General features: G+C 47.2%; 1 protein-coding gene across 1 annotated transcript; it reads left to right on the top strand.

Annotated features, from left to right (window-relative positions):
• Positions 1-27,049: 27,049 nt before the first annotated feature.
• ARR3 (arrestin 3) lies at positions 27,050-141,718 on the top strand. Its single transcript, XM_075322758.1, has 18 exons — positions 27,050-27,087; positions 56,767-56,851; positions 63,486-63,514; positions 66,283-66,313; positions 73,166-73,226; positions 73,308-73,352; positions 77,685-77,881; positions 77,965-78,024; positions 79,506-79,573; positions 92,377-92,512; positions 107,020-107,104; positions 120,172-120,244; positions 124,281-124,418; positions 124,577-124,660; positions 125,768-125,791; positions 125,981-126,033; positions 138,523-138,535; positions 141,535-141,718. The coding sequence occupies exons 3-18, from the start codon at positions 63,498-63,500 to the stop codon at positions 141,626-141,628; spliced, it is 1,179 nt and encodes a 392-aa protein (XP_075178873.1). The 5' UTR covers positions 27,050-27,087; positions 56,767-56,851; positions 63,486-63,497; the 3' UTR covers positions 141,629-141,718.
• The last annotated feature ends 2,461 nt before the right edge of the window (positions 141,719-144,179 follow it).

The following is a 144,179-nucleotide window of genomic DNA, read 5'->3' as shown; positions in this document are numbered from 1 at the left end:
TCCTAAAAGGTGGCTTTACACACTGCAACATCGCAAACGACATCGCTGTAACGTCACCGGTTTTGTCACGTTATAGCGACCTCCCCAGCGACATTGCAGTGTGTGAAACCTATCAGCGACCTGGCCCCTGCTGTGAAGTTGCTGATCGCTACAAATCGTTCAGGACTAGAGTTGAGCGAGGTTCGCAGTTCGAGGTTCTCCAGTTCGCGGCTCGAGTGATTTTGGGGGCTGTTCTAGATCGAACTAGAACTCGAGCTTTTTGCTAAAGCTCGATAGTTCTAGATACGTTCGAGAACGGTTCTAGCAGCAAAAAGCAGGGCTTTTTACAGCTACAGTGTGCATGAACCATCGCTGGCAGCCTGCCACAAGCTGGTAACCAAGATAAACATCGGGTATCCAAGCAAAGCGCTTTGGTTAGTAACCCGATGTTTATCCTAGTTACGTGCAGGAAGCCCACACTTCCCCGCTCAGCTCACTCCGCCCCCTCCTGCACGCGGCATGTACACACACACACACACTCACACTCACCTGTCCCCAGCCAAGCAGTCCACGACACTGACGTCCTCAGCGCCACCCATTTCGCACTCCGCCGCCAGCACACATGGCTCCGCCCACCTGCACTCTGCACACATGGTCCCGCTCGGCTTACCTGCGGTGATGAAGTCCCGACCTCAGCACTGTCACTGTCCTCCATGGCCGCCGCTTGTCACATCACCTTCTCTCGCTTCCGACCCAAGACTGACTAGCGGTGACGTCACGGGCCGCTCGCGATACTTGGCTGTGAAGGCGGCGGTCATTGAACTCAGTGACAGGTGCTGTCAGCAGTGCAGGAGATCAGCGCAGGTAATGTACCTCGCTGACAGTAACACTTGTCATCCCCTGCAGTGACCTGGGCTGACCCATTGATGTTAGCTCAGGTCACTGCACTGCTCTCCCAGCCAATGGGGAACATCCTGCTCTTCATTGACTGGGACAGTGTGGATCGTCATGGCAACCCCTTGGATTACACCAGACCTGGATTTGTTTTTCTTTCTAATAAATTGGTTAAAGAGGGAATGTATTGGGGAGTGTTTTTTCAAATAAAAATGTGTTTGTCGTCTATTTTTTTTATTACTGACTGGGTTGGTGATGTCGGGTATCTGATAGACGCCTGACCTCACCAACCCCAGGGCTTGATGCCAGGTGACATTACACATCTGGTATTAACCCCAAATATTACCCCGTTTGCCACCGCACCAGGGCACGGGATGAGCTGGGGAGAAGCACCAGGATTGGCACATCTAATGGATGCGCCACTTCTGGGGCAGCTGCGGCCTGCTATTTTTAGGCTGGGGAGAGTCCAATAATCATGGTCTGAGAATATCAAACCCCAGCTGTCTGCTTTACCTTGGCTGGTGATCCAATTTTGGGGGGACCCCTACGTGTTTTTTTTTTTTAATTATTTATTTAATTTAAAATAACATCGTGGGGTGCCCTCAGTTTTGGATTACCAGCCAAGGTGAGGCTGCCAGCTGTGGTCTGCAGGCTGCAGCCGTCTGCTTTACCCTAGCTGGCTACAAAAATAGGGGGAACCCTACGTCATTTTTTTTTTTCATTTTTTTGGCTAAATACAAAGCTAAGCACCCCTTAGTGCCACATGAAAGGCACCAAAGGGTGCAAAATTACAAAATGCAGGAGAGTGGGACATTATGTGTCTTTCTTCCATTATAATGACAAAAAAGACTGATATGAAGTGCACAAGCACAAGAAAATCACCAGAGCGCTCTACGCTGTGAAAAGCAGTAGAAAATGGCACTGGAGTGAACATGTGACCGCCTCATGTAGGATGAAGCTATGGATCCTGGGTAAATTTATGTATTTTCCCTCCTTCAGTTTTTTTGCAGTACACAAAAAAAACGGAAGGCACACGGATGACAAACAGATGACATACGGACCGTCTACGGAACAGAAACGGATGCCACACGGATGCACCCGTGAAAAAAAATGGACTGTTTTTTGCAGACCGCAAAAATGGATCGGTCGTGTTAATGTAGCCTTATTCTGATCTGCCGTTTATAAACAGCAGGCAGAAATAAGTGAATAACGCCCCCCGGCGTCAGAAAATCTCCGGGGTTTAAGGGCTAGCTGAGACCCTGGAGATCATGATTCAGGATGGTTTTTCCGGTCCCCGCTCACTTGATCACAGGTATACACCGTACACCAATGATCACGTTACAGTAAATGACAGCGCCGGTAAAAAATTATTTATCTCCCATCTGGCATGAACAAACATGATAAATCTCCTCCCCGGTCCCCTCCGGTCCCCCGGTGTCGCCAAAGTGCCCCCCCTGATGCCCTCCCAGAAATCCAAGATGGCACAGCAGCGCGCCGGCCGCATTCACCCTACTCCTCTGATTTCTGTCGCATGTGCCATGACACATGCGACAGAAAACTCCTCCCCAGACCCTGCCAGGTCACCCCCTATAACCCCACCGGTGTTCCCCGGTGTCCCACGGTACCTGTGCAGCGTTGATCCCCCCACGGCCCTCTCCTTCACAATAGACGCTGCCGCATGCACAGAGCGGCTGTCAGCTCAGCTTCCTGTGTTCAGACACAGTGAGTGGTGGTTATGCATCTGTAAGCTAAATGGGCGGCACGGTGGCTCAGTGGTTAGCACTGCAGTCTTGCAGCGCTGAGGTCCTGGGTTCAATTCTCACCAAGGACACCATCTGCAAGGAGTTTGTATGTTCTCCCCGTGTTTGCGTGGGTTTCCTCCCACACTCCAAAGACATACAGCTCTATGGAATTAATAACACTATATTAATGAATAAATTATTATTATTATTACTGCAATGCCCTGCTCATGAGGTAAGGAACATAATTGATCAGGAGAGCTATATACTACATTTCCAAATGGAGGGATTTGCTTTTATAGTTTCCCTGCTGAACGACTACCAAACATGAGAGTCCGTTATACGCCACAAGAAAACACATCTAAATAGCGAGCTCTGTTGTTAAGTATTCATTCAGCTGGATAACTGGACTTAAAGGGGTATTCCATCTCCAAGATCCTATCCCCAATATATAGTAGGTGGAATAGCAATAATATCAGCAAATACCAATATTTGGAAATGTAGAATAGTTCTCCTGATTAGGCATGCCCTTACCTCATGAGCAGGGCATTGCAGCTTTGGTAGCAACCATTACGACATGGACTCTGCTGCTGTGGACCCGGGGAGAGTGAGTGGAGATTCATTGTACCCACACTCCTCACATGAAGGGTCTGCACTCCTAGAAAATGGGGGATACATTCCCTGAGTGTCTCCCCCCGATATTCTAGACGGTCCAGAGTCGTCGTGGGACCCCTTTATTTTTTTTCTTACAATAAATTGGTGAAAGAGGAAATGTTTTGGGGACTGTTTTTTCAAATAAATTTCTTTTGTCGATTTTTTTTTTGTTAGTACTGACAGTTTATGATGTTGGGTATCTAATAGACGCCATGACATCACAAACTGCTGGGCTTGATCTCAGGTGACTTTACAGCTAGTATCAACCCGATTTATTACCCCGTTTGCCACTGCACCAGGGCACGGGATGAGCTGGGATGAAGCGCCAGGATTGGCGCATCTAGTGGATGCGCCACGTCTGGGGTGCCTGCGGCCTGCTATTTTTAGGCTGTGAAGGCCCAATAACTATGGACCTTCCCACACTGAGAATACCAGACCACAGCTGTCCGCTTTACCTTGGCTGGTGATCCAATTTGGGGGGGACCCTACTTTTTTTGTGTAATTATTAATATTTATAAAATAATTATAAAAAAAGAGCCTGGGGGGACTTCCACATTGGATCCCCAACCACGGTAAAGCTGCCAGCTGTGGTTTTCAGGCTACAGCCGTCTGCTTTACCCTAGCTGGCTATCAAAAATGGGGGGACCCAACGTCATTTTTTTTTAACTATTTTTTAAATAGAAAAAATTAATGGGCTTCCCTGTATTTTGATTGCCAACCAAGGTAACGGCAGGCAGATGGGGGTGGCAACCCATAGCAGCCCTGAGCCAGGCTTGTTGGGTAATAATGAGTTAATACTAGCTTTGTTTTACTAGCTAGTATTAAGCCAGAGATTCTTAATGTCAGGCACGTTTGACCCGGCCATTAAGAATCTCCAATAAAGGGTTAAAAAAAAGACACCACACAGAGAAAAAATACTTTAATAGAAATAAATACACAGACACATTAGAGACTCCATCTTTATTACCCCCTGTCAGCCCTCCACGATCCATGGTCTTCTGTCTTTCTCGTTCAACAAATGCAGCTCTGCTCCATCACTTCTGCATGGGGTAAGACGCTGCTTCCCGTGCAGCCTTCACTCCGTGAAGACTGCACGGGAAGCAGCGTGCAGCCTTCACTCCGTGAGTGATCAGTGCTGCTGGCTGTTAGCGGTAACAGCGGTAACGCTGACAGACGCGTTACCATAGCAACGGTGCTCCGATCATGTAATTCCCGGAGCCGCGGTTAGCGGTGACGTCACCGCTAACTGCGTTGCTGTGGCAATGGTGATCTCCGTTAATGACCGGCTATGTCAGCCGGTCCCTAACGGAACGGGGAGTCGACCGTGTGCTAGAGCATGTAGCCGGTACACGGCGATACACAAATGTGCACCGTGTACCGGAGAGTGCAATGACAGGACCTAGGACAGGACATGACGTCAAAGCCATGTGACCAGTCTGTAGCCAATGAGATAATAGCCACGTGACTGGTCACATGGCTATTTTGACGTCACGATAGGTCCTGCATCACTGCTGGCAGTGCTGGTCACCGGGAGGATTCAGCGATCATCGGATGGAATAGCGGCAGGAGAAAGAGTGCAGGAGGGATCGCGGGGACCGGTAAGTGTTATGGCAATGTTTATTAACTGTATGTGTACATTTATAATGCGTTTTTATGTGTTTGTGATTGAGTCCCATTATTTCCTATTGGTTCGAGTTCGGTTCGTCGAACGTTCGCCAAACTGAACTCGAACGAGACCTCCATTCGACGAACCGAACTCGAGCCGAACCACGGCAAGTTCGCTCATCTCTATTCAGGACCATTCTTTGGTCCTTTGTTTCCCGATGTGCAGCAAAGTCTCAGTGTGTAAAGGGGACTTTACAGCGACTTCGTTAGCGACTTCCCTTTCAAAAAGCTGCTTTACAATGTCCCCAATGACTAGCTAGGTTGTTCTGCAGGTCTGGATCGCTGTTGCGTCGTTGGCCAGGTCTGCCTGTTTGACAGCTCACCAGAGACTTTGTAGCGATCCCGGCCAGGTTGGGATCACTGGTGGGATCGCTAGAAAGTCTCAGTGTGTAACGGGGCCTTTCCTGTCAGTCAAACAGGCCCAGTCACACACAACGACTTACCAGCGATCCCGAAAACGATGCGACCTGATAGGGATCGCAGGTAAGTCGCTGGTAGGTCACTGGTGAGATGTCACACAGTCAGATCTTACCAGCGATGCAAGAACAATACAGGTCGCAGTAGCGACCTATATTACAATCTCAGCCTTTAAGGTACAGTCACACATACCGAGATCGCTAGCGAGATCGCAGCTGAGTCACGGTTTCTGTGACGCAGTAGCGATCCCGTTAGCGATCTTGTTATGTGTGACACCTACCAGCGATCAGGCCCCTGCTGTGAGATCTCTAGTCGTTGCAGAATGGTCCAGGCCATTTTCTTCAAAGGCGAAGTCCTGCTGGGCAGGACACATCACTGTGCTTGACACTGTGTGACAGGGTCACAGTGACTGCTGAGATCGTTATACAGGTCGCTACTGTGACCTGTATTGTTCCTGCATCGCTGGTAAGATCTGACTGTGTGACATCTTACCTGCGACCTCCCAGTGACTTACCAGCGATCCCTATCAGGTCGCATCATTTTCTGGATCGCTGGTAAGTCGTTGTGTGTGACTGGGCCTTTACTCACAGAAATGCTACGGCTGGACTCATAGATCCCATTCTTATCATACAGCTCATGGACAATTTGCCGACTTATGCTGGGTTCACACATAGCAACGCAGCAGCGATCACGACGGGCGACCTGACCTTATCAGGATCGCTGCTGCGTCGTTGCATGGTCGCTGGTGAGCTGTCAAACAGGCAGATCTCACCAGCGACCAGTGACCAGCCCCCAGCCAGGAGCGACGGGTGGAAGCGGTGCGGAGCTTGGTAACTAAGATAAATATCGGGTAACCAAGGGCTTGGTTACCCGATATTTACATTGGTTACCAGTGCACACCGCTTAGCGCTGGCTCCCTGCACGCCAGAGTACACATCGGGTTAATAAGCAAACCCTTGCTTATTTACCCGATGTGTACTCTGGCGTGCAGGGAGCAGGGAGCCGGCAGCACAGAGCTGCGGACGCTGGTAACGAAGGTAAATATCGGGTAACCAAGGAAAGGGCTTCCCTTGGTTACCCGATGTTTACCGTGGTTACAGCTTACCGCAGGCTGCCAGACGCCGGCTCCCTGCTCCCTGCTCGCTTCAGTTCGTCGCTCTCTCGCTGTCACACACAGCGATGTGTGCTTCACAGCGGGAGAGCAACGAGCAAAAAATGAAGCAAGACATTTAGCAACGAGCGGCGACCTCACAGCAGGGGCCAGCTCGTTGCTGGATGTCACACACAGCGACAGCGACGGGACGTCGCTGCTACGTCACAGAAAATGGTGACGTAGCAGCGACGTCGTTGTCGTCGTCGCTGTGTGTGACACCACCTTACTGTAGGGAAAGGAAAGTGAGTTCAAGAATTCTATCCCTAGAGTCTGTATCTCTTTGTTTATCCACTCACATCTGGATTATATGTATTTAAGCTTGAGCAATAAAAGTTGCAGTAGTTAGGGACCATTTTTCATGGTGACAGATTCTCTATATGTAACCCCAGCAGTAAGTGATCCTGAATCGGGTTGTTCTTTGCTGAACTTTATGGACTGTTTTATTGTCTCCAGATCTGGGATTATTAGGAGGTTCTTTGTCAGTTCAACCCTGATAATCTATATATAAAGGCATTGGCCATTAACTGAGAACAGTATTACCCCTATTAAAACATAAACAAGAAATCTAAAGGAAAATAATAATATAATAATTATACAATGATGATTATAATCACTTACATAAGGCAGATGGCAAACACCCACTGACAGATTCACTGTGGCGCACAAGGAAGGCTCCATCTCGTCCATCACGGCTCAGTAACTGTTCTGCATACGTCTGGCTTAGTTCAGCATGGTACCAACACTCACACATGCTTTTTATGTGATATCTAAAACACTTCAAAACAAAAAGTAAAACATAAAAGTATTTTAAAATGTTAAAATGTCACTTAACATGAAAGCTGCATACAGGCTGGTAGGTTCTTGTAGTTGATAACGTGTTTCATTCTGATGGTTTAATTATTGAGAACCTGAATCTATGACATTCTCAAGACAATTGATATAGGCAAAGGAATTGTATTTTTAATAATACAATGTGATGTCTTTCTTACATTAACATAGATATGTAGCTGATAACCCCAATGCAAACATTACCGAACCCTGATCTGTAGACGTAAATAATTAATACGAAGGTTTATTCTATGAAAGCTTTTTACTAGCTGATGTCCTTCTTTCAAGGTTCTTTGAAAAATGCAAGTATAAAATAAAAAAGAAGTCTACTTATCTACTGCAATGATTTTTGGACATAAATTAGATACTGTGAAACATATTACATTAATAAATAAATAGTTTAAGATAGTTTAATAACGATTTATAAAACATTTTAAATAAGAATTTCAATCCTATTTTTTTTTACGTTTTTATATAAAGGTCTTTTTTTTCTTGATTTAGGACTTTGAATGCTGAAACTTTTTAAGTTCAAATTCAAATATGCTTTATTGGCAGGACCAAAATACAATTAGTGTTGCCAAAGCAAGAGAAATACAGTAAGTGTGGTGGGAGGGGATCAGGGTTATGGGGAGTTGGGGGGCACAATTTGGGCTCTGACAGTCCATTTAGGGGCTTAGGTTCCCCTCAGCTTATGACATGTGGTGACAGATTGGGCGGCGATCTCCACCATTGATTCCTCTTCCCCCAGTAGGAAGCGGAGTTTCATGTCCTCATCCATGGATGGAAAGCCCGGGCTATGGGTGGTAAATTTCTGGAAGTGGGAGCCCCTCACTGCTGAGTATTTGTCACAGTGCAGTAGGAAATGCGTCTCGTCCTCCAGAGCCCCCTGCTGGCAGTGCTGGCACAGTCTGTTCTCTCGCGGCTTGTATGTCTGTCGGTGCCGCCCTGTTTCCACCTCTAGGCTGTGGGCACTCAGTCTGTACAGGCTCAGGGTCTGCCTGTCTTTGGGGTGGCGTAGCCTTTCCAGATATGGGGCCAGAGTGTAGTCCCTCCGCAGTGACCGGTAGATGGTGAGTTTCTGGGAGTTCTCTAATTCACTCTTCCAGTCCTCTATGTATTGCATCTTGCAGCTCTCTGAGATCTCTTTTATTTGGGCTTTTGTCAGGGGGTGTTGCTGACTTTGGCTGGACTGGCTGCCGGGGTTCCTGGCTTGCTCTGGGCTCCGGCTCAGCAGGGCTTTATGATGGTAGGAGCTGGGGTTGCTGTTCTGTGTGTGTGCCTGGTGTGATAGCGCCCTCTTGTGTATAGTGAACCATAAGGGGAGTCGGCCCAGCTCTGCCCTACAGGCTATGTTTGAGGTGCTGCGATGGACTTGGAGGAGATATTTACAGAACTCCATGTGGAAGACTTCGGTAGGGCTGGAATCCCACTTTGTGTGGTCTGGGTAGGTCACTGGGCCCCATACCTCGCTGCCATATAGCAGTATAGGGGTGATGACGCTGTCAAATATCTTGAGCCAGACTCTCACAGGTGGTTTGAGGTGGTACAGTTGTCTTCTGATGGCATAGAAGGTTCTGCATGCTTTTCCTTTCAGGGCTTCTGCTGCTTGCTTGAGGCTCCCGTTATTGCTTAGCTCCAGACCGAGGTAGGTGTAGCTGCTGGTGTTCTCCAGCGTGGAGCCATTTAATGTGAAGGAGGGAGTGTTTATTTTGTTCTGGTTCCTCTTCTGAAACACCATGACTTTGGTCTTCTTTTGGTTGATGGGAAGCGCCCATGTGGTGCTGAATGTTTCCAGTACTGCCAGGCTATCTTGGAGGCCTCTTTCAGTTGGGGAGAGTAGCAGGAGGTCATCTGCGTACAGCAGGAACTTCACCTCTCGGTCATGCAGACTGAGGCCTGGAGTGGGGGAGGACTCTAGAGCTGTTGCTAGTCCATTTATATAGATGTTGAATAGAGTTGGACTCAGGCTGCAGCCCTGTCTGACCCCACGGCCCTGTCGGAAGAAAGCCGTCCTCTTTCCGTTCACCTTCACGCTGCACCGGTTCTCAGTGTATGAGCTCTTGATCACGTCGTAGGTCCTGCCACCTATTCCGCTCTCCAGGAGTTTCAGGAACAGGCCTGGATGCCACACTGAGTCAAAGGCCTTTTTGAAGTCCACGAAACATGCAAATATTTTCCCCTGTTTTTTGTCGTGGACGTGGGTCTTGATGAGGCTTTGCAGGGTGTAAATGTGGTCCGTGGTGCGGTGGTTTGGCATGAACCCAGCTTGGCTTCTGCTGAGGACGTCACCCTGGGTGAGGAAGGCGATAATCCTTTTATTAATGATGCTGTTAAACAGTTTTCCCAGAATGCTGTTGACACAGATCCCTCTGTAGTTTGCTGGGTCATATCGGTCTCCATCCTTGTAGATGGGCGTTATGAGACCTTGATTCCAGCTTTGAGGGAAGTAGCCGGCACTCAGGACGTGGGTGAATAGTTTAGCCAGTGCTGCATGAATATCTGGGGAACTGTATTTGATCATCTCTGGCAGGATGCCGTCACTGCCCGCGGCCTTCTTAGATTTTAGCAGTTTGATTCTGTCTTTTATTTCCAGCACACTGATTGGTATGTCCAGAGGATTTTGAAAGTCCTTGATTGTCTCCTCCATGTCCCTCAGTTTAGTCATTATATGCTCTTGTTCTGGGGTTAGGTCGTCTTCTGGGATATTCTTGTAGAGGCCCTTGAAGTAGCTGTGCCAGATGTTGCCATTTTGAATGTGGAGGGTACTTTGCTTGGGACTTGTACCGATATGGCTCCATGTCTCCCAGAATGAGTTATCCTGGAGGGAGTCTTCGAGCTGCTGCAGTTTGTGGGAGATGTGCTTTTGTTTTTTCTCCTTGAGGGTTCGCTTGTACCTTTCAGTGGACGTTCAGTCTTTGTTATGGCAATACACTCATCCATACATCAAAGATATGGATATTCTGTAAACATAGATTATATGTCTGAGGCACAGGCTCCCACCAAGAACCGTTGGAATCTTGACTCCTTTGAATCTAGCCTTCAAAATCTTAATTCTGTTTTTACCAAGATTACCAAGACTCTGCAATGAAAATAGCGAAAAGCAGCCTATTGCATAAACCCCTATAAATAATTCCCATTTACAGACTCATCTTCACTGCTAGCTATAAGTAAAGCATTACTATATATAATATGAAATATATTACAAATAGAGATGGGCGAATACTAGCTATTCATGTTCAGATAATGCTTACCGAATACTGAGTACTGTTCCACTAATTGTCACGGCAAGAAAAATGCTCAGGTTTCCTATTGACTTGTATTAGGTTTGTTGTTTATGACAAATATTGGAATAATACTTCAAGATTTGTTACAAATAATCCGAACACGAATATTTACTATTCACTCATCACTATTTACAAGCTCCACTTCCCATCTAAAAAGACAAATCAGACTGACCGCCCTGCTACCTGTATAATATGGGACATGGTGATGTATTAATTCTAGAAGCAATCCTCAGAGATGTACCCGGTCTCTAGTTTAGTGAGCACCTGCTGTATTTTCTTCTAAACATTCAAATTAGTTATATTGCAAGAAAACAACATTCTTTTCTTTCTAAGGATTTATTAGAAAACAATTTGCATCTTACCTACTTGTATGTAAATTCCTTAAACTGATGAAAGGAAGATGTCACGTGTGTACTTTTTAGGGTTTGTTCTGATGGACCATGTCAGCTGTAGAATATCTGCTGCAGAAAATCCCCAGCACCAAAAATGGCAGAGTCTTCCCACAATTACCCTTCACATCTCAAGTCCACAATGGTGGTCAGCTTACATTTCACTTTAGATCTTCTCATATACACAATACTGTTATGTGATACATAGCAGATTCCCATGCAGAAATCACGCCTGGTGAAAACATACCTCTCCATCTAGCTCAGATTACATGGTCGCTGAGTACATTATAATATATATATATATATATATATATATATATATATATATATATATATAATATTATATATTATGCAGTATATGGATATATACATATATATAATCCTATATATATACTGTGTATATATATACTGTATATAGATATATATATATGTATATATATCTATATACAGTATATATGGAATGATATATATAGGACTTTTATATATATATATATATATATATATATATATATACAGTATATACCGTATGTGTGTGTATATCTATATATATATATATATATATATATATATATATATATATCTAATATATAAAGCTGAATGTGTGTCTGTATGTATGTATGTCCAGGATTGGCATCTGCACCGTCGCAGCTAAAGCCACAAAATTTTGCACACTCACACGTCTAGACCCGAGAGCGTCATAGGCTATGTTGTGAGGCGAAATTTTAACCCTGCGCGTTCCAATTTACCAATCAATTTTGCCCCTATCTACATAATGGGGAAAAAGTGAAACGAAAAGTGTATCCGCACCGTCGCATTTACAATCACGTAGATAAAAAACCTGTTGGAGTCGGGGCTCCGTGTCGTTTCGGTGAATGGGGGCAGGGGGCGGGGCCAGAGCAAGCGTGCAATGCGTGAGGGGGCGGGGCGTGGCCGAGTTGCCAATGCGTGCAGGGGGCCGGGGCGAGAGGCCAATCCGTGGGGGGGGGCGGAGCCTGGGCGAGCGGCCAATCCATGCGGGGGGCGGAGGCGAGGCGAGCGGCCAATGAGACGCTTGTCACGGTAAGGACAGAATTTTGGAGCAAGACAGACAGACAGACAGAATAAGGCAATCATATATATAGATATATATATACATATATGTATATATATATGTTTTATGCAATTCTACACCAAATTCTTCTGTGGGTGTGTGGGCTTATCTCACTTTGTCCTCCAGTCACCTATGGAATCTAGGGTTGATGCGAGTTCTATACCTTCTCACCACAGCCTTACTGCCTTAAACACACTTTTTTTATGTATATATATATATATATATATATATATGTATATATTTTTAACTCATTAATGACACATTTTTTCTTATAAGATTTTTATTTTCATTGCTATTTCCACATGATTTTATCACTGGTCTCATGAATACTTTTTGTTCTTTTTTCACTGCATCACGTCACACCACGTGATTTCTGACCTTTTCCCGCCGATTTTTTTCTTTCTGTGGGAGGTTCTTTTGACGTTACATTGTGTATATATATCTGGGATACATACACTTCTATAGATTTGATGTAGCTTATGCCTGTTGGTCCTGAGGAAGGGAGCAGAGCCTCCTGAAACGCGTAGACCTGTGCAAAAATAAAAAGTTTACATTAATCCAAGTCTTCATCAGTGATCTTTGGCGCGGTTTACAAAGCCCCGTTCCACAATCTCTCGCATTTACAATCACGAAATTTTGCACAGACACCTCATGTGACCCAGGGAACGTCGTAGACTATGTTTTGACAGGAAAATGCTTTACAGTTACTCTCCAAACAACATGCCTCCATTAAAGTAAATGGAGCCTGGAACTTCAGGTTATTAGTAGGAGCTATGATTGGTTGTTATAGGGACAAAAGACATTCATAGTATAAGAAGCTTATATGTGAGGTAATAAGATGCCGGTGGGGAGACGGATAGAGAGAGACAGACAGGGAGACAGACAGGGAGACAGACAGAGAGACAGACAGAGAGACAGACAGGGAAAGAGACAGGGAGATAGAGACAGACAGGGAAAGAGACAGACAGAGACAAACGGTGAAAGAGACAGACAGAGACAGATGGTGAAAGAGACAGACGGTGAAAGAGACAGACAGAGACAGACGGTGAAAGTGACAGACAGAGACAGACGGGGAAAGAGACAGACAGAGACAGACCTGGAAAAAGACAGACCTGGAAAGAGACAGATGGGGAAAGAGACAGATGGGGAAAGAGACAGACAGACATGCAAACAGGGACAGAGACAGGCAGACAGGGAAGGAGGAGACAGACAAAGATAGATGGGGAAAGACACAGACCTTGATAGAGACAGACGGGGAAAGAGACAGAGAAATAGAGACAGACAAGGAAAGAGACAGACTGAGACAGGCAGACAGGGAAAGATACAGACAGGAAAAGACACAGACAAAGAGATGAGGAGACAGACGGGGAAAGAGACAGACCTGGGAAAGAGATAGACCTAGAGAGAGACAGATGGGAAAAGAAACAGAGAGATAGAGACAGACAAAAAAAGAGACAGACAGAGACAGGCAGACGGGGAAAGAAACAGACAGAGAAAGAGACAGATGGGGAAAGAGACAGATCGGGAAAGAGACAGACCTGGAAAGAGACAGACCTGGAAAGAGACAGACGCAGCACATTACTTGGCCAATTTAGTTAAATCTGTGTGGAATATCTGTGTTGTTGAAATATATGTTGTGAAATGCTTCTATTAGCTTAGTTTTTGCCTTTTAATAATTACATTTCTATCTATTTGTTTTGTTGTTTTTGTGTGCAGAATAAATTTTTGTTAATACATTCTATTTTGTTAACAACAGTTATTAACCCGGGCGAAGCCGGGTAGTACAGCTAGTATAGATATATAGATATATCTATTATATCTATCCATCTATCTATAGATTATATTCCTACCCCAATACATTACTCTGGATGAAGGCTATAATTAATATGTATCTTGTTATATATGCAAATACATACGCATTGCTATTATTACTACTATTATCACAGTTATTGTAATTTTTATTATGTTGCTATATTTTATTTGAATTAGTTTATTCTCATTTTGAAGCAGTGGGTTTGGGAAAATGACAGAACTATATTTAATAGCGACGCACCCTGAAATAATTGAAACCCCATCTTTATGATACTTCGTGTTGTTCTGTTTTGTGTATTTTTTGGTTACATTTTTACTACAGTCCTTCATAAATGGTAATGCACATAAAAAAATGTAGGTTTCAATGTTTTCCTTTGTTGTTATTTTAGGAGTCTGTGGCTAATTACTATGGCAGTGGCTCATTGGTGTGATTTATGTCCATTTGTTACCTTACTATTATACACATGAATGGTAGACGTATTTTATATCACAATATATGTAGATAATAATCTATTATTCAGATCACTGACTTGCAGTGTATACATGGCGGCAGGTAATGTAATGCTGGGAAGTTTAGAAAAATGCTCACCTGTGATAGTATTGGATTACAGCTGTAAAGTAAATGTACTCCACTGCTTGTATTGCAGATAAAGAATGGTATTAAGGAGGATTGAGTCGGAAGGAAACCATAAGGCGTCTCATAACCCACAGACCTGTGGCTTTAGCTAAAGCATGAAGACTGTGCAGTTACATAGCTCTTAGATGAAGGAGTTACTTAATGACACGTGATGACACGCAAGGCAAGGATACACAAAAATAGACTAATCTGGTACACAGCAAATGCAGCAGGCAAACAGTCAAGACTATATTACCTTTTCCATTTATTTCATCCATGACCATTTACAAACTTACAGAATTTTTATGAGTTTTAGCAGCTTCCCTTACATTTGTTTTAGTGGGGAATCAAAGATTGGGAAAATAAAGAGTTGAAAGAACAGAGACAGGTTTTTTAGGGGTAAAATACAAAGAAACATTCAAGATATCAAAAGATACAATTAAAAAAAAAGCCAAACGTACAGAAGTAAATAAGCAATCCCCTACATGTAGAGAATGAGACTGAGAGTGGTGTCGGTCCTGGTCATGTTGTTGGCGTGTCAGATAGGTTCAGTTCCCATCTGTCTATCCCATCCTTATATACCCTGCTGTACAGTTTTACTATGCACACAGTAAATGGAAAATCCCCAGTTTTATAGGAGCTTCGACTACTCAGTCCTAATTAGTATGTACGGTATAGTCTCATCATCAAGGGGACTTTCTTTACGTTACCCCATAGTCCTAAGATTTTCTTCATATTTCCTTACACTTACAACGTTATGAACGACTGATTGAATCCCAAACCTAAACCTTTTTTACACACCTACCACTGGCCCATTTAAAACTGGTAAAGTTGTAAAGTGTGACGCCCTGGCCGGGCCAGGTAGTCACAGATAGGCCCCTGCACTACACTTTCCCTCACAGGTGACATCAGCCAACCTTTAAAACCCTAGTCACCCCCCTCAGGGCTGGATAGACACACCAGGGGGCGGAACCAGGTGGTTGGAAGACGCTTACCAAGGAATCTGGACAGCCCGGAGTGGGAAAGTAGTCAGACAGGTGTTGAGTTCAAGTTGGAGAGGAGTGTGGGCTGGAGCTGTGTGCAGCTCCAGCAGAGGCAAATACCCCAAATTGAACGGCGCCAGGGTAGGAGCCCTGGTGCCATTGGCTAGGAGGCAGACGGCGGTCTCCGTCTGCAGGAGCCGGAAAGACGGCTCGGTGGAACCGAGGTGGACCGGGACAGGGTAGTGGCCCGCTGGTACCGACCCGGGGAACCGACACGGAAACCGGAGCACACAGGGGGGTACTCGGACACTGAAGCCGGGCCAAGAAGCGACTGGAACCGGTTAATTTACCAATTGAGGCCAGGACTAGAGGTCTTGTCCCACCCAAAGTCCCTATTAGAAGACAACAGCCCACCGAGGGGGATAGAAGGCCACCGCCAGGTCTCAGAGATCCCACGGGCCAGCGTCTGCGGGCAAGGGCTTCTTAGGCCACATCCAGCCGGGAGCGGACTCCTGAAGTTGCAAGCACAGGCAGTCCACCATTTCACAAAGGTGCAGGAGAAAGACAGAGACCACCAGCCGGGTGGGGGAACCAGAACGTAGCCGGCTGCGGGCACCAACTACCATCACCTTGGTTTACCAGAGACTCGTGTGTTTCCTTCAATAGTGAGTACACCAGCACCCTGCGGTCGCCCATCTCCCTGCACCACAAAACCCCCAACGGGTCCCGGGGCCACCATCCCTGCCCACGGAGGGGTTAACAACTTGCTGCATAACATCTCCCCCGGGTGTCCCATAACTGCAGCGGTGGTGTCGAACCTCACCACAGACCGTGGGTGGCGTCACGAACTTAGTACGGCTCAGCCCGTACATATATGTCCTACATCCACCAATACAATCCCCCTTTTTGATCGAAGTGACCGCGAGACCCCCGGGTCCGGAGACCCTCGAGCCACCCACAGAAGGTCCGGATCCGAGCAGCTCGGCTGCTGCAAGCGGGGCGGCACAAAAGCACTGAGGGTATTTTCCATCAATCACAGAAGTTCCTTGTAGGGTCTCACAATTTTTGAGACTAGGTTGATTTACAGTTTTGCAATATTCTTTATACTTTTTAACAATGAATAAATGTCTAGGGAATTTTCAGTGACTAAAACTATTCACATGTCTATTACCAAATTATTAGTTTTCAATAACAATACCCCAAAAGAACCGATGATATGTGTGTCAGGCGGCTGATGATCATCTACCACTGTCTGTATTTAATGTTGAGCTTTACATTGTTATGCTGCCATAATGATGTATACGTGTATCTTATCTTATATGCTTATTTAAATAGCACCATCATATTCCACAACGCTTTATAGACATCATCATCCTTGTACCCATTGGGGCTCACAACTTAAATTCCCTATCAGTTTGTCTTTGGCGTGTGGGAGGAAACCACAGAACTTGGAAGAAACCCACCAGGTGGGTATTTCATGGTATTATGAAAATCACAGGATCAATGACATGTTAATGAAATGCAAATGATATAGATGTTAGAGCCGCACAGCTATAACTAATGACAAGAGAGGGTGCTCCATGCTCATGGAAGCCATAAGGAATAAATAAACAGACTGAGCATGAAAGTGAGCACACCAATACACTATAAAAAGCAATATTTTACTACATACAAAAACACACCTATAAAAACATTTAAAAACAAGTGCCTAATACAGAGCAGAAAAATGAAATCATGCACAGCAAGGAATTGCAGTGATAATCAAATAAAAAACTGCAGTTAGATAAAAAGCCCAGAGAATGCAATTATCCCTACAATATTTGAAGGGTATCAAGATGGAAGTAAACCGCAAAACAGGGAATATAAGATCCAATTCCTAAAAGACAATGCATATACCACAATTGACAAACATCAAGAGATAACTAGTCACTCCAAATACATGGGAAGCAGGAAGGTATAAAAAGTATTACCAAATGATGAGAATTCATTGCTGTAAGGAATAAATATGTAAGAAGACAATACAAGAAGATAGCTGTGCATGAGACAGTAGTGTCCGACACTTACTTTCTGACCACTCCCCTCCTCTTGAAAAGTCACATGATCCTTCATGTGATGCCGGCTATAGATTAATTCTATACTGACCACCCAAGGAGACAGGAGGGTTCTTATAAGACTGAAGATGCTTCTATTGGAGCTGTTTCATGTGCTGTCTGGTGTTTTCTTCTGTTGATTGTTTATCCTCTTGTTGTCAGCCTTAACTCTTGTCGCCTTATAAACCTGTGTAAGCATGCTGTGTGATATGGTTTTTGGTGTCCTCTGTTTGTCTATTTTTGTAAGGTTATCAATCTGGTCCCGGCCCTCCCTCAAATTGGGAGGAGAAGGTATAAGATCAGGGCTTGCCAGGAACAGGGCCAGTAAGGCGGCCCAGACTTCCTCACCATCAGAGGTATTTCTGGGAGCAGGGATAGCTAGGGCCCCCTAGCCTAAGGGTCAGTCTAGGAGTCCCTATCCCCTGTTCCATCCAAATATCCCATGACATAATGTCCTCGATACTGGCCCCCATCCTGTAACAATGTGCTCCATCCTGCCCCCTTCCTGTAATAGTGTTCTCTATCCTGGCCTCCATCCTGTAACAATGTTCTCTTTCCTGTATTAATGTCCTGCATCCTGGTGCCTATCCTATAATAATGCCCCATCCTGTAATTAGCTCCCCCTTCCTGTAATAATGTCTGCCTTCCTGTATTAATATCCTCCATCCTGGCTCCTATTCTGAATTAATGTCCCCATCCTGGCCCCTACACTATAATAATGTCCCGATCCTATCCACCATCTTATAATAATGAATCTCATCCTGTAATAATGTCCTCCATCTTGACCCCTATTCTGTATTAATGTCTTCCATCCTAGCCATTATACTGTAAATATCACCACCATTGCCCCCATTCTGTAATAATGCCCCTCCTGGCACCCATGCTTTAATAATATCCTCCATCTTGACCCCTATGCTGTATTAATGTTCACCTAGCATCTATACTGTAATAATGTCACCCTCCTGGCCCCCATACTGTAATAATGTACCCATTCTGGCCCCTATCATATAATAATGTCACCATCCCGGAACCCATCTTGTAATAATGCCCTTTATTAAAAAAGCTTGTCCAGTAATAGGGTCCCCAAACCTTTGCCCCCACCCTGTATTAACATCCTTTGTCCTGACCACCATCCTGTAATAATGTTACCTATCCTGCTTCTATTCACAAACACATAAAAAAAAAGATTCAGCTTACTTGACCCCACTCCCATGAAGCAGCGTCCTCTTCCTCCTCCAAAGCCTTGGAGGAGATGGGGCAGTGCATGGCAGTGATATCATGTGCCGCCTGCGATGGGCACGTTCATGTCACCTTCCGGCTTCAGATAGGATGTTGGCATGTAAAGGTATTGCAGTGCAAAGAGCCACTGTTTGGACTGCAAGACATTTCAACTGAAAGGTATAATAGAGCCCAAAGCAGACCCATGGGCGGAGTGACCCATGACTCAGCTTTGGAGGGAAAACCAGGGGTTAATAGCAAAGCAGTAGTGGGTGGGTTGAAGTATTTCAGGTCATTTCGTCGGCGGGAGAGAGGAGGTTCTTGGAGATGGTGACAGAGTTGTGGTTGGTGGTACAGCTGGTGGATGTAACCTCCCGTTTTTGGTTCAGATTTTGGTAAAATTGCTGGCGGATTTGAGGTTCTTCAGGGTGGGGTCCCTGGTAGTCAGTGTTGTTGGCTATCTTTTCTGGCAATAGTGGTGCCCCCGAGCCTGTGATCGCAGCTGGGGGCAATGTTGGATGGTTTCCTTTATCAATGGTTTCCACCAGGTTTTGGAGCTCCAAGAACCTCCTCACCTTTCAGGTTAATTTATTGTTGTTTGTTACAGTAAAGGCCTGGAGATTTGTGTGTGCAGATAATTTTGACTAAGGTTTCAGACCTTAATTAGCTAATTAGGGTTATGGTTTGATCATTATCAGTATCAGGAAAGTCCAGGTGATGCAAATTTCACAGCTTTCTAAAAACTCAGCCTCCTCTAACATTGTGCCAAAAAACAGCAGCCATGTGTTCTTCCAAGCAGCTGCCTGGCACTCTTAAAATGGTGGAGGCAGGTGAAAGCTATAAGATAATACAAAACTATTTTCAAGTTTCCCTTTCCTCAGTTCGAAATGTAATTAAGAAATGGCAGTTAACGGGAACAGTGGAGGTCAAGATAAGGTCTGGTAAACCAAGCAAAATTTCTGTGAGAGCTTCTGTTAGGATTGCTAGAGAGGAAAATCAGAACTCGTGGTTGCCTGCAAAAGACCTTCAGGACGATTTAGCAGACTCTGGAGTTGTGGTAAATTGTTCTACTGTTCAGAGACACATGCATAAATATGGCCTTTATGGAAGAATCACCAGAAGAAAACCTCTCCTGTGTCCTCACCATAAAATTCAGAATCAGAAGTATGCAAAAGAACATCTAAACAAGCCTTATGCATTTTGAAAATAAGTTGTGTAGACCAATGAGGTTAAAATAGAACTCTTTGGCCACAATGATCAAAAGAGCAAAAAGGGCACTTAATTTTAGGCCCCCTTCACACGTCCTTGAAAAAACACGCACGTGTGTTACGGGCCGTTTTTCGGGTCCGTGTCCCGTTTTTGTGTCCGTTTCTATGGTCCGTGTGGCACCTGTGTGAATTGCGTATGCTAGCCGTGTTTGTGTGTAGAACGTCCGTGTGTGCGTGTGGAATTAACGTGTATGTGTACGTGGAATGTCCGTGTGTGTGATGCACAATGTCGTTTATAAATGTCGGCTGACAGCAGACAGAGTTGCGCGATCAGAAAAAACTCGGGTGAACTTCACCCGACTTCATCCTCATACCACGGCTCTGTCTGTGTCGAGTACTGATTAGCGGTCACCTGTGAAGGATTCACCGGTGACCGCTAATCCCCCGAGTGACTGAAGTTTCCCCCCCTCTCTCATACTCACCGTTCTTTGATCCCCGGCGCGGCGCTGCACGGCATTCACACTGCTGCGGCGGCTTTTACTATTTTGAAAAAGCCGGCCGCTCATTAAACAATCTCCTATTCCCTGCTTTCCCCGCCCACCGGCGCCTATGATTGGTTGCAGTGAGACACGCCTCCACACTGAGTGACAGGTGCCTCACTGCACCGAATCACAGCAGCCGGTGGGCGTGTCTATACTGTGCAGTAAAATAAATAAATAAATAATTTAAAAAAAACGGCGTGCGGCCCCCCCAATTTTAATGCCAGCCAGATAAAGCCATACGGCTGAAGGCTGGTATTCTCAGGATGGGGAGCTCCACGTTATGGGGAGCCCCCCACCCTAACAATATCAGTCAGCAGCCACCCAGAATTGCTGCATACATTATATGCGACAGTTCTGGGGCTGTACCCGGCTCTTCCCGATTTGCCCTGGTGCTTTGGCAAATCGGGGTAATAAGGAGTTAATGGCAGCTCATAGCTGCCAATAAGTCCTAGATTAATCATGTCAGGCGTCTCCCCGAGATTCCTTTCATGATTAATCTGTAAATTACAGTAAATAAACACACACACACCAGAAAAAATCCTTTATTAGAAATAAAAAACACACACATATACCCTGGTTCAACAATTTAATCAGCCCGAAAAAGCCCTCCATGTCCGGCGTCATCCAGGATGGTCCAGCGTCGCATCCAGCTCTGCTGCATGGAGGTGACAGGAGCTGCAGAAGACACCGCCGCTCCGGTCACCTCCACGCAGCAACTGAGGTGAGAAGCGCGATCAGCTGAGCTGTCACTGAGGTTACCCGCTGTCACTGGATCCAGTAACAGCGGGTAACCTCAGTGACAGCTCAGATGATCGCGCGGCTGTCTTCATTTGCCGCGTGGAGCTGTCGGGAGCGGCGGTGTCTTCTGCAGCTCCTGTCACCTCCATGCAGCAGAACTGGATGCGACGCTGGACCATCCTGGATGACGCCGGACATGGAGGGCTTTTTCGGGCTGATTAAATTGTTGAACCAGGGTATATGTGTGTGTTTTTTATTTCTAATAAAGGATTTTTCTGGTGTGTGTGTGTTTATTTACTGTAATTTACAGATTAATCATGAAAGGAATCTCGGGGAGGCGCCCTACATGATTAATCTAGGACTAACTCCTTATTACCCCGATTTGCCAAAGCACCAGGGCAAATCGGGAAGAGACGGGTACAGCAGCAGAACTGTCGCATATAATGTATGCGGCAATTCTGGGCGGCTGCTGACTGATATTGTTAGGGTGGGGGGCTCCCCATAACGTGGAGCTCCCCATCCTGAGAATACCAGCCTTCAGCCGTATGGCTTTATCTGGCTGGCATTAAAATTGGGGGGGACCGCACGCCGTTTTTTTTTAATTATTTATTTATTTATTTTACTGCACAGTATAGACACGCCCACCGGCTGCTGTGATTGGGTGCAGTGAGGCACCTGTCACTCAGTGTGGGGGCGTGTCTCACTGCAACCAATCATAGGCGCCGGTGGGTGGGGAAAGCAGGGAATAGGAGATTGTTTAATGAGCGGCCGGCTTTTTCAAAATAGTAAAAGCCGCCGCAGCAGTGTGAATGCCGTGCAGCGCCGCGCCGGTGATCGGGGAACGGTAAGTATGAGAGAGGAGGGAAACTGACCGACAGACTGTGAGAGAGGGACAGAGAGACCGACAGAGAGACCGACCGACGGACTCAGGTAGATTGACCAACATACACAGAAATAGAAAGAATAGCCGACATCACTAGAAATAAAAACACCAAACGGACACGGACTATAGGTAGATGCATACGTGTTTACTAACGTGTGTGCACATACCCATAGACTTTCATTGTGTCCACGTGCGCGTGCTCCGTGCAGATAACGGACATGCATCCGTGCAAAACGCAAACACATACGGATCACGGACACGCACACACGGACATAATGAAATAACGCACGTGTGACCACAATCATAGATTAACATTGGTGCACGTTTGGCCGTGTCTCCGGTATATACGGAAATGGACCAAACATGCACGTGTATCACGGACGTGTGAAGGGGGCCTTAGGGAAAGAATATCTCGCCAACTGTTTAAGCATAGGGGTTGCTCAAACATGCTTTGGGGTTGTGTTGCAGCCAGTGGCACAGGAAACAGAAAATTGGTAGGGGGAAGAATGGATTCAATGAAATTTTAAATTGTCTCTTCAGTGAGGAAGTACCTATAGAAGGTAGCAATCGTAAAAGTCAAAATTGACCCTTTAACTGGCCTTGTCATTTGACGTAGGATTTATACCAGATCAGAACCTCAGTTATTTGAGACATGGTGTTTCGCGATGGTTGTCCCTCGTCAGTGCAAAGTATGAGATCTGATATGGCTGTATGAGAGGCTAAGATAAGGTCTAAAGGGGACCCTATTTTCCTTGCAGAGACTGACACACCATTCTAGCATGTCAATGGTGAGGAGACTTTAAGCTGCAATGCTCCTCTTGGAAGTCTCCTCCCCACTGGCTTGCTGGAATGGTGTGTCAGTCTCTGCAAGTAGAATAGCTTCCCTTTTAGACCTCATATTAGCCTCTCATACAGCCAGATCAGATCTCATACTTTGGACTGACGAGTGACAACCATCCCGAAACACTGTGTCTGAAAATTGAGGTTCTGATCTGGCATAAATCCTAAGTCATATGACAAGTCTCGTTAAAGGGTCACTTTTGACTTTTAGTATTGCTACCTCCAGCAGGTGGCACTAGAGTTTGTCTACTTCCTCACCAAAGAGACAATCTGCATATTTCCCAGAAGAGCATTGAGCCTTAAAGTCTCCTCACCACTGGCATGCTGGAATGGTGGGTCAGTCTCCGCAAAGAGAATAGCTTCCCCTTTAGACAATGAAATTTCAACAAATTCTTGATGCATACATAACACCATTGGTAAAAAAAAAAGCTGAAATTGGAAACAGGATGGCTTCTACTAATGGATAATGATCCTTAACACACGTCAAATTCTGCAATAGACTACCTCAAAAGGCGCAAGCAGAAAGTTTTACAATGGCCCTCACAGTCCCCTGATCTGAACATCATTGAAAATCTTTGGCTAGACCTCAAAAGAGCAGTGCATGCAAGACTTTTTCAAAGAAAAATAGATGTAAATCCCTCAAACAAAAATTGAAAGAGTCTTTGGTGGCTAGAAAAAGTGTTTACAAGCTGTGATACTTGCCAAAGTGGGTGCTACTAAGGTAGGTACTAACTATACAGGGTCCCCAAACTTTTGCATCGACCCATTTTTTATTTTTTTGTTAATTTTAAAATGTAAAAGGTTAAAAAAATGTTTTTATGCCTAAACGGTACTTTACACGCTGCGATATCAGTATCGATATCGCTAGCGAGCGTACCCGCACCCGTCGGTTGTGTGTCACGGGCAAATCGCTGCCCGTGGCGCACAGCATCGCTTACAACCATCACACAGACTTACCTTCCCTGCGACGTCGCTCTGGCCGGCGAACCGCCTCCTTTCTAAGGGGGCGGTTCGTGCGCCATCACAGCGACGTCACACAGCAGCCGTCCAATAGCAGAGGAGGGGAGGAGATGAGCGGCCGTAACATGCCGCCCACCTCCTTCCTTCCTCTTTGCCGGTGGACTCAGGTAAGGAGATGTTCGTCGCTCTTGCGGTGTCACACATAGCGATGTATGGTGCTGCAGGAACGACGAACAACCAGCGGCAAGCCCCACCAACGATATTTGGTAAAGGAGCGACGTGTTAACGATCCATGATTTTTGACGTTTTTGAGATCGTTGAACGTCGCTCCTTGGTGTCACATGCTGCGATGACACTAATGTCGCCGGATGTGCGTCACTAACGACGTGACCCTGACGATATATCGTTAGCGATGTCGCAGCGTGTAAATGGCCCTTAAAATACAAAGGAAATGTGTAAAATGTAACGTTATGCCTTTTAGAGATCATTTCATCATAAACTTGCTGAACAGTTCATAATAAGGCCCTTTGCGCACACTGCGTTTTTGTGCCGCGTTTTTGGGTGCAGTTTGTTGTTCTAAACTGCATGCAGTCCTTCCCCAGCAAAGTCTATGAGATTTCAGAAAGACTGTGTGCACGTTGCTTCTTTGTTCCTTGCAGTTTTGGTTGCAGAAAAAAAGAAGCAGCATGTCACTTCTTTTCTGTGTTTTTCCCTGCGTTTAGCCATTGACAATGTTAAAAGAAAATGCAGAGATAAAACGCACCAAAATGAGGAAAAATGCACCGAACACGAGGCAAAAAACAGACCGAAAACGGGAGAAAACGCATGCATTTTTTCAGCCAGAGGGTGCGTTTTTTGCTCAAAAACAAAAATTCGGTGTGCGCACATACCCTAACAGTAATTTTTACCATGGTGCTCAAACTTTTGTATGACACTGTATGAGGCATATGAGGCAGCTAGCTAAGGTAAGGAGACCTGGTGGTTGGGCCAGGTATTTTGATCTAAAGACAGATTGTTTGGATGGGTCTTTACCCTAATCCAAAATCTTTACACTTTTCTGCATTCTCACTATCAGTTTCACAATATCTTTATTTATAATACTTGTAACTACATAAACAGTGGGTGAAATAAGTATTGAACACATCACCAATTTTCTAAGTAAAAATATGTCTAAAGGTGCTATTGATTTAAATTACTCACCAGATGTCGGTAACAACCATTCAATCCACACAGGCAAAGAAATCAAACCATAGATGTCCATAAATTAGGTTATGTGTAATAATGGGAAACTATGCAGAGAAAAAGTATTGAACACGCTTACTGAAATGTAATTAATACTTTGTACAAAAGCCTTTGTTGGTGATAACAGCTGCAAGATACCGCCTGTATAGAGAAACTAGTTGGTTACATGCATTGCTCACGTGTGATTTTGCCCCATTTTTTCACACAAATGTTCTTCAAATCCTGAAGCCATTTAGCAATTTTAATTTCTTTCTCTAAAACTAATTGAGAGTTTCCTTATCCTTGTGTTTGGGATCATTTTTTGCTGAAATGTCCATCCTTGTTTCATCTTCATCATCCTGGTAGATGGCAGCAGATTTTTATCAACAATGTCTAGGTACATTTGTCCATTCATCCTTCTTTCTATTATATGAAGTTTGCTGGTGCCACATGCTAAAATGCAGCCCAACACCATGATGCTCCCACCTGCAAACTTCACTGCTGGTATGGTGGGTGTTATGGCATCCAAAGAGTTCAATTTTAGTCTCATCTGACCAGACTATATTCTCGCAGGCTTGTCTACAGTAAATGTTGTTGAGCAAACTTTAAATGTGCTTGAATTCTTTTTGTTCAGCATTGGAGTCTTGCTTGGTGAGCATGCTTCCAGGCCACGGAGTCTGAGTGAATTAGTTATTGTTTTCTTTGAAATAATTGTACCTGCTAATTCCAGGTCTTTCTGTAGCTCTCCACCGGTGGTTCTTGGCCTTTGGGCAACTCCTATGACTATTCTTTTCACCTCTCTGTCTTACATTTTGCGAGGATCATCTGGTCATGGTTTGTTGTGAAATGATGTTCTTTCCACTTCCGGATTATGACCCTAACAGTGCTCACTGGAACTTTCAGTAGTTTACAAATTCTTCAGTAACAAGACCATCAGTATGTTTTACAACAAAAAGGTTGTGAAGATCTTGAGACAGCTCATTGGTTTTACCCATTATGAGATGTTTCTTGTGTGGTACCTTGGTAAGAAGACACCTTTTTATAGGCCATCAGTTGAACTAGCTGATATTATTTTCTCAATAAGTGGCAGCATTGCTTTCTAAGGACTGATAGATTTCAGCTGGTGTCCTGACTTTCCATGACTTTTTTCACCTCTGTTTCTGCAAGTGTTGGATACTTTTACCTGTGTACTTTCTCATTATTACATACTGTATAACCTAACTCATGGATATCTATATTCATGGATATCTATGGTTTCATTTGTTTGTCTGTGTGGATTGGATGGGTAGCTGTCGACATATGGTGAGTTTTTTATCTCAATAGTACCTTTAGAAATATATTTATTGTACTTAGAAAAGAAGTGATATACTTATTTCACCTGCTGTATAAGGAGTTTTGACTTTACACATAGTAATCTTGTGTAAAAATAAGGAGAACTGTATAATGCACAAACCGGATGCAGATACTGTATAAAGCTCCAGCTAACAGACTAAATGGCAATGCCCCAAGTCTCAACCTTTAGTCACATGTTGGGATTTGCAGATGGTTGGTGTGTTGTTCTAACCTCCACAACACTGCTTATGTGACTATATAAATCTTGATGGCTGATTCCAATATGTTCACCTCTAGACCAAAAGGTTAAGTAGTATTTCTCCCCCCCTCATCTTGTAATCCCCTGAAGCTTAAGCTTCTTCGGAAATTTATTTATAAATTACTGTTACGTCTTACTACTGCTTCACGGGATTCGTCAGCTAATAGGATTAAGAATACCCTTCCCATTCTTAGAGATTCTGAGTCTGAAGTATATAAAGAGAGGACAGGTAGGATTGTCAATACCAGATAATATCCCGTAAACCTCAAAACGCACTAACAATCTACGTTCAGGTAAGGAGTTCATATTCTATTGCAATTTTCTTTAAAATGTACCCATGTATGTCCATATAGCATTGAGTTTAGCTTGGGGTTGTAACCTAGTATGTACTAACTATAACTGTTAAATCATTTGTACTCTTAAATTTTGCACCATATTTCACTGATACTGGAATATAAGGGATAGATTTATAGGTCCTTATACAGTGAGTGTAAAGTATAGATTGTTCACACTTTCTTAAATGGTATGTGATGCCACTGAGCTAAGGAGTTGAAGTGGGAGGTAACACAGTTCCCAACCTTATATTTTTTTTATTTTATGGACAACGTATCGAAATATCATAGATTGCTGACATTTTTTACAGACACAGTGGAAATGTATGTGTTGGTTTCCTTCGAGTTCCCAGTTTCCTCCCACACTTCAAAGACATTCTGATAGGGAATTTGGATTTTGAGCCCCAATGTGGACAGTAATGATGATGTCTATGAAGGGCTGTGGAATTTTTGGCACTATATCAACAATTAAAATAAACAAAATAATAAGAATAATTGATACATGTCCATAGCTCAATGTACAGATCTAATCACTTTAGCCACCTATTCTGTACAATTATAATAAATCCATCAATATCAATAACAAAAAAATAGAGATACTTAAAAAAAAAATCATGGGTACCGGAAAAAAAATGACCTATTATTGCAGACTTTCTTTTTGTTCTGGTACGTATGTGCAATTGCCATCCCAGTGTGGTAGAGACGGGGGCTTTAGCCATAGAAGCTTCCTCTCTGTCAACAAAATCATGGAGGCACTCTCTCACAATTTGTGGTATATGATCCATCTTTGTTGATGCTGGTTAGACTTTTCCTGTCTAACTGTTCTAAGTAGAATTTTTTTTTATCAATACATTTAATCTTTTCATAATATGTACAATGTGTAGAGAATGTCATTTGTGTTAATTGGTTACTTGTGTTTCAAGTGAATAATTTAGCTTGGTAAGAGCGAGGATCCACTACTTCGCTTTCTTGTTAGCTGCCAAAGTCTTGAAAAGTTAAACGGCATCAATACTTTCCCGCCCCTAATCTGAACTATTCAGCTTTCATATGTGTTAAGAACTTACAATTGTGATTTTTGTTTTTATATGGAGATCATTACATTTTATCAATGCTTTATTAAGCACTAGGCTATGTTAAATTTGTTTGCCATTGCCTATTAATTCAGTTCAGAGTTTCACATAACTAGATCTGGAGACTGAAAGAATAGAAAAAATGAATTTTATAAATGCTTGATACTATACTGTCCACAACACAACCCTCATAATGAGGTAAAGAGCTATAAAGAAATTGGATTAGAACAGTTTTATAATATTCTTAAAGTCCTCAAACAGTCCATGACAAAATCCTTCCTGTTTATATCCTTGACAATTTTTAAAGCAGTAGGAATCGTGGATACTTGTGGTCATCATATTCTGGGTGAACTCTTGCATTAAATGGGCTCAAACAATGGATAAAGAATAAGAAATAACACAGGAAGACACAAGAGTTGGAAAGATTTTGCCTACATGAACATCAGTGAAACATGGTGGATTTCTTGTGTCAGCTTTTAGATCTACTTAACTAAATAACTTTAGTTCATAGAGTTTTTATTAATTAAATTGTGTATGTACTTATTGGAGAAATGTCATTTTTTCTATTTAAAGCTATGACCATAAAACAACATTACATGATGGTTCCACAACAGAGACAGCACAATGCTTGTTTTGGTAGAGGAGGCATTGCCGTTTAAGAGGTTGCATTTTCCATAAATGAGAGCAACTTCGTATAAGGACATTCTCCATGTCAATATATTTGTGCTGACAAGGTATACAGATTTACAGTCATGGCTGAAAATGTTGGCACCTTTTAAATTCTTCCAGAAAATTAAGTATTTCTCCAAGAAAATGATTGCAGTTACACACATTTTTTTATATGCATATTTATTTCCTTTGTCTGTACTGCCACAAAACAAAAAAAATCTGAAAAAAAGACAAATTGGGCATAATTTCACACAAAACCCCCAAAACGGGATGGAAAAATATATTGGCACCCTCAACTTAATATTTGGCTGCACACCCTTTGGAATAAATAACTGCAATCAATCGCTTCCTATAACCATCAACAAGCTTCTTACACCTCTAACCTGGAATTTTGGACCATTCTTCTTTTGAAAACTGCTCTAGGTGAACGGTGACTTCTACCAACTGCAATTTTAAGATCTTTCCACATGTCACGTTAGGTACAGGGAAGTACCAAGCGAATGGCAAAAGGAAAGAGAAGGGAAACCCTGTGTTTAGGGAAGGGGAAGATGGTGACCCCTGACCAAACCTACTGCTGGTCTCTTGTTTTTTTCCCATCCTAGATAGGTTCCGAATCTATGCACCAAGCCGAATACCTGACCCTAGGTATCCCTAGTGCTGCACCCTAAATAGGGAACAAGTGGGATGAGCTCTTTGTCAACCCCACTAAACACTATAGAAGACGCAAGGAGAATACACAAGGGGAAATTGCATGAACTACCTAGCCACAGATGACTCAGGTAGAAGTTCAGCAATGTTTTCAGCAACAACACCACAGAGAAGTAGAAGCCACCTGATTCCAACCAAGGCTTGAAGGAATAGAAAATATCACCAGCGCAGTCCAAAGGAAGGAAAGAATATTTAAGTACCAAGAGAAAATTGATGATCAGCAGCTAAAGGTGGTGTCACACACAGCGACGACGACAACGACGTCGCTGCTACGTCACCATTTTCTGTGACGTTGCAGCGCCGTCCCGCCACTGTCGCTGTGTGTGACATCCAGCAACGACCTGGCCCCTGCTGTGAGGTCGTTGCTCGTTGCTGAATGTCCTGCTTCATTTTTTCGTCGTCGCTCTCCCGCTGTGAAGCACACATAGCTGTGTGTGACAGCGAGAGAGCGACGAAATGAAGCGAGCAGGGAGCAGGAGCCGGCGTCTGGCAGCTGCGGAAAGCTGTAACCACTGTAAACATCGGGTAACCAAGGGAAGACCTTTCCCTGGTTACCCGATATTTACCTTCGTTACCAGCCTCCGCCGCTCTTGCTGCTAGTGCCGGCTCCTGCTTTGTGCACATGTAGCTGCAGTACGCATCGGGTAATTAACCCTATGTGTACTGTAGCTAGGAGAGCAAGGAGCCAGCGCTAAGCAGTGTGCGCGGCTCCCTGCTCTCTGCACTGTGACATGTAGCTGCAGTACACATCGGGTTAATTAACCTGATGTGTACTGTAGCTAGGAGAGCAAGGAGCCAGCATTAAGCAGTGTGCGCGGCTCCCTGCTCTCTGCACTGTGACATGTAGCTACAGTACACATCGAGTTAATTAACCCGATGTGTACTTGTGTCGCCCGGGGACCAGGGGTTACTCAGATCCGGGCCACGAGGTCACTTCTGTGGGTATCACGGTAGCGTGACCCGGTCTGTGATCCCAGGCTCCACAGTAAAAGGGGATTTGGTAAGGGAGATTGTCCGTGACGCCACCCACGGTTGTGGTGAGGTTGTAACACCACCGCTGCTCTGGATGGGGATCCCGGGAGTGATGGTATGGAGCAGCTAGATGTTAGTTCTCCCCTCCGTGGGTAGGGGGTTGATTGTCCCGGGGCCCGGTGAGGTAGGTGGATGGATAGCAGACAGGTTACGGGGCCTGGTGAGGTGCAGGGTCGCAGGGGCAGCGCTGCGCCGCACGGCACGGGGTACTCACTCAGCCAGTAATCACGACACAGTCCTTGGTAAAACACTCGGCTGGATGGACGGGTGCCCACAGACGGCTGCGGTTGTTGTTCCTCCCCTGACCCAGTTTGGTGGTTTAAGTCCTTTCTTCCACCTCCATGCACGCTCCTCCAGCGCTCCGGCTTCCAGCTGGCTCCCCGGTTCGGTACCGGTGGGCCACCGCCCAGCCCCGGCTACCTACGGTTCCACCAACTGTCTCCCCGGCTCCCTGCAGACGGCCACTACCGTCTGCCTGACTCTCTGCTGCACGAGGGCCCTAGGCTCCAATCCTAGGCCCCAGTCTGCGTCTGCCTCTCTGCAGACCTCCTCTCTCTTCCTCTCCTAGACTTGTCTCCGCTTGATTCTTGCCTCAGGCCAGCTAACTCCTGGGTGGGCGTCTCCATCTCCTGACTCCGCCCACCTGGTGTGTCAGTCTGAGCCCGAGGAAAGGAATCAAGTTTCACTGGGGATGTCTGCTGTGCAACTGCTGGGGGTGGGGGGGTGTGTGTGTTGTTACCTGTGGCTCCTGGCTTGTCCAGGGTGCCACATTCCCCCTTAGCAAAATGCAGACCGTCCTCGGGCTGCCCGTCCATCACCGGTTTTATTATTCTTTTTAAACTGCAAAAGATTAAAACATTAAACACAAGCATTTTCAATCTTCCCACAACGGGATGCACATTACTTTAACGTTGCAACAGTGATCAAACACTTTTAATAATAACAGTGGAACGGGTCCTTTAGTCACCCACCCAAACAACCTAGCCTTGATGCTGCCCCTAAGAAATGGGCAGCACCCCTTGACCCCAGTCCAGAACCAGGCTGCCCAGATAGTTAACGGGATGGGTGCTTCGCTGCCGTTGCGGCCCGGCGGACTGCCGGAGCCGTCGTCATCTCCGTCACGGCCGGGCGGACTGCCGGGGCCATCGTCATCGGCGGTGCGGCTGGGATGGAAGCCGGGACCGGTGGCAGGGCGTTGACAAAGGTAAGACCTGGGGACCCCAGGTCTGGGCCCTCCCTCGCAGACGCTGCGAACTCCGCTACCGGTGACAGGGGTAACGGGTCGGCCGGGGTGTTGGCCACGGGCACCGAGATTTCAGCGGTGCCGGACGGACGGGACATCTCGTGCAGCGGTGTTCCAGGAACCAAACACTGGCAGAGTCCTGGCGTCCCTGCTTCCACAGCCGCGGTTCACATGCGGCCGGACGCCATCCCGTCCCCCTTAGCTTCTTTTTAGCACTTCCTTCTTCAGGGGGCGGGGCTCCACTTTCGCGCCTTTCCTGCTCGGGGAAGACGCTCGAGCGGGAAATTTTTCGCGCCCAAGATGGCGGCTTTGCAAAACTTTCGGCCGGACACCTCCGGCGGTAACAAGACTCACCTCTACCAAACGGCAGAGCGGTAGGATCCTGTTCGTGACGCCAAATGTGTCGCCCGGGGACCAGGGGTTACTCAGATCCGGGCCACGAGGACACTTCTGTGGGTATCACGGTAGCGTGACCCGGTCTGTGATCACAGGCTCCACAGTAAAAGGGGATTTGGTAAGGGAGATTGTCCGTGACGCCACCCACGGTTGTGGTGAGGTTGTAACACCACCGCTGCTCTGGATGGGGATCCCGGGAGTGATGGTATGGAGCAGCTAGATGTTAGTTCTCCCCTCCATGGGTAGGGGGTTGATTGTCCCAGGGCCCGGTGAGGTAGGTGGATGGGTAGCAGGCAGGTTACGGGGCCTGGTGAGGTGCAGGGTCGCAGGGGCAGCGATGCGCCGCACGGCACGGGGTACTCACTCAGCCAGTAATCACGACACAGTCCTTGGTAAAACACTCGGCTGGATGGACGGGTGCCCACAGACGGCTGCAGTTGTTGTTCCTCCCCTGACCCAGTTTGGTGGTGTAAGTCCTTTCTTCAACCTCCGTGCACGCTCCTCCAGCGCTCCGGCTTCCAGCTGGCTCCCCGGTTCGGTACCGGTGGGCCACCGCCCAGCCCCGGCTACCTACGGTTCCGCCAACTGTCTCCCCGGCTCCCTGCAGACGGCCACTACCGTCTGCCTGACTCTCTGCTGCACGAGGGCCCTAGGCTCCAATCCTAGGCCCCAGTTTGCGTCTGCCTCTCTGCAGACCTCCTCTCTCTTCCTCTCCTAGACTTGTCTCCGCTTGATTCTTGCCTCAGGCCAGCTAACTCCTGGGTGGGCGTCTCCATCTCCTGACTCCGCCCACCTGGTGTGTCAGTCTGAGCCCGAGGAAAGGAATCAAGTTTCACTGGGGATGTTTGCTGTGAAACTGCTGAGGGTGGGGGTGTGTGTGTGTTGTTACCTGTGGCCCCTGGCTTGTCCAGGGTGCCACATACTGTAGCTAGGAGAGCAAGGAGCCAGCGCTAAGCAGTGCGCGCGGCTCCCTGCTCTCTGCACATGTAGCGACGTTATGATCGCTGCTGCGTCGCTGTGTTTGACAGCTAAGCAGCGATCATAACAGCGACTTACAAGGTCGCTGTTACGTCACAGAAAATTGTGACGTAACAGCGATGTCGTTGTCGCTGTCGCTATGTGTGAACCCAGCTTAAGAGGAAGGCGAGTGTCGCGGGCAGGGAGGAGGGTGTCAGCACACTACACTCACCCCTTCTGCTCGGGTCCGGCGGCTGCTGCTCAGTGGTGGCTCGAGCGGTGGGCCGGATCCCGGGGGTTTCTCGAGCGGCACTCCTCGCCCGTGAGTGAAAGGGGTTTGTTGGGTGTGGGAAATGTTTATTGTCCGTGACGCCACCCACGGTTGTGGTGATTTCACCACCGCTGCTCAGTACAGGGGTCCCGGGGATGGTGGTGCGGAGCAGCCAGGTGTTGTGTCGCCCCTCCGTGGGTAGGGGTTGGTGATCCCGGGGCCCGGTGATGGTTTGGGAGGTGCAGGGCCTGGTGGGCGCAGGGACGCGGGGGCAGCGCTGTGCCTTGCGGCACTGTGGTACTCACTCAGCCTGAGACGTTGACACAGTTTTTACGGTAAACCAAACGGCTGGTAAGACGGTCCCACGGACGGCTGCACTTGCTCTCCCGGTAGGTGACGGTGATGTCCCTCTTCCTTGCACCTTTGTGTACTTGTTGGTTGCGATGGGTCCCCACCGGTAACCCGCTCCCCGGCTTCAAGCTGGACCGGGGGAGCTCTACTCTTTGCCCGCAGGCGCTGGCCCTAAGGAACTGGTGCCTTGGCGGTGGCGGTGTCTCTCTTACACTGGCTGAGCTGTTGCCTTCAATCGGGACTTGGTTGTTGGGGGATCTACGTCCCCTTCACTGACGGATTCGGCAAATTATGGCGACTCCAAGCCTTGCCGGGGTCCGAGAGGCCCCTGCCCTTGTGCTGACTGTCCTTCGGAACACTGCTCCAGACCTCCGGGCACACAGCCTACGGGGTCCTTCCAGGAACTTCCAAACGGTCCCCCTCCAGACAGTCACCGCCGTTGCTGACCTTGCTGACCTGTCCTGCACACAGCTGGACTACTTCAGGCTTTTGCACGCTCTTTCTGTTTTGTCGCCTCACTTGCTTTCCTCCTTTACTACTTTTCTTCCTTCACTTTCACTTAGCTGTTTACTTTAGCCCTGTCTGAGCTACTCCTCCACTCCTTCCACTTCCTCCTCCCTGACTAGACTGCCTGGTTTCTCCCGCCTCCAGAGCTGTGACCTCCTCGGTGGGCGGAGCCAACCGCCTGGCCCACCCCCTGGTGTGAATCATCAGCCTCTGGAGGAAGGCAACAAGGATTTTTGGTTAGCTTAGATGTTCCTACCTGGGATGTAAGGTGTGATGGTGTGTGACCTGTGTCCCCTGGCTTGCCCAGGGCGACACACGAGCTCCTGCTGGGTACAAAAGGAGCAGAGATAAATCCAGCAGGAGACCTACCTATATCATTGAATACTGACAGCAGGAACAATGGAAAGTCAGAGAACATTCTGTGCAGCCAAACGCTATGACCTTCTTTTGCCAGAAACCACATGGCTGTCTGTCACCTGTGACACATTCATGACACCACAGTTCAATGGGATTTTGATCTGAACTTATTGTTCCATTTCAGAATGCTCCATCTCTTTTTTTTCCAACCATTTATGGGTGCTTCTTGAAGTATGTTTGGGGTCATTGTCCTGCTGGAAGACCCATGACTTAGTACGCATAACCAGCTTTCTGACACTAGACGCTACATTGCAACCCAAAATCCTTTGGTAATCTTCAGATTTCATGATGTCCTGCACACAGTCAAACAACCCATGAATGCTGCCACCTCTTTTGACCTGAAAATTCATCTGTTTCATCCACAGGTATGTGATACTGCTCCAACCACTGCCATCCCTATCTGAATTTCATATTCTTCTAACTCTTTGATCTTGGTTCACATTGTCTATTTCTTCGGCATCTTAAGTAGTTCATTTTCTAGCTGTGAAGTAGTCCAAATGTTTCTCTTAGTTTGTACTTACTAATTCACCCCTGGTGTGTTTCTCAGAGCTCTCTTCCTCTACCCCCCTCCCTTCTGCTCACACCTGAGTCATTTTCTAGGCCTCTAGAGTTGTATCAATTTGATGGCACAGGTCTGTTATGACCATGGTCTGTGTGATTTGATAAGTAGGCAATCAGAAATATTCCAGAAATGTCCCAGAAGTGACCAGAAGGTGAACGTTACCTCTATAACTGTGTGTCTGTTGCTTGCATTTTTTCCCCTACACTTTTTCATATTCCTATATGTAAACCTTATCCTCACCATGTTCACCTATGCCCTCACAGTCTTTGCTCCACTCCTCCTCACTCTCCTTCGCTATCCCCAAACGCCGGCACTCACCAAACAAATATTCATCTCCCCTTCCCTCTTACCTCCCCACATGTCCTCATCTGCTGACCTGCTCCTAAATCTCAGATCTCTCCTAATATCACGCAGACCATGCCGTGCACTCTCCTTCTCCCACCTGCTCTCCCTTTCGCTACTTCTCCTCACTGCTGGTGACATATCTCCCAATCCTGGACCCCCCAGATGGGACAACCTCTCTATCACCCCCCTATCGCTCCCCACCTACTAGTAACTACCGCAACCTCTCCAATATAAAATCCATTCCCCTCTCACCCACTCCGCCACCCACTCTCTCTGCAGCGCTGTGGAATGCCCGTTCAGTTTGTAACAAACTGCACATCATTCACGATCTCTTTACCTCTAGCAACCTATCCTTTCTGGGCCTCACTGAAACCTGGCTGACACCATCCAACACTGCCTCCCTTGCTGCGCTGTGCTACAGCGGCCTCCACTTCACCCACACTCCTCGCACTGGGAATAGAGAAGGTGGAGAAGTGGGCCTCCTTCTTTATCACAACTGTAGCTTTAATCCAATCCCACCTCTACCCTCCCTTGTCCTGCCTTCCTTTGAAGTGCACTCTGCGGCATCTATTCTCCTTCCAACCTCCAAGTGGCCGTCATATACAGACCCCCGGGCCCTACCACTTCCTTTATTGACCAGTTCTCTGCCTGGCTTCTACACCTTCTCTCTGCTGTAATCCCACTATCATCATGGGTGACTTCAACATCCCCACTGACACCCACCAGTCAGCAGCCTCCAAACTCCTCTCCCTCGCTTCATCTTTTGGTCTAACTCAGTGCTCCACCTCTGCCACCCATAAAGATGGACACACATTAGACCTTATCTTCACCCGTCTCTGCTCTCTATCTAACCACACTACCTCCCCTCTCCCCTTATCTGACCACCATCTACTGACCTTCTCAGCCCTGTCCTCCTCACCTGACCCCCCTGTCCAGCACGTATCACAGCCTCGCAGAAACCTCGCACACATCAACAAACACACCCTTTCTGACTCTATCCTACCACTGTCCTCCATATCTTCACTCCACGACACAAACAGTGCCACCACTTTCTACAACACCACTCTCACATCAGCTATTGATTCAGTTGCTCCTCTTGTGCATGGCAGAGTGAGACAAATCAATAGACAACCCTGGCACAACAGCCTCACTAAAAAACTGCGGCAAGTGTCTAGGGCTGCAGAGCGGTGCTGGAAGAAAACGCACTCCCAGGAAGACTTCACAACATTCAAAAATGCAATTCACACATTTCGCTTGGCCCTTACCTCGGCTAAACAGGAATACTTCAGAAACCTCATATCCTCTTTAACACATAACCCCAAACAGTTATTCAATACTTTCAACTCCCTCCTTCGCCCACCACTGCCCCCTCCAACCTACCTCATTTCTGCAGAAGAATTTGCCACATATTTCAAAGAAAAGATCGACCAAACCAGACAAGTCTTTTCTGCTCAACCACCACAACCCCTTCATATAAGAGACCACTGCTCCTCCCCCATAAACTTCCTCTCCACTATCACCGAAGGAGAGCTTGCACATCTTCTCTCAAAAGCGCACCTCACCACCTGCGCACTTGATCCCATCCCATCCCACCTCCTCCCCAACGTCACCACTATCCTAATTCCAGCCTTAACCCATCTCTTCAACCTATCTTTAACAACTGGTATCTTCCCTTCTGCCTTTAAACATGCAACAGTCACACCCATCCTAAAGAAACCTTCCCTTGACCCAACCTCTGCTGCCAGCTATCGCCCTATATCACTACTCCTATTCACCTCAAAACTCCTGTAACAGCACGTCCATGCTGAAATTTCCTCCCACCTCTCCTCTAACTCTCACTTTGACAACCTACAGTCCGGCTTCTGTCCACATCATTCCACTGAAACTGCCCTGACCAAAATCACAAATGACTTACTTACTGCCAAAGCTAACAACCACTTCTCTATACTCCTATTTCTAGACCTATCCTCAGCTTTTGACACTGTTGACCACTCCCTCCTACTACAGATCCTCTCTTCCCTTGGTGTCAGAGACCTCGCCCTCTCTTGAATCTCTTCATACCTCTCCAACCGCACTTTTAGTGTCTCCCAGTCCCACACAACCTCTTCATCCCGTCCTCTCTCTGTTGGTGTCCCTCAAGGCTCTGTCCTGGGACCCTTACTTTTTTCTATCTATACATATGGCCTGGGACAACTCATAAAGTCCCATGGCTTCCAGTACCACCTATATGCCGATGACACTCAGATCTACCTCTCTGGTCCAGATGTCACTTTTCTGCTGTCCAGAATCCCAGAGTGCCTATCTGCTATATCTTCCTTCTTCTCCTCTCACTTCCTAAAGCTCAATGTGGCCAAAACTGAACTGATCATCTTTCCTCCATCTCCCCTACACTCTCTACCTGATCTATCTATTACAATAAATAACATCACGCTCTCCCCAGCACCCAAAGTTCGATGCCTCGGAGTGACCTTTGACTCTGCCTTGTCCTTCATACCACACATTCAATCCCTCACCACCTCCTGCCATCTTCAACTCAAAAATATTTCCAGAATCCGTCCCTTCCTCAATTCTCAATCTACAAAAATGCTAGTGCATGCTCTCATAATCTCCCGCCTCGACTACTGCAATATCCTCCTCTGTGGTCTCCCTGCTAACATGCTCGCCCCTCTCTAGTCCATCCTTAATTCTGCTGCCCGACTTATCCACCTCTCGCCTCAATACCACCCTGCTTCTCCTCTCTGCAAGTCCCTTCACTGGCTCCCAATCTTCCATCGTATCCACTTCAAACTACTAACACTGACTTAAAAAGCCATCCACAAATTGTCTCCTCCATATATCTTTGAATTAATCTCTCGCTACACTACAAAACGTAATCTCCGGTCCTCCCAAGATCTCCTTCTCTCCTCCTCTCTCATTCGCTCCTCATGCAACCGCCTCCAAGACTTCTCCCGAACATCCCCAGTCTTCTGGAACTCGCTGCCTCAACACGTCAGATTATCTACTACACTTGCAAGCTTCAAACGGAACCTGAAAACTCATCTGTTCAGAAATGCCTATAATCTCCAATAACCTTGCTGCCGCCCGACCACCGTTCGGAGCTGCCGCCCAACCACCGTGCGGAGCTGCCGCTCGACCACCGTGCGGAGCTGCCGCCCGACCACCGTGCGGAGCTGTTAAAAATATACTCTTAAATATATTTTTCTTCAAATACGTAAAAGCGCATGAAAGAAAGAACTTCAAAAATGCAAAAAATAAATGTATTTTATCTATTTAAAATGGTTGCCAAAATTCAGTTACAGAAAGGAAAAATAATATACTTCATTAGCTTATGTAAGAGAGTTCAATTAGTCTTTCTTGAGTTCCTGAGAAAGCAGCCATATCTTGCTTCGTCTTGGGTAAATGCAGGATCAAAGGAACAGACAGACATGCTTCTTAGAGGCTGGCAGAAAGGATGGGATGGATCAGCTTTGACATGTGTGGATTGACTCTCGGAGCAGGAGTGAGCAGCCACCCCCTTCCACCGTGTTATATGACAACTGTCCAATCCATATAGGGTGTTTCAGCTGAACACAGTTACACATGACATAATCACTAGAAGTTTCCAGAAGGAAGGATATATATATATATATATATAAATAGGCACCATGCTATGTCAGCATCTATCCATACTTAATACAGATACCTTATTATTTATTCCTTATAAAAACTTTATCAATAAGCTATGCCCTTCCAATATAGACAAAACTGTGAAAACATTTAATATGTCCTACTATAAAATGTTTGATAACTAGATGTATTAATTTTAATGTTTTTACAGGAGCTGCCGCCCAACCCCCACCCCACCTACTGTCTCCTCCCCAAAATCCTTTAGAATGTAAGCCTGCAAGGGCTGGGCCCTCTTCCCTCTGTACTAGTCTGTTTATTGTAACTTGTATATGTGTTCTGTATGTAACCCCCTTCTCATGTACAGTACCATGGAATCAATGGTGCTCTATAAATAAATAATAATAATAATAATAACCCAGTGTCAGGGGCAGCAAAGCAACCCCAAAACATCTTTGAACCTCCACCATATTTGACTATAAGTACTATGTTTTTTTCATTATAGGTTCATTCCATTTTTGGTAAAGAGTAGAATGATGTGCTTTTCCAAAAAGCTCTATCTTGATCTCGTCTGTCCACAAGACACTTTACCAGAAGGATTTTGGTTACTCACATACATTTTGCCAAACTGCAGTCTAGCTTCTTTATGTCCCTCTGTCAGCAGTGGGATCCTCCTGGGTCTCCTGCCATAGCGTTTAATTTCAATCAAATGTCGACACATAGTTCACACTTACACTGATGTACCCTGAGCCTGCAGGACAGCATGAATTTCTTTGCAACTTGATTGGGGCTGCTTATCCACCATCTGGACTATCCTGCATTGCAACCTTTCATCATTTTTTTGTCTGCTGTCCACTTCAAGGGAGATTAGCTACAGTGCCATCTAAACTTTTTAATTATTTTACGCACCGTGGACAAAGGCACATCAAGATATCTGGGGATGGACTTGTAACCTTCAGATACAGTTAGGTCCAGAAATATTTGGACAGTGACACAAGTTTTGTTATTTTAGCTGTTTACAAAAACATGTTCAGAAATACAATTATATATATAATATGGGCTGAAAGTGCACACTCCCAGCTGCAATATGAGAGTTTTCACTTCCAAATCGGAGAAAGGGTTTAGGAATCATAGCTCTGTAATGCATAGCCTCCTCTTTTTCAAGGGACCAAAAGTAATTGGACAAGGGACTCTAAGGGCTGCAATTAACTCTGAAGGCATCTCCCTCGTTAACCTGTAATCAATGAAGTAGTTAAAAGGTCTGGGGTTGATTACAGGTGTGTGGTTTTGCATTTGGAAGCTGTTGCTGTGACCAGACAACATGCGGTCTAAGGAACTCTCAATTGAGGTGAAGCAGAACATCCTGAGGCTGAAAAAAAAGAAAAAATCCATCAGAGAGATAGCAGACATGCTTGGAGTAGCAAAATCAACAGTCGGGTACATTCTGAGAAAAAAGGAATTGACTGGTGAGCTTGGGAACTCAAAAAGGCCTGGGCGTCCACGGATGACAACAGTGGTGGATGATCGCCGCATACTTTCTTTGGTGAAGAAGAATCCGTTCACAACATCAACTGAAGTCCAGAATACTCTCAGTGAAGTAGGTGTATCTGTCTCTAAGTCAACAGTAAAGAGAAGACTCCATGAAAGTAAATACAAAGGGTTCACATCTAGATGCAAACCATTCATCAATTCCAAAAATAGACAGGCCAGAGTTAAATTTGCTGAAAAACACCTCATGAAGCCAGCTCAGTTCTGGAAAAGTATTCTATGGACAGATGAGACCAAGATCAACCTGTACCAGCATGATGGGAAGAAAAAAGTTTGGAGAAGAAAGGGAACGGCACATGATCCAAGGCACACCACATCCTCTGTAAAACATGGTGGAGGCAACGTGATGGCATGGGCATGCATGGCTTTCAATGGCACTGGGTCACTTGTGTTTATTGATGACATAACAGCAGACAAGAGTAGCCGGATGAATTCTGCAGTGTACCGGGATATACTTTCAGCCCAGATTCAGCCAAATGCCGCAAAGTTGATCGGACGGCGCTTCATAGTACAGATGGACAATGACCCCAAGCATACAGCCAAAGCTACCCAGGAGTTCATGAGTGCAAAAGAGTGGAACATTCTGCAATGGCCAAGTCAATCACCAGATCTTAACCCAAGTGAGCATGCATTTCACTTGCTCAAATCCAGACTTAAGACGGAAAGACCCACAAACAAGCAAGACCTGAAGGCTGCGGCTGTAAAGGCCTGGCAAAGCATTAAGAAGGAGGAAACCCAGCGTTTGGTGATGTCCATGGGTTCCAGACTTAAGGCAGTGATTGCCTCCAAAGGATTCGCAACAAAATATTGAAAATAAATTTTTTTTTGGGGTTTGGTTTATTTGTCCAATTACTTTTGACCTCCTAAAATGTGGAGTGTTTGTAAAGAAATGTGTACAATTCCTACAATTTCTATCAGATATTTTTGTTCAAACCTTCAAATTAAACGTTACAATCTGCACTTGAATTCTGTTGTAGAGGTTTCATTTCAAATCCAATGTGGTGGCATGCAGAGCCCAACTCGCGAAAATTGTGTCACTGTCCAAATATTTCTGGACCTAACTGTAGTTGATATGCTTCATCAATTTTGGTCCTCAAGTCCTCAGACAGGTCTCTTCTCCTCTTTTTGTTCTACATGTTTAGTATGGCGCACACAGACACACAATGCAAAGATTGAGTCAACTGCTCTCCTTTTTATCTGGTTTCAGGTGTGATTTCCATATTGCCCACACCTGTTACTTGCTAAAGTCGAGTTTGAACAAGCATCACATGCTTGAAACAAAGTTGTTTACCCACATTTTTGGAGAGGTGCCAATCATTTTTTTTCTGCCCATTTTGGAGTTTTGTGTGAAATTATGTCCAACTTACCTTTCTTTCTTTGTTTGTTTGTGTTTTCCAATACACATAAAGGAATTAAACATGTTTATTACAAAATATGTGTAATTGCAATAATTTTCTAGGAGAAATACTTTGTTTTCTGCAACAATGTCAAGGGTGCCAACACTTTTGGCCATGACTGTATACCCATGCACATAGACAACAAAACTATTAGTTCTAATTTCATGATGCTGCATATGAGTGTATCAGCTCCTTCTCAAGTATTACTGGTCACTTGCATTTACCAAATTGTAGCTCATCTTCTAAAGAGAGCCTGCAAAACTAATTGACCTAGTGACCCTAGCTGGCAGAAATTAATGTGAACCTAAATTAGTTTTGACCATATATACCAGAATTTCAGGGTGTTTTATAGTTTGGTAACTAATTATATTGATATCATGTTTTAGATTAACCACCCAGCTGTGAAACTAATCTAAAACTGAGGAGATATCTAAAAGATAGTTTCTGGAATTTTTAATACACATCTACTTGACTTGATCCTTTCTCAAAGCCTTAAGGTTGCTTTACACGTTGCAATTTCATATGCGATCGCCTTTGCGATCGTACCCGCCCCCATTGTTTGTGCGGCACGGGCAATTTCTTGCCCATGTCGCACAATGTTGTAACCCCCCATCACACGTACTTGCCTTCCAAATGACCTCGCTGTGAGCCGCGAATATCCACTTCCTGAAGGGGGAGGGACGTTCGGCATCACAGCGACGTCACACAGCGGCCGGCCAATAGAAGCGGAGGGGCGGAGATGAGTGGGACGTAAACATCCCGCCCACCTCCTTCCTTCAGCATAGCCGGCGGGACGCAGGTAAGCTGTGTTCATCGTTCCCGGGGTGTCACACGGAGCGATGTGTGCTGCCCCGGGTACGATGAACAACAGGACGTGCGATTTTTAGAAAATGAGCGACGTGTCAATGATGAACGAGAAGGTGAGTATTTCTGCTCGTTCATAGCTGTCACACGCTACGATATCACTAAAGATGCCGGATGTGCGTCACTTACAACGTGACCCCGCCGACATCTCGTTAGATATATCGTAGCGTGTAAAGCCTGCTTTAGTTTTAATTGGTTTTGTCCTGATATTTTTTTCTAATGTGAAAATTGCTTGATGTATTAAAAAACTGATGCCAATATATTACAAAATATGCCAGTGAAGCCAGTTAAAAATTAGCGGGATCTACTGAAAATCTATTTCTGTGGGAGACTATCCCAAAAGAAATAATGATTGGGAATGTGAGGTTTTAAAATTCCTGCGCTGCAAACATTAGTCCACCTTATACCCTACGGCTTAAAGGAGAAAATAGTGGATCTGTAATTCAGAGCAGATCTGAAAATTCAGCAGTTGAACAGACTGATGAAGCTCCACAAGCCTGAAATGTTAAGGTTTTTGCTAAAAATGGCTGTTATTGTTATTATATTAATATTGGTTTTGAAAGTAGAATTAGGCTGTAAAGCATAAAACTACTTTGCAATTTCTGGTCAAAATACAGAATCTAAATCTGATGGATCAAGCAAATATATTGCCTGACTCCTCAACAAATATAGCTTGCTCAGCTGCACTCCCACAACCTCATTTCAGAAGAAAACCGGTGATATACAGTCATTCACACCTACCATAATCACTCGAACACTACACCTACATTCATCGTGCAATACACAAAATAAGAGCTACATCAGTATTTCATACTTAACCCAACTTTCGGCCACATTGCGACATGTTCTATACTTGGCTTATCACCCATGTCTGAGAAAGTTTGGGTAGTGGTATTCTGAAGCAGTCATGTTACATCCATATCAACTTCTTGCAATGTCTAAATTGCTAGCTGGAATAGTATAGTTTGGCCTCTGATATGGCTAGGTCTAACACATCACTTATACAAAATAAAGTATAACAGTCCCTTATACAACTTTTCCTGGAAACCATCAGTGCATCTAGTGTTTTTTTCAACAGCCATTAACACAGCCATTGGCGATTTCATTATTTTTATGAATGCCACTCATACCTCGGTCAACTATTTATGGTGAACACCAATCCAAGTATCTAAAATGCCTTTCCATGCAGTTACAGTATGTACAGTGCTGGCCAAAAGTATTGGTACCCCTGCAATTCTGTCAGATAATACTCAGTTTCTTCTTGAAAATTATTGTAATCACAAATTCTTTGGTATTATTATCTTCATTTATTTTGCTTGCAATGAAAAAACACAAAAGAGAATGAAACAAAAATCAAATCATTGATCATTTCACACAAAACTCCAAAAATGGGCCAGACAAAAGTATTGGCACCCTTAGGGGCACTTTGCACACTGCGACATCGCAGGTGCGATGTCGGTGGGGTCAAATTGAAAATGACGCACTTCCGGCATCGCATGCGACATCGCAGTGTGTAAAGGCTGGATGATACGATTAACGAGCGCAAAAGCGTCGTAATCGTATCATCGGTGCAGCGTCGGCGTAATCCATGATTACGCTGACGCGACGGTCCGATGTTGTTCCTCGCTCCTGCGGCAGCATACATCGCTGTGTGTGAAGCCGCAGGAGCGAGGAACGTCTCCTACCGGCCTCACTGCGGCTTCCGTAGGATATGCGGAAGGAAGGAGGTGGGCAGGATGTTTACATCCTGCTCATCTCCGCCCCTCCGCTCTGATTGGCCGCCTGCCGTGTGACGTCGCAGTGACGCCGCATGACCCGCCCCCTTAACAAGGAGGCGGGTCGCCGGCCACAGGGACGTCGCACGGCAGGTGAGTGTGTGTGTGAAGCTGGCGTAGCGATAACTTTCGCTACGTCAGCTATCACCACATATCGCTGCTGCGACGGGGGCGGGCACTATCGCACTCGGCATCGCAGCATCGGCCTGCGATGTCTTAGTGTGCAAAGCCCGCCTTAGTCTAATACTTGGTTGCACAACCTTTAGCCAAAATAACTGCAAACAACCGATTCCGGTAACCATCAATGAGTTTCTTACAATGCTCTGCTGGAATTTTAGACCATTCTTCTTTGGCAAACTGCTCCAGGTCCCTGAGATTTGAAGGTTGCCTTCTCCAAACCGCCATTTTGAGATCTCTCCACAGGTGTTCTATGGGATTCAGGTCTGGACTCATTGCTGGCCACTTTAGTAGTCTCCAGTGCTCTCTATCAAACCATTTTCTAGTGCTTTTTGAAGTGTGTTTTGGGTCATTGTCCTGCTGGAAGACCCATGACCTCTGAGGGAGACCCAGCTTTCTCACACTGGGCCCTATATTATGCTGCAAAATTTGTTGGTAGTCTACAGACTTCATAATGCCATGCACACGGTCAAGCAGTCCAGTGCCAGAGGCAGCAAAGCAACCCCAAAACATCAGGGAACCTCCACCATGTTTGACTGTAGGGACCGTGTTCTTTTCTTTGAATGCCTCTTTTTTTTTTCTTGTAAACTCTATGTTGATGGCTTTTCCCAAAAAGCTCTACTTTTGTCTCAGCTGACCAGAGAACATTCTTCCAAAACGTTTTAGGCTTTCTCAGGTAAGTTTTGGCAAACTCCAGCCTGGCTTTTTTATGTCTCGGGGTAAGAAGTGGGGTCTTCCTGGGTATCCTACCATACAATCCCTTTTCATTCAGACGCCAACGGATAGTACGGGTTGTCACTGTTGTACCCTCGGACTGCAGGGCAGCTTGAACTTGTTTGAATGTTAGTCGAGTTTCTTTACCCACCATCCGCACAATCTTGCGTTGAAATCTCTCGTCAATTTTTCTTTTCCTTGCACATCCAGGGTGGTTAGCCACAATGCCATGGGCTTTAAACTTCTTGATGACACTGCGCACCATAGACACAGGAACTTTCAGGTCTTTGGAGATGGACTTGTAGCCTTGAGATTGCTCATGCTTCCTCACAATTTGGATTCTCAAGTCCTCAGACAGTTGTTTGGTCTTCTTTCCTTTCTCCATGCTCAATGTGGTACACACAAGGACACAGGACAGAGGTTGAGTCAACTTTAATTCATGTCAACTGGCTGCAAGTGTGATTTAGTTATTGCCAACACCTGTTAGGTGCCACAGGTAAGTTACAGGTGCTGTTAATTACACAAATTAGAGAAGCATCACATGATTTTTCAAACAGTGCCAATACTTTTGTCCACCCCCTTTTTATGTTTGGTGTGGAATTATATCCAATTTGGCTTTATGACAATTTTTTTTTTTCATTGAAGACAAATTAAATGAAGATAATAATACCAAAGAATTTTCAAGAAGAAACTGAGTATTATCTGAAAGAATTGCAGGGGTGCCAATACTTTTGTCCAGCACTGTATTGGAATTAAAAACTAAATGTAAACATTTGATTAATTAACACATCTTATTATTTATTTTTTCATGTAAGCAAATATAGAAGGAGGCAAAGTTAAAGATTTTTTTCAGTTCTTTAAAAATGATAGCCTATCTTTAGGATATGCCATCCAAATCAGATTGGTGATACCCTGACTCTGCACACCCATTGATCTGGTAATGCCATTTCATCTTCATTATACAAGGCAAAGCCCCATACTTTTAGTAGCAGCTGTGCTGGGTATTACAGTTTTGTTTTATTCAAGTGAAAGTGAGTAAGGTGCAATATATACACAGTTTTACAAGGGTCTTTTACTGACTAAATATATAAGTCATACCCTGATTTTAAAAAATATATATATAAATATATATATATATATATATATATATATATATATATATATATATATCAACTTTATTCTAATACATTTAAGATCATGACACCCAAAAAGACAATACCAAATATGACAATGGAGTAATACAGCACAATATACTGTGTGTGTGTGTGTGTGTGTGTGTGTGTGTGTATATATATATATATATGTGTGTATATATATATATATATATATATATATATATATACTGTGAGACTGTGACCGGGGTTATCTATGACGGCCGGTATGTCTCGCCCCGGTTGTGCTCACTCCATGATAGAAAGTAAATCCACTACAGGGTTAATGCTGTTTCCCTACAGGCTGAAGGAAGGGTTAAATGGAAACAGGAACAAGGGCAGGTGTGCCGGGTGTGAGAGAGTGAACAGAACTCCCTGAGTTTTCTGCTGGAGAGGCACATGTATTTTGTTGTGGACTTTTGTTTGGACATTAAAACTGTGTGCTGTGAACCTTAATGCCTGGATCCCGTGTCTTCTGCTGTGCAGCTGACCGTGCTACCTCACATATGGTGGAGAATCGGCGGGCATGACAGCCGGTGAGGTGTAGCATCCATCCCTGGGGACCCAGTAGCACATGTCCTGGATTCGAGCGGCTATACTACAGCCCAAACCCGGTGACGCCATGGAGGACATACTAAAGCAGCTGGCACAGGCTAATGCACAGCAGCAACAGGCTAATGCACAGCAACAACAGGCTAATGCACAGCAACAACAGGCTAATGCACAGCAACAACAGACTAATGCACAGCTACAAGAGGCTAATGCACAGCAGCAACAGACCAATGCACACCTGCTCCGGGCGTTGGAACGTCAGCAGCAATCCTTGCAAGAGCAGGAAAAAAGGCACCAAGAACAGATGGTTCTCCTGGCCAAGTCGATCCGTGCCGGACCGGCAGCAACAACCCCGGGACTGGGTGACGACGGCAGCGTCCGGAAAGCGGTGAGACAAGCGTTGCAAAAGATGACCCCGGGGGATGATGTGGAAGCGTTCCTGGCGGTGTTTGAGCGGGTGGCCGAGCGGGAAAAGCTGCCGACCCTCCAGTGGGCTGAGGTATTGTCGCCCTATCTGACGGGGGAACCCCAAAAAGCATACCTGGACCTCTGTACCGAGGACGCCATTGACTATGTGACCCTGAAAGCCGAAATACTGGCTCGGTTGGGGGTGAATACCTATGTACGGGCTCAGCGCGTAAATCAGTGGTTCTATGAGGAAGCCAAACCCGTACGCTCCCAGGCCTATGACTTATTGCATCTTGTAAAAAAGTGGTTGCAGCCTGACACTCTGAGCCCGGCGCAAATGGTGGAAAGGGTAGTAGTGGATCGTTTTGTGCGCACTTTACCCGTCACCGTTCAACGGTGGGTAGGACAGGGTGACCCGAGTACCCTGGACCAATTAGTGTCCCTGGTAGAGCGGCATGTGGCTACGCAGGACTTGATACGGGACACTGAGACTTTGCGTACCGCCCGTCGGGCCGGCCCCTCCAAGCCTAGGGCCAAGGACCCACCGCTGACAACGGTGCAGGAGTCCCCTACCGTCCCGTCTGAGGCCGCGGCCGCCATTCCTGAGGTCCGGAAGGTTCTGTACCCTAAACGACAACCCGTCAAGGGGGTTTCCATCCCCATTAGATGTTGGCGGTGCCAGCGGGTGGGACATATGGAAGCCCAGTGTCCACTCACCACGGAGCCCATGGATTGTGGGGTTATCCGGCGGGGTTCAATGTATGCTCAGGTGGTATGTACCGCTGACCTGGTCTCCCCAGAGACGGAGCCCCACTTGTGCCAAATACAGGTGAATGGATGTCCGGTTACAGGATTGTTGGATTCCGGAAGCTTAGTGACCCTTGTTCGATCCACCTTGAGGGCTAAAGTAAAGGCCACAGGACGTACCGTGGGGGTGGTTTGCATACATGGGGACCGCCGAGACTATCCCACGGGGATTGTCACCATCACAGCACCTTGCGGTCAGGTGCAACATGAGGTGGGACTTCTTAACACTCTTCCTTATGACTTGATCCTAGGAAGGGATCTGCCCTATTTTTGGACTTTATGGAGGGGACCCCCTAAGTCTCCTCAGATATTGGTCAGTCCGGGACCTGAGCCCTACAATCCTGAATCCGGGACACCTGCCGTAGGGGTCACCATGATAGGGACAGAGTGTGAACCCGATAGGTCACCCCTAGAGGTATTGGCAGGAGAGGCTGAGATGGTCGAGCCCATCCCGGAGTTGGAGGCATCCCCGGATACGTTTGGGACAGCCCAACTCCAGGACCCTACGTTAATACATGCCCGGAGTCGGGTGACAGTAGTTGACGGGGTGGCACAGCTGCCCGGTGCCCAGGTAAGGTACCCCCATTTCGCTCTTAAGCAGGATTTACTCTACCGGGTAGATGAAATACGGGGCGTGGGGGTAGAACAGTTGGTGGTGCCCCAGCCGTATCGCCGGCGGGTCCTCGACTTGGCTCATAAACACCTGATGAGTGGCCACCTAGGGGTCAAGAAAACGCAGGAGCGAATATTGCAAAGGTTCTATTGGCCCGGGGTCTTTGGGGAGGTAAAACGGTTCTGCGAAACCTGCCCGGAGTGTCAGCTTACCGCACCCCTGACCCATATTCGCAGTCCGTTGGTACCGTTAGCCATTATAGAAGTCCCTTTTGAATGGATAGGGATGGATCTGGTGGGGCCCCTCATAAAGTCCGCTCGAGGGCACCAACACATCCTAGTGATCGTTGACTATGCCACCCGGTATCCCGAGGCGATACCTCTCAGACATACTGCAGCAAAGCTTATAGCTCGGGAGTTGTTTGCTGTGTTCTGCCGGGTGGGGTTGCCCAAGGAGATCCTTACGGATCAGGGGACCCCGTTCATGTCTAAAGTGACCAAAGAGCTATGCCGGCTACTCCAGATCAAGCAGTTGCGTACGTCTGTGTATCATCCTCAAACGGACGGTTTAGTCGAGCGTTTCAATAAAACCCTGAAAACCATGCTCAAAAGGGTGATTTCAAAAGACGGGAAAGACTGGGATATGATGCTTCCCTATTTGATGTTTGCCATCCGAGAGGTGCCACAGGCATCCACGGGGTTTTCGCCTTTTGAATTGTTATACGGGCGACATCCCCGGGGATTGTTGGACCTGGCAAAGGAAACATGGGAGCAAGAGCCCACCCCCCATAAAAGTGTGATTGAACACATTTTGGGTATGCAGAACCGCATAAGCGCGGTCATGCCAATTGTGAAGGAGCATTTACAGGAGGCTCAGGCCGCGCAAAGCGGCCGCTACAATAGACAAGCCACCGTGCGGACCTTTAAACCCGGGGATCGGGTGTTGGTATTAATCCCCACGGCGGAGAGTAAATTCCTGGCTCAGTGGCAAGGCCCCTACGAGATAAAGGAAAGAGTCGGGGTGGTTAACTATAAAGTATTGCAGCCCGGTAGGCGGAAACCTGAACAAATATACCATGTCAACCTATTAAAACCTTGGCAGGAACGGGAAAGCCTGATGGCTGTTTTTTCCCCACCTCCCTCCTCTTCGGGTCGTTCACATCCGGCTCCAGCGACCTCCGGAGAGGACGAACCGGAAGTAAGGATTGGAGAAGACCTCACCAAGACTCAGAGGCGAGAGGCCAGACGGTTGGTTCAGCAGAACCCCGATGTCTTCTCCGAGCTGCCCGGTAGGACCAGTCTGATACGACATGATATTGTCACCGAGCCCCACCTGAAGGTACGCCTGAAGTCATACCGGGTACCGGAGGCTCGATGACAAGCCATATCGGAGGAAGTAAAGACAATGTTACGCCTGGGGGTCATCGAAAAATCCCGGAGTGAATGGGCTAGTCCGATTGTCCTAATACCAAAACCCGATGGCTCCTTAAGGTTCTGCAATGACTTTAGGAGATTGAACGAAATATCCAAGTTCGATCTCTACCCCATGCCCCGGGTGGATGAGCTGATTGATAGGCTGGGACAGGCGCGATATTTTACCACACTCGACCTGACCAAGGGGTACTGGCAGGTGCCACTGACTGAGTCCGCCAAGGAGAAAACCGCTTTTGTTACGCCGGAGGGTCTCTTCCACTATGTTGTCTTGCCTTTTGGGTTACATGGCGCTCCGGCCACGTTCCAGAGGTTGATGGACTTAGTGCTGGAACCCCACCAGGCGTATGCATCAGCATACCTTGATGACATCATTATTTACAGCTCCGATTGGCAGACCCACTTGGAACAGGTACAAGCGGTGGTGGACGCGCTTCGAACAGCCGGATTGACAGCCAATCCCAAGAAATGTGCATTGGGACTCACGGAAGCCCGCTACTTGGGCTACGTGATAGGCCAAGGAGTGATTAAGCCCCAAATTAACAAGGTTGAGGCGATCCAGAAGTGGCCTAGACCCCTGACCACGAAGCAGGTTAGGGCCTTCCTGGGTATCGTGGGGTACTACAGGAGGTTTGTAAAGGATTTTGCGGGACTATCAGCCCCCTTGACGGACCTTCTCAAAGGCAAGAAGTCAGTCATGGTGCGCTGGACTCCGCAGGCCGAGGACTCCTTCCAGGCCCTGAAGGAGGTCCTGTGCGGACAGCCCGTTCTTGTACACCCTGATTTCCGGAAGGAGTTTATAGTACAGACTGACGCCTCAGAGGTCGGCCTGGGGGCAGTGCTGTCTCAGGTGGTTCAGGGGGAGGAACACCCCGTCACCTTCTTAAGTAGGAAGCTCACCCCTCCCGAGCAGAATTATAGCGTAGTGGAGAAAGGGTGCCTGGCGATCAAGTGGGCCTTGGAGTCCCTACGCTATTACCTGCTGGGACGGCAGTTTCGCTTGGTGACGGATCACTCTCCACTGGTCTGGATGAGGTCCGCCAAGGAACGGAATGCCCGGGTTACCCGGTGGTTCCTTTCTCTGCAGAACTTCCGGTTTACGGTTGAACACCGGGCCGGTAGGTTGCAGGGCAACGCCGATGCCTTGTCCCGCGGCCCGTGTTTGATGGCGGGAGTTCAACCCCGCTCGCTTGAACTGAGGGGGGGGTATGTGAGACTGTGACCGGGGTTATCTATGACGGCCGGTATGTCTCGCCCCGGTTGTGCTCACTCCATGATAGAAAGTAAATCCACTACAGGGTTAATGCTGTTTCCCTACAGGCTGAAGGAAGGGTTAAATGGAAACAGGAACAAGGGCAGGTGTGCCGGGTGTGAGGGAGTGAACAGAACTCCCTGAGTTTTCTGCTGGAGAGGCACATGTATTTTGTTGTGGACTTTTGTTTGGACATTAAAACCGTGTGCTGTGAACCTTAATGCCTGGATCCCGTGTCTTCTGCTGCGCAGCCGACCGTGCTACCTCACAATACACACACAGTACAGACCAAACGTTTGGACACACCTCATTCAAAAGGTTTTCTTTATTTTCAGGACTCTGAAAATTGTAGATTCACATTGAAGGCATCAAAGCTATGAATAAAAACATGTGGAATGAAATACTTAAAAAAGTGTGAAACAACTGAAAATATGTCTTATATTCTAGGTTCTTCAAAGTAGCCACCTTTTGCTTTCATTAGTACTTTGCACACTCTTGGCATTCTCTTGATGAGCTTCAAGAGGTAGTCACCGGAAATGGTTTTCCAACAGTCTTGAAGGAGTTCCCAGAGATGCTTAGCACTTGTTGGCCCTTTTTCCTTCACTCTGCGGTCCAGCTCACCCCAAACCATCTCGATTGGGTTCAGGTCTGGTGACTGTGGAGACCAGGTCATCTGGCGTAGCACCCCATCACTCTCCTTAGTCAAATAGCCCTTACACAGCCTGGAGGTGTGTTTGGGGTCATTGTCCTGTTGAAAAATAAATGGTGGTCCAACTAAACGCAAACCGGATGGGATAGCACGCCGCTGCAAGATGCTGTGGTAGGCATGCTGGTTCTGTATTCCTTCAATTTTGAATAAATCTTCAACAGTGTCACCAGCAAAGCACCCCCACACCATCACACCTCTTCCTCCATGCTTCACGGTGGGAACCAGGCATGTAGAGTCCATCCGTTCACCTTTTCTACAAAGACACGGTGGTCGGATCCAAAGATCGCAAATTTGGACTCATCAGACCAAAGCACAGATTTCCACTGGTCTAATGTCCATTCCTTGTGTTCTTTAGCCCAAACAAGTCTCTTCTGCTTGTTGCCTGTCCTTAGCAGTGGTTTCCTAGCAGCTATTTTACCATGAAGGCCTGCTGCACAAAGTCTCCTCTTAAAAGTTGTTCTAGAGACAAGAAGGTGTATCCAAACGTTTGGTCTGTACTGTATATATATATACTGTATATACATATATATATATATATATGATATATAGATATAGATAGACACACACGTGGTCAAAATTGTTGGTACCCCTTGTTTAATGAAAGAAAAGCCCACAATTGTCACAGAAATAATTTGAATCTGACAAAAGTAATAATGAATAAAAAAATCTATGAAAATGACCAAATGATAGTCAGACATTGCTTTTCAACCATGCTTCCACAGAATTTTGACCATGTCATTGATTCTATATTAGGTATACTGACTATCCCTGTACACGCCCTAAATACAATCTCCTACCTACCCATGGAAGAACACCCTAGATTTATACCCTGTGCCCCCGCTTACCGGAGACTGCCCCTATTGATATCCTAACTCCCCCTAGGTTTTGACCAATAGGTCGATAGCTTACAAGGATAAAGGGGTGGAGGAAAAAAGCCCCCCTCCCCAGGGATGAGAATAGAGCAGGAAAAAAAATGGATACTAGGCGCAGAGCAGGGAAACAGCAATTTTATAGCTCCAATTGTACAAACACAAAACAGACATGATCCAATGTGTGGTGATATAGTCCATTACTATTTTTTGATTTTAAATATTCCCAAACTGTGTCTCCATATCTTGATATCACAGTTTAACGAGACTCTATAATCCAATTCACATAGATTCACATTTGCCAATATTTAACCTGAAGAGGTTTCTGGTGAACATACAGCTTATATGAGGTATAGCTACTCCCACATATTCAGAGCACCCCACTATTAGATCATACAGTGTATAAATATTTCTTCCTCCTCTGCCTCGAAGCATTTCGCCCCTTTCTTAATGATAATTGGGGTTCATCAGGAGGCTATCAAGATGTTGAGATCCATGAAAGGGAGTAAGCTGCAAAGCTAAGCACAGTGACTACTAAAAGTGCAGAGCTGTTCCATAAGGATCTGTATAAACAATGATGGGGGCGTTGTGCATGCTGGTGTGCCGTAACTCCTTCAAAAATCTGATCAGCAGGACTAATGTAGGTCAGAACCCCCTCAATCCAATTTTGATGTTTTTTGATGAGTTTTCTAAGGATAGTCTATCAATTTTTGAAATCCAAAAACCCCTGTGTGTAAATCATATTTAGAGACTTAAGGGGGCTTTAAACGCTGCGATATCGTTAGTGAATTATCGTCGGGGTCACGGTGTTTGTGACGCACATCCGGCTTCATTAACGAGATCACAGTGTGTGATACCTACGAGCAACCTTAAACAATCGCAAAAGAGGTCAAAATCGTTTGCAGTGGAGAGGTCGTCCTGAAACCAAAAATCATTGTCTGCTTATTAGCGATGTTGTTCCTCATTCCTGCGGCAGCACACATCGCTGTGTGTGACACCGCAAGAGCGACGAACATCTCCTTACATGCGTCCACCGGCAATGCGGAAGGAAGGAGGTGGGCGGGAAGTTACGTCCTGCTCATCTCCGCCCCTCCGCTTCTATTGGACGCCTGCCGTGTGACGTCGCTGTGATGCCGCATGAACCGCCCCCTTAGAAAGGAGGCGGTTTGCCGGCCAGAGCGACGTCGCAGGGCAGGTAAGTCCGTGTGACGGGGACTAACGAGGTTGTGCGCCTCGGGCAGCGATTTGCCCGTGTCGCACAACCGACGGGGGCGGGTACGATCGCTTGCGATCTCGCTAGTGAGATCGCAGCGTGTAAAGTAACCTTTAGTTACAGAATGATCCCGGCTGTGAGGTTCTGTTCTCATATGTCATGGTAATCATATTGGGATCATATTTTTATTAGTAGTGGTAGTATCCCTGTTTGTCGAATAGTTTATACAAGATCTGTGTTTTGCACTAAGATGACATTTCACAAACCTAGGCTATTGCTGATGCTGCAGTGTGGGCCATGTCCAGTGCCCATCTTCTCCGTCATGGGCAGGGCTAGTACCACTGTGGATTTCATCATGCTGCTACATTTGTAATAGCTTTTTTCCTTAGCAGTAACTTGCTACTGACTTTTAGTTTATTATTTCTGTTGATTTTGCGCAGATGAATTATTTCTACAAGTGTCATTTAGTGGCATCTGATTAGAAAAAAATCAGTTCACTATTGCCCTCTACTGTTTGTGTACAGTGTATTTCTCTTTTCCTTTGCAATCCCAGACTGTTGTAGTCACTACCGTCAGTGTTTGCTGCATCTAACCTCTGTATTCTATATTTCGTATCCTGATATTTAAGTAGTTACCAAGCTTTTTTCTTTATTCACAAAGAAATATCTTGAATCAATATCCTAAATCTAGTAACAGCATTCTAGTAAAGGGCTTGAACGAGGCACAGCCATAATGGAAGACCAGACATGACAGGGGGTTGTAAGGACAAGACTCATACAGGGTTAATGGGGAATTTAAGCAGGAAAGGATTAATAGGTGTTTGGCACATTCACAACAGAAAATAAAAGGAGGGGGAGCCATAGGATTTCAGTGGGTCACATGGATTGGGGGGACTGTTATAGGATTGCTTGGACGTTTGTAGGATGCGGTGTGGAAAGAGAGGAGGAGTACATGTTAAAAAAAGAGGAAGAGCCATCCGGACATCTTGTCTCATGAATTCAGGACCGGTGAACAACCCGCCCACCCACCCTTATTAATGTTGTTAAAAATGAAAGAAAAATACTTAAAATTGCGATACGGTGGTGGGTAATGATATGTTGCATTAATGTCATGGCAGCTGAGGTGAGGAGGTCAGGGATGGCCTTGGTTAATGGAGTAAGGGGTCACATTGGAGGTATGGTGACCCTTCATGGTTGGTTATGGTTAAGTTCCTGCTGGGGCGGTTCCCGGGGAACAGGTTAAAATTTTGAGAAGGGACAGCACTGTGATATTTGTCAGCCCCGAGTCAGAGTGGTGCGACTGGGGATGGTACTCTGGTGCTGTCCAGTAGTTTTAGGCCATCCAGGATCTCCTTGGAGAAAAGGATATGGTTAATATGGTTATTATATTGAGTATGGTCTTAATTGTAATTAATAAAGGCTGCTGTGGCCGTATATTTCCATCATCACTCAGCTTTGTATGGTTTTTGTGCTCGGACACTTTACAATACCCTAGTCATGATCTTCCTGTGTCTTTGCTTCCTGTCTGTCTGGACAGATCTGTGGCCCCTGTAACCCTGACATTTGGGGCTCAGTGTGTGGGAGAAATGGGTACATGCCGGTTGATATGTTGATTATAAAGAGCAGCTAATAAGGCAGGATTTTTTTTTTTCTTCCTGAGAGTTGGGTCAGTGGATTTCGGTTTAGGCTATTATTCAATTATTTGGAGAGCAATCTTTGAACCCCGATTGAAATTGCCAATTGTGAGATCTATTTTTGTCAGGAATTGCCTTCACCGGTCACATATCCATCCAGATGACGCAGAAAGTTAAGATCCTAGTGCTCATAATTCTGTGAAGAGACCTGTGCCGGTACTATAATTAATTTTATTCACTTGAATGTGACATGCTAGTAAGGGGGAACCCATATAATTCTTATATTTCCAATTTTTTTGCCCCCTTACATTTGCTTGTTTCCCCTTTACTAGTATGTGTTCAGCATGCTGTTGTGAACAGAATTGCCACCAAACATTTATAGCATTCTTGTTTCTAGGAAAAAAAGTTTACTACCTTCCAGAAGAAGAAGGGCAAGCCCGGCATAAGTGTAAGGCCTTATTCATACGCCCGTGTTTACATACGTAAGTGAATAAATGAAACTGGTGTCAATCATTATTTTGGATCAGTGTGTCTTCAGTTTTTGGTCCATGTGTCTGTTTTTACCATCAGTGTGTCTTCAGTTTTTGGTCCGTGTGTCTGTTTTTACCATCAGTGTGTCTTCAGTGTTTGGTCCGTGTGTCTGTTTTTACCATCAGTGTGTCTTCAGTGTTTGGTCCGTGTGTCTGTTTTTACCATAAGAGATGGCATAAAGATGAACTATGGGAAAAACAAAACAAAAACAGAAGAACTAGTTATTTTCTAGACAATGTTTTGCAGGGAAGCCTTAGGTCCCGGCATTCCTCTAGATGTTATTTTAATATGTACCACCAACTTGGAAATCTTTGCAGCAAAAATACACCTGTTATGCACATAAGTACGCCAACATGGGTAAAGAGGTAAAGCCTATCTCCCTGCAGACAAAAAAGACAAAAATGTACTCTACTGGTTTCTGTATTGACTAGTATCCCTAGTGGCACAACCCCTAAGGGCTCCTGCACAGACTAGATTATCGCTAGCAGCACAACTAGAAACCCACAACGTGGACCTGTCTGCCCGAAAGGACGTCGAGTTGTTTCTCGAACTTCCTGAGTAAAAAACATATCTGAGGTTGGTATTTTATTTAAAAAACCAAGTTGGGTTGGTGAAAAAACTTTCTACAATAAATCTTAGAAGATCTCTGATTATTTTGGTTAAAATATACATGGTAGACAAAATACCTATATATCAAAAAGCCATATAAGAACATAGTCACTGGAGATCAAAATTAGAGAACAATGTATGATCACTTGCTTGTTTCAGAAATAATGTAATCTACATTGATGAACATTTGAAGGTTTTTTGTAGGGGGTACACCATGTCACTAGAACAGTGTTTTACAAACGATCCAAAGTTTATCAACGTAAAATCTTTATTTTGCCCAAAATGTGATGATCATAATTAGAGAACAACAATGACTGTAGCACAGAGAAAGATTATAAGTACATTTTCTGGAGGTAACAACAGTCACCAATCAGTAGTAAGTGTACAGGCCTTTGCTTTGAATGACTTCAGCACATCTGCGGCCACAGGACATCACTAGTCTCTCACACTGCTCTGGAGTGATTTTGGTCCACTCTTCTTTCAGTCTCTTCCACCGTTCTTTGACTGTTATGGGTTTCTTAGCCATAACTTTGCCACCAAGGATTTTCCAGAGGGTTTCTATTGGGTGTAGATCAGGACTCTGGGCTGGCCATTTCATTGTTTCAATATTTTCTGTTTCAAGGAACTACTTTATCCATTTTGTTGTGTGACAGGGGGCCATTGTCCTAGCATGAAAATTGCTGTCTGATTGAGTGATGAATGCAAGTAAGGGGTACTTTGCACGCTGCGACATAGCTAGCCGATACTTGCGATGCCGAGCACAATAGTACCCACCCCCGTCGCAGCAGCGATATCTTGTGATAGCTGCCGTAGTGAACATTATCGCTACAGCAGCTTCACACACACTTACCTGCCCTGCGATGTCGCTCTGGCCGGCGACCCACCTCCTTCCTAAGGGGGCAGGTCGTGCGGCGTCACAGCGACGTCACACGGCAGGCGGCCAATGGAAGCGGAGGGGCGGAGATGAGCGGGACGTAAACATCCCGCCCACCTCCTTCCTTCCGCATAGCCAGTGGAGGCAGGTAAGGAGATGTTCCTCGTTCCTGCGGCGTCACACACAGCGATGTGTGCTGCCGCAGGAAAGAGAAACAACATCGTATCTCCTATTGGTGCGACATTATGAAAATGACCGACGCTACACAGATCACCGATTTTCGACGCTTTTGCGATCGTTATCGGTGCATCTAGGCTTTACACGTTGCGACGTCGTTACTGGCGCCGGATGTGCGTCACTTTCGATTTGAGCCCGATGATATCGCAGTAGCAATGTCGTAATGTGCAAAGTACCCCTAAGGAACCACACGTTGCTGAAGATGGTTTTGATACACACTTGCATTCGCTCTGCCATGTAGCTGCATGAGAGGTCCAACTCCTGCTGCAGAAAACATTCCCCAAACCATGACACTTCCTCCACTACCTTTCACTGATTTCTTAATACACTTTGGGTTCAGTTTTTCCCCAGTTTGTCAACGAACATAATGTTTCCCATCAGACCCAAATAAATTAAACTTGATTCAGCACTATACACCATGTTTCAAATTATTATACAAATGATATTTTTCTCTGATTTTCGTAAATGGTTGGTGCAAATGACACTCAGTCCAATAAAAGTCATCACTCGTTAGAGTATACATCGAATTTTATTGAAGAAGCCTCCCAATGATAACAGTATAATCTTCAAAATTAAAAAAACCCTCAAAATGCACTGTTACAAATTATTAGGCACAGTAGAGTTTCTAAACAGTTTATATGTTTTAAAGAACTGAAAATGCTGATTTGTGGAATTTTCAGCATTAGGAGGTCACATTCACTGAAATAAAAAGCTATTTAAATCCAAAACATTCTAACAGGTCAAGTTACCTGTTAACATAGGAACCCTTCTTTGATATCACCTTCACAGTTCTTGTATCCATTGAACATGTGAGTTTTTGGAGAGTTTCTGCTTGAATTTCTTTGCATGATGTCAGAATAGCCTCCCAGAGCTGCTGTTTTGATGTGAACTGACTCCCACCCTCATAGATCTTTTGCTTGATGATACTCCAAAGGTTCTCTATAGAGTTGAGGTCAGGGGAAGATGGTGGCCACACCAGGAGTTTTGTCTCCTTTTATGCCCATAGCAGCCAATGACAGAGGTATTCTTTGCAGCATGAGATGGTGCATTGTCATGCATGAAGATGATTTAGCTCCATGGAAGAAAATTGTCAGTCAGAAACTCTATTTACTTTGCAGAGGTCATTTTCACACCTTGAGGAACCCTAAAGAGGCCTACCAGATGTCTCCCCATGATTCCGGCTCAAAACATGACTCCTCCACCTCCTTGCTGACGTCGCAGCTTTTTTGGGACATGGTGATCATCCACGAACCATCCACTACTCCATCCATCTGGACCATTCAGGGTTGCTTGACAGTCATCAGTAAACAAGACTGTTTGAAAATTAGTCTTCATGTATTTCTGGGCCCACTGCAACCGTTTCTGTTTGTGAGAACTGGTTAGGGGTGGCCAAATAGTAGGTTTATGCACCACAGCAAGCCTTTTTTAGGATCCTACACCTTGAATTTCGAGGGCCTACAGAGGCACCAGCAGCTTCAAATATCTGTTTGCTGGTTTGTAATGGCTTTTGAGCAGCCGCTCTCTGAATCCAATGAACTTGCCTGGCAGAAACCTTCCTCATTCTGCCTTTATCAGCACAAACACATATGTGCTCTTAATCAGCTAAAAATCTCTTCACAGTACGATGATCACGCTTAAGTTTTTGTGAAATATCTATTATTTTCATCCCTTGTCCAAGGCATTGCACTATTTGATGCTTTTTGGCAGCAGAGAGATCCTTTTTCTTTCCCATGTTACTTGAAAACTGTGTCCTGCTTAATATTGTGGAACATCCAGTTTTCCTTTTATTGACCTGGCAAACTAATTATCACAGGTATCTGAGATTGATTTCAGTGATCCAAAGAACCCTGAGACACAATATCATCAATGAGTTTCATTGAAAAAAAAAATGTATTGCTATGACACCTAAATCCAATTTGCATAATAATTTGGAACATGGTGTAATGAACTGTGGACCACCAACATGCTCCTCACCAAAGGTGAGTTTAGCCTTTTCTTTATTTCTGCTAATGAGAGGTTTGGTCACTGCAGACTGGGCTTTCAGTCCAAATGCTTTTAAACGTCGTGACACTGTATGACGAGACAGATTCTTATCCTGTTCAGTACTGAAGTGGTGAGCAATTCCGGCTGCAGTGTTAAAACAATTGCACATAGAGATTCTCTACATGATCCTGTCTTTCAAGGGTGACCAGCCTTCTTGGGGGATTTGAAAGAATTTGTGATGATGTAAAGAAGCAATATTCTCAAAATTACAGACTTGAAACAATCAACTTCTCTTGCTATCACTCACCTCTTTGGCCTTCATCTGGACAACTTGCTGCTGGTGGATTTCAGTCACATTGGAAAGGCACACCATTTTTGCAAAGTCAGTGCAAATTGGAAAGTTACGCTGCCTGTTAGGCCCCCTTCACACATCCGTGAAAATCACGCACGTGTTTCACGGACATGAAAACGGTGCGTTTTCCCCTCCGTGTGCCGTGTTTATGGCACCACGTGTGTTCTCCATGTGTTATCCGTGATAACACACGGAGAACGAGAACTTTCAACTCACCTGTCCTTGGCGTCGCTGTCCGTGGTACTGAACTTTGGTCTCCAGCCCTGCCGACTCCTCGCTGCTGCCGCCTCCGCCGCAGTGAAGTGAATATTAAATGAGCATAATGAGCGGCGGTCGGCAGCAAGTGACAGCAACGGCAGAGACTGCAGGGCAGGAGAAGGTGAGTAAAGTTTTGTTATTTTTTTCTCTGACACGTGTGTTTCTCCGGTGCGTGTCACACGGGACCGCATCCACACTACATCCGTGTGGTACGGGTGCGGGCCGTGTGACACCCGTGCTGCCGGAGAAAAACTGACATGTATCCATGTGGAGCACACAGGCTCATGTCTGCTCCACACGGAGGCACGGGCCAATAACTGCACACGTGTGTGCACATAAACCCATTGATTTTAATAGGTTTACGTGTGCCCGTGTCTTCGGTACATGCGGGCACGGACCTAGCACGTACCGGAGACACGTGCGTGTGAAGGGGGCCTTAAATAGGGTTTCTTAGATAAGGAAATTAGCACCAGGTGCCAGATTAACACCAAAAACTTGCAGATATCTGAACGTGTTCTCTAATTTTGATCAGTGTTCTTTTTCATTTATCTCAATTAAATTTTTATTAAATGCTTTTGAATAAATTCAGTTTATGAAATAAGCTTAAAATACTGCAAGTTTCCTCATGTTAGAATATAATCCCATAGGATTACACAATGACCTTAATATTTAGGAAATTGTGTGTTGTTCTCTAATTTTGACCTCCAGTATATATACAGTATATCACAAATGTGACTACACCCCCTCACATTTTTATACATTTTTTATTATATCTTTTCATGGAACAACACTGAAGATATAACACATTGATGCAATGTAAAGTAGTCAGTGTACAGCTTATATAACAGTGTAAATTTGGTGTGCTCTCTAAATAACTCAACACACAGACATTAATGTCTAAAACACTGGCAACAATAATGAGTGTACCCTTAAGTAGAAATAGCCAAATTGTACTGAGTTAGCAATTTTTCCTCCCTGATGTCATGTGACTCATTAGTGTTACAAGGTCTCAGGTGTGAATGCGGCGAAAATGTGTTAAATTTGGTGTTATCACTCACACACTCTTATACTGGTCACTGGAAATTCAACATGGCATCTCATGACAAAGAATTCACTGAAAAAATATTTTTGCTCTACATAAAGATGGCCTAGGCTATAAGAAGATTGCCAACACCCTTGGCAGCACAGTGGCCAAGACCATACAGTGGTTTAACAAAACAGGTTCTACTCAGAACAAGCCTCGCCATGGTCATATTCAGAGGTTGTCTTTTTAAAATAAATGTCTGAGTGCTGCCAGTATTACTGCAGAGGTTAAAGGGGTGCCATTGCCACCAATGCCTTGCTTAAGAAATTGAGGGTAAAGGTTCTGGACCAGCCAAGCAAGTCTCCAGACCTAAATGCCATTGAGCATCTGTGAAGCATCCACAAATGGAAGGTGCAGGAGCGCAAGGTATGTAACATCCACCAGCTCTGTGATGTCGTCATGGAGGATGGAAGAGTACCCAGTGGCTCCTGTGAAGCTCTAGTGAACTCGATTGACAAGAGGGTTAAGGCACTGCTTGAAAATAATGGTGGCCACACAAAATATTGACACATATGGCACAGTTTGGCCATTTTCCCTTAGGAGCATACTCAGTTTTGTTGCCAGCAGTTTAAACATTAACGGCTGTGAGTTATTTAGAGGACACCAAATTTACACTATTATACAATCTGTACACTGACTATGTTACATTGTATCAAAGTGTCATACCGCATCTTCAGTGTTGTCCCGTGAACAGATATAGTAAAATATTTACAAAAGTGTGAGGGGTGTACTCACTTTTATGATACTATCAATAAACATACATATGACAAAACTACTTAAGATAGAAAAGATACTATAGTGCCTCAGTACCAGAAGAGGAAATAGGTGTGTTCTTCTGCTCTTTATGAATGGGCAAAGTAATGCCTGATGATCAACTTACAGAAGGTCTCAGCACCCTATAAACTTGCTTTTGGCAGCCACACATACACCACATGCTGCCCTATGCCATCTATTGAAGATAACTGTTCCAAATCTGTATGTGCCTCATGTAGACCCTGTAATGACAAATTGTAGATCTTCACATTTGCTGCTAGACCAGAACCTTGGGAATACGGTAATGTATCATACTGGGTTATGCCGTTATATATTTATATTTCAATTATTTGTATACAGGCATAGGGTCCTGGTGGTTGTAAATCTTACCTCCCCCTTGTATGTATAATATTCTTCTTTTGCTGTCTATCACAGGTCTGACTAAATATGGCAGATGGCTCCAAGTAAGTAAAAAAATCATAGCACTGTAGTTTTATCTTCAGTCCATCATAGACCCACCTAATAGTGCGATTGAGTTTGTGAGTACAGCATCAATTGAAATACCGATTCTTCCATATCCTTGCTTTATTAAGGTTAACTCCTCACATTTCAAAGCACCATTCCAGCTTTTTTTAATTTCAGCTCTGAAGTGGTGCTTTAAATGTAAGTCCCCCGCCCCCGGTCTTATACTAACCTGCCACCATCTTTTTCCAGTGTCGCTCTGGTTGGTCTCCAGTATAGATGAGCGAACCTTTGGAGGTTCAGTTCGCTAGGTACATTCAACCCTTAAAAAAGTTTGTTTTTGACCCTGACTTGAACCGAACCTCAATGGAAGTGGCGCGACCCACATGCTGCCAACCCTAAGCAGATCTCTTCTGGGGGAGGGTGGGAAGGATTTTCAAATTTTTTTTTTTTTGTGTGCACACATCTAATCACGCTAATTTTACCCCAAATGTGAGCCATTCAAACACTGCAAGCGGCTCTCACAGGGCTGATCGTCACCCATACCCAAGCACAGTGCTGCTCCCTTGAGTGGTTTGCACTCGGAACTCACTTTAACTTCAAACCCAAACTTTGTTTTTTGGAAGTCAGATTCCGAAACTTCCGAAACATCGAGCCTCAGGTTCACTGATCTTTAGTCTCCAGTGATATGTGACCTGCTGGCAATTCCAGTGTTTCATGCAGAAGCCAGAGGTCACAACTCAATACAAGTCTATGAGAGCCTAAAGGCTACTTTACACACTGCGATATCGGTCCCGATATCGCTAGTGTGGGTACCCGCCCGCATCTGTTGCGCGACATGGGCAAATCGCTGGCTGTGCCGCACAACATCGCCGAGACCCGTCACATGTACTTACCTGCCCGGCGACGTCGCTGTGACCGGCGAACCGCCTCCTTTCTAAAGGGGTGGTCCGTGTGGCGTCACAGCGACGTCACTGAGCAGCCGCCCAATAGAAGCGGAGGGGCGGAGCTGAGCAGGACGTAACATCCCGCCCACCTCCTTCCTTCCGCATAGCGGCCGGAAGGCAGGTAAGGAGAGGTTCCTCGTTCCTGCGGTGTCACACGGAGCGATGTGTGCTGCCGCAGGATCGAGGAACAACCTCGTTACTGCTGCAGTAACGATTTTTGAGAATGGACCCCCATGTCACCGATGAGCGATTTTGCACGTTTTTGCAACGATGCAAAATCGCTCATCGGTGTCACACGCAATGGCATCGCTAATGCGGCCGGATCACCAAATCCGTGACCCCAACGAGTTCGCATTAGCGATGTCGTAGCGTGTAAAGCCCGCTTAATTCTGGCCTAGTTCTGGCCTCGTTCTGGCCTCATTCTGGCCTCATTCTTGCTTCATTCTGGCTTCATTCTTGCCTCATTCTAGCCTTGCTCTGGCCTCATTCAGGTCTCAATCTGGCCTCATTCTGGGTCTAAGAGAGATGCATTGGGAGCTTGTGATGTAACTACTGATTTCTAACTAGTCAGAAGTTACAAACACAAGATGGCGCCGTGGGACCGGAGCGACGCTAAAAAAATGATAAAAATGCCAGAGGGTGAGTTTAAAGATGGGGGCAGGAGACTTAAGAACAGTTCTAGAGCGGAAAGAAAAACCGACGGAATGGTGCTTTAAAGATACCTTTTCTAGCTTTAGAAGCAGACCATTCATTTACAGCTATAGCTGAATGTTTCCTTCTCACTTTTACTTGAAATTCTTAATTTTTTTTTACTATCTTTTCAGTTAGTCATTAAAAGCTATAAACCAATCAGGACTCTCAATTTGTTATATTTTATGTTTAATCTCTTTTTTATTAAAGTTTTAAAAGAGCAACAAAAGTTTCCATACAAACATAACATTTCAAAACATCCTCAGCGTAGACATAAATTCTTTAAAAGTAAGAGTACCCCAACGAGTAAAGAACAACAGTTGTTATGTAAAACCAAATCCTCTACACATTTTTGAGGAAAAAGTCATTTACCAATGCCTTTAATACTTTTATAGATAAACAGGAAAGATATGGAAAAGGGAAAGAAAAGAAAAAAAGAGAAAAGAAGGTAGTGGGATAGAAAGAGGGCAGAAGACAAGACTAAACAAAAAAAAAAAGCAAAAACACCCCTATTCATACTGCCCCGCCCTACTGATCTCAGAACACCCCTCAAGAGAACAAAATCAAGGGGAAAGATCCGGGAGGAAAGGGCCAATGCGCAGGGAGGAACTGAGCCCTCAGGAATTGGGGAACAAGGATGAAAATACCGGAGAGTCTAAAAACAGAATCCAGGGGCTCCATATTTGTAGGAATTTGTCTGTAGTGCCATTAAATTCCGCGGTCAGGTCTTCCATCTTATAAAGGCTGCTCATCTCCCCGTACCACTCCTCCAGGGTTGGGGACTGTGAGGACCTCCAATGCCTGGGTATAACCGTGCGGGCCACCGCCAGACAAAATCGTAATAGTCCATTCTTCTGAGACCTAACTGACCCCGAGAGGACAGATAAAAGGGCCACCTGTGGCGTGTTAGGAGTATAATCTCCACTTATCTTATCGTGGACAGAGAAAACAGAGTCCCAGAATGGTTTAACTCCACCACAACTCCACCAAATGTGCAGCATGGTACCCCGTTCCACTCCACACCTCCAACACTGATCGGAGACGGAGGGAAAGATAGCATGTAGGGTAGCAGGACAGTGGTACCAACGGGTTAATATCTTATAATTGTTATATTTTATTACATTTATTTGCAGAGTTTTCAAGAAAACCAGTGCTGATGGAAAGGTAAGAACACGGTCTAAAAAGATAAAATCAGCTTGTCATGTTTCTGTTAGGTCCGGGTGATGGTGGATCCTCTGGGCCGTGTACCGGACTCCCCCAGTGAGGCAACCTGGAGCTAACCCCTATACAGGGACTGTCCAGTCACCCCACCAGAGGGCCTAGGTACATGGTAGCCGGAGTACTAGCGGAACCGGGGTAGCGTCCCACAGGGAACGGGTAAAACGGAGTCTTTGGAGCCACAGAGTCCTCGGAGACAATTACGGGAGTCCAGTACGGGTGCTGGTTAGGAAGCTCAGACGGGATCCGGGTTAGCTGGGTGTGACGGGAAGGCAGCTGGGTGAAGTCGGAGATACCAGACAGGCACAGGCTGCCGAAACGGTGGTTAGATTCCCCGCCGACGGACACCGGAGGACCTCTTGGCAATACTGGATTCAGGGACCGGTTACGGAGGCAGAGCAGGCTCTACGGAAGAGACAAAGTTTTAGTACGAGTAAGGCACAAGGGGACCTGGACTTCTAGCTTGCAGAACTCGACGAACAGGCGACGCCCTCCAGGCAGGAAGCTCCTAATATACCTGACCCTGACTGATGCAATATCCTGTTAGGGAGTGCAGGGCCTTTAAGAGGAGGTCAGTGACCGCGCGCACACCCTAATGCACATGCGCGACGCCCGGGTGCCGGAGGCCAGAGCAGGGAGCAGTGCCGAGGAGGACGTGTGGCTGGAAGCAGGGGACCCGGGGACCAGAGCGGTGAGTGAGGAACGACGTCGGGACCCGGGGAGCATGACAGTACCGCCCCCCCCCAGGCCCTCCTACCCGCAACCTGGACATGAAGGCACGAATCAGAGGAGTACCCACGTTCTCCCGGGGTTCCCAGGACATATCCTCGGGACCATAACCTGCCCAGTCGATCAGGAAGTACTGCCGTCCCCTGACGGTCTTCATGGCCATGATATCTCTTACCGCATAGATGTCATCATCGGCTATGGGAGGAGGAGGACAGGCATCAGAGGAGAAGGGACCGAGGACAACAGGTTTCAGCAAGGACACATGGAAGGAGTTGGGTATCCGCATGGAGGGCGGAAGCTGCAACTTGTAGGATACCTCATTGATCTTCCTGAGGACCTTGAAGGGACCGATGTACCGCGGACCCAGCTTGTACGATGGAATCTTGAGTCGGACGTACTTGGAGGCAAGCCAGACCAAGTCCCCAGGAGAGAAGCAAGGAGGATCAAGACGTCTCTTGTCCGCATGTTTCTTCATTCGTGCAGCAGCATGTCCCAGGGAGGTCTTGACTGAGGCCCATATAGCGGAGAAGTCTCTGGCTAGGGCATCTGCTGCAGGTACATCAGAAGCTGGAGAGACTGGTAACAGCACAGAAGGCTGGAGACCATAGACAACATGGAAGGGAGAACTGGAGGTGGATTCGCTGACCTGGTGGTTATGAGAGAATTCAGCCCAAGGAAGGAACGTGGACCAGTTGTCCTGGTGGACGTTGACGTAGTGACGAAGGAAGGTGGTCATGATCTGGTTGACTCGTTCCACTTGTCCGTTTGACTGAGGATGGTAGGCAGAGGAAAAGTCCAGAGACACCCCCAGGTGTTCACAGAGAGCCCTCTAGAAGCGTGAGGTGAATTGGGTTCCTCTGTCAGACACGATATGGGCAGGAAAGCCATGCAGCCGGAAGATGTGCTGTATGAAGGCGTCCGCGAGCTCTTGAGCAGAGGGCAATCCGGCCATAGGAACAAAATGAGCCATTTTCGAGAACCAGTCCACCACGACCCAGATGACCGTATGACCGGAGGACAAGGGCAAGTCTGTGACAAAGTCCATGGCTATGTGTTGCCATGGAATGGAAGGAGTCGGCAGAGGGAGAAGAGGACCAAAGGGCAGGTGCTTAGGCGTCTTGTTCCGGGCACAGGAGAAACATGCAGAGACGAAGGCGGTGACATCCGTACGAAGAGACGGCCACCAGTAGTGACGGGCGATGACGCCCCAGGTTTTCTTCTGGCCGGACTTTCGAGGAGTGTCCCCATTGGAGGACCTTGAGTCGGTTGGTCTCCGTGATGTAAGTCTTCCCAGGAGGGATCTGTGCCAGGGAGACGGGAGCCACCGGAATGACCTTGCTAGGACAGATGATGGGCTGGTTTGGCTCCTCCTTTTGGTCTACCGGAACGAAGGACCGAGACAGGGCATCCGCCCGTACGTTCTTGTCCGCGGGCCGGTAGTGTAGCTGAAAGTCAAACCTGGCGAAGAAGAGAGACCAACGTGCTTGGCGCGGATTCAGCCTTTGAGCGGAGCGTGTATACTCCAGGTTTTTGTGGTCAGTATAGATGATCACCGGGTAAACCGCTCCCTCCAAGAGATATTGCCATTCCTCCAACGCCATCTTAACGGCCAGGAGCTCTCGATCACCAATGGTATAATTGCATTCTGGGGCTGAGAAGATCTTGGAGAAGAAGCCGCAGGTGACTATCTTCCCGGTGGCGGACTTCTGCATAAGTACGGCTCCTGCCCCTGCGGAGGAGGCGTCAACCTCCAGGGTGAATTGGCGGTTCAACTCAGGACGGTGAAGGACGGGAGAAGAAGCAAAGGACCGCTTCAGAGAGCAGAAGGCGGCTTCGGCCTCGGGTGTCCAAGCCTTCGGATTGGCCCCTTTCTTGGTCAGGGCAGAGAGCGGAGCAGTTAGGGTCGAGAAGTGAGGGACAAACTGGCGATAGTAGTTAGCAAAACCGAGGAAACGTTGGATGGCTTTTTGTCCCGAAGGAGGAGGCCAGTCGAGGATAGCAAAGACCTTCCCGGGATCCATCTGCAGTCCAGTGTCCGATAATACATAGCCCAAAAAGGGAAGGGATGATTGTTCGAACACACACTTCTCGTGTTTGGCGTATAAGCGATTCTTCCTCAGTCTCTGTAGCACGATCTGCACGTGCTCTCTGTGGGTACGTAGGTCTGGGGAGTAGATTAAGATGTCGTCCAGGTACGAGTACACGGACATAGAGGAGGTCCCTGAACACAACGTTCACCAGCTCCTGGAAGACTGCCAGAGCATTGCAAAGGCCGAAGGGCATCACGCAATATTCATAGTGCCCGTCCCGGGTGTTAAAGGTGGTCTTCCACTCATCCCTGGATGTTACACCTCGTGGCTCTCCTGTGGCAAGGAATGAGACAGTCTCCTTGCCTGCCACGAGCGCTCCTGCTCCGCAGCGCCGAAGGTCTGCCAGACTGCGCAGAGTGCAGGAGAAACCTCCTCAGAGAGGCAGCACAAGGGTGACACCTAGTGGTACTCCTGTTGCAAGAAATGAGGCGGTCTCCCATTCCTTGCCTGCCACAGCTCCTCCTGCTCAGCAGCCTCGAAGGTCTGTGAGGTTGCGCAATGTGCAGAGATTTGCTGCTCAGGGAAGCAGTGAGACTCCCGTTATCTCTACACATTGTGAGACCGAGGATCCCGCCTCTATTTCCCAGAGGCAGGAGGGTGAGCATGTGCTATGCTTGGTGGATCCTGATTCGCCCACTGACGTCACACGGCTTGATGACAAGGCTGGTGACGTGGTGAATCCTGACTGGCCAGGCTGGGATGTCGTGGATCCTGATTGGGTCAAGTCCGTCATCTCCGCCTCGCACCCGCCCTTGGCTGGAGCTACACCTCCTTAAAAGCTCCTCCTGCCATCATGGCGGCGCGCGACCGTCCTTCTATGTTTGGATGTCTGGCAGCGTGCTGCCACGCCACTGCTCAGGCATTATCTTCTTCTGTGGGCTTGGCCCTTGCTGCTTAGGCAGCACCTGGTTTGCAGGCCGTGTCCCTGCCTTGCTGCTCCGGCAGTCGCTCCTTCTACAGGCCGTGTTCCTGTCCCAGGTGAGCTCCTCGAGTCTCCACTGGACTCACCTGGTTATTGAAAGCACAGGTGCGTGGGCACCTCTGTGCTACCCTCGTGCCATATTCTCGTGACTTCCACTGGCACACGTGCGTGGGCACCTCTGTGCTTCCCCGTGCAACAGGTACACCGAGCCGTGTGATCCCTGCCATACAACCCACACGGGTTAGGGCAGACCGGTGTACATAGATCGTCTGTGACATTCCAGACGATCGCTAGCAGCAACCCGCTCACTCTTCACCCACCATAGCAGCGGTCCCTTACACCGCACAGTGGACCTTGACCGGCGGAAGCTGTCCATTCCCCATCTTGGCACGCTTCCCCGGGTCCCCCTCGTAACACCTGGAGCGTATGCGAACCAGGTTGTAGGCCCCACGGAGATCCAATTTGGTGAATGTACGGGCTCCCCGGAGCCGATCGAAGAGTTCAAGGATGAGAGGCAGGGGGTATTTGTTTTTCACTGTGATCTGGTTCAGTCCCTAGTAATCGATACAGGGCCGTAGGTCGCCTTCTATTTTCTTGACGAAGAAGAAGCCCGCACCAGCCGGGGACGAGGACCTTCGAATAAACCCCCGTGCCAGGTTCTCGGTGATGTAGTCAGACATGGCCCGGGTCTCAGCAGGGGACAAAGGGTATATCCGTCCCCGAGGGGGTGTGGTTCCCGGCAGAAGGTCAATGGCACAGTCGTAGGGTCGATGTGGAGGCAATACCTCTGACTCTTTTTTATCGAACACATCTGCGAAGGACCAATAGGCTGGAGGAAGACCAAGTAAGGAGTCCGGGGCCGGAGGACGACGGACGGGCTGGACTGACTGGAGGCAGTTCTCATGACAAGACGGGCCCCAGCGGATGATTTCTCCAGTACGCCAGCTGACCGTAGGTTCATGTACCCGTAACCAGGGTAAACCCAGCAGAAGCGGATGAGACATGCGTGGCAGAACATAGAAGGCGATTTCTTCGGTGTGTAGCGCACCGATACGCAGTTTCACAGGTTTAGTGACGAACAGGACGGGGTCAGAGAGGGGTTCCCCATCCACAGCGGCTATCACAAGCGGTGTCTGCAGCGGGATGACAGGTAACTGGTACTTGTCCACTGTGGCCTGGTGGATGAAGTTACCCGCTGCCCCGGAGCCGAGATATGCCTCTGCTGTGAAGCGGGTTTCTCCTGTTGTCACCTGTACAGTCCATGTCACTGGGTCAGAGAGCTTCCCAGTACCTAGGGTGGCCTCTCTTACCAACCCTAGGCTTTGGAGTTTCCCGGTTTCTCTGGGCAGGCACGCACCTGGTGTGCGCTGTCTCCACAATAGAAGCAGAGACCCTTGGCGGCTGGTTCCGCTCGACGCTGCTCGGAGGGTACGTAGGTCTGGGGAATAGATTAAGATGTCGTCCAGGTCCAGGACCATAGCTGGTCCACTTGCATGGGCTCCATGGGCTCATGGATGGAGGAGCCAGAGAGCCCGGATGAGGAGAGGATAGGCTTCTGTGGAGAAGCGGAGTGCCTTACAGGGCGCCGCTCGCAGAACATTTCCTTAGACCTTTCTTGAAAGCGGAGGTCTATCCGGGTTGCGAGGGCGATCAGGGCATCCAAGGTGGAATGGATGTCTCGGCCGGCCAGCTCGTCCTTGATACGACCGGTAAGCCCCTCCCAGAAGGCGGCAGTCAAGGCTTCATTGTTCCACCCCAACTTAGATGCCAGCGTGCGGAACCGGATGGCATACTCACCAACTGTCAAAGACCCTTGGCGTAGTCTGAAGAGGGATGAGGCGGACGAAGAGGCACGTCCGGGTTCATCGAACGCGGTGCGGAAGGTGTGCAGGAAGTTCTGGATGTTGGTAGTTACTGGATCTTCCTTCTCCCACAAGGGGTTCATCCATGCCAGTGCTTCACCCTCCAGATGAGACATGATGAAGGCTACCTTAGCTTGTTCGGAAGCGAAGAGATGTGGGAGCAGTTTGAAGTGCAGTGAGCACTGGTTCAAGAACCCACGGCAGTTCTTGGGGTCCCCGGCATACTGAGGCGGAGAGGCTAGTTTCAGTTGCGAGGTCACAGAAGATGTCCCTACGGGAGCCGTGGATGTGGCGGAAGTGGACAGGGACGTGGCTGTGGATTGCAGTGTGTTCAGGCGGGTGTCCACTGACGTCATGAAGGCCAACATACGGGATTGGGTCTCTCGCTGACGTACCAGCTCCTGCTGCAATCCGGCCAGTTGGGATGCTAGTGCTTCGGCGGGATCCATGGCCTGTTCGTTCTGTTAGGTCCGGGTGATGGTGGATCATCTGGGCCGTGTACCAGACTCCCCCAGTGAGGCAACCTGGAGCTAACCCCTATACAGGGACTGTCCAGTCACCCCACCAGAGGGCCTAGGTACACGGTAGCTGGAGTACTAGCGGAACCGGGGTAGCATCCCACAGCGGGTTAGGAAGCTCAGGCGGGATCCGGGTTAGCTGGGTGTGATGGGAAGCCAGCTAGGTGAAGTCGGAGATACCAGACAGGCACAGGCTGCCGAAACGGTGGTTGGATTCCCCGCCGACGGACACCGGAGGACCTCTTGGGAATACTGGATTCAGGGACCGGTTACGGAGGCAGAGTAGGCTCTACGGAAGAGACAAAGTTTTAGAACGAGTAAGGCACAAGGGGACCTGGACTTCTAGCTTGCAGAACTCGACGAACAGGCGACGCCCTCCAGGCAGGAAGCTCCTAATATACCTGACCCTGACTGATGCAATACCCTGTTAGGGAGTGCAGGGCCTTTATGAGGAGGTCAGTGACCGCGCGCGCGCCCTACTGCACATGCGCGACGCCCGGGTGCCGGAGGCCAGAGCAGGGAGTGGTGCCGAGGAGGACGTGTGGCTGGAGGCAGGGGACCCGGGGACTGGAGCGGTGAGTGAGGAACGACGTCGGGACCCGGGGAGAGTGACAGTTTCACAAACAATATGATAATAGCATGCGATAACTAACCTGACCATTTCTGTCCTCTTCTAGTTATCCATGTACCTTGCAAAGCGTGACTATGTGGACCATGTGGACACTGTGGAGCCTGTAGGTCAGTCATTATGCCACCCTTATAGGATTACTAAACATAGATTCCATAATATTTAAAGTCATAGTTTTCATCTTCTTGCAGATGGGGTCATTTTAATTGATCCAGAGCTTCAAAAAGACAAGAAAGGTAAAGTAAAAGATCCAACTGGTTTGTCCAGGACATAATACTATTTTTTAGAAACTATACAGGAAAATACACGCTACAAGATTTAGGCTATGTGCGCACTTTGCATTGAGGTAGTTGCAGTTGTAAACGCATCCTCTGGCAATAATTGCCTTTGTCAAATTTGGTTTTGACTACAAAAACGCTGAAAATACGCTTGTGTTTTTACCGCGTTTCGGCCGCGTTTTTACCGCGATTTACATGCTTTTTCATTGCTTAAAGTCAGATGCGTTTTGAATACAAATACACTACTAAATAAAGTTTAAACATTCAAACACTATGAAAAAAGAGAAAAAAATGATTACAAATATTAAGATTAAAATCATATACAAAATAGCTAATTTTATTAAATTGATTACTGTTTTCTAATATTTATGTATAAAATTATGTTAATTTATTGATTTAAAATAATTTAATTGTCGGACTGTGTGTGTGTGTGTAAAGGAACATATCATGCCCTTAATATAATGTCAAAAACGCATGCTTTTATTTTGTCAAAAAAGCATGTAAAACGCTAGGGTTTTGATTAAGATTGCGTTTTGAAACTTCTCATTGACTCTAATGTTAGCAAAACGCTGCCAAAATGGCAAAAACAATTGACATGTTGCTTCTTTAACCCCTTAACGACCGAGGGCCGTAAAATTACGTCCTTGCGGTCATAACGTTACTGCCCGCGGTCTGCCGGCAGCATCATGCTGCGATCGGCACACATCTCAGCTGATTTTCACAGCTGAGATGTGTGCCTGCTAGGCACAAGCAGAATCGTTATCTGCTCGTGCCGTTTAACCTCTTATATGGCACTGTCAATATGTGACAGCGCCATTATAAGCGCGATCGCGGTACACATTTACTTACCGCCCGATACCGGAAGTCACGTGACGCGATCACGTGACTCCCGATAGTTGTCATGGTAGCACAGGGTCATGTGATGACTCCTGTACTACACCTGACTTGCTTTCACTTTCGCTGTGCCAGCGGCACAGCAAAAGAGAAAGAGAGCGTATCTGCTGTTTACAGCCTTGTAGCTGTGATCAGCAGATAGTGCAGAGCGATCGGAATGCTGATCGCAATAGCCCCCTAGGGGGACTAGTAAAATAAGAAAAAAAAAGTTAAAAAAAAAGTTTTAAAAAATTAAAAAAAAACTAAAAGTTCAAATTACCCCCCCATTCGCCCCATTGAAAATTAAAGGGTTAAAAAAATAAAAAATATACATACATTTGGTATCGCCGCGTTCAGAAACACCCGATCTATCAAAATATAAAATCAATTAATCTGATCAGTATACGGCGTAGCGGCAAAAAAATTCCAAACGCCAAAACGATGTTTTTTTGTCGCCACAACTTTTGCGCAAAATGCAATAAGAGGCGATCAAAACGTAGCATCTGCGCAAAAATAGTACCGTTAAAAACGTCAGCTCGAGACGCAAAAAATAAGCCGTCATTGAGCCATAGATCCCGAAAAATGAGAACGCTACGGGTCACGGAATATGGCGTAAAACGTGCGCCACGTTTTTCGGACAAACGTCCGATTTTTTTTTTAACCCCTTATATAAAAGTAAACCTATACATGTTTGGTGTCTACGAACTCGCACTGACCTGAGGCATCACACCCACACATCAGTTTTACCATATAGTGAACACAGTGAATAAAATATCTCAAAAACCATAGTGCTATCGCACTTTTTTTGCAATTTTTCTGCATTTGGAATTTTTTTGCCGTTTTCTAGTATACTATATGGTAAAACTGATGGTTTCATTTAAACGTACAGCTCGTTCTGCAAAAAATGAGCCCTCACATGACCATTTTGACTGAAAAATAAAAAAGTTATGTCTCTCAGAAAAAGAATGGCGAAAAAAAAAACGGAAAGCGAAAAATCGGCCGGTCGTGAAGGGGTTAAACGCAGAGATTTTGACAAATTTTCAGCATCAAAAACGCTGCATTTTTAACAGCATTGTGTGCACAAGAAAGCCCAATTTCCCATAGACTTTGCTTGAAAATCAAAATGCATGAATTTTTACATTAAAGCGCTGCAATTAAAAACGCTGCGGAAACGCATGAAAAAAGCAAAGTGCGCACATAGCCTTAAGGTTATTTATACATTAATATTTTATGTGACAATCCAGTTCTTTTTGTTTTACAGGGAATCTGTCAGCAGGTTTTTGTTATGTAAGCTAGAGCCAGAAGAGTTAAGACAGAGACTTCAGGGCTGCCTGTCTTGTCACAGTCCGATCTGTTGTTTATTTTCTATGTTTGTTTAAAAAACACGACCCTTAGGGATACTTTGCACACTACGACACCGCAGCTGCGATGTCGGTGGGGTCAAATCGAAAGTGACGCACATCCGGCGTCGCTGTCAATATCATAGTGTGTAAAGCGTTTTTGATACAATTAACGAGTGCAAAAGCGTCATAATCGTATCATCTGTGTAGTGTCCGACATTTTCATAATTGCGCGGCAGCGACGGTACGATGTTGTTCCTCGTTCCCCTGCGGCAGCACACATCGCTGTGTGAGAAGCCGCAGGAGCGAGGAACATCAGCTTACCTGCGTCACCGTGGTTCACGCCGGCTATGAAGAAGGACGGAGGTGGGCGGGATGTTTACGTCCCGCTCATCTCCGCCCCTCCGCTTCTATTGGCCGCCTGCCGTGTGACGTCGCTGTGACGCTGCACGACCCGCCCCCTTAGGAAGGAGGCGGGTCGCCGGCCAGAGCGACATTGCAGGGCAGGTAAGTGCATGTGAAGCTGCTGTAGCGATAATGTTCGCTACGGCAGCAATCACAAGATATCGCTGCTGCGACGGGGGCGGGTACTATCGTGCTCGGCATCGCTAGCATTGGCTAGCGATGTCGCAGGGTGCAAAGTACCCCTTAGGCCTTGTGCACACTCTGCTTTTTTGCTGTGTTTTTGCTGTCTTTTTGGTGCCGTTTTGGGCACAGTTTGTGGTCTTAAACTGCATGTATGACCTTCCCCAGCAAAGTCTATGAGAATTCTGAAGTGCTGTGCGCACACTGCTTCTTTTTTGCCTGCAGTTTTGGTTGCAGAAAAAAAGAAGCAGCATGTCACCTGCGTTTTGCCATTGACTATGTTAAAAAAAACGCAAGGGCAAAACGCACCAAAAATGCGGCAAAAACGCATGCGTTTTTTTATGCGTTTTTTCGGCCAGAGGTGCATTTTTCTGCCAGAGGGTGCGTTTTTCACTGGACAAACAAAACTGCAATGTGCGCACATACTCTTATCCTTGCTCAAGCTACAAAGCCATAGCAGTCCAGCATGCCCCCTCCTGTAATTGACACCTCACTGTCAATATACAATCTTTATGGAGAGCCTGGTGGCTCTCTCGGCTCTGCTACATGGCTAAATCTAAAAATTCTGATTCTATCAGAATGGCTACCACCAGTAATCTAAGTGACACATGGCTGGAATCAGGATCTCTGTCTCTACATTATGCTGCTCTCAGATGAGGTACCAAAAACCTGCTGACAGATTCCCTTTAACTTTTCTTCAAATTTGCATAGCAGTGCAGCAAATGTAGTACTGGTTTCAGTCATATTGTTGAATATCACAGAGAATAATTTGGTTTTCTAAACTATTTAGGCCCGTTTCACACGTCAGTGAAAAACACTGACGTTTTTCACTGGCGTGTAAAACACGCACATGTCCCTCCGTGTGGCGTGAATTACGGCACACGTGGGTTGTCTAAGTGCAATCCGGGCTCCGTTCTCCGTGGCCCGTGATTGCACTTAGAAATCAACTCTCCTGTGCGCGCTCCCGCTCTCCATGGTGCTGATCGCTCCCGCGGTGCAGCATCCGGCCGGCGCTGACCCCCGCAGCAGCTGCTTCCGGGTCGGCTGTGTCGTGCATCATGAATATGTGCGACAGTAATGAGCCAGCTCAGAAGCAGCAGGCTGCACGGGCTGCAGAGGACATCGCTGGACGCCGGGTGAGTAAAAATGTTTTTTATTTTAAAAGCACGTTTTTTTCTGGCACGTGTTTCACAGACCACACCACTGCGTGGTCCGTGGGACATCAGTGATGCCAGAAAAAAATGGACATGTCTCCGTGCGGCAATCACGCACACGCGGGTACGCTGCATGGAGACATGGTCAGTGAAACATCACTGACGTGTGAGCAGACCCATTCATTATAATGGGTCTGCGTATGTCAGTGATTCTGGTACGTTTAAAAAAAAGCACAAACGTACCAGAATCACTGACGTGTGAAACAGGCCTTACTCTGATATTTCCTTTTGATTAACCATGACTTATTTCTAATTGCCTCATTCTGCCATTTATTTAGTGTTTGTGGTACTGACCTGCGCTTTTCGCTATGGTCGGGATGACATGGAGCTCATTGGCTTGAGTTTCAGAAAGGACCTGTATGTATTGGACTGCCAAGTGTACCCCCCATTACCAGAGGACAAGAAACCCCTGACACCCTTACAGGAGAAGCTGCATGCTAAGCTGGGGAATAATGCCTTTCCTTTCAGCTTTAGTGTGAGTATAGTCACTAAATAAGCTTATCAGCAAGAGTTTTAATTTCATAACACATTTTATATTACTTTATTTTATATTATTAGATGGCCAAGAACTTACCATGTTCTGTGACACTGCAACCCGGACCAGAAGATTCTGGGAAAGTAAGTATTGCCATGATCACACCTTCATAGTGCGTCATTTGTCAACGTTTCTTTCTCTCAGACTTCAATGGCGTGCTTCACATACGCCAACCTGTGCGGTATAATGCAAAAGAATTCAATTTTAGATATTCCAAATACATCATACAGAAAAATCCTTTGTATTATGGGTGGTGAAATCCTTTGCCAAATCATTAGTTGGCACATGCATCACCAATCCAGTGCAACCCTACTGTGGATGTACTAGTGTTAATATCCGCAATATCACAATGTTCCATAACACATTTCCTCGTAAGTATAAGAATAATTCTATTTTATGTTGATACACTTCTGGACATGAAAACTGAAACAAGGCTATGCGCCCACGTTGCATTTTTATGTGTAGAAAATCTGCACATAAAAATGCATGTTTTGGCAGGAAAAAAGCAGCTGAAAAAACACGTTTTTATTGCGTTTGCTCGTTTTTTTACATGCTTTTTTCCTGCTTCTTTTTGTGCGTTTTTTAGTCATGGAGACAGCAGGGCTTCCTGCACTGTACACCCACGGTCGCTGCCTGGTCACCGGCCGATCTTACAGCTGAACTCACCGTTACTGCCAAGAGCAGTGCCCGCGTCGCTTCCGGCAGTTTAACTCCCTAAATGCTCTGATCAGTACGATCGTAGTGTTCAGGAGGCAGAGAGAGGAATCGCTTACATCTCCCTGGTGATCGGGTCCCTATAATGCGATCACAGGGACCTGATCGCTGCCAAGGATCCCTGTGTCGTCAATATGATGACCCCGGTTAACTGAGGTACTGATCGCCTCACAGACCTACGCCATTAGAGTTCCCTGCATCAAGGTCCTGTGGTAAAAACTGCAAGAACTAGGTGCAGGGAACCCCGGTGACATCACAAAGTGAACCAAGTTCAGGCCGGAGACTTTGCAGGAAACCCCAGTGATCTGCCAACATGAACTCGAAATGGCTGTAGGGATCCCCAGTATGGTCAAAAAAGGTCATAAAACTGCACAAAAAAGCAACATGGGCATTACACATGCGTTTTTTCCTACGTTTTTCACTGAAGTCAATTGGTGACAAAGGCAGGAAAAAATGCCGAAACATTTCACACGCTGCTTTTTTCAGCAAAAAAAACTGCAAGGTAAAAAGCACCTGCACAGGCACACCAAGTCATGATTCTCATAGACTTTGCTGGGATACTTTTTCCTTGCTTTTATTGATTAAAAGAAGCAAGTTAAGAAGCAACTTGGGCACAAGGCCCAAGATTATTTGTAATAATTTGAGCTCATTTTCTGAGCTTGTATAGAGCAATGTCTCCCCCAGAAGGTGGAATGTATTTCCAGACTGTAGAGAATACTCACTTATTATTAAAATATTACTATATAAATATGTTGGAAAATCCTTGGTAGAGAAATGTAACAATTGCAAATCCTCTTGTGGTACCTTTCCTCAGCGTTTGTCCTCATATTTATCCCTTTTTAACTTGCAGCCCTGTGGAGTGGATTTTGAAGTGAGAGGTTTCCCTGGAGAAAATGCAGAGGAGAAAGTCAACAAAAAGTAAGAACTTCTGTGTAATGAGTCAATCTTACATAACTTAAGGGTCAGGTATCTTCCTCGATCTTCTGACTTCCCACTGTGTGGCTGGATGGGCACTCCTGATTGACAGTTCAGGGCAGCAGCATTTTCGCATCTCAGCACATAATGTGTAGACTGGGGTAGAAGAGAAGAATAATTAGATCTGCACCAGCAGCACTGCAGTTAGCATTGGTGGGCAATACTTTACACCTGCTGCATATAATGCTCACCGCTGGTGTTGCTGAGGCTGCAAGTGGGAGTGGACCCACTACACCACAGACGGAACCTGAGCTTATGTGGGGCCCCGAGGTTCGGTGTCGGTGCAGCGGTGCATTACCTTCAGGGACTCCACGCGGCTGGATCTTGTCACAGGTAGGAAATCCTCTATTTTGATTGTCGTGACGCCACTCTCAGAATTGCGGTCAGTGGAGACCGCCACTGCAGGTTAGGGGGTGCCTGGGACTGATGGTGGGTGCAGTTAGTTGTAATAGCCTCCTGAGAGTGAGGCAAGCCCCAGGACCCTATGTAGGTGTGTGGAACCACAAGGCGCAGAATAACTCAACACAAGCAGAATGTCTTTCAGGGGTTTTACTCACTGTTGATGGCAGGGTGAGTAACCCGGGCGTAGCTGGGATGAACCAGGCTGGAACCAGGTATCCTTCAGGCTGACTGATGAGGGTGGCTACCAACTCGCCTTCCTTAGCCCTTTGTGTTTTGGGGTAACCCCTGCTTGAAGCCCTGCTGGGGTCGCCCAGGGAAGTTGCTGGTGCCTCTCTCCCCTTCTTTTTGGCCCGTTTGCTTGTAGCCTGGACCAGGTCACTCCGGCTGCTTGCCTCCTGTGAGCTATGGGCTCTCACTGTGGCTACGTGGCTGCGGACTCTGTGGTGTTGTCTTGGGGGTGTAAAGTGCCCCCTCATGCAGGTTTGGCAAGGGAAAGGTAGATCTATCCCTGCACTGGGACCTGCTACCCGTTTGGGCCTGGTATCTCCCTGACAGTCTCCTTACTTTCCACTCCGTTGCTCCCTCTTGAGTCGTGGGTGGATTTCGGGCAGCACTACCAGGTGACCGTTCTCCCCCGTCGGTAGTCACTGCGCGTACGTTGTCAGAATTGTGTAGAGCTACAGGGTCTGCTTCTGCTCTCCCTGAACTTCACCACTCAACTGTCTCGGCTCACTCTTCCCTCCTCTCCTATTCTTGCCTACGTCACCTAGCAACCAGGCTCTCTACCACACCCCTCGAGTGGAGATGGAGGCTTCGCCCCCTCCTGGGATCCCCAGGGGTCCTCTCAAAGGTAAATGTGTGAGACCTGATCACTATGCGCCTGTGTAGTCACACCTCGGTCAGCCTTCTGGATTACCTGTTTTGTACTGTCCCCAGCATGGGTGCAGTACTCAGTGGTGCCTGACCAGGTCAGGGGCGCCACATTCCCCCTTAGTTATCACCAGCACGTCCTCGGGCTGCAAGACAACATTTTAAAATGCGTAAAACAGTAAAACATGGTAAAACGTTTTAAGGTACCATACATCAGGTACCATACATCACCACCCTCCACCCACAAGTCCGTTAACCCACCCTAAACCCTCTCTCGTTGGCCGCGCCTTCAGCCACTTCTGGCAGGATGTAGAGGCGGCTTTCATGGTCTGGTGGTTTCAGGGTATACCTGGCCTGGTGGAGCCGCGCCTTCAGCCTCTTCTGGCAGGATGTAGAGGCGGCCTCCACAGTTGGTGCTGACCAGGTACCCTCTTTGTGGTGGAGAGCCAGGCCCCATAAACAGGCGTGCTCCCTGGTTGCAGGCGAGCCGGGCCCCATAAACAGGCTGGCTCTGGTGGTGGTACCTCTGGGGTAACTATTTACACTGCGAGAGTTTGTGGCTATAGCCAGTTCATAGCCTTAAGGTTCATTTTTCAAAGTGCAAAAAGAGGTTTCTCACACAAGTTCATGTGGGCACATTTCTTGAACATTAACGTTGCAAACTTTTCAAACTGCTGTACTTCTTACTTTGCTTTACTTTACATGAACTTTGCTCCTTCTTCCTCCTTACCAGGGCTTGGGCCTGTAGGGCTGCGGCACCTGTTGCTTTCTCCATCTCTGTCATCATCTGTAGTGGTCTCATCAATGGGTTCTTTGTCTTTTCTTTCCTCTTCTTCTGTGTCTGTTTCTTTTTCTGTATCTTCATCTTGTAGTGTTGAGACAGCAGGTTTACTGTAGGGATTGCTGGTACATGGTGTGACATCTAGTGCGTACCATCCGCGTTCTCCTTGGTGCATGGTGAATTCCACTGAGTCTCCTGTCTGTAGGTTTCTTCCTGGGTGTCCTCTAGGCAAATGTGCTCTAACATCCCTTCTGTTCACAAAGATGCCCTCTTTTACACCAGGTGCTACTATAAAGCCATATCCAGACCTTAGATTGAAGTCTTCTACAACTCCTCGACAAAGTGGGCCTCTGACCTGTGATTTGGCCCTTCTCAAGGACCGCTTTTCCTCTAAGTCTCTGGCCGTGACCTCGTCCTTCTCCTCGGGAGACTGCTGTGCAGGTGGATCCCTTGTCCTGCTGCGGCGCCGTGTCCTGCGGGCTGGGTCCGGCCTGGCTGCTATCTCACCGCTTGCAGGCTCCCAGGTGATGTACCTGGACAGATCTTCCTCAGCGGAGGATGTCGGTCCCTCTTCATCCCAGCGGGAGTACGGCAGCATCTCTGGCTCTTGGACGGGTGCTGCATCCACTGCTGATGGTTCTGGGGTCAGCTTCTCAGCTTCCTGGCCTCCCCTCCCCCTTAGTTCTTCTGGGCACTCCTCTTGTGGCAGCGCTAGGGATGGATTTTCATCAGCAGGCCCGGGCGGGGGACTCTTTGGCATGAATGTTGCAGGAGTCTTCTTGTGGGTATGCGGAGGGAGCAGATACCGGTCCACCATCTCCTTTGGGAAGTGGGCCTCTAGATCAGCCTTCAGCTTCCAGTATTCGGGGTCCTCCCCCAGCAGGGACTTCCTAGCAGGGACTTCCTTGGGCTGGGGAGCGATGTCTGCTCTGGCCTGGCAGGCCGGAGTAAATAATTGTTCAGTCTTGTCTTGGCGGGCCGAGCCTGGCGTGGCAGCGGCCTGGTCTTGGCGGGCCGAGCAGGGCATCGCTGCGGCGGCCTGGATTGGCGTCGCAGCTGCGATGGGATCTGTGCGGGCTGGGCTGGGCGCTTCTGCGGCCTGGATTGGCATCGCAGCTGCAGCCGGTTCTTGGCGGGTCGGGCAGCGCATCGCCGCAGCGGCCTGGATCAGCGTCGCTGTTGCGGCCGGTTCTTGGCGGGCCGGGCTGGGCGTCGCTGCAGCGATCTGGGCTTGGCGGGCCGCACCTGGCATGGCTGCGGCCTGATTCAGCACCTCACTTGCGGCGCGGACGAGCGTCGCTGCTGCGGTGGGGTCTTGGCGGGCCGGGCCTAGCATGGCGGCGGCCTGGGTCAGCGTCACACCTGCGGCGTGGAGGAGGGTCACGGTGGCAGCCGGATCTTTGCGGATCGGGCTGGGCATCGTTGCGGCGGCCTGGGCTTGGCGGGCCGCACCTGGCGTGGCTGCGGCCTGGTTCAGCGTCGCCGCGCCGGGCATCTCCCCAGGGACCGCGGGCATGGCAGCAGGGGTCGGGGCACTCGCGCTGACAGGGGCAACACAGGACTCACCCATCGGTAACATCATCGGGGTCTGAGTCGTCGCCGCTCGGTCTGGCACTCGTCGTGCGGTTCCCCTCTCATAGGCCTGAACTGCTTCAGCGATTTCCTGCAGCTCCGCACGTCCCTCTCGGATCTGCTGCACGATCCTCGCTTCCAGTCGGTCACTGAACTGGGCAAGCTCCCAGGACCACCAGGCAGCGGAACCCGGCTCTGGGCTCCTATCTTCAGATGCCATCTTCACCGCGTCGTCGCTGCCCTGCAGATCTTTTCTCAGCAGCAGGCCTCCGACTCTTCCTTGCAGCCTCAGCGCCAGTTCCTTCACTGCTTTGAACTCTTCACCCAACAGCAGGCTTATCAGTTTCTGCTCTGCCTTTTCCAGCAGCAGGCTTCTGGCTCCCTTTCTTTCCCGACGTCTCTGAACGCCTCCGCTCTCATCACTTGCGAAGCCAGGACTCTTCAGGGGATCTCTGGGTAGCCACACCTCTTCGTGGGCGGTAACTTCTCCCAGCGCGGGCTGCTGTTGTTTTTCAGCGCGCTTTTCATGGTGGCAATATGGCGGCGCTTCCAATTTTCCAAGCGGACCGCCCAGGCACATGGTCACCTGTCTGAACAGGTCTAGTCCTTATCCTGTTCGTGACGCCAGATGTGTGGGGCCCCGAGGTTCGGTGTCGGTGCAGCGGTGCATTACCTTCAGGGACTCCACGCGGCTGGATCTTGTCACAGGTAGGAAATCCTCTATTTTGATTGTCGTGACGCCACTCTCAGAATTGCGGTCAGTGGAGACCGCCACTGCAGGTTAGGGGGTGCCTGGGACTGATGGTGGGTGCAGTCAGTTGTAATAGCCTCCTGAGAGTGAGGCAAGCCCCAGGACCCTATGTAGGTGTGTGGAACCACAAGGCGCAGAATAACTCAACACAAGCAGAATGTCTTTCAGGGGTTTTACTCACTGTTGATGGCAGGGTGAGTAACCCGGGCGTAGCTGGGATGAACCAGGCTGGAACCAGGTATCCTTCAGGCTGACTGATGAGGGTGGCTACCAACTCGCCTTCCTTAGCCCTTTGTGTTTTGGGGTAACCCCTGCTTGAAGCCCTGCTGGGGTCGCCCAGGGAAGTTGCTGGTGCCTCTCTCCCCTTCTTTTTGGCCCGTTTGCTTGTAGCCTGGACCAGGTCACTCCGGCTGCTTGCCTCCTGTGAGCTATGGGCCCTCACTGTGGCTACGTGGCTGCGGACTCTGTGGTGTTGTCTTGGGGGTGTAAAGTGCCCCCTCATGCAGGTTTGGCAAGGGAAAGGTAGATCTATCCCTGCACTGGGACCTGCTACCCGTTTGGGCCTGGTATCTCCCTGACAGTCTCCTTACTTTCCACTCCGTTGCTCCCTCTTGAGTCGTGGGTGGATTTCGGGCAGCACTACCAGGTGACCGTTCTCCCCCGTCGGTAGTCACTGCGCGTACGTTGTCAGAATTGTGTAGAGCTACAGGGTCTGCTTCTGCTCTCCCTGAACTTCACCACTCAACTGTCTCGGCTCACTCTTCCCTCCTCTCCTATTCTTGCCTACGTCACCTAGCAACCAGGCTCTCTACCACACCCCTCGAGTGGAGATGGAGGCTTCGCCCCCTCCTGGGATCCCCAGGGGTCCTCTCAAAGGTAAATGTGTGAGACCTGATCACTATGCGCCTGTGTAGTCACACCTCGGTCAGCCTTCTGGATTACCTGTTTTGTACTGTCCCCAGCATGGGTGCAGTACTCAGTGGTGCCTGACCAGGTCAGGGGCGCCACACTTACCCTTAGTGGGAGGAGCTTAACTAAGGTAGACCCCAGGTACCACATCCGGTGCAGTGACCAGGACTGTGGCAGCTGATCCCCAGGATGGGAGACGGACTCAGGTATGGACACAGGTGCAGGCAGGTACAGGCGGGATGGCTGAGACAGACAGACAGGTGGGTATGGACAGGTATGGTGGACACGCCAGGGTAGATAGGCATGGAAAGGCAGGTACAAGTGACAGGACAGGTACCCGGAACCTGTCAACTAGCTAGTAGACAGACAGACTAACTAGAGACGTTACACAGGCACCTCCCCTGAAGGTAAGGGTTCCTTGAATACACAGTGCCTCTCAGTTGTAGGCTGAGAGGCATTTCCAGGAAATGTCATGGAGGCCCTTTAAGAAGAGGGCCAGTGTGCACAAGCGCCTTAAGCGCATTCCCAGAGAGCCTGAGCGGCATGCACATGCCCTGGGGGAGGAGAGGACAGGAGCACATGTGGATGGCTGCAGGGCAGTGGAGGAGGAAGCAACCCGGCCAGGGCGGTGAGTAAGTCGACGTTGCTGTAGGGATGCCGGCGCTACAATGCATATGTTGAGGAGTTAGTCTATAGAAATGAATAGGACTGACGAGAGGTAGCCGTGATCAGGAGTTAGCAGGCATGCTCAAGAAAGTGCAATCCTCAAGTCCAAAAGGGCCGCAGCGTAAACTTGCAGGTAGCAGCATAGAATATTTGGCCGCAAACCCAAATTACAAACCCAAATTACAAACTTGCTTATGTTTACACTGTCTCCTGAGAATATCAGTTAAATAAGTTGGGACTAACCCTTCAAGATGACCTGTTACCAGGTAAAAACAAAGTTTTTCATCTTGTTTTCTTCCAGCTGATCTCTTGAGTATTCCACTTTTTTTTTTGATCAGTGGGCATTGTTCATAGCATTCTCTTGGGCATGTCTTTAGCGTACTCCACATAATTTTCCTACAAGCAACACCCCCCTTGATAAAGATCATAAAAATTAGCAAGTCGGGCAGGCAAAATAAAAAGTGTTATTTCAGGAATTGTAGATGAATAGAGGGAACAAAAAATTGTAAAAATTGTCCACTTTTCACTTGTTGATAGGTCCTCTATCATGTACAAATCCTGTTATTTGTCATTTCAAACATACAGACAATTACAGAGGTAAACTACTTTACATAATGCGCACCAGCACTGGCCATCAGTATTTGTAACATACAATTTGAAAGAAACATGTGACAACTACCTAAATTAAAAAAAAAAAAAAAGACATAAAAGGTTGATAAACTGTTGTGTGTGGCAATTGATACAAATAATTACCCTAAAAATGAAAAAGCTGTAGATGAAAATTCACCTAATGAGGTAGAAAGACACGTAAAGGATCTTGACATGAAGGCCCCAATTCTTCAAAGTGTTCAGACCAGAAATGTGACATTTTGAAAAGTCGCAAAACTCTTGCACAACACAGGGTTGAGCAAAAATCTTTCGACATTGGTGTTTTCATACTAGCTGCATCAAAATGGTCGTAGCTAGGTAGAACGGCACGTGACGACACCCACTTGTATAATTCTTGATGAGCGGGAGAGTGCCCTATGCCACAGCTCTTCACCAGTCAATAGCTGGAGTAAGGTTTGCCGAGAGGCGCATCGCGTGGCCCACTACTTTTAAGATGAGCCAGATTTGTTAAGAGGGGTGCGACTTTTAATGATTCAAGTGCTTCTGACTCCAACACACCCCACTCATCAACACCGGTGTAAACAACATTGATCTTGATGGTTTTTTTAACTGAACATGTAGTTCAGTTTTGTAATTACTGTTGAATTTAGATAATCTCATTGTACACCACCTGACACAAGCAGTTTTGTGTATACAGCTCATTCATATAAGTGCCCTTACATACCAGCTTAGCTAGGCCGAATTTCATTTACAAACAAATAAATTATTAAAAAGGGGCAGGATATGTGAAGATCAAAATATACAGTATGACAATTTAGAGGGTTGTTCCCATCTATATTTATGGCATATCTACAGACTTATGCCACTTCATCTGGATGTTGCTATTATAGTTATGGTGATCCCATACCAAGATGCCCCCCCTTACTAATTTACTTGATAATAATGGCCAATGATGAACCCTAATGCAGACTAAATGACATAAAGGTTTAGCTGTAAAATCAAAAAACCTAACGGCACTTCCTAACAGACAAATATGAACAAGTGCATACTGAACATGAAATATACTCTAACAAATAAACAGCTGCACTTTGAAACGCTAAGGCATGCAAGTGCTGAATATAGGAATTTGGACATGCATTACTGCTAAGGAAATCAATTTTAAAATTGAGACACTAGGCACATAAAATGGCCAGTTTAATGTGAGCCCAGCAGCCAGTGTCAAGGCGTATCTTTTTATGCTGGCTCCCTGCCTCTACATCAGCTGAAAAAGCCTACAATTTTATGGGCATGCAGGAACCTGCTAATAGCAAGTTAAAGATTGCCTTAACCCCTCAACGACCGCCGGCAGTAATATTATGGCCCAGCGGTCATAGTGTTAATCCCTGCGGGCTGCTGCAAGCAGCCTGAGGTGATCAGCGAACATCTCAGCTGATTTAAACAGCTGACGTGTGTCTGCTAGGCACAAGCAGAATCGCTATCCACCCATGCCTTTTAACTCCTTAAATGGCGCTGTCAAGATGAGACAACGCCAGATTAACGGTGATAGCGGTAGATCCGTATTCACAGGCCAATACCGGAAGTCACGTGACGTGATCACATGGATCCGTTGGTTGTCATGGTAGCACAGGGTCATGTGATGACTCCTACATGACCTAGGTCTAGAAGGAACAGCTGAGTGGTGCTTGTTACAAGAGGTGATCATTTCTCCCAGTCTGAGCGGTGCTGCTCTGATCGGGAAAAAAGAATGAGCGATTACGATCAGACTGCTGATCATTATAGTCACCTAGGAGGACCTAGTAAAATTAGAAAAAAAAAAGATTAAAAAAAGTTTTAAAAAATTTAAAAAAAAATAAAAAAACCTAAGTTCAAACCACCCCCCTTTCGCCCCATTGAAAATTAAAGGGTTAAAAAAAATTAAAAATATACACACATTTGGTATTGTCGCGTTCAAAAACGCCTGATCTATGACAATTTAAAATCAATTAATCAGATTTGTAAACGGCGTAGCGGCAAAAAAATCCAAATGCCAAAATTACATTTTTTGGTCTCCGCAAATTTTGTGCGAAAAGCAATAACAGGCGATCAAAACGTAGCATCTGCGCAAAAAATGGTTCGATTTAAAAACATCTGCTCGAGACGCAAAAAATAAGCCATTACTGAGCCATAGATCCCAAAAAATGAGAATGCTACGGATTGCGAAAAATGAAGCAAAGCGTGCGCCACTTTTTTGGACAAACTTTTGATTTTTTTTTAACCCCTTAGATAAAAGTAAATGTAGCGCCCCTGACTATATCAGGGTGCTGAAGGGAATTGCACCCTTTCCCTGGGGTGCAAGACAACCCCCAATGGTTCAAGGTTCCCAACAATCGGTGTCACTACCATCAGCACCACAAATCCCAACCACACCTCACATCATGACCTGTCAGACACACCAGTGGGTTAGTCAAGCTGAAATAGGTCCACCCAACGTAGGGGTCAGGCAGACTGGTGGGAGGGAGGAAGTAGTGAGTCAAGTGAGAGCCCTCAAAGACTGAAAAGCTGGAGTGTTAGCTCCCGGGGAGCTAGACCAAGGTTGGGTCGCAGATGGTGGCCCGGGACCAGAGGAGTCGGGGACCGGTTGCAGGGACATTGGACAGGGTTGTAATGGACGTAGTCTTGGAGGACTGTCGGCACCAGAAAGCCCAATAACTGGACCGGTACCGAGCACGGCGGAGTACAGGACCCTAGGTCAGGAACCGATTCAACGTCCTGATAATTTACCTGGGAGGGAGAGTATCTTTATAAACTTTCCAAAGGCGGGCTTTGCACGCTGCGACATCGGTAACAATGTGTTACCGACGCTGCAGCAATAGTCCCCGCCCCGTCGCAGGTACGATATCTTTTGATTGCTGGCGTAGCGAACATTATCGCTACGCCAGCTTCACATGCACTCACCTGCCCTGCGAAGTCGCTCTGGCTGGCGAACCGCCTCCTTACTAAGGGGGTGGGTCGTGCGGCATCATAGCGACGTCACACGGCAGGCAGCCAACAGAAGCGGAGGGGTGGAGATGAGCAGGACGTAAACATCCCGCCCACCCCCTACCTTCCGCATAGCCGGCCGGGACGCAGGTAAGGTGATGTTCCTCGCTCCAGCGGCTTCACACACAGCGATGTGTGCTGCCTGCTGGAACGAGGAACAACATCGTACCGTCGCAGCAGCGGCATTATGGAAATGTCGGACCCTACACCGATCATACGATAACGACGCTTTTGCGCTCGTTAATCATATGTAAAAGGCTTTACACACTACGATGTCGACAGCGACGCCGGATGTGCATCACTTTCGATTTGACCCCACTGACATCGCACCTGCGATATCGTAGTGTGCAAAGCCCGCCTAAGAGCTCAGAGATTGAAGGCATCAGCACAACGCGGGGAATAGGTTTTTCCAAACAAAGCAACCAACTGAAAACTCAAGTGCCAGCCATCAAGAGCACAGCTACACTACATATAGTGAGCGGGGCCCCGACCCCAGAGGCCGGAGCCTTCCCTACCTGTGGAGGGACTGACACCTTGTTGCTCCACACCATCTGCCCCGGTACTCCTTTCAGCAGCGGTGGTACTCCCATTACCGCAACCCGCAGGTGGCGTCACGAACTTCTCCCCTGTAAATATCCCCTTTCAAGGATAGGGGTGCTGTGCCGAGCCCGGGTCCGGTCCCCTCGAGCCACGATCACCCCGGATCCGAGCACCCCAGTCTGCGCCGGGGCGGCACATAAACCTATACATATTTGGTGTCTACGAACTCGCACCGACCTCAGGCATCCCAATAACACATCAGTGTTACCATATAGGCAACACAGGGAATAAAATATCCCAAAAACAATAGTGCAATCGCACTTTTTTTGCAATTTTTCCGCATTTGCAACTTTTTTTGCCATTTTCATAGTAGTATTGTGGCACCCTGGCCTGGCCAGGTCGTCACAGATAACATACAAACAACTCCCCACCCCCATTAGACAGGGACACCAGCCAAACAAAAATCCTTGTTGCCTCCCTCCAGTGTCTGATGTCCACACCAGGTGGGGCGGAGCCAAGCGGTTGGCCCCACCCACCGAGGAGTTCACAGGCCTGGAGGCGGCAAAAGTGTCAGAACAGTTTAGGATGTTGAAGAGTGAGGAGTAAGCACTTGGGTGTCTGGGTTTGTGGCCCACGCACTGACAGCAAGGTTGGCAGACGGTGGTGGCCGTCTGCAGGAGTGGTGGAGCAACGCGGAACCGTAGGACCGGGGTCGGGCGACAGCCCACCGGTACCGACCGGGGAGCGAAGTGAAGCCAGCACACACAGGCAGGGCCATCGGACCCCGACCAGGCTTGGAGCCGCCGTCAATAGTCAGATCCGAATGTGACTGGAACCCCAGGGGTTTCACAACAGCAAAAGTCCCGATTGAAGGCAACAGCCCACACCGTGAGGGTATACAGCTACCGCTTAAGGCTAGAGACCCAAGGGCCAGCGCCTGCGGGCGAACGGCTCCTCCGGTACCCATACACCGGGGAGCGGACTACCGTTGGGAATCCATACTAGTCAGAAGGAGAACATCAAGTTGCAGGGAAAGACAGCCGCCATCACCTGTCCGGGGAGAAACACTGCAGCCGGCTGCGGGACCCGTCCATCCAGCCGTTTGGTTTACCGAGGACTTTGTACCTTTCTTACTGAGTGAGTACACCCGCACCATCCGGCACCACGCCGCGCTGTCCCTGCAACCCTGCATCTCGCCAACCCTGCCTCCCTGTCACATCACTGGGCCCCGGGACCACCGACCCCTACCCACGGAGGGGGAAAACAACATCCCAGCTGCTCCCCACCATCGCTGCCGGGATCCCCGTCACCAGCAGCGGTGGTGCCCATCTTCACCACGACCCGTGTGTGGCGTCACGGACTAAATCCCCCAAACCAACCACCTCTTTCACTCACGGGCGAGGAGCGCCACTCGAGTCCCCGGATCCGGCCCACCGCTCGAGCCACCGAGCAGCAGCAGTAGCCGCAGCAGCGCCGGACCCGAGCGTTAGTGAGAGCACACCAGCGACGGCGTCCTCCCCGCCCGCAACAGTATACTATGTGGTAAAACTCATGATTTCATGTAAAAGTACAGATCGTTCCACAAAAAACAAACCCTCACATGACCATATTGACTGAAAAATTAAAAAGTTACATCTCTCGGAAGAATGGCGAAAAAAAAAATGGAAAGCGCAAAATTGCCCGGTCGTGAAGGGGTTAAGCTGGTGGGAAGAAGTGCTCAGTCATAAGGCATGACCCTATAATCTTAAATGAAAAAAAAATGATGGCAGTCAGCTTATCTGTTAGATAAAGGTTTGGATGATCATATCACAGCTGCAAAGAAAAAATAAAATGTAAAAATAGGAACAGAACAAGTGAGCCCAGGCTTGTGATCTGTAAATCAACCAAGCACGGGTAACGGATTTAAAATATTCAGCCGTTTGTGATGCTATTGTGTACCTGAGAGGGTAGCTATCTGACATTTATGTCATACCTTGTGGAAATGCTGTAAATGTCCTAAATTGGAAAACCATTTTAAAGAATAGCAAAGTATATCGGCACATGCTGTATTTATCTTACTTATATATTAATTCCAAAGCGCTTGACAGACATCTTTGTCCCTATCGGGGCTCACAAATTAAATTCTCTATCAGTATGTCTTCGGAGAGTGGGAGGAAACCCATAAACATGGGGAGAATATATAATCTGCTTGCAGATGTTGCCCTTGGTGGGATTTTAACCCAGGAATAAGCAACAGTGCTAATCACTGAGCCACCATATGCATCTACTAATGAACTAAATATTCTATATGCTTTACAAAATAGCACCTGGGCTGGGATGACTGGGCTGGGATGACTGGGCTGGGATGACTGGGCTGGGATGACTGGGCTGGGATGACTGGACTGGGATGACTGGGCTGATGTTTATTGATCACTTTCATCCTAGATCACTGCATGAAGGTACAAACAATAATCTTGCAACCTGGAAATGATGTGCTGAGACATAAGCCTGAGGTTTCATGGCGATGCTTCTACCATGGGTCTACAGGATGTCTGTAGCATATTACTGCTTGTCACATGGAGTACTGAAGACGTGTCCTGTTTAATGAATATTCATTTTAGTTTTAATCTCATATTCTCTCACCACTAGGAATGTAGTGCGTCTTATCATTAGGAAAGTCCAGTTTGCCTCAGAAGCCACCGGACCAGCCCCACATGCAGAAGTCACCCGCCAGTTCATGTTATCAGACAAACCACTGCAATTGGAGGCCTCATTAGATAAGGAGGTAACATCTCTCATATTTATGTCTTGTCATATTCTCATATTTTAGCATTCATACATCAGAATAAGTAATAAATTCATGCTTACCAGGACAATGATGAAAAAATCAGATAATATTACTGTATTTGACAAAAAAAAACGTTGTGGAAATGAACACTAGAGCAAAATAGAAACTGAAGGGCGATATATACAAAACCATGAGATGTTGAATGGGGTACTGTGTATTTATTATTAAAGGGAATCTGTCAGATGATTTTGTAGTACAATACTAATGTTATCTTTAAATAGGGCTTAAGGAAACCTTTCAGGATCAGTAAGATTTATAGCTTTACCTTATCTTGTTATCTTGCTGTAAGCTCTGTAGATTTCACAATCACTATCACCGCTGAGAGGTGGGAGGAGGTATGGGTGGGGGCTGCAGTACAAATTCAGTTCAGATTTTCTATCACTGATGCCAGCCCTGAGAGGTGGGAGGTGGGAACAGTGAATATGCAGTTTGTATTTACATTTCCTTGACTAGTTACTATGTCAAACTGAATTCTACAGAGCTTACAACAACATAACAGGAACAGGGAGAGCTATAAAAGTTATAGATCCTGAAAGGTCTCCTTAACCCCTATTTAAAGATAACATTAGTATTGTAATAGAAAATCACCTGACAGATTCCCTTTAACTTATATTATTATATTATGGAAGCATATGTCGCGGGCGGAGGAGGGGACGCTGCGCTCTCCCACTGCTCGGGTCCGGCTGCTGCTGCCGCTGCTCGGTGGTGGCTCGAGCGGTGGGCCGGATCCCGGGGACTCGAGCGGCGTTCCTCGCCCGTGAGTGAAAAGGGTGGGGATTGATTGTGGGGATTGGATATTGTCCGTGACGCCACCCACGGTTGTGGTGATATTGGTGACACCACCGCTGCTCTGGACGGGGATCCCGGGAGCGATGATAGGGAGCAGCCTGGATGTTAGTTCTCCCCTCCGTGGGTAGGGGGGGGGGGGGTTGGTTGTCCCGGGGCCCGGTGATGGGGGTAGGGGTGAATGGCAGGCGGGTTACGGGGCCTGGTGAGGTGCAGGGTCGCGGGGGCAGCGCTGTGCCACACGGCACTGTGGTACTCACTCAGCCAATGATGAGGACACAGTTCTCAGTAAAACACACGGCTGGATGGACGGGTCCCACAGACGGCTGCGGTGTTTCTCCTCCCGGCAGGTTGATGGTGACTGCCTTTCCCTGCACCTGTGTTGTGTTACGGTTCCAATGGCTTCCCACCGGTAACCCGCTCCCCAGCTTGGATGGGTGCTGAAAGAGCCCCTTTTGCCCGCAGGCTCTGGGCCTGGGAACTTTAGCCTTGGCGGTGACTGTGTTTCCCTCTCTCGGTTGGACGGTTGCCTTCTGTCGGGACTTGGCTGCTGGGAAACCCAGGAGGTTCCCTTCGCTAACGGATTTGGCAAATTCACGGCGACTCCTAGCCTTGCCGGGGTCCGTAAGCCCCTGCCGTATGGTGCTGGCTTCTCTTTGCGTACCGGTCCGGTACCGCCGGGCCACCGCCCGTCCACGGTCCTTACGGATAGCTCCAATAGGCCTCTCCTGCAGACGGTCACCACCGTCTGCCAACCGTTCTGATCTGTCCGGGCCACACACCCGGACCAACTTCTGTCTGCTCAACTGCTACTTCCCTCCTTCCACTTTCACTTCCAAACGCTATCTCCTGCTTTTCCTGCCTCCAGGACTGTGAACTCCTCGGTGGGTGGGACCAACCGCCTGGCCCACCCCCTGGTGTGGACATCAGCCCCTGGAGGAAGGCAACAAGGGTTTTTGTCTGACTTTGGTGTGCCTGACCGGGAGTGTGGGGTGTGTTGGTGTTGTGCTTGTGACGTCCTGGCTTGTCCAGGGCGCCATACATACTACATAGCATAGTCAATGTAAACGTAAAATGATGAACCGTGAATGGACCAAGCAAGAGTGACACATCACAGCAAAAGGTTAGAGACACACAGGTGAGAGGTCTCCCTGATCTTTTTGGGCTTGTAGACATAGCTCTGCCCCCATACATGTAAAAATATAAAGGGATGAGAGGGCTGAAGTCGCAGGAGATGGTAGTACTACACACCTGTGTGTGTCCAATTCATCTGTAAAGGAGAAAGTGTGGACATATGACATTACTGATGACGAACAGCACTATGAACTTATCATACATAAAATTACACAATTTATAGTTTCTCTACCATGTTACACTACAGAGGAGGTTTTTTTTACTAGGTCCAAATGTACAAGATTTTGTCCTTTTAGTGTCCTCATTCATTTAATGTTGATTATTATAAAGTACTAAACATACAAACATGAGAAAAACTAAGTACACCCTATTTGAATTCTAAGGTTTTAGTTATCCCAACATAATACAATAAAAAGAAAAAACATCTGGTGCTTAGAAGATCTTATAGTTAAATAACTACAACCTCAGATGAACCACAAGGCATGACAAATTATACCGTGTCAATTTACTTAAAGGGTTATTTCAATTATCATTAATGGGTATTGTTGGATAATGCTTATAAATACAGGCAATTGTGCACTTTACTGTTTTTTTAGATTTTCATTCTTAGCCTTGGAGAGCCACCACTGTTGCTAGACAGTAGAAAATGTGCAGTGCTTCCAAGCTCTTATCTCTAGTGCTTGTAAGCATGGTACTGAGGCAGGCAAAGTATCACTAGCTCACGCTGTTATCTCCTAATCCAGGTGTGGGGAACCTTTTTTCTGCCAAAGGCCATTTGGACATTTTGTACCATTATTTGGGTACAGTATCAACTTGAACTTATCCTATAATATTTGGTAAAACAGTTAAATAACATACCCATAATGTGATGGCTGGAGCAGTTTCTCTTTAGTAAGACATGTGATGCTAGGTTGCTACTTGAAGCTATGTTTCCTGGTTTGCATTAGTCAGGCTGGAGAGAAGCCAAATCTTTGTGATAATGTACTGCCCCCGGGCAAGCAGCTTATCCGCTGCCACCGCTCGGATCCGGATCCGCGGTGGCTCGAGGAGTCTCCGGACCCGGGGGTCGCGTGGCCACTCGATTACAAGGAGGGGGGCAGATATGTACAGGGGGATTTTGGAAAGTTCGTGACGCCACCCACGATGCGTGGTAATGTGAGGGACCACCGCTGCCGTTGGGGAGCCCGGTGGCGATGGTGTGGTAGCCTGATGTTTAACCCTTCCGTGGGTAGGGGGTTGGTGTCCCGGGGCCCATTGGTGTTGGATGGTGGAGTTTGGGTGCCGTTGGGGAATAGGTGCAGAGGGGGTTTCCAATGTACTCACTCAGTCCTAGAATAACCACACCGACAGCTTGTAAGCCAAAGTTCTAAGCACCATCGTAGTCCGCGGGGAGTACGCCTGGATCCGTGCCCTCGTTGTTGTTGTTGGTCTGTGGCCCTATCCCTGGCATTTTAGTCTCACTTGGACCCATTGGTATGAAACTCTCCGGGTCCCGCTCACCCGTATGGCTAACGGAGTGAGCTGGCTCTCAGGGTTCACGTGTAGGATTTCTTTGGACCGTAGTGGGAAAGTCCTATCCCATCGGTGCGCTAGTAGCCCGATTTTGGAGTGGGTTGGGGAGGACACTTGAAGTCTTCACCCCAACGGGTAAATTACCAGAACGTGTGAAGCTACTTTCCAGCCTGGGGTCCACGTACCCCGTCGTGCCCTGACCCCTGCCCGGTGATGGCTCAAGGCCGCCGGCTGCCCTCCTCGGCAGTCCGTGCCCCTTGACACTGTCCCCTGCGACTGGGGTTCCAGCTCCTACCAGGCCCAGACCAACGTCTGCCACCTAGTACTCAGGAGTCTTGCTCCGTGACCTCTCCCTCGCAGAGAGTCACTTCAACTCCTTCATTCTCAACTCCACTGCTCAACTGTCACTGTCCTCACTATCTCCTCACCAACCCCCCATGTGAGCGGCCCTATTCCCTTTAGGCCCCCCAATGGTGTGTCTGGTAGGTTCAAGAGGGAAGTGTTCCTAGTATTTTTATTGAACTAGCTGTCAACAACACCTGAGGACTGGGATCCGTTAACCAAGGAGGGTGAATACCGTGCAGAAGGGCAGGTTTCACAATGCCCTATGACGACCTGATAGGCCATGGCGTCACAATAACACAGATTTATATTACATTGCATGTCTCATCACAGTGAAAAATGTATCACTGCTTACAATTATAATTATAGAACTCAAGCAGTGGGAAGTCTGAAGTATATACATCACATAGGAGACACTGAAATTCTTCTGTATACACATCACATAGGGGACACACAAACTGCTGTATATGCATCATATAAAAGACACTGATACTGCTGTATACATCACATAGGAGACACTGAAACTGCTGTATATATTTCAACATCACATAGGAGACACTGGGGATGCAGCATATACATCACATAGGAGAATCTGGGGGTGCAAAATATACATTTTATAGGATAGACTGGGGCTGACGCATGTGTCGCGGGCGGGGAGGAGGGTGTCAGCACACCGCGCTCACCCCTTCTGCTCGGGTCCGGCAGCTGCTCCTGGTGGCTCGAGCTGTGGGCCGGATCCCGGGGTTTCTCGAGCGACACTCCTCGCCCGTGAGTGAAAGGGGGTGTTTGTTGGGTGTGGGGATTGTTATAGTTCGTGACGCCACCCACGGTTGTGGTGATTTCACCACCGCTGCTCTGTACGGGGCTCCCGGGGATGGTGATGCGGAGCAGCCAGGTGTTGTGTTGCCCCTCCGTGGGTAGGGGTGGTGATCCCGGGGCCCGGTGATGGAGAAGTGGGTGCGGGGCCTGATGGGCGCAGGGACGCGGGGGCAGCGCTGTGCCTTGCGGCACTGTGGTACTCACTCAGCCTGACACACGGACACAGTTTGTACGGTAAACCAAACGGCTGGTAGGACGGTCCCACAGACGGCTGCACCTGCACTCCCGGTAGGTGACGGTGATGTCCCTCTTCCTTGCACCTATGTTTGACTTGTGGTAGCGGTGGATTCCCTCCGGTTACCCGCTCCCCGACTGCAATCTGGGCCGGAGGAGCTCTACACTTTGCCCGCAGGCGCTGGCCCTGAGAAACTGGTGCCATGGCGGTGGCGGTGTCTCTCTGCTTCAGGTTGGGCTGTTGCCTTCAATCGGGACTTGGTTGTTGGGGGATCTGCGTCCCCGTCACTGACGGATTCGGCAAATTTGGCGACTCCTAGCCTTGCCGGGGTCCGAGAGGCCCCTGCCCTGGTGCTGACTGTCCTTCGGAACATTGCTCCAGACCACCGGGCACACAGCCAACGGGGTCCTTCCAGGAACTTCCAAACGGTCCCACTCCAGACAGTCACCGCCGTCGCTGACCTTGCTGATCTGGCCCTACACAAAGCTGGACCCTTCAGGCTGTCTTTCTCTTCTGTCACTTCACTTGCTTTCCTCCTTTACTACTTTCACTTTCACTTTCTTAACTCCTCTACTTAACTCAACTTCACTCTTGCCCTGCCTGGGCTACTCTCTGTTGTTACTCCTTCCACTTCCTCCTCCTGGACTCAACTGCCTGGTTACTTCCTGCCTCCAGAGTTGTGAGCTCCTCGGTGGGCGGAGCCAACCGCCTGGCCCACCCCCTGGTGTGCATCATCAGACTCCTGGAGGAAGGCAACAAGGATTTGTAGGTTAGCTGTGATGTGCCTACCTGGAGTGTGGGGTGTGGTGGTGTTGTGACCTGTGTCCCCTGGCTTGCCCAGGGCGACACATTCCCCCTTAGCAAAATGCAGACCGTCCGCGGGCTGCCGTCCTACACCGGTTTTATTTTTCTGTAAAAGGGGTAACAGGGTTAAGAAAACATAAATAACATTTTTAATCAAAACTCTTCCCAAGACGGGAGGCACATTTACTTGAACGTTGCAACGGTATACGGTCACGGTTTCCGCTCTCTCCCACCCAAGCAACCTGGCCCTGATGCTGCCCCTAAAGCCCAGGCAGCACCCCTTGACCCACAGTCCAGCACAAGTTACCCGAGCGGGATCTGTCCTTCCCCTCCAGAGGGTGGCCACCGGTTCCTTTGGTGGCTGGGCCCTGGCCTGCTCTGCTCAGGGCCCTCCCTCCAACCTGCCTCTCCGGAGACGGTATTGCGGAAACGGTAACGGTAACCAACATATTTACAAGCCACTTAACGTTTGTGGTGCCCTGCAAGTTCACGGGCTTGTCCATGGATAGTTCCCATGCAAATAAACTTTAAACGGTCCCCACAGGGACAACGGTGCCAGCTCCAGCCGGTTCAATCACATCAGCAAATCAGGTAAAACTTCGGGCATTTTCATTTTCCTTATCATTCTTTTGCAAACTTTCAAACAAACAACAACAAACTTAAACTCAGTGGTGGTCCCAACGGGGACTGCTGCTACGGGCACCCACGGCCCTACTCCGGTCCTCCAGGCTCCAGTGCTCCTTCCAAGGGAGGGGGCGCGGCGCTTGCTAGGGCTTCTGGGCTGCCCTTCAATCTAGCGTCCAGCGCAAACCACCCTCGCTCCCCAAAGAACCGAGTGTACTCAACAATATCACCCGGCATCAGATTACGGCCAGGATGCTCCTTGGGCAGGTGGGCATTCACATCCCGCCGGGCTACAAAAACTTCGGCCTCCAGGCCCGGCTCGTAGATGAACCCGTAGCCCCGGCGGACATCAAACCGCCTCACCTGCCCCACGTACAACGGTCCTCGGGCACGGGAGGTCGCCCGCCGGAGGTGCTCATTCTCCCGGATCGCTCTGGCCACCAGTTCGGCCTTTTTCCGCTCCCTCTCCTCGATCTCCAGGCCCAGCGGTACCGGCTCCCTATCCCAGTACGGCGCTGCTGCCAGCGCCGGCGCACGGGTCGGGCCCCGCGGGACATCCAAAACGTTACCCACTGTCAGGAAGGTGGGCGGCGTATCCCGCGGTGTCATGGCCTTGGGCGCTGCCTTGCAGCAACAACCCAGCGCCACCTCAGCCGAGGTGTGGGGGATGGGCATAGGGGCTTTCCGCTGCCGGGCCTTCGGCTCGGAACGGGTCATCGGCTCCGGCTCGGGAAGTTTTTCAAGGGATGCCTCCGGTTCTACTTTCGGTGTCTTCCACGGTAACACCTCCGGTGTGCCGCGGGCTCCGGTTACAGGTCGGCCCGCCTGGGCGGGGACGCTGGGTACTGCTACCGGTTGCGGTGGTAGCAGGCCTAGTGGCGGGGTCACGGCCCCCGGGACGGGTGGCGAGGGAGGCAACGGGGGGAGAGGGCTTGGACCGGGCCCCACAGCCGCGATGACCGGCCCTGCAAGGGCATCGGGACGTGGGTCACTCACACTCCCTTTCTCCGCCTCCTCCTCGCGTCTCCGCACGGTGGCTACAACGTCCGCCATGTCGGCCTCCCACTCCTCCATGAGGAGCTGCATCCTGACCTGCAGCCTTTGATAGAGCTGCGCGGTTCGGATCTCCACCCACGCCGCGGTTCCAGGCGCGGGGGCTACGGTGTCACGGGACGGCATCCACATGATGGCTTCTCTGGTTGCTTCCAGGAACGGTATTCTTGCAAGGTCCTGGCGTCCCTGCTTTTATAGCCGCGACTACATGCCGCCAGCCGCCATCGCGTCCCCCTTAGCTCTTTCCGGCCCCTCCTCTCTCGGGGCGGGGTTTTGGCCTTCGCGCCTCTACTGCTTGAGAAGACGCTCGAGCGGGAACTTTTCGCGCCAAAGATGGCGGCTTCTGAAATTTTCCTGCCGGATACCTCCGGCGGTAACAAGGCGCACCTCTACCAGACGGCAGAGCGGTAAGATCCTGTTCGTGACGCCAAGTTGTCGCGGGCGGGGAGGAGGGTGTCAGCACACCGCGCTCACCCCTTCTGCTCGGGTCCGGCAGCTGCTCCTGGTGGCTCGAGCTGTGGGCCGGATCCCGGGGTTTCTCGAGCGACACTCCTCGCCCGTGAGTGAAAGGGGGTGTTTGTTGGGTCTGGGGATTGTTATAGTTCGTGACGCCACCCACGGTTGTGGTGATTTCACCACCGCTGCTCTGTACGGGGCTCCCGGGGATGGTGATGCGGAGCAGCCAGGTGTTGTGTTGCCCCTCCGTGGGTAGGGGTGGTGATCCCGGGGCCCGGTGATGGAGAAGTGGGTGCGGGGCCTGATGGGCGCAGGGACGCGGGGGCAGCGCTGTGCCTTGCGGCACTGTGGTACTCACTCAGCCTGACACACGGACACAGTTTGTACGGTAAACCAAACGGCTGGTAGGACGGTCCCACAGACGGCTGCACCTGCACTCCCGGTAGGTGACGGTGATGTCCCTCTTCCTTGCACCTATGTTTGACTTGTGGTAGCGGTGGATTCCCTCCGGTTACCCGCTCCCCGACTGCAATCTGGGCTGGAGGAGCTCTACACTTTGCCCGCAGGCGCTGGCCCTGAGAAACTGGTGCCGTGGCGGTAGCGGTGTCTCTCTGCTTCAGGTTGGGCTGTTGCCTTCAATCGGGACTTGGTTGTTGGGGGATCTGCGTCCCCGTCACTGACGGATTCGGCAAATTTGGCGACTCCTAGCCTTGCCGGGGTCCGAGAGGCCCCTGCCCTGGTGCTGACTGTCCTTCGGAACACTGCTCCAGACCACCGGGCACACAGCCAACGGGGTCCTTCCAGGAACTTCCAAACGGTCCCACTCCAGACAGTCACCGCCGTCGCTGACCTTGCTGATCTGGCCCTACACAAAGCTGGACCCTTCAGGCTGTCTTTCTCTTCTGTCACTTCACTTGCTTTCCTCCTTTACTACTTTCACTTTCACTTTCTTAACTCCTCTACTTAACTCAACTTCACTCTTGCCCTGCCTGGGCTACTCTCTGTTGTTACTCCTTCCACTTCCTCCTCCTGGACTCAACTGCCTGGTTACTTCCTGCCTCCAGAGTTGTGAGCTCCTCGGTGGGCGGAGCCCACCGCCTGGCCCACCCCCTGGTGTGCATCATCAGACTCCTGGAGGAAGGCAACAAGGATTTGTAGGTTAGCTGTGATGTGCCTACCTGGAGTGTGGGGTGTGGTGGTGTTGTGACCTGTGTCCCCTGGCTTGCCCAGGGCGACACACATGTATAGCAGATAAATGACACTTAGGCTGCTCTATAAACCTCTCACAGGAGATACTAGGGCTGCAGCATATTCATCACACAGGAGACACTGGGGTTGGGGCATATACTGTACATCACACAGGTGACACGGGTTGCAGCATATACATCACACAGGAGACACTGGGGCTGCAGCATATACAATCATAGAATGGTAGAGTTGCCCTACAGGAGATGATAGCGCGGGAACATATCACTCACATACGAGATGCTAGGGCTGGAGCACGTACATCACATAGGAGACATTGGGGCTGGAGCATGTACAGTACATCACATAGGAAATGTTTGGTCATAATGCTATTTTGCTATGTTTAGCAAAAAAAAGTCATATCAAATGTTTAAAAAAGAAAATAATGAAGGAGTTGTGATAGCCCAAAGTTTAGACATCAACTCAATTGAAAAGTTGTGATAGGACTTTATGGAGCTGTGCACAAAATGCCCACAAACCTCAATGAGCTTAAGCAACATTAGGGAGGGAAGGAGGGAAGGAGTCTTGCGAGGATAATTTGCATATTCCCAGTGCCTTCTGGGATAAGTGAAGAGTCACCGCGAGCTCAAGGAGAACCGGGTTTTGGCCGTTACAGCCGGAAGGAAGACTTCTGAAAGCCAGGGAAGGAGTCTTGCGAGGATAATTTGCATATTCCCAGTGCCTTCTGGGATAAGTGAAGAGTCACCGCGAGCTCAAGGAGAACCGGGTTTTGGCCGTTACAGCCGGAAGGAAGACTTCTGAAAGCTGCGCGCCGCTAGGCGCGCGAATTTTAGCCTGTCTTCTTCATTGTGAGCGTGAGTGAGCAAAGTGTGAGCAAAAGTAAGTGTGAATAGAATTGTTTGTATTTAGTTGTTTAATTACTTAACATTTGTTTAGTGCTATCCCCATTAGAAAATGTGCTCCACTATTGCTAATGCGATCCAGTGTACATCTTGTCTCATGTATGCAGTCCTTGAAAAGCCGTTCGAGGGTGCATACTGTTGTTCGAGATGTGCGCAAGTTGCACGTTTGGAAGCCCAGATACTGGATCTAAATGAGCAGCTGGCAACTCTGAGATGCATTAGCAATATGGAAAGGAGTGTGCTGCTCACTGAGCAGCAGCTTGCTGGGTCAGATGTGAGGGAGGATCGTAGTAGGGAGCGGCAGGACGGTGAGGTAGGTAGCTGGGTGACAGTTAGAAAGGGGGGTAAAGGGAAAAGTGCTAGGGAGGCTAGTCCTGAACTGACACACCCCAATAGGTTTGCAAACTTGGCAGATGAGGGGGATGTCATTACAGGGGTAGCATTGCTGCAGCAAGGCATGACCTCTGAACGCCAGAGGAGTGTCTGCTCCAGTAAGGGGGGGAATAGGAGTGCAGGGCAGGCAAGACAGGTACTGGTAGTGGGGGACTCAATTATTAGGGGGACAGATAGGGCAATCTGTCACAAAGACAGGGATCGCCGAACAGTGTGTTGTCTTCCTGGCGCTCGAGTTCGGCACATCGCTGATCGGGTTGACAGATTACTGGGAGGGGCTGGGGAGGACCCAGCGGTCATTGTACATATTGGCACAAATGACAAAGTTAGAGGTAGGTGGAAGGTCCTTAAAGATGATTTCAGGGAATTAGGTTGTAAGCTTAAAGCATGGACCTCAAAGGTGGTATTTTCGGAAATACTACCTGTGCCACGAGCCACACCAGAGAGGCAAAGAGAGATCAGGGAGGTTAACAGGTGGCTCAAGAATTGGTGTAGGAAAGAGGGTTTTGGGTTCCTGGAGAATTGGGCCGACTTTTCAGTTGGCTACAGATTCTATGCTAGGGATGGGCTGCATCTTAATGGGGAGGGTGCAGCTCTGCTGGGGCAGAAAATGGCTAGAAGGTTGGAGGAGTGTTTAAACTAGGAATGGGGGGCGAGGGTATTCACTTTATAGAAGGGGAATGTAGTGCAGATAGTGACCAGGGCACAAGTAATGAAATTGGGGGTGGTACGGGGGGAAGGGTTAGGACAGTCAATACAGTAAGCAGGAATATAGGTACAGAGTCATACGTAACGTGCATGTACACTAATGCCCGAAGCCTCACAAATAAGGTGGAGGAATTAGAATTAATATTGTTGGAAGAAAATTATGATATAGTGGGGATATCAGAGACATGGCTGGATGAGAGCTATGACTGGGCTGTTAATTTACAGGGTTATAGCCTATTCAGGAATGACCGTACAAATAAGCGAGGGGGAGGTGTGTGTCTATATGTAAAATCATCCTTAAAACCCATCCTGCGTGACAACATATGTGAGGGTACTGAGAATGTAGAGTCCCTATGGGTGGAGATAAGGGGGGGGAGAGTGAATAATAAAATACTGATAGGGGTGTGTTATAAGATGCCGAATATTATGGAAGAGGTAGAGAATCTCCTCATAAAGCAAATTGATAAAGCAGCGAGTCTCGGAGAGGTAATTATTATGGGGGACTTTAACTATCCTGATATAAATTGGGGAACAGAAACTTGCAGTTCCAGCAAAGGAAATAGATTTTTGATAACAATGAAAGATAATTACCTTTCACAAATGGTACAGGACCCCACAAGAGGGGGAGCACTACTAGACCTTGTACTAACCAATAGGCCAGACCGCATATCAAATATACAAGTTGGGGGTTACTTGGGGAATAGTGATCACAAAATAATAAGTTTTCATGTATTCTTTAGTAAGATGTATAGTAGAGGGGCTACAAGGACACTAAACTTCAGGAAAGCAAATTTTAAACGGTTGAGAGATGATCTTAGTGCAATAAACTGGGATGATGTACTAAGTAATAAAAGTACACAAAGCAAATGGGAGACTTTTATGAGCATCCTGAATAGGGCTTGTGCAGAAAATATACCCTATGGGAACAAACATGCTAGAAATAGGAGGAAACCCCTATGGCTAAATAGAGCTGTAAGGGAAGCAATAAAAGAAAAACAGAAAGCCTTAAAAGAATTAAAGAGGGTAGGTAGTGATGAGGCATTATATAATTATAGAAAATTAAATAAAATATGTAAAAAGCAAATTAAGTTAGCTAAGTTTGAGACAGAGAGACTCATTGCGAGAGAAAGTAAAAATAATCCTAAAATATTCTTTAACTACATAAACAGTAAAAAACTGAAAAGCGATAGTGTTGGCCCCCTTAAAAATAGTCTTGGTGAAATGGTGGAAGGGGATGAGGGTAAAGCCAACCTGCTGAATGACTTTTTTTCTACGGTTTTTATACAAGAAAATGCCATGGCAGATGACATGACCAGTGATGCCATAAATTCACCCTTGAATATTACCTGCTTAACCCAGCAGGAAGTACGCCGCCGCCTCGAAATCACTAAGGTTGACAAATCTCCGGGCCCGGATGGCATACACCCCAGAGTACTACAGGAATTGAGTTCTGTGATAGATAGACCATTATTTTTAATCTTCTCAGATTCCTTAATAACAGGGTCGGTACCGCAGGACTGGCGCATAGCAAATGTGGTGCCAATATTCAAAAAGGGGACAAAAACTGAGCCGGGAAATTATAGGCCGGTAAGTTTAACCTCTACGGTTGGTAAAATCCTTGAGGGTTTCTTGAGAGATGCTATACTGGAGTATCTCAAGAAAAATAACCTTATGACAGAGTATCAACATGGGTTTATGAGGGATCGGTCCTGTCAAACTAATTTGATCAGCTTCTATGAAGAGGTAAGTTCAAGCCTGGACCAGGGAAATACAGTGGATGTTGTGTATATGGACTTTTCAAAAGCTTTTGATACGGTGCCACACAAAAGGTTGGTACATAAAATGAGAATAATGGGGATAGGGGAAAATATGTGTAACTGGGTTAAAAACTGGCTCAGTGATAGGAAACAAAGGGTGGTTATTAATGGTACGTACTCGGACTGGGTCTCAGTTCATAGTGGGGTACCACAGGGGTCAGTATTGGGCCCGCTTCTTTTCAACATATTTATAAATGACCTTGTTGGGGGCATGCGGAGTAGAATTTCAATATTTGCAGATGATACTAAACTCTGCAGGGTAATCAATACAGAGGAGGATAATTTTATATTACAGGGAGATTTATGTAAATTGGAGGATTGGGCTGAGAAGTGGCAATTGAAGTTTAATGTAGATAAATGTAAGGTCATGCACTTGGGTAGAGGAAATAACATTTATGATTATGTACTTAATTGTAGAACACTGGGTAAAACAGACACAGAAAAAGACTTGGGTGTATGGGTGGATGGTAAACTTCACTTTAGTGGACAGTGTCAGGCAACTGCTGCCAGGGCTAATAAAATAATGGGATGTATTAAAAGAGGTATAAGTGTTCATGAAAAAAATATAGTTCTACCTCTGTACAAGTCACTAGTGCGACCGCACTTAGAATACTGTGTACAATTCTGGTCACCGATATATAAGAAGGACATAGCTGAACTGGAGAGGGTGCAAAGAAGAGCGACCAAGATTATTAGAGGAATGGGGGGGCTGCAATACGAAGACAGGTTATTAAACTTGGGGTTATTTAGTCTGGAAAAACGAAGGCTTAGGGGAGATCTAATCACAATGTATAAATATATGAGGGGACAGTACAGAGACCTTTCCTATTTACACCTAGGCCTGCGACTGGAACACGGGGGCATCCGCTACGTCTTGAGGAAAGAAGGTTTAATCATAATCACAGACGAGGATTCTTTACTGTACAAGCAGTGAGACTATGGAACTCTCTGCTGCATGATGTTGTAATGAGTGATTCACTACTAACATTTAAGCAGAGCCTGGATGCCTTTCTTGAAAAATTTAATATAACCAGTTATGTATATTAGATTTTATGACAGGGTATTGATCCAGGGAACTAGTCTGATTGCCGGATGTGGAGTCAGGAAGGAAATTTTTTCCCCATTGGAACTTGTTTGCCACATTGGGGTTTTTTGCCTTCCTCTGGATCAACATGTTAGGCTACGGGTTGAACTAGATGGACTTAGAGTCTCCCTTCAACCTTAAAAACTATGATACTATGAACATGGTAAAAAAAACCAAAGTGGACCAAGTGTACTCCAAAATAATGAGAGACTGATAAAGCTATAAAAAATGTTCACATTATTACTTCTATAGGCTAATATATTAATTTTATTTTAATTTTTTTAACGCTGCTTCTGCTTTCTTGCCTAGTTTTGGATATTGTTGGATAGTGCTTGCAAAAAACAAGCAATTTTGAAATGTTCTGCTTATGTGCCCTCTCCATGTATTAAATGATCATTATTACATAACAGACATGATAGAAAATCAACTCTTTTATCTGAACAATTAGTTTATAATAAAATACCAGCCAAACAAACCACAAAGCCCTGGTGTATCTCCTGGCTCAAAGACTCATTTAGTTTGCATTTATATTTTTATCTCAATATTTTCTCTCTTTTTTATCTTTGTAGATGTATTATCATGGTGACCCAATCACAATCCATGTGAAAATCAACAATTCAACCAACAAAATTGTGAAAAAGATTAAGATCACAGGTATTCATGGTGTATAGAGGACATAAGACAAACCCAATTTTAAAGGACTGGTCAAAGAAAAAAACAATTAATTGCCAATTGAGGGAACCTGTGTTTTGCAATATGTAGTTTGATCTGCCAGAATGCAAATTCAGATATACTTTTGATGGAATAGATTCAGTTTTTCTTGTAATGGATGGATTTCTATTCCTGCTCATGGCAGGCTAAGGAGTCCAGTGGGCAGTCCTATCACTGATTGACAGCTATCTCTGAGACCACCCACTTGACTCCTAAGCTTAGGATGAGAAACAATCAATACGTTGTTCTGAATCTTTTCACGTAAGACTATAAATCAATCTGCTACACCCCTTTTTCTTTATAACACACTTCTCTGACATTGAACAGAACTGTCAGAGTTCATTTTCTGTAGATACACCCATAAGATTTAAGAATATGCCCAAAGGATGGAATTGTGCTGAATTTTTTAACTCCATTTTGCCACACATTTTTAAAAATCATGGCCAAAGCAATGCGTTTTTACTTTGACTTTGAAAGTTTAGACAAAAATAAGCAGCACAAAGATATTATTTGAAATGCCCTAAAATTCTTGTCCCCCTATAAGTGGAAATGGCGATGATGTCCCGTTCACGGGGGAAGAGCTGCCGCTCTCATGTCACCTGTTATTACTAGGATGGGAGGTCAGCATTGAATAGCACTCCTTGAAACAAATAATCTTTAAAGGGGTAATCCAGGACTGTAGGACAGGTCACCAATCTGAGATGGTTGGGGCCCAACACTTTAAACCACCATAGATCAGCTGATATCTGATATTGCAGTGTAAAAGTAAAGTACCATAACTCTGGAGCATATATCAGTTGATTGGTGATGTAGATGGGTGTCGGACCCCCTATGGACAGGTCATCAATACTGTATTCTAGTACTAAACAACGCCTTTAAAGGGAACCTGTCACCAGATTTGGTAACTATAAGCTGCGGCCACCACCACCGGGCTCTTATATACAGTATTCTAACATCCTGTATATAAGAGCCCAGGCTGCTGTGGGAACATAAAAAACACTTTATAATATTTACCTAACGGTCGCTCGGTTGGCCATATGGGCGTCTCCATTCTCCAGTGCCGGCGCCGCCTCTTTCAGCCATCTTCATCCGCCTTCTTCTCTAGCTGCGGTGCATGACGCATCCGACATGATCTACACTTGCCGGCATTCAGGTCCTGAGCAGGCGCACTTTGATCTGCTGTGAGCAGGGCAGATCAAAGTATTGTAGAGCACCTGCGCAGGACCGGCGAGTGTGTATGACGTAGATGCGTCATGCACACAGGCTTCAGAAAGAGGACGAAGATGACCGAAAGAAGAGGCACCCGCATGGAGAACGGAGACGCCCATATGGCCAACCGAGCGACCGTTAGGTAAGTATTCTAAAGTCTTTTTTATGTTCTCACAGCGGCCTGGGCTCTTATATACAGCATGTTAGAATACTGTATATAAGAGCCCGGTGGTGGTGGCTGCAACTTATAGTCCAAAAAAGTGTGACAGGTTCCCTTTAAGGAAACAAAATTTAGAAAGGCTAGTATGTCATTTGGGCTGTCAGTAACTTACCATCCATGATGTTTCTTGATTTTTTTGCCTACACATACACTTGAAACAAGAAGTTTACCAACAGTCATATGAAAACGTTTGGGCACCCCTATTAATGTTAACCTTTTTTCTTTATAACAATTTGGGTTTTTGCAACAGCTATTTCAGTTTCATATATCTAATAACTGATGGACTGAGTAATATTTCTGGATTGAAATGAGGTTTATTGTACTAACAGAAAATGTGCAATCTGCATTTAAATAAAATTTGACCGGTGCAAAAGTATGGGCACCCTTATCAAATTCTTGATTTGAACACTCCTAACTACTTTTTACTGGCTTACTAAAGCACTAAATTGGTTTTGTAACCTCATTGAGCTTTGAACTTCATAGGCAGGTGTATCCAATCATGAGAAAAGGTATTTAAGGTGGCCACTTGCAAGTTGTTCTCCTATTTGAATCTCCTATGAAGAGTGGCATCATGGGCTCCTCAAAACAACTCTCAAATGATCTGAAAACAAAGATTATTCAACATAGTTGTTCAGGGGAAGGATATAAAAAGTTGTCTTAGAGATTTAAACTGTCAGTTTCCACTGTGAGGAACATAGTAAGGAAATGGAAGAACACAGGTGCAGTTCTTGTTAAGCCCAGAAGTGTCAGGCCAAGAAAAATATCAGAAAGGCAGAGAAGAAGAATGGTGAGAACAGTCAAGGGACTAACATGTAATCTCAACCCTATTTTAAAATGTGCAATTTTTATTAATATTCATTAAAATGTACCCACAAACAGACACACAAACATATAAATGAGAATGGATCACGATATCCTTGTAAATAACCAAGGAGTTTTATATACACACTCACTTTAGGAAAGGGAAGGGAAACTAATATAGCCCTATAAGGGTAGTGTATCCCTACCTAACAACGGAGGGTATGACACCATAAGTTACCGGGCGCCCCCGTTCCACCTCGGCTCTCCCTCTCCCTGACCCTGATATAGGGATGGGATGGAAAGCCCTATAGTGGTGCTTGCACAGTACAATATATATGAGTTCCCAAATGGTAATACTCTTCCCTGTATTGTTTTCCTTAGATCAAGAAGGTATCAATTTACTGATCTACAACCAGGAATTCCTATTCATGATACTAGCACTGTACAAGACGTATAGACTTCTATTCCTAATAAATTATCTTTATGCAAGGTAGTGATCCATAAGAGTTATTTACAACCACATATGTTACAGGGTGGTATACCCCACAAGTATATTACAGTCACCTAGAGTCATATCACAAGGGGCTCAGATAATCTCCCTATTATACCCCAGGAGCTGAAAGAAAAATGGGATACAGACACCCCTGCAAATTACTGCAAAATAGAAAAGGTTGCTCCAATCATATTCTATATAATATAGTATAACAGGGAGAAAAGATGAATTACTTCCCTGAGAAGCAGGAATCCAGGCCTGCCAGGCCTCAACGCGTTTCTCCTCTCCCTTTAGAGGTTCATCAGGAGGCTAAGGGGAGACGGCAGCGGGTCCTGTTCAATAACAATAAGCTTACAGCCATGGATTGTTATTGAACAGGACCCGCTGCCGTCTCCCCTTAGCCTCATGATGAGCCTCTAAAGGGAGAGGAGAAACGCGTTGAGGCCTGGCAGGCCTGGATTCCTGCTCCTCAGGGAAGTAATTCATCTTTTCTCCCTGTTATACTATATTGTCACGCTCTCCGGGTCCCCTGCTCTGCCCCCCGGCTCACCTGCCACGCTCCCTGGCTTCCCTGCTTCTCTCCCCGGTCTCCAGCCTCCATTGCCTGCGGTCTCCAGGCGGCCCGGTCCCCGCTCCCGGCGCCCGTCGGCTACTCAGCCCCAGCCCGGCTCTCCTGCGTCCTTCTCACCGCTCCCTGCCCTGGCTTCTGGCACCCGGGCCTCGCGCATGCGCATTAGGGCGCGCGCGGTCATTGACCCTTTCTTAAAGGGCCAGTGTCCACTGACAGGAAATTGAACACACAGGTACAGGGTATAAAGGGGTTTAGTGTCCAAGTGGGCGGGGCCTGTTCTTCGTGTTTCCCAAGCTAGGAGTCAGGTCTCCTTGTGTCTCTGTGCCATACTTACCTATCTCTCTTCTAGAGCCGCTCCTGCCTCGCCATCCGGTCCTGCCGATTCCCGAACGCTGACTATCTGCCATCCCGTCAGTCCGTACCATCTCTGATCCCTGTGGTGACCCGTCCTCTCGCTCCATCGGTTCCGGACTCTGCCTGACAACATCTCGGCCTCCGAACCTGAGCTCCGTCACCCGGACTACCATCAGTGACTCCGTGGTCCCAGGGACTTCTCCATTCCACTCTTGTCCACGGACTGTCCTGCTACCCGTAGTGCTCCGGCTACCGGACCCCTTGCCTTCATCAAGGAGTTCGGCCCAGTGGATCCACCTCCTGGGTCTGCCCGTCCACCTGAACCTAACAGTAAGAACAGGCCATGGATCCCGCCGAAGCACTAGCGGCCTTGCAAGAGGAACTCACACGCCAGCGTGAGACCCAGACCCGTATGCTGAACTTTATGTCTTCCGTGGACGCCCGACTGAACACGCTACAAGCGTCGGTTACATCTTCGGCATCTCGAGCTTCCACTGGACGATCCACGGCCCCAGCTCCCGTGGCAGCCTCCTCGGATGCTTCCAGGCTTCGTCTGGCCTCACCACCCCGGTACGCCAGAGATCCCAAGACCTGCAGGGGATTCATAAACCAATGCTCCCTCCATTTCACGCAACTGCCGCATTTGTTTGCCTCCGACCAAGCCAAGGTCGCGTTCATGATGTCCCATCTAGAGGGTGAGGCACTGGCGTGGATGAACCCCTTGTGGGAGAAGGAGGACCCTGTGACCACTGACATCCAGGAGTTTCTGCAGGCATTTTGTGGCACCTTTGATGAGCCCGGATGCGCCTCCGCGTCTGCCTCATCTCTCCTCCGGTTACGTCAGGGGACTCTGACGGTGGGTCAATATGCCATCCGTTTTCGCACCTTGGCTTCGGAACTCGGGTGGAACAATGAGGCTCTAACCGCTGCCTTCTGGGAAGGTCTCTCGGGTCGAATTAAAGACGAGCTGGCTGGTCGTGACGTGCCGTCTACCCTGGATGCCCTGATTACGCTAGCAACGCGAGTGGATCTTCGTTTTCAGGAACGATCCAAAGAGGTGTCCCGTGAGAGACGTCCGATACGGCATTCCTCTCCTCCGCAGAAGCCCGCCGTACTTCAGTCAACGTCATCTGGTGTCTCCGTCCACGAGCCCATGCAGATCGACCGTTTGCGGCAGTCGGAACAACGCCGAGCAGAACGGCTCGCTAAGGGTCTCTGCTTCTACTGCGGAGAGGGCACACACCTTCTACGCTCCTGTGCAGAGAGGCCGGGAAACTCCAAAGCCTAGGGTTGGTAGGAGAGGCCACCCTAGGTGCTGGGACTCTCTCAGACCCGGTTACGTGGACAGTTCAAGTGACAACGGGAGAGACGCGGTTCACGGCCGAGGCATACCTCGATTCCGGGGCAGCAGGCAATTTCATCCAGCAGGCCACGGTGGACAAGTACCAGGTGCCTGTTACTCCACTCGATAAACCCCTAGTGATTGCCTCTGTGGATGGGAGACCCCTCTCTGACACCATCTCGTGGATCACCAAGCCGGTGGAACTGCGTATCGGTGCCCTGCACACCGAGAACATCGCTCTCTATGTCCTCCCACACATGTCCCATCAAATCCTGCTGGGACTCCCCTGGTTACGGACACACGAACCCTCAGTCAGCTGGGGTACTGGTGAAATCACCCGATGGGGCTCCTCTTGCCACGAGAACTGTCTGACGACTATACAACCCATCCGACGACCTCCAGTTCCAGAGTCCCTACCGGGACTGCCCTCGGCCTATTGGTCCTTCGCGGACGTCTTTGATAAAAAGGAGTCAGAGGTACTGCCGCCACATCGTCCTTACGATTGTGCCATTGACCTGCTCCCGGGAACTACACCACCTCGAGGACGGATATATCCGCTGTCTCCTGCCGAAACAAGGGCCATGTCTACCTACATCACAGAGAACCTGGCAAGGGGATTCATTCGGAGATCCTCCTCTCCTGCTGGAGCAGGCTTCTTCTTCGTTAAGAAGAAAGAGGGCGACCTACGCCCATGTATTGACTACCGGGGATTGAACCAAATCACCGTGAAAAATAAATACCCCCTGCCGCTCATCCCCGAATTGTTTGATCGGCTTAGAGGAGCTCGTGTGTTTACCAAGTTGGATCTTCGGGGTGCCTACAACTTGGTCCGCATCCGCTCTGGGGACGAATGGAAGACCGCGTTCAATACCCGTGATGGGCACTATGAATACTGTGTGATGCCCTTCGGCCTGTGTAACGCACCAGCAGTCTTTCAAGAATTGGTGAATGACATGTTCCGGGACCTTCTCTACGTCTGTGTGGTGGTGTATCTTGATGACATCCTGGTCTTTTCTCCGGACCTCCAAACCCACAGAGAGAACGTGCAGCTGGTACTACAACGACTGAGGGAGAATCGTCTGTACGCCAAGTACGAGAAGTGTGTCTTCGAGCAGTCTTCTCTGCCCTTCCTGGGTTACGTAATCTCCGATACCGGACTGCAGATGGATCCGCAGAAGGTCTCTTCCATTCTCAACTGGCCCCCTCCTTCTGGACTGAAGGCAATCCAACGCTTTCTGGGATTCGCAAACTATTACCGCCAGTTCATCCCTCACTTCTCGGCTCTGACTGCTCCTCTCTCCGCCTTGACCAAGAAGGGGGCTAATCCAAAGGACTGGCCACCTGCGGCCGACGCCGCGTTTGGCTCTCTGAAGCGGGCATTTGCCTCCTCCCCTGTGCTACACCGTCCGGAGTTAAACCGACAGTTCACCTTGGAGGTGGATGCCTCCTCCTCGGGAGCCGGAGCAGTGCTCATGCAGAAGTCCTCCTCCGGGAAGATGGTGACTTGCGGTTTCTTCTCAAAGAGCTTCTCAGCGCCTGAACGCAACTACACCATCGGTGACCGAGAGCTATTGGCAGTCAAACTGGCTCTGGAGGAATGGCGCTATCTTCTAGAGGGAGCAGTGTATCCCGTGATCATTTACACGGACCACAAGAACCTGGAATACCTGCGGTCCGCTCAGCGACTGAACCCACGGCAAGCCAGGTGGTCCTTATTCTTTGCCAGGTTCGATTTCCAGCTCCATTTCCGACCTGCGGACAAGAATGTACGCGCAGCTGCTTTGTCCAGGTCATTCCTGCCCATGGAACAGGAGGAGGAGACATCCCAGCCCATCATCTGTCCTAGTAGGATCATTCCGGTGGCCCCTGTCACCCTGGCCCAGATACCGCCTGGGAAGACCTATGTCTCTGAGACTGACAGGCAAAAAGTGTTGCACTGGGGCCATGCCTCGAAAACAGCCGGCCATGCTGGTCAGAAGAGAACATGGAGTACGATCGTACGTCATTACTGGTGGCCATCCCTTCGCACGGACGTCGCTTCTTTTGTCTCAGCCTGCTCATCTTGTGCCAGGAACAAGACGCCCAAACATCTGCCATATGGCCGTCTTCTGCCTCTGCTTATACCCTCAGTTCCGTGGCAACACATTGCGATGGGCTTTATTACGGACTTGCCACTGTCCTCCGGACACACAGTCATATGGGTCGTGGTGGATCGGTTCTCCAAAATGGCTCATTTCGTCCCTATGGCTGGACTGCCCTCTGCCCAGGAACTCGCTGACGCCTATATACAACACATCTTCCGCTTGCATGGCTTTCCATCACACATTGTGTCCGACAGAGGAACTCAGTTCACCTCCCGCTTCTGGAGGGCCCTCTGCAAACATCTGGGAGTGACTCTGGACTTTTCTTCAGCCTACCATCCTCAGTCGAATGGCCAAGTGGAACGTGTCAATCAGATCTTGACCTCCTTCTTACGTCACTACGTCAACGCCCATCATGACGACTGGTCCACGCTTCTTCCTTGGGCTGAATTCTCCCATAACCACCACGTCAGTGAGTCCTCCTCCAGCTCTCCCTTCCATGTCGTTTACGGACTTCAGCCTTCCGTCCCATTACCTGTATCCTCTTCCTCGGATGTCCCTGCTGCTGATGCTGTAGCCCGTGACTTTGCAACCATTTGGGACTCTGTCAAGGCGTCCCTTGGATGTGCTTCCCTGCGGATGAAGAGACACGCAGACAAGAGGCGTCTGGACCCTCCGTGTTTCTCTCCAGGAGATCTCGTCTGGCTTGCTTCCAAGTACGTCCGATTGAAGCTACCATCCTACAAGCTGGGTCCTCGCTACATCGGGCCGTTTAAAATCCTCAGCAAGATCAATGAGGTTTCCTACAAACTGCAGCTCCCGGCCACGATGAGGATACCCAACTCCTTCCACGTCTCCCTGCTCAAGCCGGTTGTCCTTGGTCCCTTCTCCGTTGCTGCCAGTTCGGCTCCTCCTCCTATTGCCGATGATGACATCTATGCGGTAAGGGATATCGTGGCCATGAAAACCGTACGGGGCCGACAGTTCTTCCTGGTAGACTGGGCAGGGTATGGTCCTGAGGATAGGTCCTGGGAGCCCCGGGAGAATGTGGGTACTCCTCTGTTCCGTGCCTTCCTGTCCCGGTTGCGGGGAGGGGGACGTGGGGGGGGTACTGTCACGCTCTCCGGGTCCCCTGCTCTGCCCCCCGGCTCACCTGCCACGCTCCCCGGCTTCCCTGCTTCTCTCCCTGGTCTCCAGCCTCCATTGCCTGCGGTCTCCAGGCGGCCCGGTCCCCGCTCCCGGCGCCCGTCGGCTACTCAGCCCCAGCCCGGCTCTCCTGCGTCCTTCTCACCGCTCCCTGCCCTGGCTTCTGGCACCCGGGCTTCGCGCATGCGCATTAGGGCGCGCGCGCGGTCATTGACCCTTTCTTAAAGGGCCAGCGTCCACTGACAGGAAATTGAACACACAGGTACAGGGTATAAAGGGGTTTAGTGTCCAAGTGGGCGGGGCCTGTTCTTCGTGTTTCCCAAGCTAGGAGTCAGGTCTCCTTGTGTCTCTGTGCCATACTTACCTATCTCTCTTCTAGAGCCGCTCCTGCATCGCCATCCGGTCCTGCCGATTCCCGAACGCTGACTATCTGCCATCCCGTCAGTCCGTACCATCTCTGATCCCTGTGGTGACCCGTCCTCTCGCTCCATCGGTTCCGGACTCTGCCTGACAACATCTCGGCCTCCGAACCTGAGCTCCGTCACCCGGACTACCATCAGTGACTCCGTGGTCCCAGGGACTTCTCCATTCCACTCTTGTCCACGGACTGTCCTGCTACCCGTAGTGCTCCGGCTACCGGACCCCTTGCCTTCATCAAGGAGTTCGGCCCAGTGGATCCACCTCCTGGGTCTGCCCGTCCACCTGACCCTAACATATATTATATAGAATATGATTGGAGCAACCTTTTCTATTTTGCAGTAATTTGCAGGGGTGTCTGTATCCCATTTTTCTTTCAGTTCCTGGGGTATAATGGGGAGATTATCTGAGCCCCTTGTGATATGACTCTAGGTGACTGTAATATACTTGTGGGGTATACCACCCTGTAACATATGTGGTTGTAAATAACTCTTATGGATCACTACCTTGCATAAAGATAATTTATTAGGAATAGAAGTCTATACGTCTTGTACAGTGCTAGTATCATGAATAGGAATTCCTGGTTGTAGATCAGTAAATTGATACCTTCTTGATCTAAGGAAAACAATACAGGGAAGAGTATTACCATTTGGGAACTCATATATATTGTACTGTGCAAGCACCACTATAGGGCTTTTCATCCCATCCCTATATCAGGGTCAGGGAGAGGGAGAGCCGACGTGGAACGGGGGCGCCCGGTAACTTATGGTGTCATACCCTCCGTTGTTAGGTAGGGATACACTACCCTTATAGGGCTATATTAGTTTCCCTTCCCTTTCCTAAAGTGAGTGTGTATATAAAACTCCTTGGTTATTTACAAGGATATCGTGATCCATTCTCATTTATATGTTTGTGTGTCTGTTTGTTCGTACATTTTAATGAATATTAATAAAAATTGCACATTTTAAAATAGGGTTGAGATTACATGTTAGTCCCTTTTTGAGCACTCTACCCATCTATTTAACTTTGTTAGTTCGTGAGAACAGTCAAGGACAATCCACAGACCACCTCCAAAGACCTGCAGATCATCTTGCTGCAGATGGTGTCAATGTGCATCAGTCAACAATACAGTGCGCTTTGCACAAGTAGAAGCTGTATGGGAGAGTGATGCGAAAGAAGTCGTTTCTGCAAGCACGCCACAAACAGAGTCTCCTGAGGTATGCAAAAGCACATTTGGACAAGCCAATTACATTTTGGAAGAAGGTCCTGTGGACTGATGAAACAAAGATTGACTTGTTTGGTCATACAAAAAGGCGTTATGTATGGAGGCAAAAAACACGGCATTCCAAGAAAAGCACTTGCTACCCACAGTAAAATTTGGTGGAGGTTCCATCATGCTTTGGGGCTGTGTGGCCAACGCCAGCACCGGGAATCTTGTTAAAGTTGAGGGTCGCATGGATTCAGCTCAGTATCAGCAGATTCTTGACAATAATGTGCAAGAATCAGTGACGAAGTTGAAGTTACGCAGGGGATGGATATTTCAGCAAGACAATGATTCAAAACACCGCTCAAAATCTACTCAGGCATTCATGCAGAGGAACAATTACAATGTTCTGGAATGGCCATCCCAGTCCCCAGACCAGAATATCATTGAAAATCTGTGGGGTGATGTGAAGCGTGCTGTCCATGCTCGGCGACCATCAAACTTAACTGAACTGGAATTGTTTTGTAAACAGAAATGGTCAAAAATACCTTCATCCAGGATCCAGGAACTCATTAAAAGCTACAGGAAGCGACTAGAGGCTGTGATTTTTGCAAAAGGAGGATCTACATAATATTAATGTCACTTTTATGTTAAGGTGCCCATACTTTTGCACCGGTCAAATTTTGCTTAAACGCGGATTGCACATTTTCTGTTAGTACAATAAACCTCATTTCAATCCAGAAATATTACTCAGTCCATCAGTTATTAGATATATGAAACTGAAATAGCTGTTGCAAAAACCCAAATTGTTATAAAGAAAAAAGGTTAACATTAATATGGGTGCCCAAACTTTTTCATATGACTGTACATTATCTAAAAAGATACATATGCATACTTTACTCATTATCTGAGGTGAAATCAGAAAAAACCTTTCCCGTTTTAGGTCAATTTGGAACCAAAATTATTTATATTTGCCAAATGCCAGAATAATGAGAGAGAATGTTTTAAGGCATTTTTATTACTTTCTGTAAAGTCAAGAGTTTACATACACTAAGGGGTACTTTGCACACTACGACATCGCAGTGGTGGGGTCAAATTGAAAGTGACGCACATCCGGCGTCGCTGTCGACATTGGAGTATGTGAATCGTTTTTACTACGATTAATGAGCGCAAAAGCGTTGAAATTGTATGATCGGTGTAGCGTCGGTCATTTCCATAATTTCGGAAGGATCGATGTTACGATGTTGTTCCTCGTTCCTGCGGCAGCACACATCGCTGTGTGTGAAGCCGCAGGAGCGAGGAACATCGCCTTACCTGCGTCTTGGCTGCAATGAGAAAGGAAGGAGGTGGGCGGGATGTTTACATCCCACTCATCTCCGCCCTCCTGCTTCTATTGGCCGCCTGCCTTGTGACGTCGCTGTGACGCCGCACGACCCACCCCCTTAGGAAGGAGGCGGTTCGCCGGCCAGAGCGACGTCGCAGGGCAGGTAAGTGCATGTGAAGCTGCCGTAGCGATAATTTTCGCTACGGCAGCTATCGCAAGATATCACAGCTGCGACGGGGCCGGGGACTATCGCGCTCGGCATCGCTACCATCGGCATGCGATGTCGTACTGTGCAAAGTACCCCTAAGTGTACTATGCCTTTAAACAACATGGGACAGCTCATATGATGATATCATGTCTTTTGAAGCTTTTAATAAGTTTATTGGAAACATCTGGGTTAATTAGAGACACACACCTGTGGATGTATTTTAATGCACACCTGAAAAACACTGTTTCTTTGTGTAGCTTCATGTGAATGTCAAAAGAAATCAGCCAAGATCTCAGGAAGAGAATTGTGGACTTGCATTATTCTGGTTCATCTTTGGGTACAATTTCCAGATATCTGAAGGTGCCTCGTTCATCTGTACAAACAATTATAAGCCAGTATAAATAAGATGGGAAAGTCCCGCCATCATACTGCTCAGGAAGAAGATAGGTTCTATGTACCAGAAATGAATGTGCTTTGGTCAGACATGTGCATATCAACCCAAGAACAAAAGCAAAAGACCTTGTGAAGATACTGGCGGAAGATGGTAAGATTATGTCATTGTCCAGAGTAAAACGAGTACTGTATCAACATGGGCAGAAAGGCCACTCTGACAGGTAGAAGCCATTACTCCAAAAGAAACATAAAAAAGCCAGATTAATGTTTGCAAATGCACACAGGAACAAGAACCTTAATTTTTGGAGACATGTCCTGTGGTCTGACAAAACTAAAATTTAACTGTTTGGCCATAATGACCATTGTTACGTTTGGAGGAAAAAGGGAGAAGCTTTGATGCCTAAGAATACTATCCCAACTGTGAAACATGGGGGTGGCAGCATCATGTTGTGGGGTTGTTTTTCTGCAGAAGGAACTGGTACACTTCACAAAAGAGATGGCATCATGAGGAAAAAAGATAATGTGGCAATACTGAAGCAACATCTTAAGCCATCAACGAGGAACTTAAAGCTTGGGAGGAAATGGGTCTTCCAAATGGGCAATGACCTGAAGCAAACTGCCAAACTGGTTACAAAGTGGCTTAAGGATAAAAAAGTCAATGTTTTGGAGTGGCCATCATAAAGCCCTGATCTCAATACTATTGAAAATGTAGGGGCAAAGCCAAAAGGCAGGTGCAAGCAAGGCGACCTACAAACATGGCTCAGTTACACCAGTACCATCAGGAGGAATGGGCCCAAATTCCTACCAACTATTGTGAGAAGCTTGTGGAAGGATATTCAAAACATTTGACTCAAGTCATACAATGTAAGGGCAATATTACAAAATACTAATGAAATGTATGTAAAGTTATGACTTTGCAGAAAGTAATAAAATGCCTTAAAACATTCTTTCTCTCACTCTCTCATTATCTTGACATTTGGCAAATATTAATAATTTTGGTTCCTAATTGACCTAAAAGAGGAAAGGTTTATTCTGGTTTTATGTCAGATAGTGAGAAAAACATGCATATGTGTCTTTTTAGATAATGTATGGGAATGTCTGGTTTCAACTGTACATCTACAGTCACCAACCACGATTTCTGGTCCTGTAGTATTTTCTTATATAAAATACACCACTTTATTGTAACCAGACAGAATATTGTAAATGCAGTAACGATAATGATCTCGTCTTTGTTTCTCTCTATCCAGTGGAGCAGGAGACAGACGTGGTGTTGTATTCCCTGGACAAGTACACAAAGATTGTTCTCAGCGAGGAAATGAAGTGAGTACACAAAATGCTATGGTGGAGAATCCACCTCCTCCTTCAGCTCCAATCAGGCTATGTGCGCACAGTGCTTTTGTCGTGGGCTGGGAGGGGTCCGACGCTGCTGCAGCCTGCTGCTTGCTGCTCGCTGCTCGGTGGCTCGAGCGGTGGGCCGGATCTGGGGGCTCGAGCGGCATTCCTCGCCCGTGAGGGAAAGGGGGTAGTTTTTGGGATTGGGGAAGTCGGTTCGTGATGCCACCCACGGTTTGTGGTGAGGTTGGGACACCACCGCTGCTCTGGGCGGGGATCCCGGGAGCGATGACAGGGAGCAGCCGAGATGTTTCTCTCCCCTCCGTCGGTAGGGGGTTTGGGTGGTCCCGGGGCCCGGTTGGGGTGACTGGGGAGTGGATGGCAGGGTTTGGCGAGGTGCAGGGTCGCTGGGGCAGCGCGGTGCCAGACGGCACTGTGGTACTCACTCAGCCAGTAACGTACACGGAGTCTCTGGTAAAACAAACGGCTGGATGGACGGGTTCCGCAGACGGCTGCGGTGGTCACTCCCGGTAGGTTGGCGGTGACTGCCTTTCCCTGCACCTGTAGTGTGTTTTCGGCCCCGATGGCTTCCCACCAGTAACCCGCTCCCCAGCGTGGATAGATGCCGAGGGGGCCCCTTTTGCCCGCAGGCTCAGACCCTGGGAACTGTAGCCTTGGCGGTGACTGTATTTCCCTTCACGGTTGAGCGGTTGCCTTCAATCGGGTCTTTGCTGCTGGGAAACCCCGGAGGTTCCCGTCGCTAATGGATTTGACCAGTTTTACGGCGACTCCAAGCCTGGTCGGGGTCCGTAAGCCCTGCCGAATGGTGCTGGTTTCTCTTCGCTCCCCGGTTTGGTACCGGTGGGCCACTGCCCGTCCTTGGTCCTACGGTTCCGCGTCGATCGGCCCCTCCTGCAGACGGTCACCACCGTCTGCCAACCTTGCTGTAGGTGCCCGGGCCACGTACCCGGACACAGTCAGTCTGCTCCTACACTACTACTTTACTCCTCTCCCTTTCAACTCCAAAACTGTTTTCTTCCTTTTCCTGCCTCCAGGACTGTGAACTCCTCCGTGGATGGGGCCAACCGCCTGGCTCCACCCCAAGGGTGTGGACATCAGCCCCTGGAGGGAGGCAACAAGGATTTGTGTGTGACTGATGTGTCTAACCGGGGTGTGGGGTGTGTTGTTGCAGTACCTGTGACGTCCTGGCTTGTCCAGGGTGCCACACTTTTTCACTGCGTTTTTGTACGTTTTTCGGGTTCGTTTTTGTGCTCAAAACTGCAGGACTTTGCTTCCCCAGCAAAGCCTATGAGTTTTCATTTTTGCTGTCCGCACACAACTTTTTTTTAGCTGCGTTTTTGAGCTGGAAAAAAAATGGTCATGTCAATTGTTTTCAGTGTTTCACTGCGTTTTGCCCCCATGCAATGCATTGGAAAAATGCAGCAAAACGCAAAGATCAAAAACGCAACAAAACAGCCAAAAACGCACCAAAATGCGGCAAAAACGCATGCGTTTTTGTCGCGGGTATGTTTTTGTACGTTTTTAGCAGCCAAAAGCGCTGCATCTTTGTAGTCACAAAAAAATAACTAGGTGCGCACATAGCCTTACCCTGAAGACACAATGACCCATATCTAAGACGTGATTGTAAACAATAAATAATATTGCTGGTCTTTCCATAAGATTATTACATTTAGGGCATGTGCACACGTTGCAGAAAATTCTGCAGCGATTTGACAGCACATGTGCGCTTTAAATCGCTGCAGAAACACTGCATCATGGATGCAGTGTTTCTGCAGAAAAAAGTCCGATTTCATGCACTCTGGATGCTGCCTCTCCCATAGACTGAGTGGCAGCAGCATCCCGAGCGCACAAAATAAGTGACATGCTGCATTTTTGAACGCACGAATTTGGATCAAAATTTCAGCATCCAAATCGCTGCGTTCAAAAAAGCAACGTGCACTCGGATTATGCACAAACTTCATAGATTGTGCAGGGGACGCATGCATTTACGCTGCAGTGCAATACGCAGTGTAAATGCATGCAATACGCACACGTGCGCACATGCCCTATGGCTGTTTTCAAGCTGTGGGCCTCATGTAATAAAAGTTGGGAAAAGGAAAATCTGTCTTTGTTGCTCATGGCAACCAATCAGAGCTCAGCTTTCATTTTGTAAACAGCTCCAACAAAATGAAAGGTGCACTATGATTGGTTAGTATGAGAGCTTTTCTTTTTAGATAATTTAGATAAATCTAATCCTTAAAGTTGGTTTCATGACGACAGTATTCCCTAATGTCAGTGACATCTTTCATCAGGATAATTCGCCCCACTACACTGTAAAAATGATGTAGGAATGGTTTGTGAAATTGACAAAAAGTTGAAGATGTTGATTTGTTTAGATCTCAATTAAAACAAATGTGTAAGGCTACTTTCACACATCCGGTTTGAGCCCTGCGGCTCAATCCGGCTGTGAAAACTATGCAACGGATGCGGTGAAAACACCGCATCCTTTGCATACGTTTTTACATGCGGCAGGTCCGGTTTTTTCCGGTTGCGGCATGCTACTGAGCATGCGCAGTGGAAAATACCGCATGCGGCGGCCGGATGCGGTTTTTTCCGCATCGCGCCGCATCCGGCCTCCATAGGGATGCATTGAAAAATGCGCCGCAGCGGCCGGATGCGGCGCGATGCGGTGTTTTTTGCCGGAGCAAAAAACGTTGCAGGGTACGTTCGATCCGGCTGCCGCATCGGCTAAATCTGCCGCATGCGGCAAAAACCGGACCGAACGCAAGCCCCTACGGCACAATGCGGCACTAATGTAAGTCAATGCAAAAAAAACCGCAATCGGCGTTACAAAAGCCGGTTGCGGTTTTTCTGCAGAACGCCGTATTGTGCCGCAGAGCAAAAATCCGGATGTGTGAAAGTACCCTAAGATGGAAACACAAGTTTGATTCATGGAGACACCATTGTACAGGCGCTTTTATTAAATCCCATTCTGAAGCCATAGGCATTGGTTCCCTCATTGTAGCCATAATACCTTCCACTCTTTGGATGGCTCCTTTCAAACATTTGGTGTGAGTTTGTGATCATTGTCCAATTATCCAGAAGAGCATTCGTGAAATCAGACAGTGATGTTGGATGAGAAGGCCTGGGTCACAATCTCCATAGAACAGCACTGTTCCAGTGCCATAAAGTGTGAATATAATATGGACAGTAAGGAGTCACAAAATTGCATGTACACTGGAACAGGGAGTAATAAATGAACCTGCTGCAGGGGAAATATAAGATACAAGCCGGCTATTAACCCTTACAATACTTTGAGTCATGCTGTGGACACACACAATAACCCTGGGGCAGAGAGAGGCTGGACGCATCCCGATGTACGTTTCACCTGGACAGCTTCGTCAGGAGACACTTGGGCACAGTCTTGCTGGAATAGAAATTGATAAAAGTAAACCTATACATGTTTGGTATCTACGAACCGGCCTGAAGCATCACACTGACACATTAGTTTTATTTTATAATGAACACGGTCAATAAAATACCCCCCCAAAAAATCGTCAATAGCACTTTTTTTGCAATTTTTCTGCACATGGAGTTTTTTGCTGTTTTCCAGTACACTATTTGGTAAAACTCATGGTTTTATTTAACAGTACAATTCGTCCTGCAAAAAACAAGCCCTCATATGGCAAGATTGATGAAAAAATAAAAAAGTTATGGCTCTCAGAAGAAGGGGAGCAAAAAATGAAAACTGGAAAATCGACCGGTCATGAAAGAGTTAAATTTCAGTAATAATACAAATAGTTGATTGTGGAATATGTAGAGCATCTCATTCTTTTACAATTGTTTGTAAAGGCAGACTGTATGGATAGAGGCTGAATTTTATATATTTGTGGCCGTGGTAATGAATTAATGAAAAACCTGATTTCAATCATCAAGAAGAGTGTGCCAATACTATTGTCCATATAGAGTATAATCTTTATATCTTTAAAAATAACACAGGCTTTTTCCTCTCTTTTCTCTATAGTGATACTGTAGCAGCAAATACAACATTTTCAAAATCATATTCAGTGACTCCGCTGCTGGCAGATAACCGAGAGAAGCGAGGCCTGGCATTAGACGGCAAGCTGAAGCATGGAGACACGAACTTGGCATCATCAACAATGTAAACTTTTTTTATTCATGTCTGATTTGATACAGAAGCAGTAATATTATATTTTACTCTGTAACTTTCAAATTCATAATAATTACTGGGAATATACAATTTACCTAAATCTTGAAAGGTAAAATGACTATTTTTTACTTGGTTTTTTTTCCTCACAGTATGCGCCCTGGCATGGATAAGGAGGTGCTAGGCATGCTTGTATCTTACAAAGTCAAAGTCAATTTGATGGCATCCAGAGGCGGGTACGTGATCTAATATAATTCAGAAGCCCCATTACAGCATTCTCCATGATTATCAAGAAAGGACAGAAAAAAACGCTTTTTATATCCTGTCTACACTATGGCTGAGGGTACGGTTCCACTAGCGTATAGCTTCCGATGCAAGAGCATCGGAAGCAATATGCTAATAACCCTCTACTGCGAGCGTCATCCGAGGGTCATGCGACTGTTATCTGATATTGCAATCACATCACAGCTGTGTATATCGCAGTGCACCCGGATTACAAGCAAGTGCAGCGAGATGTTTCACACTCTCCCATAGACTTGTATAAGGGTGCGTGAGCTGAGACTCGCTGCCAAACGCAGCATGCTGTGATTCATTTCGTATGCCGCTATGGCAAGAGAAATCAATCACAGATAGACACTGGTGCGAGTGCAATCTAATGTCTTATTGGATTGCACTCTTCTGTGCCAAACGCAATTGGAACCAAACCCTAATGGTGGAGAATGTTGTAAAGAAGCCCTATCTATAAGTCAGAACACCCTAATCAAATTAGACAGCCCCTTTAGACAGACTGGCAATGCACATTAGATTGATGGTGTTGTCTTGTTCTCGAAGCAAGCTGTGTAGTCACTCAGTATGACTGCAAACTGCCAATGAGCACACTGTCATGATTCACAGGTATGCCCCGTGTGAGTCGGCGGTCATGTGTTCTAATAAATGTGCTTTGCAAATTTGTGTCCATATACCAACTAGTTTCCTCCAGTTTCTTTCCATTGAAGAGAAGTGAAAGAAAATGGATGAGACTGGTCATCAATTGACCACAGGTTTGCAAATCACATATAAGCAGTCATGTAACTACCCACCCTCACATGGCCTACAGGGGAATTGTGAAAGGGTGTGCATGTTGCGTCACATAGAGCAATTGCAGATTTTGCACAAACCCTTTGTGACCTAAACTTGATGATCTAGGTAGAATAAGACAACAGGTTACATGGCACAGCCCAACACTGCTAGAGATCCTGCCTCTATTGAAGTACATAACAACGCATGGACAGATGGCTCTACAGCCACTGGAGGAAAACAATGTAGCTGGCATGTTTAATCACAAATCTTTTTTTCACTTGCAGCATTCTAGGAGATCTTATCGCAAGGTAAATCTTTAATAAGTTTAATTTTTAATATATGTTATTAAATCTCTCTGCAACCCTATAACAGAAGGCTTCCAGAAGAACATTTAGAAATTGTCATTTTTGCAGTGTTTTTATGAAATAATACCCCTCCTCTATAAGAACCTGCAGGTCTACAAAATTCTAATTAATTCTGTAACTGTTGTCTTCTAGTGATGTTTTTGTGGAACTGCCTTTTAATCTGATGCATCCAAAGCCATCTGATGGTGAGTCTAAATATAGGCCATGAAAAAATGAATACTGAACAGTATAGAATTGAAGACATTATTGATATAGGTTAGATGTAAAGATGGTGCGAATCAATTAGCATGTCTCAATCCATCTTGCATGATAGTGCTCCATGGCCTCTGCACGGGAGTGGGAGTACCGCCTCTTATCTGGCGGCTTTTGCGGCTTTCTCTTAGACGGCTTGGTACAACATCACATGTGCTTCACACCGCAACGATGGCATCACTCCAGAACGGCTAATCAAATGAAAAGACACAAATGCCATCAGGTAAGATGAGGTACTCCCGCTCCAGTGCAATGGCTGCGGGCTACTATCATGGCTGATAGAATGGGAAATGGGAACTGCAACCTTGTTGTAGTTTGTATATACAGTGGGTAAAATAAGTATTGAACATGTCAGCAATTTTCTAAGTACCGTACATATATTTCTAAAACTGCTATTGACATGAATTTCTCACCAGAAATTGGTAAAAATCCATCCAATTCAAACAGGCAAAGAAATTAAACCATAGATGTCCATATATTATGTGTAATAATTACCATGGTTTTAATGTTAGTTCATATCCCTTATTGTTAATTCTATTAACAATAAAAGTAAAATTGTATTCAGGTCTTTAGTTTGGGTGTTTATGTGCCTTTAGCAGTATGTAATACATTTAATTACTCCAACGCCGACTGAAGAACAGTGATATGCCTATTTATCATTATACAAGAAAGATCTCATAATGGGTAAAACCAGTGAGCCGTCTTAAGACCTTCGTAACCTTATTGTTGCAAAACATACTGATGGCCTTGGTTACAGACGAATTTCTAAACTACTGAAGATTCCCGGGAGCACTGTTGGGGCCAAAATCTGGAAGAGGAAAGAACATAATTTTACCATAAACTGGCAACGACCAGGTGCTCAACCCCAAGATTTCAGACAGAGGAGTGAAAAGATTTACCGGAAGAATTGTTCTAGAGCCATAAACCACCTATGGATAGTTACAGAAAGATTTGGAATAAGCAGGTATAATTATTTCAAAGAAAACAAAAAGTAATGCACTCAACCTCCATGCCCTGTATGCATGTTCACCATGTACAATGTCATTGCTGAACAAAAAGCATATTCAAGTATCTACAAAAAGGGGGAAAAGGAGGATCCAGGGAATTACAGTCCAGTAAGCCTGACCTCCATAGCAGGAAAAATCTTCAAGCAAATTGTCAAAGAACATTTACTTAGGTACCTGGATGGGAAGGCATTAATTAACCAGAGCCACCACGGCTTTATGACCAGAAAATCTTGTCAGACCAACCTGATTTCCTTCTACAACAAAGGTTGTCACTGAATGGTTGGACCAGGGGAATGCTGTGGATATAGTATACCTTGACTTCATTAAGGTATTCAATAAAGTATCACATGATATCCTCATTGAAAAAATGATCAAGTATGGAATTGACAAAAAATCAGTTAGAGGGATTCACAACTGGCTTAATGATAGGGCGCAACAAGTAATACTAAATAGATACACATCAACCTGGAGGAAAGTCAAAAGCGGAGTGCCGCAAGGCTCTGTCCTTTGGCCAGTGCTGTTTAATATCTTTATAAATTATCTGGAATTATTGGAAAACTCATAAAATTTGGAGAAGATACTAAGATAGGAGGTGTAGCCAACACTAGAGAGCAAAGAGAGCATATTCAAAAGGACTAGACACTCTCGAACAATGGGCCGAGGAGAACAGTATGGTTTTTAACATGGACAAATGCAAAAGTCCTATATCTGGGTAAAAGAAATGTAAAAAGCATATATAGTATAGGAGGAATAGAACTAGGTAATAGCATCGGGAAAAAGGAGTTGGGCATAATAGTGGATCCCAGATTCAACATGAGCCAACAGTGTGGTGCTGCAGCCAAAAAGGCCAACACAATTCTGGGATGTAACAAGACAAGCATTGAATCTAGATCAAGAGAGGTAATTATTGCCCTATACTCTGCCTTGGTCAGACCCCTCCTTGAATACTGTGTACAGTTCTGGGTGCCCCAATTCAAGAAAGACATCGATATATTGGAGCAAGTCCAGAGAAGAGCAACCAAGATGGTAGAAGGTCTGCAAACCATGTCATATGAAGAACGGCTAAAAGAACTAGGGATGTTTAGTTTGAAAAAGAGAAGGCTGAGAGGAAACTTAATAGCAGTCTACAAATATCTAAAAGGTGGTTAAAGTGCAGAGGGAACTAACCTATTTTCATTAGCACAAGGAAATACAAGAAGCAATGGGATGAAACTTAAAGGAAGGAGATTCAGATTAGACATTAGGAAAAACTTTTTGACAGTGAGGGCAGTCAGGGAGTGCAAAAGGCTACCATGGGAGGTGGTGATCTCTCCATCAATGGAAATCTTCAAGCGGAAACTTGATAAACATATAGCTGGGACGATTTATGAAAGCCTGCACTCGCAGCGGGTTGGACCAGATGGCCCTTAAGGTCCCTTCCAACTCTACCATTCTATGATTCTATGATTCTACATTTAAAGTCTGCTCAACAACATTTAGACAAGCCTGTGAAATACTGGGACACTATAGTCTGGTCAGAGGAGACCAAATTAAACTCTTTAGATGCCACAATACACACCATGTTTGGCGGTCAAAAGGTACTGCATATCACCCCAAAGACACCATACCAACAGTGAAGTTTGAAGACATGAATATCATATTTCAGCATACAGTCTCTGCCCTGCACTGCTCCGCTCTTATGTGGGCACTGTCTTCTACTTTTATGTGGATATTCACCGAAGTTTTATATGCCATATTAGAAACCACAGAAGGGCATACCAGTGCAGGGGACAGACGGCAGGCAGAATGTGCAGGGTTTCTGGCAGCGCACCTGACGTCAAAGGTGCACTAAAGAGAAGTGGAGGAGAAATCTTGTATAATCAAGATCAGAGGCATTCTTATCATCCGGGCATCGCACGCCCCATAGCCTGGAGGATCAAAGCTATAAAAGATGAATATATGAAATTTACTGAACAAGTCACCATCCAGGAGGCATACAGTTATGACTAATTTCAGATATATACAAACTCAAAAACCTTGAAAGGGGGACAGATTCCCTTTTAAATGACATAGAAGAGTGTATGCAGAAGTGTAATCAATAATATCAAATTCCAGGATCTGAGGTAGACTAGATCTCAACTAAAGGCGCCTACATATATTTCATAGCAATTGGCCAAATGCTATTACAGCCAACCACTTATGCATATGCATGCTCCGTTCAGCTGTTTTCAATGGGGAGAGGATAAGTAAGTCAATGTCTACACTACTCTTGTGGTGGTTTATCGCTCACTAGAAGGAAATGATTTGGCATTACAATACAGCATTACAAAATGATGGAAGCTTCATTTCCCCAACATCATATGTTTAAACTCTAACCTGAACTTAGGATGGATATGCTGTATATATGTCGCGGGCGGAGGAGGGGACGCTGCACTCACCCACTGCTCGGGTCCGGCTGCTGCTGCTGCTCGGTGGTGGCTCGAGCGGTGGGCTGGATCCCAGGGACTCGAGCGGCGCTCCTCGCCCGTGAGTTAAAGGGGGTGGTTTGGTTTAGGGATATTGTCCGTGACGCCACCCACGGTTGTGGTGAGATTGGTGACACCACCGCTGATCTGGACGGGGATCCCGGGAGCGATGACGGGGAGCAGCTTGGATGTTGGTTCTCCCCTCTGTGGGTTGGGGGTTGGTTGTCCCGGGGCCCGGTGAGGGGATAGGGATGGGTGACAGGCGGGTTACGGGGCCTGGTGAGGTGCAGGGTCGTGGGGGCAGCGCGGTGCCGCACGGCATGGTGGTACTCACTCAGCCAGTAATTTACACGGAGTCTCTGGTCAAACAAACGGCTGGATGGACGGGTCCCACAGGCGGCTGTGGTGTTTCTCCTCCCGGCAGGTTGATGGTGACTGCCTTTCCCTGCACCTGTGTTGTGTTACGGTTCCAATGGCTTCCCACCGGTAACCCACTCCCCAGCTTGGATGGATGCTGAGGGAGCCCCTTTTGCCCGCAGGCTCTGGCCCTGGGAACTGTAGCCTTGGCGGTGACTGTGTTTCCCTTTACGGTTTGAGCGGTTGCCTTCAATCGGGACTTGAGTGCTGGGAAACCCCGGAAGTTCCCTTCGCTAACGGATTTGACAAATTCAACGTCGACTCCTAGCCTTGTCGGGGTCTGTAAGCCCTGCCGGATGGTGCTGGCTTCTCTTTGCTCGCCGATCCGGTACCGCCGGGCCACCGCCCGTCCACGGTCCTTATGGTTTGCTCCAATAAGCCTCTCCTGCAGACGGTCACCACCGTCTGCCAACCTTGCTGTACCGTCCGGGCCACACACCCGGACCACCTTCAGACTGCTCCACTACCACTTTTACTTCCTCTCACTTCCACTTCCAACTCTGTCTCTCTCCCTCCTTTTCCCGCCTCCAGGACTGTGAACTCCTCGGTGGGCGGGACAAACCACCTGGCCCACCCCCTGGTGTGGACATCAGCCCCTGGAGGAAGGCAACAAGGATTTTGTGTTTGGCTTTGGTGTGCCTAACCGGGGTGTGGGGTGTGTTGGTGTAGTTCTGTGACGACCTGGCTTGTCCAGAGCGCCACATATATATGCTGTATGTGTATATATATATATATATATATATATATATATATATATATATATATATATATATATATAATATATATATATATAGGGCCGCCATTAGGGCATTACAACCCTTACTGCTGTATGAGGCCCAGTGAAGAGGGGGGCCTGGGCCATGGGGTAAATACTTCACACTTTATTTATTAAGCCCCCGGGCTCTGTCTCCCTACCTCTTCATCAGGTCCCTCTCCACCCCGGTGCATGCCCCCATCTCTTCACCAGGCCCCACTCCACCCCACTTTGACCCCCCCAGGGCCCATCCTCCCACCGTTTAGTCATGCCGTGACTGCATGAAGAAGAAGGGGCCAGCCGAGTCTGACATCTTCGGTGATGTCAGCCCCTGCCAGCCCACCCTCTGTTCCTTGTGATGTTTGTACTGTGTAAGTGCTAAATAGTCTGCCATGCACAGTACAAGCCAGAAGTCACTGCTGAGCGTGCCAGGATTTGAGCTTCAGCGGTGCTCGTGGCTGGTGAGTATGATCTGTGTGTGTCTGTCTTCCGGCTCCAGTTCCTGGCTCTAGTTCCCAACTCATGCACAGCACCATACTGTATTCATAACTCCACACGATAGCCTGTATTACAGTGTGTATTTATATACTATATGTAAATAGCATGGATGTGTATACAGTATAGTTCTGTGTATACACTATATACAGCCCACAGCCTCTATATATAGCTTGTAGCCTCTTTATACAGCCTGCAGCCTCTTAATACAGCCTGCAGCTTCTGCATACAGCCACAGCCTCTATTTTGTATACAACCGGTAGCCTCTATTTTGTATACAGCCCACAGCCTCCATCCTGTATACAGCCAGCAGCAGTAGCAGCCTGTGTCCTGTATAGAGGCATCGGCAGTCTCTATTGTGTATACCGTCTGAAATATATATATATATATATATATATATATATATATTGTATGTACTCACAAATGCAGGAGTTTTTCTGATTTTCTAAGAGTAGGCGGTAGGGTTGTTCAAGGGGTGTAGGTGGAGCTGGGGTGATGCTTTGGCAGAGTCTCAAGGGGGCCCAAAAATTTTACGGGGCACTGAAATTCCTAGTGACAACCCTATATATATATATATGTGTATATATGTGTGTGGTATAACTACCTTTCAACTTAAAGAGGACCACCAACCATGATTATCATATCTAAACTAAAGCTAATGTTTTAATGGCGCTAAAATGCTGATTTTAAACATACATTTAGTTGTGAGATTGGATGTATACTTTCTGAAATATAGCCAAGTTTGTGAAAGGCACTGTTATTTGATTGATAGGTGCAACAAAATATCTAATAGGTCGGTAGGGTTTTGCTAGTTATTCCCGCCCCTTTCTGCCTGCCTGTCCTTCCTCCCGCCCTCCTCACCCTGTAATAACAGAGACAGGGGGAGGAAGGACAACCAGCAGACAGTGGCGGGAATAACTAGAAAAACCCGACCCATGAATAAGGTATTCTGCTGCACCTCTCATCAAATAACAGTGCATTTCACAAAGTTTACTTGTCTATATTTCAGAAACTATACATCTGATCTCACAACTAAAGTTATGTTTAGAATCAGCATGATAGCGCCAGTATAGCACTGGCTTTAGTTTATATAGGAAAATCCTGGTGATTGGTCTTCTTTAAAACCAAAGGTGGAAAGACAAAGGCAGAAAAAACAATTTTTTTATCTCTACTGGCTAACACGGTACAAAGATATATTTTACTTGTATCAAAAGGCAGAAAAGTCATTTTGCAGTTAACCAGGTAACCAACAGTTTTATACTATACCTTTATGTCTTTCTCTTCTTTTCTGCTTGTATGTTGCACATCTACAGCTTCAGCAAGGTAAGTGGAATATAAATATATAAGTATTTATGCTTCAGATGGCAATATACCTATATTATATGTGTAGATGAGGGAACAGAAGAGCTGGTTTACCTTTTTTTTCTTTATGTGTGTATTTTATTTGTTTTGTTTGTTTTTTTTTTTTAAATATATCAACGTATACTTAATTTTTACACAGATCTTGACAGAATAGGAAAATAGGAAAATAAGATCTCCCATCTCCCATTTGCATCATATACAGATTTTCTTAGGTCATACTTTAACCCCTAAATTTTTTTTCCCTAAAGCTTTGGTATGAAATAACAGAGTAAAGCGGGCTTTACACGCTACGACATCGCTAATGCGGAGTCGTTGGGGTCACGGAATTCGTGACGCACATCCGGCCGCATTAGCGATGCCGTTGCGTGTGACATCGATTAGCGATTTTGCATCGTTGCAAAACAGTGCAAAATCGCTAATCGGCGACACGGGGGTCCATTCCCAATTATCGTTACTTCAGCAGTAACGAGTTGTTCGTCATTCCTGCGGTAGCACACATCGCTGCGTGTGACGCCGCAGGAGCGAGGAAACTCTCCCTACCTGCCTCCCGGCCGCTATGCGGAAGGAAGGAGGTGGGCGGGATGTTACGTCCCGCTCATCTCCGCCCCTCCGCTGCGATTGGGTGGCGGTTCAGTGACGTTTCAGTGACGTCGCTGTGACGCCGCATGGACCGCCCCCTTAGAAAGGAGGCGGTTCGCCCGTCACAGCGACGTCGCCGGACAGGTAAGTATGTGTGACGGGTCTGGGCGATGTTGTGCGGCACGGGCAGCGATATGCCCGTGTCGCGCAACAGATGGGGGCGGGTACCCACACTAGCGATATCGGGACCGATATCGCAGTGTGTAAACTAGCCTTAACACTCACCTTATCACCGATTGCTGCCTCTGCTCCCAAAATCTCTCTATCATGGCCACCGGCGATGATAACACAGGCCCTGCCATTGTTATCGCATATGTCACATAGCAGTTCTTATCAACTAAAAATGATAATGTATGTATATACAGTCAGGGCCGGTCTTAGCCTGAATGGTGCCCTGTGCAAAACTGCCCTTTGGTGCCCCCCCCTACTGATTTTTTACCCAGTTTCCCAGGAAACAAACGAGGACAGGAGGCCATTTTTTTTTATATCTTAAGAAAATTGATCTCTTCAAATGTACAATAAATTACAAATTTGTGCTGGAGAATCTGCACCTCAAATCCATCACGTCTGATCTCGTTTTTTTAGAGGTCTTCCGATTTCAATCATTTATGCCATATCTCTGGATATTACACCCCACCCCAGTTCCGACTCCACCCCTCAAGCCCTCCACACTCACCACCATTCTTGGAAAAACGAATGTGTGTGTGTGTGTATGTATGTGTATATATATATATATATATATATATATATATATATATATATATATATATATATATATATATATATATATATATATATATATATATATATATATATATATATATATATATATATATATACATACACACACACACACGCGAACACACACACAGTCATGGCCAAAAGTTAGCACCTTTGAAGTTGTTCCAGAAAGTAAAGCATTTCCCTTAGAAAATTAATAATACACCCCCTACACTTCCCCTCTCCATAATATACTCTCTACACCGACCCTTTCCATAATCTCTCTTCCACACTGCCCCTATTTATAATATTCCCCCACACACTACCCCTCAGTGTACCCCCACACAATATCCCTGTGTATAATACCCCACACACTGCCCCTGTGTAAGATATCACACATACATACACACACACACACACACACACACACACACACACACACACACACTGCTCCTCTGTATATCTCTCCCACACACACTGCCCCATGTATAATATCCCCAACAAACACTGCCCCTCAGTAGAATATACCACTCAGTGTACCCCACACAATGCCCCTGTGTATAATCACACACACACTGCTCCTCTGTATAATATCCCTGCAAACACACTGCTCATCAGTGTAATATCCCCCACACACTGCGCCTCTGTATAATAGCCCCCCACACTGTGCTCCTCTGTTTAGTATCCCCCACACACACACTGTTTATCAATATAACATCACACACACACACTGTTCCTCTGTATAATATCCTCCCACACCCACTGCTCCTCTGTACAATATCCTCCCACACACTGCTCTTCTGTATAATATCTCCCCACAAACACTTCTCCTCAATATATCCCCCTCCACACACTGCTCCTCTGTATAATGTCCCCACATGTACACTGCTCCTCTGTAAATACCAACACACATTGCCCATTTGTATAATATCCCACACACTGCTCCTTTGTGTAGCATCCTACACACACACTGCCCCTCTATATATCCCCCACACACTACAACTCTGTATAATATACACACACACAATGACCCTCTGTGTAATATCTCTCAAGTATGCTGCCCCTTTGGACACTATCCCCCACACAAGCTGTCCCTCTTAATATATATCCTCACACACAAAATGCTCCTCTGTATATCACCTAACACACACTACCCCTCTGTATACTATCCCCCCACACATATTGTCTCTCTGTATAATATCCTCCTGGTATATATGTCCAAATCCTGGTATATATGTCTGCATCCTGGGCCCTTCCTGGTATGCATGTTCCCATCCTGGTTTATTGTTCCCTTCCTAGCAGCATAAATGTCCTCTTCCAGGTATATATATCCCCATCCAGGGACCCTCTTGGAATGCATGTTCCCATCCCAGTTTATTTGTCCCTACCCTGGGATATATGTCCAATACTAGGCACCTGGTATATACAGTCATATGAAAAAATTTGGGCACCCCTATTAATGTTAACCTTTTTTCTTTATAACTATTTGGGTTTTTGCAACAGCTATTTCAGTTTCATATATCTAATAACTGATGGACTGAGTAATATTTCTGGATTGAAATGAGGTTTATTGTACTAACAGAAAATGTGCAATCCGCATTTAAACAAAATTTGACAGGTGCCTAAGTATGGGCACCCTTATTAATTTCTTGATTTGAACACTCCTAACTACTTTTTACTGACTTACTGAAGCACTAAATTGGTTTTGTAATCTTATTGAGTTTGAACTTCATAGGCAGGTGTATCCAATCATGAGAAAAGGTATTTAAGGTGGCCACTTGCAAGTTTTTCTCCTATTTGAATCTCCTATGAAGAGTGGCATCATGGGCTCCTCAAAACAACTCTCAAATGATCTGAAAACAAATATTATTCAACATAGTTATTCAGGGGAAGGATACAAAAAGTTGTCTCAGAGATTTAAACTGTCAGTTTCCACTGTGAGGAACATGGTAAGGAAATGGAAGAACACAGGTACAGTTCTTGTTAAGCCCAGAAGTGGCAGGTTAAGAAATATCAGAAAGGCAGAGAAGAAGAATGGTGAGAACAGTCAAGGACAATCCACAGACCACCTCCAAAGACCTGCAGCATCATCTTGCTGCAGATGGTGTCACTGTGCATCGGTCAACAATTTAGCGCACTTTGCACAAGGAGAAGCTGTATGAGAGAGTGATGCGAAAGAAGCCGTTTCTGCAAGCACGCCACAAACAGAGTTGCCTGAGGTATGCAAAAGCACATTTGGACAAGCCAATTACATTTTGGAAGAAGGTTCTGTGGACTGATGAAACAAAGATTGAGTTGTTTGGTCATACAAAAAGGCGTTATGCATGGAGGCAAAAAAACACGACATTCCAAGAAAAGCACTTGCTACCCACAGTAACATTTGGTGGAGGTTCCATCATGCTTTGGGGCTGTGTGGCCAATGCCGGCACCGGGAATCTTGTTAAAGTTGAGGGTCGCATGGATTCAACTCAGTATCAGCAGATTCTTGACAATAATGTGCAAGAATCAGTGACGAAGTTGAAGTTACGCAGGGGATGGATATTTCAGCAAGACAATGATCCAAAACACCACTCCAAATCTACTCAGGCATTCATGCAGAGGAACAATTACAATGTTCTGGAATGGCCATCCCAGTCCCCAGACCTGAATATCATTGAACATCTGTGGGATGATTTGAAGCGTGCTGTCCATGCTCGGCAACCATCAAACTTAACTGAACTGGAATTGTTTTTTAAACAGGAATGGTCAAATATACCTTCATCCAGGACCCAGGAACTCATTAAAAGCTACAGGAAGCGACTAGAGGCTGTAATTTTTGCAAAAGGAGGATCTACAAAATATTAATGTCACTTTTATATTGAGGTGCCCATACTTATGCTCATATCAAATTTTGTTTAAATGCAGATTGCACATTTTCTGTTAGTACAATAAACCTCATTTCAATCCAGAAATATTACTGAGTCCATCAGTTATTAGATATATGAAACTGAAATAGCTGTTGCAAAAGCCCAGATTGTTATAAAGAAAAAAGGTTCACATTAATAGGGGTGCCCAAACTTTTTCATATGACTGTATATCCCACTCCTGGGCACATTCTGGTATATAAGTCCCCATCCTGGTTTCTGTCCCCTTCTTGGTATATATGTCCTCCTCCTGGTATATATGTTCCCATCATGGTTTATTTGTACCTTTCCCAGCATATTTATCCCCATCCCAGGCTCCTCCTGATGTATATATACAGTGCCTACAAGTGGTATTCAACCCCCTGCAGATTTAGCAGGTTTACACATTCGGAATTAACTTGGCATTGTGACATTTGGACTGTAGATCAGCCTGGAAGTGTGAAATGCACTGCAGCAAAAAATAATGTTATTTCTTTTTTTATTTTTTTTTTTGAATTGTGAAAAGTTTATTCAGAGGGTCATTTATTATTCAACCCCTCAAACCACAAGAATTCTGTTTGGTTCCCCTAAAGTATTAAGAAGTATTTCAGGCACAAAGAACAATGAGCTTCACATGTTTGGATTAATTATCTCTTTTTCCAGCCTTTTCTGACTAATTAAGACCCTCCCCAAACTTGTGAACAGCACTCATACTTGGTCAACATGGGAAAGACAAAGGAGCATTCCAAAGCCATTAGAGACAAGATTGTGGAGGGTCACAAAGCTGGCAAGGGGTAGAAAACCCTTTCCAAGGAGTTGGGCCTACCTGTCTCCACTGTTGGGAGCATCATCCGGAAGTGTAAGGCTTATGGAACTACTGTTAGTCACTAGAAATAAAGATAGCGCTATGAGAAGCACCCGTGGCACAATTTAATTATAGTGTAATGAAAACTTCTCACCTGATTAGGTTGTGCGCCCTCGCACAACCTCGGTGATGATCATGTAAATCCTCTGGAGGATAAGGGTTGTCTCGGCTGGTGTTATCCGATGTTAGGCTGAGTATCCTGGGGAGATGATTGCTCCTAGTTCCTAGGTTCACCGACTCCTGAGATCCTGGAACTGATTGCGGCCGTTTGTCTTCCCTCAAGGTATTTGGAATGATTAGATCTTTTACTATCAGCAGCTTTAGAACCGGAATCCCATAAGGGAGTGAAAGTATATGGAGATTAGATGAAGCCGGTCTTTTTTAGCGCTAGTAATAGATCTATTAACTCAGGTTATCTTTGTGAATAAATTATGCTTTATTTGTGACAGTCTAAGTCAGATAAAATAACCTGACCTGAGGAAAGCAGTATATTCCTGCTGAAACGCGTAGTGTTAACAAGAGCTTTATTTTATCTGACTTAGACTGTCACAAATAAAGCATAATTTATTCACAAAGATAACCTGAGTTAATAGATCTATTACTAGCGCTAAAAAAGACCGGCTTCATCTAATCTCCATATGGAACTACTGTTAGCCTTCCACGGCCTGGACAGCCTTTGAAACTTTCCACCCCTGCCGAGGCCAGGCTTGTCCGAAGAGTCAAGGCTAACCCAAGGACAACAAGGAAGGAGCTCCGGGAAGATCTCATGGCAGTGGGGACATTGGTTTCAGTCAATACCATAAGTAACGTACTCCACCGCAATGGTCTCCGTTCCAGACGAGCCCGTAAGGTACCTTTACTTTCAAAGCGTCATGTCAAGGCTCGTCTACAGTTTGCTCATGATCACTTGGAGGACTCTGAGACAGACTGGTTCAAGGTTCTCTGGTCTGATGAGACCAAGATCGAGATCTTTGGTGCCAACCACACACGTGACGTTTGGAGACTGGATGGCACTGCATACGACCCCAAGAATACCATCGCTACAGTCAAGCATGGTGGTGGCAGCATCATGCTGTGGGGCTGTTTCTCAGCCAAGGGGCCTGGCCATCTGGTCCGCATCCATGGGAAGATGGATAGCACGGCCTACCTGGAGATTTTGGCCAAGAACCTCCGCTTTTCCATCAAGGATCTTAAGATGGGTTTTCATTTCATCTTCCAACAAGACAACGACCCAAAGCACACAGCCAAGAAAACCAAGGCCTGGTTCAAGAGGGAAAAAATCAAGGTGTTGCAGTGGCCTAGTCAGTCTCCTGACCTTAACCCAATTGAAAACTTGTGGAAGGAGCTCAAGATTAAAGTCCACATGAGACACCCAAAGAACCTAGATAACTTGGAGAAGATCTGCATGGAGTAGTGGGCCAAGATAACTCCAGAGACCTGTGCCGGCCTGATCAGGTCTTATAAAAGACGATTATTAGCTGTAATTGCAAACAAGGGTTATTCCACAAAATATTAAACCTAGGGGTTGAATAATAATTGACCCACACTTTTATGTTGAAAATTTATTAAAATTTAACTGAGCAACATAACTTGTTGGTTTGTAAGATTTATGCATCTGTTAATAAATCCTGCTCTTGTTTGAAGTTTGCAGGCTCTAACTTATTTGCATCTTATCAAACCTGCTAAATCTGAAGGGGGTTGAATACTACTTGTAGGCACTGTATTCCCCTCCTGGGCACATTCTGGTATATATGTCCCCATCCTGGTTTTTGTCCCCTTCCTGGTATATATCTCCTCCTTCTTGTGTATATGTGCCTTTCCTGGGTCTCTCCTCCTATATTTGTCTACTGCAAAAAGAAAAAAAAAAAACATTTTACTCACCCTCCCCATCTCCCATGTCCTGCAGCGTCCTCTCTGAGCAGCGATGCATTTCAGCTGGATGTGTGCCCTCCACACATCCAGCTAAAGGAAGGCAGGGGCTGCAGTCAGTACCCCACCACCACCCGCGGCTGGAGCCAGTGCCCCCCCACCACCCGCGGCTGGAGTCAGTGCCCCCCCCACCCACGGCTGGAGTCAGCGGCCCCTCCCGCCCCCTGCAGCTTGAGTCAGCACCCCTCCGCCCCTGAAGTCAGTGCCCCCCCACCACCTGTGGCTGGAGTCAGCGCCCCCCCACCCCTCACGGCTGGAGTCAGCACCCCCCCGCCCCTGGAGTCAATGCCCCCCCCACCACCCTTGGCTGGAGTCAGCACCCCCTCCGCCCCTGGACTCAGTGCCCACCCACCACCCATGGCTGGAGTCAGCGCCCCCGACCCCAGTGGCTTGAGTCAGCACCCCCCCCACCCCTGGAGTCAGTGACCCCCCCACCACCCGCCATCCGTGGCTGGAGTCAGTGGCCCCACCCACCTCTCGTGGCTGGAGTCAGCACCCCCCGCCCCTGGAGTCAGTGCCCCACCACCACCCGCGGCTGGAGTTAGCACCCCCCGCCCCTGGAGTCAGTGCCCCCACAACCACCTGCGGCTGGAGTCAGTGCCCCCCCCGCTGCTGGAGTCAATGGCCCCCCCGCCCCCCGTGGCTGGAGTCAGTGGCCTCCCCACAGCTGGAGTCAGCAGCCCCCCCGCCCCTCGCGGCTGAAGTCAGTGGGTCCCCCGCCACCCGCGGCTGGAGTCAGTTCCCCCCCGCCCCCCATGGCTGGAGTCAGTGCCCCCCTGCCCTCTGCAGCTGGAGTCAGTGCCCTCCCCCCCCGCAGCTGGAGTCAGCGGGTCCCACACCACCCCCGGCAGTCTTCAGCTCATAGAGCGCCTACCTCTCCCTGCCGGATGCCACACGCTCACCAGCTCCGCGTTGCCCGCAGCACTGTGATGAGGTGCAGCATGATGACCTCATCACATTGGGCCCCCCGGATGACGCATCACCTTTTTGCTCTGCTCCATTCACAGTGCCTCGCCCACCACATGGCTAATTTGCATGCGATGCCCTAGAAGGACTTCGCACACACCTTAGTCATGTGCAGACTGCAGTTGTGGCTGGAGTGACACCGCCGGGCCCCTATGCTGCAGCTGTGACTGGGGCTCGGTGAACATGGTGGGCCCGGCTGGCCAGGGGCTACATAAAGCTGAGTAATTAACCGGCGGCGGTTACAGTAAAAACGCAGTGCTGGGACCGGAGGAGCCAGGAAATTTACAACTTCTTACCTCTCTGCTGCGCCCCCCCTGAAGCATGGCCGTCGGCGCCCTGTGCGACCACACAAGTCGCACATGCCTAAAGCCGGCCATGTATACAGTAAGTGCACATGAACCCAGTTGTGAGGGAGAAGTATAGCTCTCAGTGTGTGTGTGATGGAGGAAGGGACTAAATATGACAGAAATAGTCACAACTAGTATATGCCCGAGAAAATGATGGCAGAACACCAAGCGCTGAGATTAATGGGGTTCCCCAACTTATAAAGTGATGGCATTTTGTTAAGATGAGCCAGTACTTTCTAATTGGTGGGACTCTCATTTATGATAATAGAGGGTCTATAGTGCTGGTTTATTGCCATAATGGTATCCCAGCTGTGCCGTGCATCACTGACTGTGCAGGGTACTCCAGCCAGGGTCTATTCCCGCTATGAAGAGGCTCGGAGCTAACTAGCACTCTGGCCATTTATTACTCAGGTTAATGGAGTAGCATCATCAATATGCCATTAATTTATGAGATGGGGAAAAAATCACAGTGCACAAAATATATTTTAGTATTGCTCAGTCTGAACTGCAACTGAAACTTCAGCCATTATTGTTCCCATCACGTGTTTTAGAGCTCTGATAACAAATATGTGCTCATGGTTCACATACATATGTCATTGGACTCTAGTGCGGAGGACGTGGTCATTGAGGAGTTTGCAAGACAAAAGCTGCAAGGACAACAAGACGATGAAGATGAAAAGGAAGAAGCAGACAAAAGCTGACGTGATTCCACGTAGTCCTTTACAAAAAAGTCTTCGGGACATTGTCCCCTTCCATCACAGTCATCTGATGATCTGAACATTGTAGTAGTCATTTACACAATTAGCATTAATTAGTTAATTTCTTTATGTTCTTATCGATCTGAAAGTAAATACTCAAATAAAATAAAATCTGACTTCCCACTTATTTGTCTGCTCCAGTCAATTCCTATAGCATGCATGAAGATAATGTAGCTTTTCCTTTATATACATCGCCAGGACCATAAGCATGTACTATGTATTGTCTCTGCAATAAAGATACTGACGTCTGTATTCATGGTCACTGTGATATCAAAAATGTTAGATGCCTATTTGCAAAAATGATAACATTAGTATATAGACTGGTTCTTTTCTATCAGACTGAAGGCTAGAAACACATGCTTCAATATTCTTTTCAGTATAAAATGAATGTAACCAGATGCACCCCTGACCAGGTCACTAAGACCCTTGAGCAGCAGATCTTCGAAAGCTTCAACATCTATATATGTTGCATTGTTCAAACAACAAAAATGGGTGATTTTTGGGGGTTCAGCTGAACATGCAAAATAAATCTCTAATTCCAGCCTTATAAAAGGCAGCTTTCTGCAAATTGTTATTGAAAGATTTATTTCCAGAATCACATTATAAATTGAACAAAAATATAATCACAGCACTTTTGTTTTTGCTCCTATTTTCCATCTGCTGAACTCAAAGATCTAAGACATTTTCTATCTACACAAAAGGCCTTTATCTCTCAAATATTGTTCATAAATTTATGTAAATCTTTTAAAACTGCCCTGATAAATATGGTACCTTGGATTCCCTCCCAGTTGTGATATGGCGGTCTCCGGTGGGAGTCCTTCCTTTGTTTATGCATATTGTCTGTAACTCATTTGAAAACTTTCTAATAAAAAAGTATTTGATGAAAAAAACAATTGTGTCAATCTGTGTCTGCTTTCACACTACGTCTTTTTAACATGCGTCCTGAACGTTTTTTTGCTGCAAAAGCAGATCCTGCTTTTACAGCAAAAAATGCATGCAAACGCATGTCTTATTTTGCAGGATCCTGTCACTGGATGTTTAGGGGCGGACATTGGAGTCATGTGATCGGGAGTGAGGGGAACTGAACGTGCCAGACTGGGAGCCGGCATCTGACAGCTGCGAGGCTCGTAACCAAGGTAAACATCGGGTATACTTGCTTGGATACCCGATATTTACTTTGGTTACAAGCGTCTGCAGCTGCTAGGAGCCGGGCTCCCTGCACACGTAACCAATGTAAACATCGGGTAACTAAGATAAGTGGTTACCCGATATTTACCTTGGTTACGAGTGTCCGCAGCTCTCAGGTGGGGGAGAGGGAGGGGGAGAGAGAGAGGGAGGAGAGAGAGGGGTAGAGAGACAGAGGGAGGAGAGAGAGACTGATCACGGAGGCTGGCTTCTGGGCATTCTCAGTAGAGCAAGCAGGATCCTGTCTATCAGCATGCAGCGTTCACATGCATTTGCGTGCTGTTTAGTCAGGATCCAGCAATTTGCAGAAGTTGGACGCAGCTCAAAAATGCTACAAGTAGCGTTTTTGAAAGATGTTAAAAAACTGCAAGTCGCTGCATCCTCACTATAAGGCCTAAGCCACACGGCGAGAAAATCGGTGCGAGTGGAGTGCGATAAAACATCGCATTCCCCTCGGACCAATTCTAGCCTGTGTGACAGCACACATGAGCGATTATTTTCTCAGCCCTAATCGGACCGAGAAAACAATCGCAGCATGCTGCGATTGTAATCCGAGACTCTTTCTCTCGCACCCATTCAAGTGAATGGGGCGAGAGAAAAATCGCACTGCACTCGCGGTACACCGGTGTACCGTGCGTGCAGAGCGAGAATGTCTATAGCCGGCTACACAGGCGAGAGGGAGAGAAATCCCTCCCTCCCCTCCTGAGTGCCGGCCCGCCCCCCGCAGCTGAGGTCTGCTCGCACGAACGGACCTCAGTTGCAAGGACACAAGCATGAGACTCGGCTCTGCTGTACTGCCAGCACGAGCCGAGTCTCATGCAAGGGGATCGCAGTAGTCCCCGTGTGGCCCCAGCCTTACGCAGGTGAACGCATGTTAACGCGAGTCCATTGCAAATGCATTGAAATGAAAACGCATTTGCACTGGATCCATTTCTGCGTTAAAAAAACGTTCAGGACGCATGTTAAAAAGACGTAGTGTGAAAGCAGCCTTAGAGAGTGCTTCTCCTTTGCAGAGATAATCTATCCACATCACAGGTGTGGGATATCAAGATGCTGATTAGACAGCATGATTATTGCACAGGTGTGCCTTAGGCTGGCCACAATAGAAGGTCACTCTAAAATGTGCAGCTTTATCACACCGCACAACTGCACAGATGTTTCAAGTTGTAAGGGATGGTGCAATTGGCATGCTGACTGCAGGAATGTCCACCAGAGCTGTTACCCGTGAATTGAATGTTCATTTTTCTAACATAAACTGTCTACAAAGCCATTTCAGAGAGTTTGGCAGGACATCCCACCAGCTTCACAA

Source organism: Anomaloglossus baeobatrachus, chromosome 9 (genome assembly GCF_048569485.1).
Source record: "Anomaloglossus baeobatrachus isolate aAnoBae1 chromosome 9, aAnoBae1.hap1, whole genome shotgun sequence".
Classification (NCBI taxonomy): domain Eukaryota; kingdom Metazoa; phylum Chordata; class Amphibia; order Anura; family Aromobatidae; genus Anomaloglossus; species Anomaloglossus baeobatrachus.
Note: the sequence above shows the minus strand (reverse complement) of the source record. Positions and strands in the feature narration are given on the sequence as shown.

Excerpts from the sequence above, each read along its gene's own strand:
- ARR3 (XM_075322758.1), top strand. Across the intron at positions 79,574-92,376 it reads GAGGAGAAAGTCAACAAAAA|GAATGTAGTGCGTCTTATCA; the intron begins GTAAGAACTTCT and ends TCTCACCACTAG. Across the intron at positions 120,245-124,280 it reads GTTCTCAGCGAGGAAATGAA|TGATACTGTAGCAGCAAATA; the intron begins GTGAGTACACAA and ends TTTTCTCTATAG.